Genomic DNA, 144179 nt, shown 5'->3' on the forward strand with positions numbered 1-144179 from the left:
ATGCTCTGTTGCAACCAGAGCCATTCTAGCGCCTGAGGCAGAGGCCACAGAGCCGTCCTCAGTGCCGGGCCATCTTTGCTCCAGTGGAGCCTTGGCTGCGGGAGGGGAAGAGAGAGACAGAGAGGAAGGAGAGGGGGAGAGGTGGAGAAGCAGATGGGTGCTTCTCCTGTGTGCCCTGGCCGGGAATCAAACCCAGGACTTCTGCATGCCAGGCTGACGCTCTACCACTGAGCCAACCGGCCAGGGCCTAAAACACAGGTATTCTTGATGAAGGAGTACAAATATCCTTTTAAGTGTCTAGTTGAACATTCTAAAAATAAAAACAAAATCCTCAGGGGTAGAAAATAAAAAGAGAAAGAATATGAAAGAATAATAGAAACTCAAGCTGGCATACAACTATTCTCATGATTAAATGGACATAAGGCCTCAGACCATGCATTATGGTGTATAAAACAGAAAAGTCCACCAGCTCCATCAGCTAACCCTCACTGGAGGAGTCACAAGAAAAATATTTCCTGTGGCAATTAAAAATGACAAAATAATTTGTCTTCACCTTGATTATAGGTGGAAGAAAAATGTCCCTCTTGAGAATTCTTAACCAAAAGTGTTTTCACATAGTTTTGGGACTGAGCTTATACTACTTGCAAGTCCTAAGAAACCCCAGAGCTGAAAACTTATTGTGATTCCAGGTGTCTGAAAGTATCAAACACAAACCATTTTTAGAAAGATGTACCTCAACCCAGTCTTACAGAAGTTCTATTAAAAAAACTGTGTATGAGTTCATACTCCATGATTATCTGACACACCAAGAAGTGAATTACTATGAGTAAGAGTCATCAAAAACAATGATCAGCCAAATTATATCCACAAATACTTAAAATTTAAGAACAATTTGGGTAGAGCATATATGGAAAGTGTGTTTAAAATTGAATGGGACTCGAAAGCATAAACAAGGATTAAGAGACATTTAAGAAGTAATAAGATATTCAAATCAAACCAAACAAAAATCAGACCCAAACAAAAAAACACAAGGGAATGTCTGCAAAGGACATATAATGATGAAACTAATGGATCTCATAAAAAATCAGGTATAGAAACAATTGAAAATAATTAGAAAACAATAATCTAAAGTTTAGGGCACCAAGAGGATAAAGCACATAAAATAATAAGAGATAAAAGAGATAAAAATAAAAACATCTATATTTTTGTTTTCAAAATTTTAGAAGGAAAAAATGGAATGCAAGAAGGATAATCTTTGGAAAGTTAATGGTTGAACATTTGTACTTCCTGAAGACATGAAGTCTCAGATGCAGGAATCTCAACATAATCCAACCAAGGAAATATCAAAACAAAACAAAAATAGGACACATAACAAAGAAGCTCAAAGAAAATATATTAAAAGTTATAGAAAACAGAAGAATATCTACAAACAACCAGCATTTAGATCAACAGGCAACTTATTGACAATAGAAATGAATGTCAGTGGAAAAATGTTTTTAGTTTATTTAAAAAGAACTGTAACTTAAGACTGTAAATGTAACTTAACTTACATTTAAGATTAGGATAAAATACATATTTAGATAAAACTGAGATTTTACCTTTAATATAAGCTCATTAAAGACATTCTAATAGATTTATTCCAGAAAAAGAAAAAAATATATATATTTAAGGAAATGTAAGATGGAGCGCAGAAGAATATGCAAAAATATTAGAAAACATGTGGGTTAATCTATATTAACATTGACTTTATAAAAATAATAATTATTTATGTGTAGTGTAAAGAACAGAAAAAAATTAAATTCCAAACAAAAATCATATAAGATGGAAGGATATGTTGAAATTAAATAATTATGGGTTCCTTGTGTTGTTGGGTGAGTAGGGTAGAAATATTGATTAACTTTAAACTTAGTTCAATATACCTGTTGAAATTCTAAGGAAAATCACTAAAGGAACAGAGAGAATATACAGTATTATCAGCAATGGCTGGAGAGCACAAGAGAGAAAGTAACTCACCAAACACAGCCCAGGAATTAAATGCTAAGTGTGTTCACGAAATTTCCTTATGCACACCACTTTTTGCTGTGTTGGTGAGATCATCATTTTTACTCAGTATGCTGAAAAAAATCATCTGCTACTGCTTTCATTGGCTGCAGCTGACAAACCCCAGAACTTTCTCTGTTGGCCAGTTCAACAACCACTAGAAAACAAAATGTATTCCAGCCTTACTTTTTGCCGGCTTTCAGAATTCCACAGTGGATAATTTTGGTAAAAAAAAAAAAAATCTACTACTTTTTGAGTATAGCTGTAGGCAACAGTAGAGAGTATTTAGCTACTTTTGATTTTCTTGGTGTAAAAACCAATTTCCTTTATGAGAGGAAAATTATTTTTAGACTTAGACATTTGCTTCCTTGTTGTGTTTGTGCTAGGCTGAAGTTTGAAAACAATGAGAATATCCACTCAGTTTCTCTTAATTACTTTCACCAAAAAGAACTGCCGGTGAATGTCTCAAATCTTCTAATCTCAAAGTTTCTAATCATTGACTGTGAGGTTTGTCCTCAGACCAAGGAAGGCACAGAGGAAACGGAATGTGAGAACCTGGCTTCTTCCTGAAACATTAGGAGTAGGCTCAAATTCAATCAATTTCTAAATATAGTAACAACACTATTTTTCACTGACCTTGGTAAATTTGTTCTCATCATCCCACTCTAAGAAAGACTAAAAGTAATTCATATTTCCTGGGTATGTAGATCAGGTTGACAAACTATTTTCAAGAGGTATAAAAGCCTGCCAATTTCATAGACTGCATTCTGACTAGAGCCTAGAAGAATCTTGTTTTTCTTTACAATATTGGAATTGCATAGCTGCTGGATCATTCTGGATGATGAGAGGACCAAAACCAAAACCAGGGCTTTGTGCATGTAGACATATATTTAAACAGAATCTAGAAAAGGAAGTGTGACCTTTGGCACCAGTAAAAATAACCTCAGCGGGACGATGCTCATTTATAAGCTGCTGTATAAATATTTGGCCTAGCAGGAGAAATAGACGTCCCAAGGATTCATGAGGCTCTTCTTTATAAATGGATCTTTCTTCTCCGCTAACTACATCACCTAACTGAAGAGGGAAGAAAGCTATTAAGTGCTGACAGAGCACAAAAAAAGGAACAAGCTAAAAATAAAGTTTTTTTTTTAAATACACAGAAGCATGTGATGCCCAGAATTTAAGGCCAGATATAATATTGAATGAATTAGGTCCCCATGAAAAAAGTCTTCTTATAAAAATACATGTGGCAGTGTCACATGCGGCTAATGAGAGAATGAGAAAGGCTGAGAGAAGACGGAAGTGTCCTTTGGCAGGCAGCCAGCCGTCCCTGCAGAGAGACTTGCAGCAGCTGAAAGTGATGCAGCAATAATTACTGCCACCAACTGGGTTGGGCAGAGTGGGTGATCTTTATATTGGAAGGGTGTGGGGCATATGTGAGGAAAATAGAGGGAAAATAGAGTTAGCATTTTGCTTCCCTCACAGTTAATTAAAATTTTAAAAATTTGAAAAATATACTAGTGCTTGACTTCTATTTTGCTGGCTGCCTGAACACAAAGAGCCCGCTCTGAGTTTCCTATAACATGCAAAGGGAACATATTGTTTTCATACACATATGGAAGAAAAGGATTTTAATTCCCAATATTTTCAAAGTAAATATGCTAAGTACATATTGAAGGTAAGTCCTTACATTAATGTGGCTACTGACTATTTTTAAAAGGGTGAGTTTGGGGCTGATTTATAGCTCTGGGTCAGATTGATTAGTTTATAAGTCTGCTTATATGATTAAAGACATTGTTCTTATCCTGCCCTTGGGGAAATAAACAGTCCTCCACAATAAGAAGCAGCAGCTCAGCTCAGCATGAGGTGTGGGAGTGCGTGAGCACTGTTGGATGAGGTGTGAGGAAATAGGATCTCATTTCAGAAGCTAGGAAGCAAGCCATGATGGAGAGGTACCAGCGGTGTGAGAGAGGAACCTGTCAGAGCAGCCCTTCCGGGGCCAGGTGGGGAGAGGGAAACTGAGTCTGAGACATTGTCTTTGCTAGTTACCCTGTTTGTGTGCAGTCCCTAAACTATTTATGCCTTTAACAATGTAGATTAAGAAACCTCCCTTGCCTCTTTTTAACAGAAGAAGCACAGTAGTAGCAATACAATTCTTGTCATTTCAGGTAGCATTTCTATGAGATGCTGAATGTCTTCCAGCACTGGGCCCAGACTTAATATTTTATTTACAAAGAAAAACAAGTCAAATTTTAGGTTCTTAACATGCTACAGCTGGTGGCTTTATTTATTTTTTAAACAGACTATTCTTGGCTTTCTAAATTATTTTAACTAGAATTCACTTTTATTTGTAAACATACACACCATAATTTAAGAAAAAAACATATTTCCTGAAAAAGTGAACTGAAGTTTCAAATGGTCTTGCTAAGCTGATCTAGAAAATAACACTGGGGAACACAATTTTTGTGGCATCCACAAAAACACTTGTTCTTACCTAATTCAAGTGTGCTGATCTCAAATTTGACATTAGCTTTTCTCTATAAGCTACAGTTTTTTCTGAAATTCAAGATTTTAGGTTTTCATCTTATTGTAAAATTTTCACCATTTAGTTTAACTTAATGAAGTAGAATGTCTTCTCGGGCATCATTTATGTGAAAATATAATAATTTATATAATGCAGTCAATATACTAATACACTAAAAGATATGATTGCATCAGACTTTGTCTACAGTTTTGAAATAGAACATATTAAAACACTTATTTTAATCATAAAATTTGCGCAAAACTTATTTAAATTCTAACAGGAAAAATTTGCGTTTGTAGCTCTTGCATTTGTGTACTTGTTGAGGACTATTTGGTCTGATGCTCCAGCAGTAGTCTGCTCATCACTAATAGCTCCAATATTTTCAGGAAACTTATCAAGGTGACTGTTCAGAAAGTGAATCTTAACGCTCACGTTGCATCCAATGTCACGGAAAGCCAACAGCATCCTTTGAACCAGAAGTTCATAGTATTCTGCTTTTCTGTTGCCAAGGAAGTTCTTTGTAACTACAACAAGAGACTGCCATGCCTTTTTATTTGTCTTCCTGGCAAATTCTTCGTCATGTATGAGGGTTCGAATTTGAGGTCCATTGAATACACCTGCTTTTATCTTCTCAAAAGACAAGGCAAGAAAAGCAGAAATAATATGATGAAAGCATAACTTTTTCTATTCAAAGCCTGAACAAACTGCTTCATTAAGCCAGGTTTGATGTGAAGTGGGGGAAAAATGATCCTGTCTCTATTAACTACAGGTTCATTCACAATATTTTGCATCCCTACTTCCAGAGCTTCACGTTTTGGTCTCTCCTTCTGTGTCCAGTGTTTCTCCCAAGCTTACTGTCCCACAAACACAGAAAGCAAGGATACTTTGTGAAATCTCTCTGTTGTCCTAGCAGGAAATTTACCATTTTAAGATCCACACAAATGATCCAGTTATGCTCCTCATACTTCAAAAAGTCGAAGACAGTTTTTATGTCATTATAATCTTCAAGCAGATAAGTTGAATAACCAATTGGAACTGCTGCATAAATATTACCATTGTGTAGAAGAACACATTTCAGACTCCGTTTAGAGCTGTCAAGAAATAGCCACCATTCTGTTGGACTGTAAGTGGTAACACCTAGCTGGCTGCGAAGACTACTGATATCATGACAGTAAACAAAGTGTTTGCCTTCAGAAAAAAGGTCCACAAAAATTTGTTCACGCTTCCTGAAATGGGATACTTTAGCTGACTGGTGAAGTACATTCTTTTCTTGAAGCCTGGAGGTTAATAACTCAGCTGCTTTCTTTGATAGGCCCAAATCTCTTACTAAGTCACTCAATTTGGGTTGGCTAAACTGCTGAGGGGTTAATGACTGCTTGGCATCAGAAGAAGACCCTTCAGATTCTACAACCATTTCCTCATGCATCTTATCAAAATACACTTGATCACCATGTTCACTTTCTACATCCTTCGAAAAAATAAAACCACTGAAAACTGGAACCAGGAGTGTGTCGGAGTGTGGGATAGGTCGTATTGCTGAAGGAATATTAGGATATGTGATCATATGTCGTTTTTTCTTGCCGATGCCCTTTGTATGGATCAGACAGAAATAACAGTCATGCTGAAGTCCTTAGGTTCACGCCAAACCATGGGAATAACAAAAGGCATTTCTTTGCATTTTCCTTTTGTCCAGTCACGAAGCGTTTTCTCACAGTTATGACACACAATATGAGGAGTCCAATTCTTGTCTTGATTGCCCAGGGGAACTTGAAAATAGGCAATATATGCACGTGTCACAAATGATGAAATATTGTGCCTTTGAAGTGTGTAACAGCCACATATATAACAGAAGGTGTCAGTACTATTCTTACATTTATGCCTACTTGAAGAAGCCATGATTCAATCTTAAAACATAATAAGAGGGTGTTTTTATCAGATAATATTTTTTTTACATTTAAAAGCAACTACAATTATGTAAAAGTGATGTTTGTAAAACATTAATTGCCTTGTGATTATGTTCAATCTAAGAGTCATTGCCCTTTAACTCCAATTTAAAAACCAATGCATGCCATTAACTGTAACAAAAAAAAATTAAAATTGCATAAAAACTAGAGCATGCACCAAAAAACGGATTTCAGATTTGGAATAAGCAATGCAGAAGTATATAGAAAAATCTCTAAAACCTCATGCAACAGAAAATGAAAAAAAAAATTGTTCCCCAGTGAATTAAAGCCATACAAATGTAGAGCCACATTATAAGGTAATCCTTTGCTTATAAAAAAAATTATAGCATAATAGTCAAGGATATTGGAAAATGACCTTGTCTTAAGTGAAAAGCAGTGCACAGAGAACATAAACAATGCTAAAGAAAAAAGTAAATACTATATAGAAAACGGACTGAAACAAAATACACTGAAATATTAAGAAGAGTTCTCATGTGAATGAGATTAATGGTGGCTTTAGTTTATACTTTCTACTCTTTTGTACTTTCCACAGTGAAAAACTATTGTTCTTTGTTACCACATATTCAATTCATCAAATTTACTTTTTTCTGTCATTTCAACAAAATTACTAATTACATTTTCAGGAGTTTTATATAAAATATGTTCTGTTGTCAATGATACCAAATTAAACCACCTTTTCTGAGTAATTTTAATTCTTAGTTTATTTAAATTCATTTAAATTCAGAAAAATTTTATTCTGCTGAAATTGAAAAGAAGTTCATAGTCAAACTGTTCCTATTGTCAATAATGCCATTTTTTTATTATTAAAGAGAGAGTAGAGAGAGAGAGAGAAAGTTAGAAAGGTGGTGGGGAAGGAAAAGGCAGGAAGCATCAACTTATAGTAGTTGCTTCCCATATGTGCCCTGGCCAGGCAAGCCTAGGGTTTTGAACCAGTGAGCTCAGCATTCCAGGTGGACGCTTTATCCATTGTGTCACCACAGGTCAGGTGATAATATCTACTTTATTTTTATTTTTCAATCCATGATTCAGTCAAGGATTACACATTGCATTTAGTTATTTATAGTTTTTTAGTTATGTATAATCTATACCATATCCCTAGGTAAGTCTTTTTCATAACATTGACATTTTAAAAACTTATGGCAGTTGTTTTGCAGACTATCTTTTGTTTTTAATTTTCTAATTATTTTTTCTAATTAGATTTAATTTGTCATCTTTGACAGGAATACTGTTCAGGTTATGATATTGCCTTCTTCTCAACACATTATAGTAGGAGTCTTATAAGTCAATGTATCCTATTACTGGTGATACCAAACTTGATTTCTCCATCAAGGTAGTATCTGCTCGATTTCATCACTCTGAAGGTATGTGTTTCTCTTTGATATCCATAAGTAACCTGTGAAGCAATACATTGAGATGATCAAAACTTAGTCTGCAATAATCTTTTATATAGTAATTTTAAAATTCATTGATGACTCTTACCTGAATCAATTATTACTATGGTGATGATACAATAATTCCAGCAATGCTTCCATATTTATAGGTTGGCCTTCTTCTGTGAAGAAGAGCTTTCTCTCTTCTACTTGGTTAAAGTTTTTAAAAATGTATTTATATAAACTAGTGTATTTTTTTACACAATGTGCTTTAAAACTATTCATGTCATCACTTACACTCAAGTTGTGCAAACTTTGGCCAATGTAAACCACGTTCAGCTGGCTCTTGCCTGCTTTCCAAATCTCCATCTATTTTAAAGTGTTTTTTTTTTAATTTTTTTAATTTTCTGTCTGGCGTGTTCCAGACTTGTACTTTCCCTGCTCTACACCTAGTCAGTTTTCTAAGAAGCTGTGGTTTCTTGCAGTAGAATAGTACTGAAAAAACAAGTTCTGGGTACTAGATGGCTACTGGAATTTTAGTTCCTGTCAACAAACACTGTTAAAAAATGCATAGCTCCTGACCTGTGGTGGTGCAGTGGATAAAGCATCAACCTGGAATGCTGAGGGCTTGCCCCGTCAAGGCACATAGGAGAAGCAACTACAAATTGATGCTTCCCCTCTTCACCCCTGCCTTCCTCCAGCCTTTCTTGCTCTCTCTTTTTTCTACAATCAACAAATTAAATATTTTAAAAATGCATAGCTAGATATATTTATATATATCCAGATTATATATTAAATAAATATATAATCAAGAGGCTATACAGATACTTGAACACTAATCCCACTGTACAAGGTTCTTTCTGTCCTTTCCCATTTCATATTTGCATCTCATTTCTCCCATGGTGAGAACCCAGTTTCCAGTACTATTAATATGTTCCTTCATTTGCTTAATCTTAAAATATATGCAACTTCAGAATTGCTATATTCTTACCACAGCAAATATCAAAACTATTATGTAATGTTTTCTTTGCAATTTTTGTTGTTGTTTTATCTTATCTTTAGAAGATATCTCACCGAGAGTACTATCAGAGAGCTGTATCAAACAGTATTAATTTCATTTATGATTAAGCAAATTAATTATTTTGTATGGTGATGTTATGAATATTACAGTGTTACATTCCTTTGTTGTTCTTGTTTTTTGTATTTTTCCAAAGTTAGAAGCAGAGAAGCAGTTAGACAGACTCCTACAAGTGCCCAATCAGGATCCACCTGGCATACCTGTTAGGGGGCAAAGCTCTGCCCATCTGAGACATTGCTCCGTTGAGGTCGGAGTCATTCTAGCACCTGAGATGGAGGCCATGGAGCCATCTTCAGCGCCCGGACCAACTTTGCTGTAATGGAGCCTTGGCTGTGGGAGAGAGAGAGACAGAGATAAAGGAGAGGAAGAAGAGTGGAGCAGCAGATGGGCTCCTCTCCTGTGTGCCCTGACTGGGAATGAAACTGGGGACTTCCACATGCCAGGCCGACGCTCTACTTCTGAATCAGCTGGCCAGGCCATTCCTTTGTTGGTTTTTTATGATGGCGGCTGCTCCTTTTGCATCTTTTATGATTTAATTTATTTTTAAATATGTAAGTTATTTACATATTTTGTAGTAAATTATTTACATAGTTTCAAAATAAAAACATAGAGTCTTACTCCCAATGCTTTTTTCCCACGCAATTTCCACCACTCCCTTTGTATAGTCATTTTCTTTGTTATCTGGTTGTTCCTTTCTGTATTCTGATTATACATATGTATACATATGCACATATATGTATATTTCTGCAATTTTAGGATATTTAGTTTAATCAGATTATTTACACTTCAGAAGTTTTCAAAATGCCTTAAAGGTATCATAGTCTTAGAAGATGACTTAATTTTGTTTTTGTCGTTTTTATCAATGCCTCAATTCCTTTGATTTACTTCTTATTCTGAAAAGAAAAAATAGACATTTAAATTATATTAAATAATTAAATTGTTTTAAATTGTTACTTAGTTTTTTCACTTTTAATCAAAATTATATAATTTTGTAGATGTGTTTAAACTCATAATTTTATGAAACAATGATTCCTGAGAACAGAAATTTAATTCCCAGGATCCCTCAAAAAATATATTCTCTTGAGAAAACTTATTTATCTCTGGATCTGGATGCTTTTGTTTGCATTTCACTAGACTCTCAATCAAAGACCAGAATTTTGCTAGCCAGTCATGGGAGTAATAAAAATGCAGTTGCATAGGAGCCTATGGGGAACTAACATATGAATGCGTCACAATATAATGGGGAAAATCTGGAACAAGAATCAAGAGAGTAGAGAAATAGTTGTGGTTCTTTCATTGTATCTTAAAAATCTGAGCAATAAATCTCTGGTCTACAACATGCACATTGGTGAAATATAAGAGTTGTGACTGATAAGTTCCAAATTATAAACTTCACAATTTTATTATTTCTAGCCTTCCTCAGTCCGTCTTTCTCCCAATTCTGTCCATGTTGTCTGAACTTCCTCAACTACTCATGCTTCCCAAATTTATAATCCCTACTCACTTTTCCACATAAACTATTCCCTTTGACACTCACACAAAGCCACAAAAATATATACATAATGAATACAAATATCCATATTTCACAACAATTTACATTTTTCTCACCAGCCTATATCAACTATATGCTGACTTATAGAATCAACCTTTCTAGGTCAACTACCTAGATTTGGCTATTCTGGTTAATGTGTATGCATGTTTCTGTCTGTATCTGTATGTGTGGGCATGTGTGCACAAAGCTTGTACAAGAATAGTTTTAGTAGATATGTGATAGCATGGGAACCCCTTATGATTCAGAAAGATATTATGGTAAAGTCTCTTTCTCTTCTTCAGGGCTTTAGAGAGTGTGTGCAACATGAATGACAAATCTGGAGGGAATAAATATTTCCACAAATCTAATATGCTTTCTTAAAATATAGTTGTGCTAGTCATCATTTTGTTCTCTAAGATGGCTCCCCATTAGTGGAGCTTACCTCCTATCCCATGAAGTTTAGTGGATGTTCTGGACAGTGAGTCAAAATAATTCTCCTCTTTATATAACTCTACATCAGACTTGATTTTAGGCAAAAGCCCACCAAGAGGAAGTTTTCTAAAGAGTAGTAATTGGGTGCATGCATTTTGCCATTATACCAGTTTGCAAAAGGCAGCTTTATATAATTTTATCAAAAAATATGCAGTATTAGAAGAAAAATTTGACTAAATGGTTTAGAACTATTTAAAATCCAAGAAACTCATATGCATGTATCTTTTTTACTTTATTGAGAGAAAGTAAATTTATAAATCCTATAATATAGCTGAATTTAGCTCTGACAATTTAACCAAATGCCCTTCTTTATTACCCTTCACATGTATTCTCAAAACAGAAGAACCAGGATATAAGCTCTGGGATTAATCATATCCTTATTTAACATCTCAAAAGTGCCCACTTTTTCAGTACAACTAGATTTGTAGAAATCACACCTCTGTAAGATTATTTTTAACTTGATTTTTAAATATGTCTAAAGTTTTGAATATATATTCATATATATATATATATGTGTGTGTGTGACATACCTATATATTTCTATATTGAGCAGTGGATATATGAAAGAGATATTTAATATAGGAATTTAGTTTCCTAGCAACAAGAATCATAGAAATTCTTCAAGGAGACCCCATTCTACAATCATAAGTCTTCAGTGTATTATCAAGGCAAGAGCTTTTCAGAAGCAGCTTCACTTTTTGCACAGGACATTTAACAATCAATTAGAGTATGTAAGAGGAGACCAAGTAGAATGCTTAGGCAGCAGATTTTTCAGGTCTGATTTAATTCAAAAAGTCATATGAAACTCCCATAAAAATCAATGATATTACCAAAATGCTGTACATTATGTAGGGCTTAACAATATGAAGTCATGTTTTCATAGCTAAATATTTAAAAATAGTTTAATTTTAAAATGTTGTTAAATAAATGGAAGTTGTAAACAAAATTCATCTGTTATTTTTTTCCAGAGGGTAAAGTAGACTAGTTCTAGATTGTATATACATAAAAAGCAATTTGCAAGTACATTTTTTTAACTTGTCCTCAGGCCCAATATAAAATATTGCAGTTACAAGAGACAGATCTTAGTCTAACGTTTACTTTTTTTTTTTTTTTTTTTTTTTTTCATTTTTCTGAAGCTGGAAACAGGGAGAGACAGTCAGACAGACTCCTACATGCGCCCGACCGGGATCCACCCGGCACGCCCACCATGGGGCGACGCTCTGCCCATCCTGGGCGTCGCCATGTTGCGACCAGAGCCACTCTAGCGCCTGAGGCAGAGGCCACAGAGCCATCCCCAGCGCCCGGCCTATCTTTGCTCCATTGGAGCCTTGGCTGCGGGAGGGGAAGAGAGAGACAGAGAGGAAGGCGCGGCGGAGGGGTGGAGAAGCAAATGGGCGCTTCTCCTGTGTGCCCTGGCCGGGAATCGAACCCCGGTCCTCCGCACGCTAGGCCGACGCTCTACCGCTGAGCCAACTGGCCAGGGCTTCTAACGTTTACTTTAAAAATTACACTTACTAATTTTTTTCCACAAATATTTTTGCCCAAGTGAAAATAAATTATTTGTATTAACCTTTAAGTTGATCAATATTTTAAAATACAAACATGAGTAATAGGAAAACAGTGAGTCAGAATACACCTCTTTAACTATGTCAAGGGTGAAACAATGGAAAAATTAATAAGATATCCAAATTCTATCTGAGCTATGTCAATAAATGTAACCTCTATGTGCTACTTAATGTTTTCTGATTATTTTTCTCATCAAGTCTTAAACTTGAATTTACTATCAAGTATCCTGTGTGTTCTCTACTCTGTATCATAACAAAGGCAACACAAAGTATTTTATTTGTAGCAAGAAGGGCATTGAGATAAAAAGCAGAATAAAAAGGTCACAATTAAAGAGATTGCTGTAGATTAGTAGAAACAAAGTTTAACTAGACTTTATTACCTGTTATATGTATTTTATTTGGAAAGTCATTATAGTCCTTTTATGATTCTAATTTTCTAATCAATAAAATGGAGATCTTGACATACTACCTTGGAAGGTAGTTAAGAATATTAAACCAAGTAAACATATAAATTTTGTTTGCAAACTACATTTTGTAAATATGAGATGTTCTTAGGCATAATTATGCATGTTGAATAAATATATAGATCATTTCCCAAGACATTTAGTGCTGTCTTACACAAGATGATGCATCTAAACAATTATAAAGTCAAAATGCAAAAGTGGCACAAAGAGACAGTAGAAAGCATGTTAGCAACTTCAATAAATACTTGGATAAACATGAATTGAGTTTCCTGATTGCCATATTCTATGTATGTGTTTTTGTAAATTTTAGTATGCTCACTGCATGATGACTAACGTACTTTAAAATAATGACATTTAATTTTTGAGTCTGTTATTCATTTGCTGTACCAACACTCACATAATTAAGAGGTAATTTGCATGTAAATGAATTTAATTTTAGTAAAATGTTTCAAAGATCTCTTAGTTCACTAACAATTTGCAAATGAAGCAAACAAAATCACAGAAGCTTCTAACTTCTTGCAATAATGGAAAATTTATAATGGACTAGCTGATCTGCTGCTAACTATGGACAAAATATAAAATATAAATACTTAAAGTAATTAGAAAGTAACAAAAACAAGAGAATATTTAAACCTGAAAAAGTATAAAATTCTGGGTAAGATCACCATTTATGTGGTTTTCCCCTGAGAGAATTCTTAAATTCTTATGACATGACTTTTACAAAACTCAAGGAAAAAACTACTGACTTATTGTTTAAGGAGTCAGGCCATTGAATTCATGGGTGTAGGAGTGGATAAGATATAAGGGGGAGACTCTTAGAAAGAAGAGAACCACAGAGACTGCATATAATCCCCCCTCAAATTATTGATCTCTAAACTATTCATGTACAGAATAAGACATTAGTGAACTTGTTTGGGAAAACAACATCTGGAAGTCTGAAAGTGTTGCACTAAGATATTATTAATAACTGTTCACTGCTGTAGAGACAAGATTGAAGTGTGGACCTCAACATTTTTAGTAAATTGATAATTATCAGAAAATCTACTGAAACAATATAAGGGCCATACATTAGTTGTAAAGGCAGTAAAGACCTTAAGATTCAAAGAAAATGAACACTAAGAATTATCCTTTCTAAGATCAATCAAACCGCTTATAATTTTATTGCTTGCTTGTACAAAATATAGCACTTTCAAAAACCAATAACAGATTCTAGATTCTCTACAATACAATATTACTAAATTAAACTACTAAAAAAAATCATAGATATGTGAAGAAACAGGCAAAACAATTACTTAAAAACAAAGTCACACATCACCCAGATATAAGAATTAGTGGTTAAGACACTATATAAATTAAAGAAATTACAGAAAAATAATAATAAAATTGATGAAGTGATGAAAAATTTCAAAAGAACTATAGAGCTGTAAAAAATAAAGAATACAAAACTGAAAAACAGTATCTGAAACAATGTATTGCCTGCATTTAATAAGAGATTGTCTCTCTGACCTTTGGTGGCGTAGCGGATAAAGCATCAACCTGGAACTCTGAGGCTGAAACCCTGGGCTTGTCTGGTCAAGGCACGTATGGCAGTTGATGCTTCTTGCTCCTTCTTCCTTCTCTCTCTCCCTTTCTTTCTCTCTTGCTCTCTCTCTCTCTCTCTCTCTCTCTCCCCCTCTCTAAAAAAAAAACTAAAAAAATAATTAAATTGCACAAAAGAGAAGAAAATATTAGTGAACATGAAAACAAGGCACTCAGTGAATTCAAAACAGCATAAATAAAAGAGAAAATACACCTTGGCTCATCACAGTCAAACTACTGATAACTGGAGAAAAACTATAAAACAAACCAGAAGAAAAAGAAGAAGTATATACAGTGCATCTGCAGTAAGAATGTTTCTTACTTCTCTTTAGAAACAGTATAAATCAGAAGACACTGGAAAAATGTTCTAAAAAATCTGAAGTTCTTATATATAAGAAGGAATGATAAACATTAGAAATCATAAACATGGAAAAATAAAAAATTGTATCTATATATTTTCTTAAATTCTTCAAAAACAAATTAATTATTTTATTACAAATAATGTACATGAATGTAAAACATACAAAATTAAAACATGACAAAATAACATAAAGAATAGAAGAGATATAAATGGAATTGTACTTTAAAGAGTCTCTTAAATTATATATGCAGTAATTTTATTAATTCAAGGTATATTATGATTAGTAACAGATGCATATTGTAATTTTTAGCTCATTTTGAAGAATTTCAAGAGTGACACATTTTTCTTGCCTCAAATAGGGTCATATTTTTCATACTATTAGCATGCATAATAATTTAAGATTATATCCAAAACATGAAAAATTATATGTTGTGAACATTCCTTACTCCTCTCTATTCTCTTAAGGTTATTGATTTTTTTAAATAATGCATTTTAATAATTAACTTGATTGGGCTAAACTTCCTAGCTTTATCTTCTCCAGCAAGGGTGAGAACTAAAATCTATGTATAATTCTTTTTGTTAAAGATGGGCTGCTTGTAGTTTGTTCTACCCATGTGTCATTCAGGGAGCAGCCAGAGATCTGGTTAGAGGCTGTACAAATAAACTTGGAGCTGGAGCTCAGCTATCATGATTGCCCATATCTTTACCCTCTGTTTCTTTGAACCAGTAAGACAATGGTTCTCAAAGTGTGTGCCAGGGTGCACTGGTGCACTAGAAGATTTCCAGGTGCATCCTATGGTATTCCAGAGAAATACGTGCCTGTTGGGGACCAAAAAAATAACAGGGCAGGAGTTGGGAAACTTTTTGGCTGAGAGAACCATGAACGCCTCATATTTTAAAATGTAATTCCATGAGAGCCATACAATAACCCGTGTACTTTACGCATTATCCAATAAAAATTTGGTGTTGCCCCAGAGGACAGCTGTGATGGGCTCCATCCACCCGCAACCATAAACATGAGTGGTAGGAAATGAATGGATTGTAACACATGAGAATGTTTTATATTTTTAACATTATTTTTTTTATTAAAGATTTGTCTGTGAGGCAGATGCAGCCATTAAAAGAGCCACATCTGGCTCGTGAGCCATACGTTCCTGACCCCTGCAACAGGGTTCTTGGAGTTTAGATTTTTGGAGGACAGAGGTGTGGGGAATTGGCTGTTAACTGACGGTCTGCCTAACCTCCCACCTCATTTGCCTGATTAGGTTGCAAAAGACGGTTAAGCTGTGGTGCTGGACTGTTTACACTACACCCCTTGTTTCCAGGAAATACTGGAGGCAAGTTTCTTCTATCTTTTGTTTGGTGTAAAGTTAAGATGATATGTATGGTGGAGATTTTCGCACTCAACATAATTAAGAGTAAAAAGAGAGGAATTCTTCAATGTATGGATGAGGAAATGAGAGTTTGCCTTTCAAATATATGCCCAAACATTGAATAAATCTCTAGGACACATCAGGCTCATGTTTCTCATAAACACAAGAATGAAAAAACTTAACACATTTGCTCAGGGACCTGCCGAATTTACTAAATCTTACCAAGAATGTATCTATATATATAAAAAGATAACTTTTTGTCATTTTATTTATTTTTAACCCCTCTTCTTTTTTACGAATTCTAAAAAGCATAACTCAAAAAGTGTAACATAAAAATGTTTTTTAATGTTAGAATAAATTTAATTTTGCTGTGTTTATTTTGTTTAATTACCATAAAAGCACACTTGGACTTTATATTTTTTCCTTTAATATTTGACTTAATTATTATAACATATTTTTCAGAAATTTGTATATAGTGTGCCTTTAATTATTTGTAGAATTTTAAATGCACCCAGACTTCAAAAAGTTTGAGAACCACTACAGTAAGACAAGAATTTTTTTTTTTTTTTTTTTTTTTTTTTTTTATCAAAGGCCAGTAGTCCTCTCTGGTAACAAAACCAGTCTTTTTCAAGAGTAAAAATGTGAAAAATAGAAGACTCACCCAGTGTGGTCCCTTTTTCCAAGGGTCTACTCCAATAAATTCAGGTAGTTTTATTTGTTTATTTTTTATGTAGAACCTATTGCTATCTTTAGTAGAGTTAATTCAATAAAATCTACTCAAAAATTACCAGATGGAAAACTGTAGGCTTAATTTTGTTTTACCAGAACAACTATGATTTGTTTTTGTTTTTTGTTCAATAAGACAAGTATTATTGAATTTATTGGGTGACATCAGTTAAAAAATTTATACAAGTTTCAGGTGCACAATTCTACAACACATCATCTGTATATTGCATTGTGTTCACTAACCCAAGTCAAGTCTCTCTCATCACCATCTATTCCTCCTCTATGCTTCTCCAGTTTCTCTTACTCCCTTTTCCCTCTTGCAGTCCTCATCCTGATGTCTGTGTTTATAATTTTTTTCTTTGTTTAATCCCTTTACTTTTTTCACTCAATTTCCCAACCTCCATCACCTCTGACAGCTGTCACTCTGTCTTGTGTCTATAAGTCTGTTTCTGTTTTGTTTTATTCCTAAGGTGTAGCCTTTCTAGAGTTTCAGGTTTGAGCTGTTTGTCAAGGACCCCATACTTTGTCAGGATTTCAACTGTCTTCCCTAAAGTGGACAACAGGTAAACCTATAACTGGCTTTTTTAGCCGTGATTCTCTGTATTCACTTGTCTCTCCAGTTTGGGACAGCAATGTGCATAATAACCTCAATTCTCCAACTCTAAGAAGAGTTCTTGATTTCAAATTTTCTGTTCTTTTCTTTTTGTGAGGATGGAAGTAACAACTCTTAAGCTTTTTTGTTCATTTTGAATGAAGGAAGAAAAATAATAGTCTGAAAGTGGCCATACATAGCCATAGAGATCTGCCTCTATTCTCTGACTTTCAAAGTCTTTAATGAGAAGCTAAGAAAATCCAACATTGCTTTCAGATAGCCTGACTCAGTATAGGAAAAACTGAAGAAATTAGAGAACTCAGAGGAATAGACAATTAATGAATTCCTGTACCACCTTTAAAACATTAGTTATCTCAAGTGAACATTTGGCAAGTAGTAAATCAGAGTGAATTTATAATTGAATTTGGTGACAAGTGTCTGAATTGCAAATATTCTACATAATGAATTAGAGAGATTCATATGCTTTAAATACTAGATATGCAGGTGGTAGAACTGGCATTCTGTTGAGAAAATATTAAAGTATAGCTTATATTTTTCTCTATAAAACCTCTTAATATATAGGATGACAGTATTTCCATATCAGAAGATAATCCAGTCAGTTCACAAGTTCTTATTTATTATCGCATGTGAAAACATAGCCAAATTATCTAACATAAAAACATATATGTTATATATAATATATCATGTATATGATAATAATATATCATATATATATATATAAGAACTTTCAAAACAAAGGTCACACAGACAAATTTTGATTCTACTTAAATGTTTAATGGAATATTTAGTTTCTTCAGAGTATGTAAAACAGCCAGTGTTATCAGACTATCAGAGTACCAATTGGAGTTCCTTAAATTACTCATATCTGCCCTGAAATTTAGTAGGTAAATCAAAATTTTTTAGTGTTGCATATTGATAAACTTATTTTTGACACTATTTATTTAAAACATTGAAATTCCTTTTTAAAATCATAACTACATCATGATGATGAGCAAACAATTCTCATCTTTGTAGAGCATACTTTAGTAATTTCTTACATAACTTTCATGATGCCTTATCTCATTTAATCCTTACAACAACCTTTGATAATAAGTATTATTTTCCTGACATTAAAATAGAAAGACAGTGCCAGAATGGAGCAATTGTCATTAAACTTAACACCCAACTACTTTTTTTCTATAGAATGAAAGGTAAAAAGATGGTACATGATGTGAAAAGTATCATATTTTTCTTGACCACTTTTCTAGTGAGATGAAAGTAGAGTATAGTCATGATCAAAGGAAAACAATAGAAACTAAACCTTGCTTGACCTTGATACTTGAAATGTAAGCATATCCATGAAGGCAGTATGAATACTGGTTAAAAGTACAGACTTTAAACCTAGACTGACTTATTTTTGAATTCTGGTTCTGTCTATACTTGCTTAATGACTTTGGTCAGATTACTTAATTGTTGGATGTCCCTATTTTATCATTTGTTGAGTAAAAAAAATACAGGTTTGTTTTTATTATTTATCAAATAGAGCTAATAGAGTTAAGGTTAAAATTAATGTAAGTAAAATGCCATTTATCTACTAAAAATTGATAAAGATTATTAATATTATTGGTATAAAATCTTGGTAAGAAATACTTTCTCTATTCTTTAAGTTTGGTAAATATATTATTTTTACACTTTTTACTGCATTTTATTTATTATTGGTAAGTATTAAAATATACAAGTAAGTTAGACAAAGAATAGTGTTATATTATTTTCCTAATTGTTCTCTTATAGCATTGTGTCTTTATTATAAAAAAGGAAATAATTAAAATTGTTTTATTTGTTATTCAATGTTTTTTATTTCAAGAATTCTACAATATCCTGCATTTAGAAACAAGCTACAAAATATTACAAATTAGGTATCATAAAGCTAATTTATTTCTGTTTTTTTAACCAAGTCAGGTGGTTGTTTTAACTTTTTATATGCAGACAACTCATGTTCTATTTTAAACACTTGATTTTCAAATTGAAAGCATGTACTTAATCCCTAAAACTTTTATTACCTTCATAAGCTTATTAACACTGTCTAAAAAGAAAGTTTAATTTTTTTTGTCTCAGATAAAAAAAAAATTAAATCATTATATAAGAATTACTAAGTTACTAAGCTATAAGTTGAAAAAAATCACTCAAAATATTTACTCTGACTCAATCATTTCACTTCTATTGTGTTGGAGGATATTCTTTTTACTTAGTTTATATTATAATATAGGCAAATAATATTATGATTTAATAAGCACACACTGTTTAAATGTATTAAATAATAAAAACTAAATGTTTCTTGTTGATCTCTGAATCAAAAGTTTAAATTTTACTAATGTATTTTAATGTAAAGGATGAAGTTCCAAGGTAGTTTAATGAAAATAAATTATACATTTAACCTTAGCATGTTATTCTTAGACCAAATTATAAAATAACTTTAGTTTAAAATCAATAGTTACCTTATACTTCTCTGTGTATTCAATAAACAAGATAGTCTGATACAATTTTAATGTAACAGATGAGGTTTTAAACTATTCAATTAAGTTGTATCATATACTGAGTCTTAACTTGTTTTTTTAGGCACAATTAAATAAGAACTTTAAATTTAGCATTATCTTATTCTTTACAGCCAAATCAGTAAATGTCTCCCAATATTAGTTTTGGAAATAAACTTTATTATGAGGGAGATTGTTTACAAGCTTTGAATTCAGATTGTCTTTTAAATTTAATTATTGTATTTCTTAATTGTTATTTGTGCAGCTAAATCAAGTTAAAAGATGTACTGATATCATAGAGAAGAAAGAAAATGAAAACCTAGGGAAAATGTGGTATCTATAGCAACAGACAGTATAAATTAGAAGAGTATATTCTCTTTCAATTCATTAAACAAAATAATATATACAGTAATCAAACAGCAATGGCAGCAACAAATGTGTATCAGCATCCCCTCTGTGTACAGCAAGTCTAAATACTACCTGCCAATCTAGCTGGGTGAAGGAGACATACAGGTAGATGCCTTGGGTGAAAAAAAAAACATACTAAAAACATAAGATAAAAGGAAAAAATGTTGTTTGAAGATGTATTGTGAAGAAATTTGAAAGAAGAAATTAATATCTATTGAATTCTCACAATGCTGAGTCCTTAAATTCACAATTTATATCTTCAATTCATTGCTAACTAAGGAAGCTGAGTTACTGGTGGGTTAGTGATATTGTACCAGAGTGTAACATCTGGAGGCAGATGATGTCTAGCATTCTCATTTTGTGGACTTAACTTCGTCACCCAGCTAAGATGATGCTTACTTTTTCTACCTTGTCCTTCATATAATTCCTTTTGCAACTAATAGCCAATATTTGGTAAGACTTTAAAACAATGTAAATATTGTGCATCTCATCAAAATTGCTTTCTAAATTTAGCATAAACTGATGACTCTTGCCTGAACTAATCTTTGCATGGTTTATTACATGGCTTATATACTTAATTTAATAGTTATAAAATGATGATTGTATAGCCTTAATATTCTTTTCACATTGGCTAATTAGCTCATCTGTAGCAATCATTTTTTCACTGAGACAACAAAATGATATGGCATATTTAGTATTAATATGGGTAGACTGGTATGATAGCTGTACAAAAGGAATGAATGAATAAAAACATAAATAAGTGGAGAATAAATTGAAGACCAAAGAATCAAGGCATAGTAAGCTCTGAAAAGGTTTATAATTTAAGAAAAAAACCAAGTAGCATAAGAAACCTTAAATAAAAATATATGCTATCAGAATGATTAGAGGAAAATCAAGGTAGTTATAGTAATGACAGAGTTCACAGCACAAGGGAAGTTTACAAAGAAAAGTTTATCAACAGAATATTGATAAATATAGTTCACAAGTCCTAAAAAAGAGAAATGCTATTATTAGTGGCAATAAATGGAGTGTTAGAAATTTAAAGTGAGCAATTCTTTTTTTCAGGAGACTTTATGTATTACATATGTATTCATACGTAAAACTGCAGAGATTACAATAAATAAAAATAAAAATAAAAATGTTGGAATATTGATGTTTTCAGTTAAATAAAATATAAACATTGGTAATAGAAAGCAAGTGTGAAGGGACAAAATAATTCATTAGATTTCTTTATTTTTTGAAAGAGAAAAGAAATACCATATCTTAAAATTAAAGGAGTGGTTCAAGACAACAAACAGTGCAGAGTTGGTTAGAGAAACCCAGTCCTCAGGCGTCAGGAAATGGTGGGATTGAAAGAAATTGAATAAGGATTACATGGATCACTACATCTTTCCCTGCAATTATTCTTTGGAAAATGTGAAATCAGATTAAGGGAAATAGATCCAATCATCTCCATCCTTTCAACAAAGCCAAAGGTGAGCTCACCTACAAATATAGTCTGTGTGGAACCTGTGAGCCTGGAACTTAAGTGAAGAATATAATTAAATTGGAGGCAGCAAGAGGGCTGCGGAACTGCACTGGACTGCGTGAATCTGTATGGCTTTCCATCTTCCTCTGGGATTACTTTGGGATTCAGAACAAGAAAGAAAACAAGTATGAGACTAAAAGGCCAAGGATTTAGAAAAAAATATGTGGCATAAAGATAAATAAACATGAAGTTCAGCCTAACGAGGTTTCAGTTTACTCAGAATGATTAATCAGGAAAATACAAATGACTTGCAATGTAAGAAAGTTTCTTACTACTTATGTGATTGTCTGTGCAGATGGTCTTTTCCATTTCTAATGTGTATAGCTGTGTAGGTATATGTGGTCATATAATAACGCAAAGGGAAAAGATGGACTGTGTTACTTATCCAGAGAGAAGGTTAATTTTTAAAAAATAATTAAATCAGTGATTCTCACGGACATTTCACCTCATCTTCACTTTCTCCTTACACTTCATTGACCTTTCATTAATTCTCCATTAGAAGAATGATGGGAAGACCACTGCTGCCAACTGGAAGCCATAGATTGAGACAGCATGTATTGAATAGGTAATTGTTTGCACAGAAGCTCTCCTGCATTACAACCGGAAGAATGAAGCTGATATGATGAACATACTCTCGAATACTGGGAGCTAGAGTTAACTGATACTTCAAACAGTAATTGGTACTGGAAAGACTTGGCGTCACCATAGACTTGTTATACAATAATGGATGCAATTATCTCACTGGAAATACTAGCCTTTAATTTCATTTATGAGTAAGAAGAAAATAAATCAAAATGTCTGTAGAAAAAAGGTCATTAAGCATTATCATTATATATTAAAATGCATAGATATTTAAATAGGTCAAATTGGTAATTAACTGTGAAAAGCATTAGATAATTTATATGAAAAGACTTTTATTTTTGCAGATTATGAGATGATATTTATAGTTGTACACTATATATTTTTTTAAGAATTCTAAGTAATTTAAAAGATTATTAATGTAAAATATTTTTAATTCTTCAAGTCCAAAGGAACATCTAGATATAACATTCACTTACTAATTACAGACAACCCGTAAATGTTATTATTTAAAAATTGGTTCTGGGTATACTTGTAAAATTTTATGGAAAAATTTAAAGTTTAAAAAGGTTAAAATGCTGTCATTAACATACAAAGAAATAAATTGATACCATGGAGTTGACAATATGGAATAAAAAAATCCTAGACTCAAGCAGCATCCCTTCCTTCTAGTTCCCATGTCAAAGACAAGAATAAAGTTAAATCAAAATATTACACATACAGATACACCTCACATCCCAACAATATGAAAACAGTAGAACCATCAATGAAGAAAGAGTATTTGCATACCATCTAGTGGCAACTTTAAAAAATAGCAAGAGTTTTTTCCAAAAATGTTTTGTTTAGGTAGGAGTGAGGTATATAATTATTCTTGTCCCAAATATAAATCACAAAACCTGACATTTTACATAATCAGAAGATAAGGTAAAGGGTTTTGTTCTCTCCCAACACATCCACAAATATACTACCATCACCTAAAAATAATTGTCATACTTGTCTAATATTTTGAAAGATAGCAAATATTTGACTTTACAGTTGCTGCAGCATTTTTGTCATGCATTTATGTTTGTTGTTGAGCTCTACCGTACCATTGAGAGAGAATGTCTTTATGCTAAATTAAAAGTTTAAATGAAATTTTTAATTTTTATAACAGTGGACAATAAAATGCAATAGCCAAAGATTTATGCTCTTTCCAAAGACTGGGATCATGTTAAAAATGAAAACCTTTATTGAATGACTTCTTCTGGAGCACATGAATGGAAGGAGAGGCAAAATGACCAGCTCTCCAACTTCTTGTGAGTGATGTCATAATGCAAGTCAGTCATATGGCCTAATTTTATTTTTATTTTTTGAAAAGTTAAGGTAACTGTTAATTATTTAAATACGAATGAAGGCTTTGGCAATTCATTTTTCTTAGAGTAACTTATGGAAGAAGTGTACAGATCAATCACAGTCATCACTCACAAAGCCGGTGCATATGTGTACTGGCAGAAAAGGCAGAAGGCATGAAGCGAGTGGGGGAGAAAGAGGAGCCCGTGGAAATGTGGCTGTCACAAACAATGCCACATGTGTTCTGTTACCACAGAAAAGTCAAAGGGATGGGAGATTCCTGGCACATTTACTTGGAATGGATCATGCTAAGAAAGGAAAACTAAATTTTTTAGTGAAAATAGAAAGCAGCGCATAAGTGGAGTCCTCAGTTGGGGACTGACATAATTGAAAGAAAAATCTGCCTTTAGGCTGAGTCTTTGCTGGCTAAAACATGCCGGGCGGAAGGTGTTTGAATTCTTTTCCCTCAGAGCTCTAATTAGGGAAGAGGGAAAGAACACAATCCTAAAATGGCCTTGTAACTTTGTGGTGAGTAAAATTTGTTTGTGAGCAATTGAAATGCAGGCTCTACTCATGCTGGCCTCCATCAGTGTTGAAGGCATATGCCATTCACTTCCTTTCCTAAAATGTTTTGATTCAACTCTTAATTAGGGAGGTTGATAGTACCCAGTGACAGAATTTTTTTTTTTAACATAGAGCCAATTTAGGAATTTAGATGGCCTCAAACCAAAGGCCTGTGGTTCCCCTGTGCTTACTCAGGCTTTTCCCAGAGAGTAGAGCTTGAAATAATGGCGCATGTACAAGTGGCTTCATTTGGAAGTAATCCAAGAGAACTGGAGGGAAATGTGAGAAAAAAGGAAGAACAAAATGCAGGGAAAGTCACTGCGAGTATGTGTTCTTGAAATGTTCATCACTGTGTGCAACTGGCCCTTAATCTTACTGGGACTCTCTGAAGAGCCATGCAGAATCTATCTCAGAATTATCCATCTGAAGGACCAGAGAAGAAAGCATTTTTACCATCGGTGGAGCCTGACTCTACAATTTAGAGTAAAGGAAGACAGAAATTTAGACTAGGAAGGTTAAAGAACTCAATTATGCTGAAAAAGTGTGAAAAGGAAACAGATCTCAATGCACGTGAGGTACTCACAGGAACATTTTTTCCCAGCTTTCCAACTTCTTTAGAAAGAAGGTTGCCCTTAATCCCTCTTCATACTTAACTATTTCTATTTCTGAGATGATTTCTTTCCATATTAAACTATTTGGGAGATAGTGGAGGAGGTTAGATGAGTCTAGGGTTCTATATTATTTTATGCCCCTCTATATTTCTTGACAAATGTTAGTTACTGAATAGTTTCATGAAGGAAAGCATTGAGACCTAATTTTACCCAATATATCTTAATGACATTGGTTTACCAATGTCTGTTTTTTTATGGAAAAATTATACTTATCATTTAGATTTGAGATTTAATAAGGAATATATGAGATAAGTTATATAAAAGCACTTCTTAAAATTTATTTTTATTTTTTTGTATTTTACTGAAGTTGGAAACAGGGAGGCAGTCAGACAGACTCCCATATGTGCCTGACTGGGATCCACCAGGCATGCCCACCAGGGGGCGATGCTCTGCCCACCTGGGGCATTGCTCTGTTGCGACCAGAGCCATTCTAGCGCCTGAGGCAGAGGCCACAGAGCCATCCTCAGTGCCCGGGCCAACTTTGCTCCAATGGAGCCTTGGCTGCAGGAGGGGAAGAGAGAGACAGAGAGGAAGGAGAGCGGGGAGGGATGGAGAAGCAGATGGGTGCTTCTCCTGTGTGCCCTGGCTGGGAATCGAACCTGGGACTCCCGCACGCCAGGCCGACGCTCTACCACTGAGCCAACTGGCCAGGGCCTAACAGCACTTTTCAAATTGGAAATTACTTTTTAAATAGTGTGAGGAAGTATGCCTTTATGCCATTTCAGCTCTCTGGTATCTAATGTTCTCCTTGATGCACAAGCTTCTTGTGCTATAATATAAGGGCTATAAAGGGACCCTTTATAACTTTCTTCTTATGGATATCATTAAGCCAGGAAACAGGGCTTCACAGATTTCAATTGAATCTTCTTTTTCTTCAGCTAAGTTTAGTAGTAATTCATTATACAATAATAATTAAAAAAAAACCAAACTATAGACTGTCCTGTTAAGGGTCACCATTTTCTTCTAGAACAAAGCATTTGGACGCCTTTTGGTGGGTTTCCTTTGCATGGAGGCTAGATGTGTGACAGACTGAAAAACTCTGCTCATCGCCCTCAGTGCCGAATGTTCCACATTCTAAAAATGTAGCTGGAAATCTTCCCAGAGGGTACATCTGCCTTTCTAATTTACACCTCCGAAGATAAGGGTGAGCAAGGAAGAGGTGAGAAGCCTTAATGAACTACTTGGAGCCTTTGCATGTTCTGTGGGGACTTCCAAGCACGCTCGACACCCCTGCAACAAAGGGCGAGGTGGTAAACAAATATTGGAACATTGAGTATCAGTAATGTATGTCCCTTATGTTAATGGTGACATTGCCTCAAAAGGTAACCAAGAATGTTTTTTTGTTTGTTTTTTTTTTATAATTTTCTTCCAGTGTTTCCAAGATGCTTTCTGGGTTCCAAATTGGACATTCATTTATTTTATACACTCTGTTGGCTGCACCATGTTGGTCCCTTTATCATCACGTTTTGAGTCTTTTTTTCCACACTATTGGAGGCTTCTCAGGTGGAAACTGTGCCTTCGTTGCAATTAAGTGTTTACCTTGTGCTAAAACTTCTAAACACTGAAATCTGCAGGACCCTGCTGGCAAGAGTATGTGAATACTGAGTTGGCAGTAGCAAAAGGGGAACAGAACTTGCAGAAAGCAAAGTGCTTACTGTGCAGTCTAAATTAACGGTGTTCCTCAGCAGGCCAGAATGTGCAAATAATAATCTGCTGCTTAGACTTAGGGAAGGTGATTATGATTCATCTCAAGATAAACTTTAATTGGGCATTTTCTAAATCAGACCTTGGTAAGTTATTCCTGCCTTGTTCGTATCATAACTGGTTTTTAAAATTATTTCATGGGGTCTACACTTGGGGTCCATTGACCCCAGATAGACCATGGATAGAATTCAATGTATTTGTGAATATGGATTTAAAAAATCCTTTTATTTCTGTTAACCTCTAACTGAAATTTAGCATTATCTCTTTAAATTAAATGTAAGCGACACACTTCACTATTATTAGAAGAACCTGTGGCTTTATCACCAACAAAAATCATGAATATTTTCATAAAGATAACATTTTTACAAGTGTCTCAAATATCACTTAGATTCTTCACCTTTTTTAATCATGGTGATTATTAAGACTATGTTAGGTATTGTTATTTAATGTATTAATAAAGCAGTAATTGTACTGTGGCATAACAATGTATTTCTGTACAGTTAACTTTAGTTACATTTTTACATATTTTTGTACATTTAAAATATTATTCTGTAAAAAATTGATCATATTGCAAGAAGGTTCTGAATGAAAAATATGCTAAGAACTTCTGCTAAGCTTACATCATTCTTTCTGCCCTGTGCAGCCTCAACAACTTGTCCAGGGAGAGCTCGGCATGTCAATCGTTGTGCATTACTGCACTTGTTTTGCGAACCACAGTTGGCATTTCTGGTGCCCTCTTATATATCACACTTTGCCTTCAGATTGTGAGTTTCTGGACATCAAAGACCTTTCCTCTCTGCCATAAATGCTCAGCATAAGTGACCCTGAAGCTGGACTGCTAGGGGTCTAGACCCCAGATGCATCACTTAGCCCTGTGTGCATCACCTAACCCTAGATAGATCCGCTGTGAGTGCTGTGACATTGGACAAGCAGTTCTAGTTTTCTCAATATATAACAAAGATAATAGTAGCTGCTTCCTACATTTGTTCTAAAGATTAAATGAGTAAGACACTTAGAACAATGCCCAGGCTAATAAGCACTCAACAAATTTTAGCAATCATTATCATCATCTTTATTATCACCAGCAGCAACAACAGCTACAACATCTTCATTAGTAGTGGTTGAGGAAGATGTGGTAGAGCTTGTGACATCTTTGCAACTTGAGAGTCCAACACAGTCCCTGCCTGGCACTAGTAAGCATTCAATCCACGTTTGTTAAACAAGTGAAATAATAAATGGATTTTTTGCCTTCAAACAATAAATAATTGGAGTAATTTACAGCCCTAAACTTTAAAACATAAAACATGAACACAAAATTACTGATTAACCAATTAACAGGTAATTTATAAAGTCTCTACTATGTGTTCAATACTGTGCTTTGTGATCTTAAGTCCTTTACAACTAATAGGTACTTATGCTTTTGCGGTTTGAAGAAAAATACTCTTTTTCTTTATCTCTATGTCTCTCTCTCTCTCTACACACACACACACACACACACACACACACACACACACGATGAGTAAGATGTGAAAATGTGAAGTCTTTTTTCTAGTGCTGCCTTAACAGGAGTAGAAGACTGCTGAATCTTTATGAATAAGCTTGAACATTTTAGTTCAGTAGTGTCAAATTCCACTCCCATGACTGTCCTCTTACCGCCACTCCCTAAATGCTCTAACTTCTTCATCCATTTCATAAACATCATTGCTTTCCACCTGGCTGCTCCTTGCTCTGGGAATTAATCTCTTCTATCATGAGAGATTAGGCCCTGAAGAAAAACAGGAGATAACTCAGAGTGGGTATTATGGAGAAGAGGAGATAAAAGGAGCTATAGAGTAAAGACTTGGGGGAAGAATATATATATAAATCTGTAGTTGCCTGAGAGAACAACGTTACTGAGACCATATCATCTTAATTAAGCATTTGGTTTTTCCTTTCTTTTTAATGTAGGCACAAACTTATACCATTTACTTGACTATATAGAGATGAATGAGTCTAAAACATTTGCATGACATATATATGTAATATCACATGTTACTTAGACTGAATGGTTTTAATATCATTTTAATTTCCTAAGATAATATCTTTCAGATTATTTGAAACTCAGATAAAGAGATGAGAGCAATCTGTACTCGTAGGGAAGCTCTCCACTGAATAGTGCCGGCAACAGAAGAGCCTACACCACTATCTCTAGTCTTTAAAGACATTAAAAAAAAACTATTGTCAGAATATAAAAGTTTATCAACTCCTGAAATTTTAAGAATTATTACATGAGTTTATGTCACAGTTTTCTTCGTTTTTAATACCAAGTTTTCTTGATTCCACAAAGATGTGTAGTGTATACATTCTCTCACATCTTTGAAGCCACTCTGGACAGAAGAGAAAAGTGTGTTGTCATCTTTGCCTGCAGTTATGTCACTTGTGCACCAGAAGAATCTTAACAGAGTGTCATCGAAGTCATTAAAATTGGCAAAATTACATACAGTTTATATTTCTCTTTATACACGTATAAGTCATTTAAAATGTCCTTTAAAAGTTTTCACTTTTGAAACAAAAAAAATATCTAAATGTAGTTATGAGATTTAAACACCTTTCGCTGGAGAAAAATAATGACATTTCTACATTTTCTTGTAGAAAGGAGACAACCAAAACACTCAGAATTTCCAGTTGCAGGCACTGTACTCACAAATAAATAATAGCATTGTGCGGTGATACCGCCTCCACCCCCCCATCTGTTTTACTTTCCTCAGTTGCAGTTATGCAGGTTGAATGAAACATGCTCTAAAAATATTAAATAGAAAAGTAAAAAAATTCCAGAAATAAACAATTCACATATTTTTGAATAGCACCCTGTTCTGGTCAGTGTAATGAAATCTTGCCCCATTCTGCCCATCCCACAAAGGACTTGAATCATTCCATTGTCCAGAGTACACGTGTTGAATATGCAACCCACCCATTAATCACTTAGTGGTAGTATAGCTTATCAGACTGGTTATTAGAGATCAGGAAGAGAGAGGGGCCACATTCACATAACTTTTATTAGAGTACATTATTATAATTTTTCTTTTTTTTTTTTTTTCTTTTTTATTTCTGAAGCTGGAAATGGGGAGAGACAGTCAGACAGACTCCCGCATGCGCCCGACCGGGATCCACCCAGCACGCCCATCAGGGGCGACGCTCTGCCCACCAGGGGGCCATGCTCTGCCCCTTCTGGGCGTGCTCTGCCACGGCCAGAGCCACTCTAGCGCCTGAGGCACAGGCCAAGGAGCCATCCCCAGCACCCGGACCATCTTTGTTCCAATGGAGCCTTGGCTACGGGAGGGGAAGAGAGAGACAGAGAGGAAGGAGGGGGTGGGGGTGGAGAAGCAAATGGGCGCTTCTCCTGTGTGCCCTGGCCGGGAATTGAACCCCGGTCCCCCACACGCCAGGCCGATGCTCTACCGCTGAGCCAACCAGCCAGGGCCTAATTTTTCTTTTTTATTAATACCTGTTAATCTCTTACTGTGACTAATCTATAAATTAAACTTTTCATATGTACATGTGCTTATGAAAAAAAAATAATAAAATACAGTAGTCTCCCTTTCTCCATGGCTGATATGTTCCATGACTCCCAGTAGGGACATGAAACTGCAGATAGTACTAAGCCATACATACATATCACTTAGTGATCCAATGAAGAAATTTAATGGAGAAAGAAACTAACCTCAAATTAAACCAGTTAAAAAATGCATAAGTATTATTCTATAATACACAGTTCAAAATTATACTTCCAATTCTAAAGTTGTTAAAGATATTTGATGTTATTTATTACAGCCTCTACTATCTTGTATTATTTTAAAAGACAAGGAGTTACATAATAATGTCCATATTTTCTTTCTCAAGTATATAATTATACTTTCATGAAAGATGCATATAAGATTTTTGTATTGGTACAGGACTGATAAGTTTTTTCTTAATTATTAATACAACAGATCTCTAGTTAGCACAACTAGCTCATAAATTTTTAATGGGTTGTGAACAATAAATACATCCAATCAGTTGAAAATAAATCAGCAAAATATTAAATGGCATTGTTTTTATTCTGATAGCGCTGCAAAACATCTTCAAGTCCTTGACATTTGGACAAATCATTTTAGTGAAGACCTAAGACAGTGGTTGTTTAACGGTGGGCTCAGCAGCAGAATCACCTGGGAACTTGTTAGACATGAATTTTTGAGATCCATCCCAAACATTCTGAATCAGAAATTCTGAGAGTGGGCCTTAGCACTCTATGTTTTAACAAACCTAGAAATCAGTGTTTTCATAGTCTTCCAAGTATATTTGATGCATGCTGAAATTTAAAACAAGCTAAGGAAAAAGTATGAAACCTACAGTGTACTGATTTTTTTCTTCCACTGCTTTATAATAAGATTAAAGAGATATATGCACCAAAGCTTACAGAATGAGAGCATGGTAGATATAAAACACCCCAAATAACTAAAAAACTTTTTTAATTAATTAATTTATTTTTACAGTGACAGAGAGAGAGACAGATAGGGACGGACAGACAGGAACGGAGAGAGATGAGAAGCATCAATCATCAGTTTTTTGTTGCAACACCTTAGTTGTTCATTGATTGTTCTCTCATATGTGCCTTGACCATGGGCCCTCAGCAGACCGAGTACCCCCTTGCTTGAGGTGAGCCATGCTCAAACCAGATGAGCCCGTGCTCAATCTGGTGACCTCGGGTCTTGAACCTGGGTCCACTGCATCCCAGTTCGATGCTCTATCCACTGCGCCACCACCTGGTCAGGCAACACCCCAAATAACTAAAACAGCAATGTCTGAAACGGTGCATCAGAACCAAATGTAACAGAAGGACATTACATGGTAAGAAAAAGCTTACAACTCTGCCCTAAGAGTAATTCAGAAGAAACTTCCATTCAGAATATGAAGTTCTAGACTGAAACTTACATGTTATTTTTGAAGAAGAAAGTTGTATTTAAGTCTAAAAATAATTAAATATTATGGTTGGTTAATGATTGTATATGCACATTTTTTCTCTAGAAAAGTATAACATATTAGAGTTAGCATATTAAAGTATAGCATATTAGAACTGATAAATTATGATAGGAATGGAAAGGCAACAAATCTATCTTAAACAATATAGAATTCTTTCCTGAGGGAATTCTCAGATTCTTGGGCACCGTAAAGCTCATCAAGTTCCAGGAGGTTCTTAGAGCTTGGTTTTTAAATCTTGACCATTGAGCCTTTATGATGAATACTGGTTTAATTGATTTACTTTGATAATTTTGTTTAGATCAATAAATAACAGATTTATTATACATTACTATAGAGGAGATAAGAATGTTAGAGTTAGGGGTAAGAGACTTTTCTAATTACCTAAGGATTTTTTGCCTGACCTCAAATAGAACAAGGATAACCTCATCATTGATATTTCTGTCAGAGATAGAATTTTGAGCTGGATAGAAAGAGATACTAATTCAAGATGACTTGTTAAATTTATATTAAACTGTGGAACCTACCAGGAGTTTTCTGGCTAGTACTGTTCAACTAGTACTCTGAACAGTATGGCCTAAATAGTATAAGGCATCAACCTCATTGAAAAAGATATTCCAATATCTAGTCTCGTGAGTGCCCAGTGCGCCTGTAGTCCTTATGAAGCATTTATTTACCGTAGCTCCCCCAAAACCAAGGCATCCCATGGGCCAGGCCACAAATTTTTTTCATTTCTCTAGTTCCATTGAACCATAATAATTTTTTGTTTTGTTTTGTTTTTGTTTGGTTTTTTTAAGAGAGAGTGAGAAAAAGAAACATCAATTTGTTGTTCCACTTATTTAAGTATTCATTGATTGATTCTTGTATGTGCCCTGACTGGAAATTGATATGCCTTGGCATATAAGGATGATGCTCTAACCAATTAGGCTACCTAGCCAGGGCCATAATGATGTCTTAGTTAATAAATTGTTAATTGATTTGATAATAATACTGACTAATGCAATTTAAATATTCAAGTATAGAAACATTTTCAGTCTACTTATCAATTGACTAATAAAACTGAGCAAAACGTAAATTAAATAAGGTATTCAAATCCCATCACTGTTACCATCAAACAAAACAAATCTGGGAAGCATATCTTTGATGATGTTTTTCAGAATACAGACTAAACAATGTTTAACATCATCAAAATATAGAATAAAGGTTTACTTATGAAACTTTTATTTTCATGGCATTACAATGACCTCCAGTGGCTGACTCTTTAAATAATACATATTGAGATATTGCTTACTTTGCAAATAGAGACTAATTTAATCTCATTCTAAAATTTTTATTCTGTGCATTGCCAGGCTTTTATATAAGAAATCTATAATTTCAAAGATCACCTCAGATGAAAGATAAAGTTAGGGAGAACTTCTCTCTTCTTAATAGTGAATTCATCCTAAGGGCTGAACATGACAATAGACCTTCATATCCTCATTCTTAGTTTTTCTTGAAGCTACTTTACTTTGAGGACACCAAGCAGAACTTCAGAAGGGCTTTACCCTATAATAGCAATTTTTAATCCTTTTCTTCTCACGGCACACATAACTAATTACTAAAGTTCTATGGCACACCAAAAATATATTTTTTTGCCGATCTGTATAATTTTGATTTATTCACTCCAGATGGCTATTGTTGTATTGGTTGTTGGCATTATTTTATCTGACAATCTAAGAAAAAAGAGGTGAGTGCCCCTGACTAAGTAGTAGAGTATTCCATATTTAAAAATCTTTGTGGCACACTGGTAGAAAATTTTTGCCTTATGCTGTTTTAATTTTACTTAATACTAAACTATGTTATTTACCTGTGATCAGTCTTAGGTAAGATCTCAGCTACTTTCTTTACAGTCATTTATCTCTGCCACAAAAGTACACTGAAAAAGTCTTGGGACAGCATTAACTTATCTGGTAAGTTAAAGAATGTATTTAAAATTTTTTTTTTCTATTTAGAGAATTTTAAAGAGGTTATCTAAGCAACTGTTGCAATATATATATTCTCCTGGGGTTTTGTTAGTCTGACTTTTAATAGCAAAGTAATGTTAACACAGCACAAAAATGTGCACTTTCTTATAGAACAAACTTTCAATCTAGGTTATAGATGTTTCTCAGATAAACCTTTCTTTATGACTTCATAGGTTTTTCATAATATGATTTACTTGGGTTTTTTTCTTTTTATGACTCCAAATAAATATTACATTATTTTTAAATAAAGAAGTTGGGATGCAGGAAGAGAATAGGGTGACAGAAGGCAAAAATATTGTAGCTACACAGGACAAAAGCTATAATATTTATGTAGAGAATAAAGCAACAAATAAGGAAAAATATCTGAAATGATGAATAAGATTCATGCTTATGGATCATGTGACTCTGAGAGTAGAATATTAATATTCAAATATTTTGTAATTATAACCCAATTGGGTTCTGAGATTATTTGGTTAATGGGCTAAACACAAAATAAAGGGGAGAGGGAATTAATTATATGCATCTTATAATATAATATACTATACAAGTATCTTATAAATACATTATATATTTTATATATTATATAATATTAGCTATAATAATGCTTCAGGAAAAGGGAAAAATTGAGAGAGGTAAGGAGAGAGAGAGAGACAGGAACATCAAGCTGCTCTTGTATGTGCCCTGACCGGGCAATCAAACATGCAACCTCCGTTCTCCAGGACAACACTCTCACCAACCAAGCTATACAGCCAGGGCTTTATTTTTATTGATTTTTAGACAGACAGAGAGAAGAAGGGAGAGAGAAGAGGGGGAAGAGAACATTTTTTGTTCCACTCAGTAGTCCATTTTTTGGTTGCTTCCGTGTGTGCCTTGACAGGAGTTCCAGTCCTCAACCTTGTCATTTCGAGGTCTGTGTTCTTAACCTACTAGGCTAACTGGCCAGGGCCAAAAAAATATTTTTGACTATGTAATTTTTATTTATAAAAACATATAAAAGCAACATCACACCATGGGGAGATGTTGGCCAAAGAATACAAAATTAAAGTTCTATAACATGAACACGTTTTAGAGATCTAATGTACATCATTAGATTAATTACATATTAACTACATTTAGTAATACTATATATTTTAAATTTATTAAGAGAGAAGATTTTAGTGTTCTCACTACACATACACAAACAGAAAGGTGGTTATGTGAAGTGATGGATATTTTAATTATATTACTGTAGTAATTACTTCACAATGTAAATATATATATATATATATATCAAGACATTACATTGTAGACCTTAAATGTACATGATATTTATTATAAATAAATATATGTTCTCAAGTTAAGAAAAGACTATGCAATTTTATAATACAAAGTGGTAATCATAGCTTGATAGTTAAGCTATTTGAAGAGCTAATAACATACATGATAATATCATATTTGTATACCTTTGTTGGAAAATGTAATATTCTTTATGAATAAATTTTTTAGTTAACATTTGATTTGGTAAGTACCAAAATGTTGGGTTTGTGTGTGTATGCAAGTGTGTGTAGTGGGAATGTCATAAATGTATTACTCATATTCTTGCTTCAGTCTAAAGTCCCTATAGGGACACTGCGTGTCAGGTAAAAATAAACTCAAGAAGAAAAATTATTCCCAAGGCCCAACTCTGGACGCCAGTCAGCTGATTCTTTTTTTATTTTATTTTTGGTAAGAATGATAATAACTTTCTTAAAAGAATTTTTTAATAATAAGAATTAGCCCTGGCAGGTTGGCTCAGCGGTAGAGCGTCGGCCTAGCGTGCGGAGGACCCGGGTTCGATTCCCGGCCAGGGCACACAGGAGAAGCGCCCATTTGCTTCTCCACCCCTCCGCCACGCTTTCCTCTCTGTCTCTCTCTTCCCCTCCCGCAGCCAAGGCTCCATTGGAGCAAAGATGGCCTGGGCACTAGGCATGGCTCTGTGGCCTCTGCCCCAGGTGCTAGAGTGGCTCTGGTCGCAACATGGCGATGCCCAGGATGGGCAGAGCATCGCCCCATGGTGGGCAGAGCGTTGCCCCTGGTGGGCGTGCCGGGTGGATCCCGGTCGGGCGCATGCGGGAGTCTGTCTGACTGTCTCTCCCTGTTTCCAGCTTCAGAAAAATGAAAAAAAAAAATAATAAGAATTATACCTAATAGAAATATATATATGTTATATTATATATTATATAATAAATTAATATATTCTATAATATACAAAATGTAGTATATAATACACATATAAATTTCTGATCCATCCTTTTTTTTAATCTTTATCCCAGTCTCCTTTTTTTTATTAAGTTATTTATTTATTTTAGTGAGGAGAGAGAGAGAGAGAGAAAGAGAGAGAAAAGGGAGGAGCAGGAAGCATTAACACCATATGTGCCTTGACCAGTCAAGCCCAGGGTTTTGAACTGGCGACCTCAGTGTTCCAGATCAATGCTGTATCCACTGCACCACCACAGGTTAGGCATCATACTCTCCTTATACCTGAATATAAATAAATTCTGAAGACTTTATTGGATGTGTTTGTAATGTATTCTGATTAAGTGATTTCACTAAAATGCAAATAAATAGGAAAGCATTTTGGTTGTGTTAATTTTTTAATGTTTCATGGGCATAGTTTTTACTTTTTACCACGTTCTATTCCAGGAATCCTTGAATCTCTTTATTAGCTATTAGGGTTTAGAATAATCATTTGCTTCCCACACTTAAGACTATAGAATTGCTTGCCTTTTAAATTTACTGATCCTTTTCATAGTTATTTGATTTTTTGTTACTTTTGTTATTGATTATCAATTTTCTCAGCCTGACTTAGTAATGTCTCTCTCCTTAGCTCTCTATGTTATGCAGTTATGGACTGAGAAATCAGAATAAATTTGCTTGGATTATACATAAATTTAGCAAATATTTTGCAGCAGATTTTTTTTCTAAAACACTGTATTAAGTCATTAACAGAATACTAAGGTGTCTAAGATATAGACAGCTGATATATACTCTTTGTTACATGTTTTTTAAGACTTTATATTTTTAGAACAGTTTTATATTTACAAAAAAAAATTGAGAGGAAGATACATAGATTTCCCATAAATCCTCTGCCCCCACACGTGTAGAGCCTCCCCTGCTATCAACATCACTCACCACAAAGATATATTTGTTATAGTTCATGAACCTATGTTAACATATCATGATCATTCAAAGTTCACAGTTAGCATTACAATTCGCTCTTTGCGTTGTATATTCTCTAGGTTTGGACAAACATTTAATGACATGGATCCATCGCTATGATATCATCCAGGCCATTTTCACTTCCCTAAAAAGCCTCTGTGCTCCACTTATTCAGACTATAGAAAAACTTCTCAGATAAAACTTTCTCTTATTGATATGTGCTTAAGGTTCCTCTTTGTCCTTTCATGGCTTAATAACTCATTACCTTTTAGTGCTGAATATATTTCATTTGCTGGATATACCACATTTTGAGGATCTATTCAAATATTGAAGGACATCTCAGTTATTTCCAGAATTTGGCAATTATGAGTAAAACTTGTATAAACATCCATGACCAGGCTTTTGTGTAAACATAAGTTTTCAATTCTTTTGGGTAAATATAAAGTAGAGTGTTTGTGAAATCCTATAAGAGTATATTCAGTTTTTTAAGAAAATATCAAATTGTCTTCCAGAGTCATTGTACCATCTTGCGTTTCCAGTAGCAATGAAAGAAATCTCCTCTTGCTCTAAATCTTCACAAGTACTTGTTCTTCTCAGTGTACTGGATTTTGGCCATACTTAAATCACATTGTTATTTTAATTAGCATTTTCCTGATGAAATGCAATGTGATGCTTAGGTTTCTATGATTTATGTTTTCCCCAAACATTGATTTAAATCTCTCTCATATCTGTCTCTATTTCTTCATGTTCTTCCTCAGAATCATTTAGTTCTATTGTTCCAACCATCTCTTCCATAGGTAGGAATGCTAAATTTTGAGTACTCATAACAATATCCAAGATGATTGAAAAATGTAATTTTTTTTTTGATAAACTAGAGAATTTCACCTTAAGAACTTTTAGGGATTTTTTTTTTCATAACTATCAATTGGAATGGTTACTAACTAATTGTGCTATTTACTGGCTGAAAAATCTCAGAATCCTTAAAAGTTCAGGCTCTGCCTCAACCAATTAAGTCTTGTGGACTTTCTTTCCTAAATTCATTTACATCCATAGCTCACATATATTCCTTTAATTTTACTCCAATAGAATATTTATTCCTGAAGAACCAACAGAGACGGCTAGACTGGCCAAGGTATCACAGGTGACAGGGGTCAGAGCTCTGGCCGTTGGTAAATACTGCCTCCTATTGCTTCAGAGCTCTTTTTCAGTTTTCTTTGTTCACATCTGTTTTCCAGAAAGTTAGACTTTGTCACGTTGTGATTTCTGGATAAACTCCTTATAACTAAAGAAGTTTCATAAGGAAACTGAGGCTCACCATTCAGGTACAAGTGAATATACATAGACAATGTAAAATAAAAAGTCCAGTTAAGGAAATATTGCATAGGGTTAAGTAAAAAAAAATCTGGTGTTTATATTTTTTTTATCTTTTTTTTAAACTTATTTTTATTAATTTTAATGCAGTGACATTGATAAATCAGGGTACATATGTTCCGAGAAAACATCTCCAGATTATTTTGACCTTTGATTATGCTGCATACCCCTCACTCAAATTCAAATCATCCTCCGTCACCTTCTATCTGGTTTTCTATGTGCCCCTCACCTCCCTCCACTCCCTCCCTCTCCTTCCTCGCCCCCTCCCCACCCCTCCAACCCACTCCCTGTTACCATCACATTCTTGTCCATGTCTCTGAGTCTCATTTGTAAATCTCAGCACCAGAAAGACAAACAATCCAATCAAAAAATGGGCAAAAGACCTGGCCGGTTGGCTCAGCGGTAGAGCGTCGGCCTAGCGTGCGGAGGACCCGGGTTCGATTCCCGGCCAAGGCACACAGGAGAAGCGCCCATTTGCTTCTCCACCCCTCCGCCGCGCTTTCCTCTCTGTCTCTCTCTTCCCCTCCCGCAGCCAAGGCTCCATTGGAGCAAAGATGGCCTGGGCGCTGGGGATGGCTCTGTGGCCTCTGCCTCAGGCGCTAGAGTGGCTCTGGTAGCAACATGGCGACAACCAGGATGGGCAGAGCATCGCCCCCTGGTGGGCAGAGTGTCGCCCCTGGTGGGCGTGCCGGGTGGATCCCGGTGGGGTGCATGCAGGAATCTGTCTGACTGTCTCTCCCTGTTTCCATCTTCAGAAAAATGAAAAAAAAATAAAATAAAAATAAAAAAAAGGGCAAAAGAAATGAATAGACACTTCTCTAAAGAGGATATACAGATGACTAATAGGCATATGAAAAAATGCTCAACATCATTAATCATTAGAGAAATGCAAATTAAAACCACAATGAGATATCACCTCACACCGGTTAGAATGGCGCTCATCAATAAAACAGCACAGAATAAGTGCTGGTGAGGATGTGGAGAAAAGAGAACCCTCCTGCACTGCTGGTGGGAATGCAGACTGGTGCAGCCTCTGTGGAAAACAGTATGGAGATTCCTCAAAAAATTGAAAATCGAACTGCTTTTTGACCCAGCCATCCCACTTTTAGGAATATACCCCAAGGACACCGTAGGACTGTTCCAGAAGGAGAAATGCACCCCCATGTTTATAGCAACATTGTTCACAATAGTGAAGATCTGGAAACAGCCCAAGTGTCTGTCAGAGGACAAGTGGATTAAAAAGCTTTGGTACATATATACTATGGAATACTACTCAGCCATAAGAAATGATGACATCAGATCATTTACAATAACATGGATGGACCTTGATAACATTATACGGAGTGAAATAACTGGTGTTTATATTTTATTTTAAATATTTCCCTGAAATTTTTGTCCTGAACTTGCAAAAGGTAAGATTGCTATTGATAATATAGTGCACTGATCTTTCTCAAACCTCTACCTTAAACATTCTAATTTTTCTTGAAATCTCTATGTGATACCTATAACTTAATTAAACAGTTACTAGTCCATATTTTCTGTACTTTCATTCCTCTTTGGTTTTGCTCATACTGTTCCTTTACCTGAAATGTACACTTGACCATTTCCAAACCAAGAAATTTATTTTTCTTTCCAATTTCAGTCTTTCTTGATGTCACTAGCTGTATTTCTCCTGCCATCATCCACAGTCTTATTTTTACTCCAAGAATGAATTCTTTGTTATTAATAAATATTTTTACAAAAATTATAAGTATATATGACTTGAAAAATAAGCATCAAATTGACAATAATACAACCAATCTGGATAGCCCCAAACTAGAATATTACCAGCATCCCGAAAACCTCCTTCATGTCCCTTCCAAAACATGGTTTCCACTCTTATTGCCAAAGTTAGCATAATCCTAACATCTAACCTCAAATTTAATTAGCATTTTTATGACCTTCATATAGTAGAATAATTCTGAATGTATTTATGGTTTTGGCCCTTTTTTACTCAGCAATATATTTGTGACATTCATTCATATTTTATATAGCAATAGTTCACTTTTCACTATTGCATAGTATTCTATTATATGTATACAGGTATGTTAAAAATTATTCATCTTTTCTAATACAGATGGCCCTTTGAGTAGTTTCAAACTTTTAATTACTTCAGTACTGCTTCAATAGCCTACTTGTACATGCCTTCGGTCTTTTGGTGAGCACATGTCTGCATTTCTGCTGGTTACATACCTTGGGATGAATGTTGCATAGTTGATGAGGCATGTGCTCAGCATTATCATGTCAGCTAAACAGTTTTCAAAAAGGTTTTACTAACTTATAGTCTCATTAACAGAATATGAGAACCTCAATTGCTCTGAAACCTCATCAACATTTGAAATTTTTAATCTTTTTAATAAAGACTTTATCAGAGATTTTTCTACTCTTCAGCTTATTTTTTCACTTTTTGAAAGCAATTGTATTAAAAAAACACATATTCATTTTACTCTGTTAATGTATTTGACTGAAAATATTTAGTTTTAATTATTATTACTTTTGTGTTCTATTTTTTAAATAAACCTAGCAGAAGTTTATAAAGGTATGCTCCTATATAATATTCTGAGGGCGGGAGAGAAGATGGCAGCGGAGTAGGCGGATGCACAGACACCCAGCTCTCAACACCAAACTGGAATACAAATCAATTTAGAAAAAATCAGCATGAAAAACCAACACTGAACTGCAAGAACAGCTCTCAAAAACCAAGGAGCAAAGAGGAAGCCACAATAATCCTGGTAAGGAGTGCCTGAATCTCCTCTGCTTACAGGAGCGGAAGGAGGGGGGTGAGGCTGAGAGCCCAGAGAGGATTTCACAGAGGAAAAAGAGCAGAAACTACTGCTCACAGCCACAGCCACTTACCTGGTGACCAGGGAGCAAGGTGGGTTGAAAAGACCAGCTTATCTCCCAAGTGGAAAAGACAGGGAGAGGGACAGACTGTGAGGGGCTAAGGTATGCAAGAAACGAAATAAAAAAGCTGACTCATTCGTGCTGGAGGCGGCCATAGCTGGGGGAGGGACTGAACCTTTCACAAAACAGAGCTGAAGTGCTTCCGGATCAGAGATCTCCGGTCATCTATCCAGCTCCAATCAGCACAACAAGACACAGCAGAAAACAAGAAGTGAGGAGGAGGGGCAGTAACTCAGGTCTCCATGGAGATCTGAGATACACCTCCCCCTACTGAAGCTGAGAAAAAACCCTGCCCCCAGTGAGATTAGTTGGTGGAAGAGACCTTCAGCATCTCAGGTTACACCCACAGCATTCCTGGATACAGTTTCAAGGAAGCCCCCTGCTGAGATCAGTTAACAAGACTATCACCTGTTAAGAAAACAAACAAATCAAGACTTCAAAGCTGCCCAAATCCGAAAGTGGATTACAGATAATAGTTGATACCAACCCACGAAGACCTAAAAATAACACAACTGAAAACTGGAGGCAGACAACACCAAGCCTAGCCTCAACCAACTCTACAAATAAAAAAAAAAAAAAAAAAGAAGAAGATGAGAAGACAAAGGAGTGCAATCCAAATGAAACCACAAGAGACACCTTCGAGAGATGAACTGAGTGATATGGAAATAATCAAACTTCCAGATGCGGAGTTCAAAATAATGATTGTAAGGATGCTTAGGGATCTTAGAACAACAATGGAGGGACAGTTTGAAAACCTAAATAAAGAAATAGCAAGTATAAAAAAGAATCAGTTGGAGACGACAAATACAATATCAGAAATAAAGACCACAATGGAAGGAATTAAAAACAGGATAGATAGAGCAGAGGATCGAATCAGCGAGTTAGAAGACAACTGGAATGAAGGCATGAAAGCAGAGAAGAAAAGAGAAAAAAGACTCAAAAAGTCAGAGGAAACTCTTAGAGAGCTCTGTGACAACATGAAGAGAAATAACATCCGCATCATAGGGGTTCCTGAAGAAGAAGAAAAAGAACAAGGGATAGAGACTTTGTTCAATCATATCATAGCTGAAAACTTCCCTAAATTAATGCAAGAGAAACTCTCACAAATCCAAGAAGCACAGAGGACTCCATTAAAGAGAAACCCAAAGAAACCTACACCAAGACACATCATAATTAAAATACCAAAGCTAAGCGATAAAGAGAAAATATTAAAAGCTGCAAGAGAAAAAAAAGTTATCACCTACAAAGGAGCCCCCATAAGGATGACATCTGTCTTCTCAACAGAAACACTTGAGGCCAGAAGGGAATGGCAAGAAATATTCAAAGTAATGCAGAACAAGAACCTACAACCAAGACTACTTTATCCAGCAAGGCTATCGTTTAAAATTGAAGGAGAAATAAAAAGCTTCCCAGACAAAAAACAACTCAAGGAATTCATTACAACCAAACCAATGCTGCAGGAAATATTAAGGGGCCTGGTGTAAACAGATAAAGTGGGAAAAGGATACAGAAAAAAAAAAAAGAAAAGGAATACACCTTTAAAGAAGAAAATGGCAATAAACAACTACATATCAATAATAACCTTAAATGTAAATGGATTAAATGATCCAATCAAAAGACATAGCGTAGCTGTGTGGATAAGAAAACAGGACCCATGCATATGTTGTCTACAAGAGACACACCTTAGAACAAAAGACACACACAGATTGAAGGTAAAAGTATGGAAAAAAACGTTTCATGGAAACGGAAATGAAAAAAAAGCTGGGGTAGCAATACTTATATCAGACAAATTGGACTTTAAAACAAAGGATATAGTAAGAGATAAAGAAGGCCACTACATAATGATAAAGGGAGTCATCCAACAGGAAGATATAACTATTATAAATATCTATGCACCTAATACAGGAGCACCCAAATATATAAAACAGACTTTGATGGATTTAAAGGGCGAGATCAACAGCAATACTATAATAGTAGGGGATTTCAATACCCCACTAACATCACTAGATAGATCCTCAAGAAAGAAAATTAACAAAGAAACAGCAGATTTATTGGAAACACTAGATCAACTCGATTTAATAGATATCTTCAGAACCTTTCACCCTAAAGCAGCAGAATATACATTCTTTTCAAGTGCTCATGGTACATTCTCTAGGATAGACCACATGTTAGGGCACAAAAGGGCTCTCAACAAATTTAAGAAGACTGAAATCATATCAAGCACTTTCTCCGATCACAACAGCATAAAACTAGAAATGAATCACAGCAGAAAAGCTCAAAAATTCTCAAACACATGGAAACTAAATAGCAGGGTGTTAAATAATGAATGGATTAAGAATGAGATCAAAGAAGAAATAAAGAAATTCCTAGAAACGAAAGACAATGAGCATACAACAACTCAAAATTTATGGGACACAGCGAAAGCAGTGCTGAGAGGGAAGTTCATAGCACTACAGGCACACTTTCAGAAGCTAGAAAAAGCTCAAATAAACAACTTAACCCTGCATCTAAAAGAATTAGAAAAAGAACAGCAAGTAAAGCCCAAATGTAGTAGAAGGAAGGAAATAATAAAGATCAGAGCAGAAATAAATGACATAGAGGCTAAAGAAACAATACAGAGGATCAATGAAACTAGGAGCTGGTTCTTTGAAAAGGTAAACAAGATTGATGAACCTTTAAGTAGACTCACCAAGAAAAAGAGAGAGAGGACTCAAATAAATAAAATTATAAATGAGAGAGGAGAAATAACAACTGACACAACAGAAATACAAAATATTGTAAGAAAATACTATGAAGAACTGTATGCCAAAAAACTAGACAACCTAGATGAAATGGACAAATTCCTTGAAACATACAATCTTCCAAAAATCAATCTGGAAGAATCAGAAAACTTAAACAGACCGATTACACCAAAGGAGATCGAAACAGTTATCAAAATCTCCCAACAAAGAAAAGTCCGGGGCCCGATGGCTTCACAACGGAATTCTACCAAATATTCAAAGAAGAACTAACTCCTATCCTTCTCAAACTATTTCAAAAAATACGAGAGGAAGGAAGACTTCCAAACTCCTTTTATGAGGCGAGCATAATTCTGATTCCAAAACCAGGCAAAGACAACACAAAGAAAGAAAATTATAGGCCAATATCTCTGATGAATATAGATGCTAAAATCCTCAACAAAATATTAGCAAACCGGATCCAACAATATATGGAAAAAATCATACACCATGATCAAGTGGGATTTATTCTGGGGAGGCAAGGCTGGTACAATATTCGTAAATCAATCAATGTGATTCATCACATAAACAAAAAGAAGGAGAAAAACCATATGATAATTTCAATAGATGCAGAAAAAGCATTTGATAAAATCCAGCACCCATTCATGATCAAAACTCTCAGCAAAGTGGGAATACAGGGAACATACCTCAACATGATAAAAGCCATCTATGAGAAACCCACAGCCAACATCATACTCAATGGGAAAAAATTAAAAGCAATACCCTTAAGATCAGGAGCAAGGCAGGGGTGCCCCCTTTCACCACTCTTATTTAACATAGTCCTGGAAGTCCTAGCCACAGCAATCAGACAAGAAGAAGAAATAAAAGGCATTCAAGTTGGAAAAGAAGAAGTAAAACTATCATTATTCGCAGATGATATGATATTGTATATAGAACACCCTAAAGTCTCAGTCAAAAAACTACTAGACCTGATAAATAAATTCAGCAAAGTGGCAGGATATAAAATCAATATTCAGAAATCAGAAGCATTTTTATACACCAACAATGAACAGTCAGAAAGAGAAATTAAGGAAACAATCCCCTTCACAATTACAACCAAAAAAATAAAGTACCTAGGAGTAAACTTAACCAAGGAGACTAAAGACTTGTACTCGGAAAATTACAAAACATTGATAAAAGAAATCAAGGAAGATACAAACAAGTGGAAACATATATCGTGCTCATGGTTAGGAAGAATAAACATCATTAAAATGTCTATATTACCCAAAGCAATTTATAAATTCAATGCAATACCAATTAAAATACCAATGACATACTTCAAAGATATAGAACACATATTCCAAAAATTTATATGGAACCAAAAAAGGACACGAATAGCCTCAGCAATCTTAAAAAAGAAGAATAAAGTGGGAGGTATCACACTTCCTGATATCAAGTTATACTACAAGGCCATTGTACTCAAAACAGCCTGGTACTGGCATAAGAACAGGCATATAGATCAATGGAACAGAACAGAGAACCCAGAAATAAACCCACAGTTCTATGGACAACTGATATTTGACAAAGGAGGTAAGGAAATACAATGGAGTAAAGACAGCCTCTTTAACAAATGGTGTTGGGAAAATTGGACAGCTACCTGCAAAAAAATGAAACTAGATCACCAGCTTACACCACTCACAAAAATAAACTCAAAATGGATAAAAGACTTGAATGTAGGCCGTGAAACCATAAGCATCTTAGAAGAAAACATAGGCAGTAAGCTCTCCGACATCTCTCGGAGCAATATATTTGCTGATTTATCTCCATGGGGAAGTGAAATAAAAGACAGGATAAACAAATGGGACTATATCAAACTAAAAAGATTTGCACAGCTAAAGACAACAAGAACAGAATAAAAAGACAAACTACACAATGGGAGAACATATTTGACAATACGTCTGATAAGGGGTTAATAACCAAAATTTATAAAGAACTTGTAAAACTCAACACCAGGAAGACAAACAACCCAATCCAAAAATGGGCAAAAGAGATGAATAGACACTTCTCCAAAGAGGACATACAGATGGCCAATAGGCATATGAAAAAATGCTCAACATCACTAATCATTAGAGAAATGCAAATTAAAACCACAATGAGATATCACCTTACACCAGTCAGAATGGCGCTTATCAACAAAACAACACAGAATAAGTGCTGGCGAGGATGTGGAGAATTCCCACCTGCACTGCTGGTGGGAATGCAGACTGGTGCAGCCACTGTGGAAAACAGTATGGAGATTCCTCAAAAAACTGAAAATCGAACTGCCTTTTGACCCAGCTATCCCACTTTTAGGAATATACCCCAAGGACACCATAGAACGGCTCGAAAAGGAGAAATGCACCCGCATGTTTGTGGCAGCATTGTTCACAATAGCGAAGATCTGGAAACAGCCCAAGTGTCCGTCAGAGGACGAGTGGATTAAAAAACTTTGGTATATATATACTATGGAATACAACTCAGCCATAAGAAATGATGACATCGGATCATTTACAATAACATGGATGGACCTTGATGACATTATACGGAGTGAAATAAGTAAATCAGAAAAAAAACTGAGATGAATCCATACATAGAAGGGACATAAAAATGAGACTCAGAGACATGAACAAGAATGTGATGGCAACAGGGGCGGGGGGTTGGGGGAGGGGGGATGGGGTGAAGAAGGAGAGAGGGGTTAGGGGAGGGGAGGAGCACAAAGAAAACCAGATAGAAGGTGACAGAAGACAATTTAACTTTGCGGGAGGGGTATACAGCACAATCAAATGTCAAAATAATCTAGAGATATTTTCTCTCAACATATGTACCCTGATTTATCAATGTCACTGCATTAAATTTAATAAAAAAAAAAAAAAGGAAAAAAAATTCTGAGGGCATTATTGATTTACATTTTATACTAAAGCTTTTAATCCATCTGGAAACCTTAAATTTAAGTGTGAATGTTACATGAGATGGCGATCAAAATATGCTTTCTTCTTGTGTATTCATTTTACCTAACACTATGTATTGAAAAGTTTTCCTTTCCTTCGGTAGTATGCAGTATCATATTTACCAAAAATCAAGTTTTTATATAAATGTAGATCTGTTTCTGAATTCTATTCTGTTGCATTTGTATTGTGTGGCTACCATTTTTGTCAATATCATATTTTGATAATTTCTTTAATATTGCCTTACTATTCTTAGCTTTTTATATTTACACATAATGTTTTAAAGGTTTTCATGTGGAAAATTTCATGCCATTTGTTAGATTATGTATTTATTTTTTATTTGCTGGTGGTGGTGGTATATATAGAAGTTAAAGTAAATTTGCTAAATTCAGTTACTAATTCTAATAGTTTATACATTTCCAGAAAAAATATTCTGTATAAAATGTATCATTCTGTGGTATCAAGTGCATTGACATTGTTGTTCAATCAATATACAGAATGATTTTTTTTGCATAACTGAAAATCTATAACCATTAAACAAAACTCCCCATTTCTCCTTCCCCAGGCCCCTGCAACTACCATTCTAGTTTTTCTTTCTAGGTACTTTATATAATTGGAATCATAAAGTATTGTGTTGTGTGTGTGTGTGTGTGTGTGTGTGTGTGAGAGAGAGAGAGAGAGAGAGAGAGAGGGAGAGAGAGAGAGAAGAGAGAGAGAGAGAGACTGGCTTATTTCACTTAATATAACATTGTAGCATGTGCAGAATTTCTTCACTTTTTAAGGCTGCATGATAGTTCACGTTATGTATATACCACATCAGGTTTATACATTCATTAGACAATGAACACTTGTCTTCTTTTCATATGCATTTATTTAAATTTTTTGGATACATGTACATGCTTTCACCAAATAAAGCATTTTATTTCTGCATTTTTAATCTTCATGACTTTTTTTTTCTTATCTTATTATACTGACTAAAAGTAGTGATTTAATGTAATCTTTTCTAATCTCATGACTCAGGATGGGAGTCATAATGTTTGCTCTAGGTTTATATAGGTGCTCTTTATTACATTAAAAAAATACTTCTAGTTCTTCGTGGGCTAGATTAGGGGTGAAAAAGGTGCCTCGTTAGCGCAGTAGGTAGCGTGTCAGTCTCATAGATTAGGGGTGAATAACCTTAAATTGTAAGGTATTATTGCCTATATGTTGCTACGAGTATTGAATGGTCTATTTCTCTTCACCCATTATTCTAGGTTGAAACTCTTCAAGTCTTCAAATGAATACCTGAAGTGTTTACCCAAAATCCTCCTCCTTGTTCACTCTGAAACATTTTTTTGTCTCATCAACCTCATAAAATGACCAATTTCCCTGCCTGATTTCTCAAGCTCTAAGCTACCATCTACTTTTCACACTTGTAGCCTATTAAATAGTATATGATAACTGGCAAATGCCCCAAGGGGGAATAAACTTGCATTAGATATTGGGCAAATCTTTCTGAGCTCCCTTTAGCCCCAATATTTATAACCATCCAAAACCTGAATATGATCAACCAAGTCTCTCTTTAAAAGAATTGGAAAACTGATTGATAGTTTCATAATGGCATATTTCACTAGTTAATTAATATTTTTCTTATTTAAATATTTAAAAAAATATGATCACTCTGAGTAAAATAATATGAGTATAAATAATAAATGATCTGTCATTAATTAATTTCTTTCTTTATCTACTCAGAATTGAACCAATGTTAATGGCCTTTATACTCCCTTTCATCTTGTATCCATACAAAATTATATACACATATGGGGATTTTGTTTATTTGCTTTTACAAAAATGGATCTTAAAAAAAAGAAAGAAAAAACCAAAAATGGATCTTTTCTTCTCAGCTCTTTTACTTAAAAAATTATGTTTTTCTTCCACATTAACAAATAGAGATCTGATTTTTTCTTTTAGTCTACTGAACATTATATAATATGATTTATAGTAATTTCAACACACCACCCAATCTTGCTATGTTTTGCTGAGACAATTTAAAATGTCTATTTCAGGTTTTTATTAATATTCATCCTTATAATGTTTTTTGAATATAGAATAGTCTTTAAAACTTTCATTAAAAAAGTATAGTCATTACTAGCAGATACATAGGTAGAGAAAGAGAATGAGGGAAGGGGAGAGAGGAAGGGAGGAAGGGAGCAAGAGATGTAATGCCCACAAAATTTCCCTTTCATATTGGTCACCATCTATTGAAATCTATTCTCTGTTACAGTTGTCACTTAATTATAATAATTCTCTGATTATTATAATCAGATTATATCTTCAGATAGGGTAAATTGGTAGTAAATTTTCTGAGTAATTTTCTATCATCATAGTTTTATATTTTTTTGTAATTTTATGTTGCATTATTAGGGCATTATCCTAGAAAGAAACTTGGAAGGCTATGGAAACTAGAATTTTTTGCTCAAGCTATCTTTTTGCCAAAATTGGAATTGGCGCTCTTCAGTAATTTGAGCAACAGAATCATTGTGTATATCTGTCATTTCTCCCAGTATAAGGGAAGTTTCCATTTGTTCTGTTTAATTATAGCTTACTCAGTTAGGTGTATTTTCCCTCTATGATCCCATTCTTACACAAGTTGCCTAATGTCTAAGAAGAGATTCTTACAAATAGGACTGCCTCAAGGACCACTTTTAGAGTGAGCAAGGCATTAAACATATATTTTATGAAGGGGTCTTTCAATATCTACAACATGGTTTTAAAAATCCTTACAATATTTTTGAGTCTATAAAAGGTACTATGATTTATTATGAAGATTTCTAAACAGGGCCCAGAGGTAAAGCACTTATGTATTTATTTATTGGTATACACGATGATTCTTTGCGGTGTCCAAGCACAATCTCTTTCTCTTTAGGGTTCATAAGTGATTTGTGTGTGTGCTCTGTATCATCAAATGGCTGTCCCTGGCTAGCTTCATATTTATAATATTTAAGGGGCAACATTGTTATTAATCACAATGCTGTGATTCTTTGACACTTGTATTGAAATAATATAGACCTTAGGTCTGTAAAATCTATTATGATTAATTTGATACTGGTGGCATTGCTACTTATGTTTCTTTATCATCTATTTTACTACCCTTAAATACTAATTTTTTTCTTCAGTCTTAAAAACTGTATTATTTCTTTCAAATGTGATTTGGGACAGCAAAGGACAATATGTTTTTATAGCACAACTTTTAAGACAACTGAATTGGCTATAAATCCTCATAATGAAACTTACACAGGTCATTATATTTTTAACTATCATTGATAACTTTGTAGTGTATACAGGAAAGTGTAAATAATAATTTATTTACTACTTGGGATTTCATAGCATAAACTGTACATTGTCCATCTACATCTTATCTGCGACATTTTAGGCTATAGTCACTGAATTCCTAGAATGTGATTTTGTTCGATGCTTTCCCTTCAAGGTCACAAGCAGAGAGGACAGGCAGAGAGCAATTGGCACTACAAAAAGAACATCCTGTTTGCACAAGGAATAAACATCTTGGCTGGCACAGCTTAAGACCGAACCAGGACAGCGTGATGCCATATATTATTGGAGACAAGAGATAAAGTAATGGTCTTGAAAGCCCTCGGAGAAGATAGGTGTGTCTACCTACAGGAGACAGCCTGGCACATAAAAAGCAGAGCGAGTAGAGGAGATTCAAAATAGTCTCAAACTTTAAATATAAGGACAAAGATAAATTGAAATTAAAAGGGAGAAAAGATTTAACATGCATATGATAAAAAGAAATGATGTAGATATATTAATATCAATATAGAAGTTAAAGCAACAATAATTGTTATACATAAAAAAGGACATTTTACAATGATAAAAAAGCTAATTCAGTGAAAAAATATGACAATAATAGTGTTCATCATCTAAAAAATTTCTTCAAAAAATATTTGAGATTGTGAGTAAAACATGAGAATAGACTTACCACTGAATACACCCATAATGTTTTCTTAAAAAATAATGTTACTTTTTACCTTTTAAGTATTTTAAAAAACACATTATTTGCTACTGACCTCTTCACTAGCCTGATTTCCTGACCCCTAAAGTGAGAACTACTGGCATCAAAGAATACACACTGAGTTAATTCTGAGGTTGCTGTCTGTAATTCATATAGTTGCCACCAGATGGTAGTAGTTATCTGCTTTAAAGTGTATATTGAACATTTAAAAATCCACAAATGTCAACATCAAATGGAAGGTATGAGGAAAGCAAATAACTTCCTCTTTAACAGCAGAATCTAGTTATACTGTTATAGAATAATGATTTCATTTAGAAAATATTTTAAAGATTTCATATATGTCAATCATTGAGGAATCAAAAAAGGACACAAATCATATCTCCAAAAAGATTGTGAACTAACAAGATATAATGACAAGTCTACAGAGAATGATATTTCTAGTGTAGGTGAAAATTAATCATATTAGTCCTGTTTTTCATGGCTCTTCTTTCTCTTCTTGTTATGTTTCTTTTTTTTAATTATTAACTGAAGTTTATAGTTTATTGTTTTCTTTAATTTTTACCTAATGCCATATTCTTATTCCAGAATACTATGTTATATTTATTTTTCATCTTAGGTTCCTCTTGGCTATGACAGTTTTTCAAGCTATTCTAGATTTTTAGAGATCTTGACAGTTTTGAGAAGTACTGATAAGGTATATTATAGGATACTCTCTGTTGGTGTTTGTCTAATGTTTTTCTAATGATTACATTGGGCTCATGGTATTTTTATGTTTTTTTGTTGTTGTTTTGATTGTTTTTTGACCTGGTTGGGGATAGAGATCACAAAATTTAAGTGCTACTTTCATTAAATCATATCTGTGGTACACATTATCAACAGGATTTATGACTGTTGGTGTTAACCTTCATCATGTGGCTGAAATACTGTTTGTCAAGTTTCTACAGGGTCAAGCTGCTCCCTCTCACCCCTTTCCAAACAGCACCCTCTGGAAGGAATTCACCATGTGTAGTCCACATTTAAGGAGTGTGGAGTTGTGTTCCACTAACTTTAATGTGGAATATCTACATAATTTATTTGGAATTATTTTTTATAGGAGATCTTTCTTGTGTGCTTCCCTTATTCAATTATTTATTTATATCAATGTGAACTCATGAATATTTCTTTTGTTTTGGGCTATAATCTGCTTTATTTATTTTGTTGCTCAAATTGTTTAAGCTAAATTTTATATTCTCACAAGCAATAAATAAGAATTCTTGTTGCTCCACATCCTTGTGAGCATTTGGCATTATTGGTGTTCAAGATTTTGGTCATCCTGATAGGTGTGTAGTGGTATCTCGTTTGTATCTCTTTGATGTCATATGATGTGGAACATTTTTTCATAAGTTTATAAGTAATCTGTATATCTTTCCTGCCTTTTGTATTTTTCATGCAGAATAAAGTTTTAGGGGAATGATTGTTTCATGTTACCTTGATGACCCTGCATGTATTCATACAGGCAGAGATTTGAACCATGGCTTATGTGATCTTCTGGGTACATGAGAATGTGGTAGACCTTTAGAAGCTTCATAAGGCCATTGTCCACTCATCTTATCTCCCCTGGAAGGTTATTATGAGCCTGTTCTCATTAACTCTTGGGTCAGATGTGTTATGGAGCTTTTTGCCTCACACCCTCAGCAAAGACCTGCAGAATATAAAGTCACGTTGATGTACACTAGATTTGGTTCCTCAGCAGCAGGATATTTCAAAAATTGCACTGTGGTGATTCAGCTCTTTTTATTTTCAATGTCATCTTTTTTTACTGTACTGGTACCTTTGGCTCATTCTCTATAGCTGTCTATGCAAGTAATGAACTTTCTAAATCTAAAAGTGGATCACTGTAACTTTGTCAGTTGAAATTATCAAGCCTTGCCTGGTCTTGTGTTTGTGAACTCCATGATATTATTTTTAATTTAATATCAGGTATAAATCCAATTTATGTTGATATTTGCATAAGTTTCAAAAGAATATACAACCAGATGTAAAGTTTTTCTATAAAAATTAATTTGCATTTCTTGTCTGATCTGTGGTAGTACAATGAATAAAATGTTAACATAGAATGTTAAGTTCACTGGTTCAAAACGCTGGGCTTACCTGGTCAAGGCACATACAACGAGCAATCAATGAACAGCTAATGTGAAAGAGCTATGAGTTGATACTTCTTGCTCTACTTCCCTCTTACTCTCATCTCTCTGTAAAATCAACAAAAATCTAAAAAAAAAACTAATGTGTTTTTAACTAGAAATTCTTTTAATCCATGGATCAAGTTGAAAAAACTTATTATCTTTGCAAAGTTCTACTTCATGACATCATATATTGCTTCACTGATATAGGACTTCTTTAATTTTCCTCAATAATATTTTCAGTTTTTAATGTAGAGGTCTTGAATAACTTAATTGAATTTTTCTTCAGTACTTCATGCTTTTGATGTTATTTACATTTTTTTCACCTGCTTATTGCTGGTATTTTAAAATTGCCATTAACTTTTGTAAATTTATTATATATTCAGCTACATTTTCTACATACACATTTAAGCCATTTGGCAAACAGATTGCTTAATTTTTTTGCTTTGTAAATGTAACTTTTTTTGTTCTTAATTTCTTGTATTGCTAGGATTCTGGTAATGTTCTCTGCAAGCAGTGTTGAGCATGCATGTGTGTCTTGTTCTTGACCTCTAGAGAAAACTTTTCAATAATTCACCATTAATTATGATATATACTGTAACTTTATAAAAGACATTCTTTATCAAATTAAGAAAGTTTTTATTTCTTGATTGTTATGAAAAATATTTTCTAATTTCAATTGCATTTTAAAATAACTGACTAAATATTTGATGATAAAAATATCATTTGGGGGGTGTTGGATAAATGATACAAATTTTTTTTATATTTTAGTGACACATTCTGAAATGAAATGATTGATGCTAAGGATTGCTTTGAAATAATACAAGACAGGGAAGTGGAAGGGTCGTGGTTGCAGCAGGCTTGCCTGTGGCTTTATGTTGGTTGAGGTTCATTTTACAGTTTTATTTTTAATATGTTAAAAATCCTCTATAATAAAAAAGGCAAAATTAAAAAAATACTTTAAAATAAAATTTTCAACACATAATTATTCAAAATAAATGTATCAAGTTGAACTGTGTATGCCTTAACTTCTCCACTCACCTCTATCAGTAGCAACTGCTCTTTCTTAATCTTATATACGGTTCTCTGCAGTTTTATTTTCCATGGTAAACTAACACAGAAGAAACAGAACATCAAACTATTTGTTAATTCTAAATTTGACTTAGCCCTTTTTCTACAGAAGCTGAACATGCTATTGACTATTAGCTCATAAAACAAGTAATCAAAGACTAAAACTGTAATAAAAATGGTAGGGACCAAAGAAAGTAAACCTGTGTGTGTGTGTGTGTGTGTGTGTGTGAATGAGTGTGAATAAATGATTCTTTAATTCAGTCTTAAGCTTATATGTTAAAATTTCAAAGCTTTATTTTTATTTATAAAGAGGTTCTAAGCTGTCGTTGAATTACAACTATTAATTGAGACACTATGCCTATTGATTCTAAGCTTGGCTTCAAGTAAAACCATCAGGAAAAAAGAGTTTTTCTTTTGTTAAATATGAAGAAAATATATAGTGTTCTTCAGACTAGGTATGGTAAAATTTGAATATAGATGGTATGATTTGCTTTTACTAAAGTGTCTCTTTTCAAAACAGATATAAGAAATTCATATTTAATTATGTTTCAAAATTTTAAGAAATCCCTTAAGGAGTCTCAACTTAAACTATAAAGGCTTTGGGAAGATCCAGGGAATTGAACTCAAAAACTTATACTGATTTTTTTTAATGCCATTGGTCCAAACTTCAAGTCTAAATGAGAGTAGAGCCCTCTTCTCTTTCAATTTGTTTAGTAATTTGAAGCTTTTTAATTTACGAAATGTATACTGAGAATTTTTAATTCTTTAAGATGGTACCCACCTTAAATGTTAATTCTGAATTTATATTTTTCCATTTTCATTTACTATATTTTCTTTACACTGAAAGCTTACCACACTCAGAGAATCCTGATTATTAGTTGCCTGTAATTTATTATACACAATCTCCAATAGATGTCACTATACACCATGTGTTAGCAACCTTAAGTGCTTTTCCTCAGCAAATCCATTTTTTGACAAAATTTTATTGCTTTATGGCTCATCAGATTATTGCTCTCTGTGCTTCGACATAATAAGGTCCAGGCTAACATTGTAAAAAAAAATTACAATGATATTAACAAAACAAATAACTTTCACTGAGATCCTCACTAAGTGAAATGTATACCGCCTTTCAGCTTGATGTTGTACCAGGCAGCCAAATTAGAAAACAGAGAAAATATAAGAAGTTAAGGACAATATTTGAAGCATGGATATTTAGTATTTCGCTTTCAAGTTGCACAGACCTCTTTTACACGAAATCTTATTGGATTATTTCAAGTTAGACTCTGGAAAGCAAAGCAATGGTCATAAGCTTTTGTGGTAAATGGTGATTGATTCACATAACAGATACAAGAAAATAATTTCTATATGAAACTATGAAAGGTCCATTTAAGATTTCATGTAAATAAACACTTCATTTTAAAACTGAGAAATCAAGTCTTAGAAGATGGTAAAAACATTCAGCCAAATCACAGAGGACAATGCAGGCATAACTAGGATTTTTATATCATTTAGTGGTTATAAATTTTTCTTAGAAATAAAGAACTGAGTTGCTTCACCTAATTATCAAAAAATAAATAAAAAATTAATATGCTAAAGCAGCTCGGGAAAAAATGTACAGAGCAAAACTTGTATAACAACTACATTGACAAACAAAACCATAATATTTTATTTGTTGAAAATTATATGAAACTGTTGAATATGGATTTGTAAGGTATTTCCCCGCTGAGGAAGAAAGAAGGGCATAGCTACCAAATGTGGAATAGCAAAAGCTTTATTTAGTAGAGCGCATCAAGGGCGAGGTTCCCTCGTCTGCAAAACAGGCCAGAGAAGGCACACGTATTCTTCCGTGGCGGGGGTAATTTATAGCGTCAGTAGGGTGGTCAGGTTGATATGACGTGGCGAAATTTCAGCGGCTGACAGTCGGTCGTTCTTTTCCAAAGTGTTTCTGGGAAGTTTCTTTTGTAGGGCATGGGTGTGGGCAATTCCAGCCAAAGTCCTGGACCTGGTTCCTCATGTGGCCTTCCCCCATTGCCAACTGACCTCACAGGATTATCTGCATAATTCTCACCAATCTATTACATGCTTCTTTCTATTTAAAAAATATAATTATAGTGGTAGTTATAAAGCATTGCTGCTAATGTAGTAAGAGAAATTGTGAAATGTCAGAGACATAGAATAATAATAATAATAATAACCATACTTACTAGACACCTACTAGAGGCTAAGCAAAAATAATAAGAGTAACATTAATTGGTCACTTACTATATACCAAGCATTGTGCTAAATTCTTTACACAATCACATATATTCCTTATCTTTAAAAGAGCTCTGAAAATAAACACCTTTATTATTAATTTATATAGGCAGAACAGAAGTCAACAAGGAAGATAAATTGTGCAGAGTTACCTATACTAAGAGTTAGAGCAAACATTTGAATCCAAAATCTAGGCTCTATAAGGCTTTACAGATGGCACCAGGCCTAGAAGAGATGAGTGGTAAATATACATACATATATATGCATTCATATAAATATGTGTATGTTGGGCAGATAAAATATATTATGCTCACTTTGTTAAAGATGACACTGCCCACGTGGAAGCACGTCACCCAGGTGACTGTTTGGAATGGGCATGATTATGTTAATATGTGTTGAGGGAGGGCTTTTGCGCCAAAAGGTTTAAAAAGGAAGAAAGATCACATTGTTCTGGGAGAAGAGGGGTTACATTCTAGGGGAAGAGTGATTACTTTCTAGGAGGAGCCCATGCTGTAGGAGAGCAGAGAAGGCCACGTGGAGGAGAGGAGAAGCAGTCAACATGGTGGAGTGCTGAGGGAGAAGCCAGTTTGTGTAGAGTTTGTGCAGAGAGAAGGAGATGGGGAACAGAGGTGAATAAGGCTAGTGAGCTAGAAACCTTTGATTCTAGGAAACTCAGATAAGTCAGTAGCTTTGTGAGCCCTGAATGAGAGGGTTTTGGAACCCAGGGTGTGTTTTTACTTGCCTGCCGGGTGCAAGCTAGGATTAAAGCTAATGGCCCACCAGTTCTTGGCTTCTTTGTTTCATTACCAACTGTCCTAATCAAATGCGAACCTGCATGGTACAGGCGGCTGTGATGGTGGCCGTGGCTACTGGCTTTACAGTGTATATATGTGGATAGACATACGCATTATTCATTGCAAAATACGTTTGTAGGTAAATAATTTTAGAACTAGGGATTTGATTGTGGGAAAAGAAATGAACATGTATTAACTAAGCATCTGAACCCGTATCTATTTGCTCCTAAAAATAAAACACTTGGAAAACAAAGTAAGGAAAGTAAAAAAGAGAATGATTTCTCCCTAAAAAACAAACTTGTTAAAAGCTTTTATTCTTTAGTGAAGGATGACAATGAAGATGGAAAGGGATATAGGAAAGGGTAATGGCTATTTAAAATCCAGTGTTTATTGTCAAATAACAAGTGATTCTGGAACCTCTGGTGAGAAGTCCAAATTGTTCAAAAAGATGAAAATTAACAAAAAGTGACAAAATGACTATTATATATCACTCATCAGTGACAGTAGCATTGTGTCTTTTAGCAATTTTGATATAGTTACTGTTGGGCAAGTGAGTTTGTAAGATTTGTATTATTTGGGTTTGCTCACTTTTATTGTTAAAAATGGCACCGGGCAAGCCCTGGCCATTTGGCTCAGTGGTAGAGCATCGGCCTGGCTTGCAGGAGTCCTGGATTCGATTCCCGGCCAGGGCACACAGGAGAAGAGCCCATCTGCTTCTCCACCCCTTCCCCTCTCCTTCCTTTCTGTCTCTCTCTTCCCCTTCCGCAGCCAAGGCTCCATTGGAGCAAAGTTGGCCCGGGTGCTGAGGATGGCTCCATGGCCTCTGCCTCAACCGCTAGAATGGCTCTGGTTACAACAGAGCATGCCCGAAATGGGCAGAGCATCGCCTCCTGGTGGGCTTGCTGGGTGGATCCCAGTCGGGCGCATGTGGGAGTCTGTCTGACTGCATCCCCGTTTCCAACTTCAGAAAAATACAAAAAAAAAAAAAAATGGCACCGGGCAGCACCAGGTCTGTGACTTGTAAAATTGCTAATTACCTTTCTGTTTGGGAAGGGCCATTGTCTTGCTAATGTGTGCTTGAGGAAAGAGAAGCCATGTTTTGCAGAGTGAGAGCAGAGAGAAGGCAGAGTGCTGAAGGAGAAGCTGGGGAAGCAGAGGTGAGAGGCTTTGGAACTGGTGAGGCCTTTGATTCTAGGAGAAACCGGAGAAGATTCTCCTGGTTGTGGAACTGGATGATGTGTCAGTAGCTTTGTGAGATCTGAGTGAAAGGGAAGTGTTTTCCCTGTGTGTTTGCTTGTTAGCCAGTATGAGACTTGAATAAAGGAATGGCCCAGCATTTTTTGGCTCCACTGTTTTATTACCACCTGCCCAAATTCAATGAGAACCTGCATGTGAATGGCCACGATGGCATTGACTACTGGCCAGACAGTTACTTTTTGCTAAATTAGCCTTTGTATATCTGTGTTACATTGAACAAATAAGTTCATGCCTTTGGGCCACAGTCTTTTTATCTGTAGAGTAAGGGAAAGGGACGAGGTTATTTATAGTGTCTCTTTCAAACTTTAAACCAAGAATTTTAAATAGATTATTACTATTTTCGTTTAATGTAAAAAAAAGAAGGTTATGAATTGTTTGAAGCAATCATTCTCCATTTATTTAAATCTCTCAACCAGTTCTTACTCTCTTTGAAGTGTTGATTTGCAGGATTTGCAAATTCTAAGGATGGGTCATTGTTTGGGCTACATCATCATCAGGAACTACCAAGGCATTGAAACAAAGGGGCAGATTAAATACAAGCAAAAGCACAGCAAAAATTTAGTACAATTTTGCATTGAAATGCTAATATACAGTCTCAGACTACAAGGAAAACCATAGAGGTACCATATTTCCCCATGTATAAAACAAACACACCTTTTTTTTGAAAAATTGGGATCTAAAAACTGGGTGCATCTTATACAGTGGTTGTAGATTTTTTACTTGCATTTCCCACTTTTTCATGCAGATGAGGAGTTGTATGAATTTTATGATGGATGAAACTTGAGTTTAATAACTTTATGTAATACATTTTTTTTTTCAAATTTCAGGCCCCCAAATTAAGTTGCATCTTATATATGGGAGCGTCTTATACATGGGAGTGTCTTAAACATGGGGAAATACAGTACTTTGCTTACTTCTGCCTCTGGCATTTGCTACTATAAGTGCCATTTTTTGTGCCTTCTTTTTCTCCTAAGATGCACACAGTGTATATCTCATAGAATCGTCATGATGATCTAGTTATGTAAGGATTTAAAATAGTATTTTGTGATCATCCTTACCATTATCTAAAATAAATATTATTTTAAATTATTGCTATAAATGTTACTGCTAATTTATTCATCCTGCACTAGCTTGGTTATTTTAAAAAATAATCTTAGATATACAATTTCAATTATTTCATTTTGCCCTAGTTTGTTTTGGGGTTTTTGTTTTGTTTTTGAGTCATAATCTCTAGTAGATGAGATTTTAAAAGTTCTCATGGAAACATTTTCAAGAGAGGGACTCTAAATTGATTAATTGGGTTTTTTTTTCCTTTCGATAGTACTTTTCTGATTTTTATTTTTATTTATTTATTTTTTTATATATAGAGAGATAGATAGAGACAGACAGACAAGAATGAAGAGAGATGAGAAGCATCAATCATCAGTTTTTTGTTGTGACATCTTAGTTGTTCATTGATTGCTTTCTCATATGTGCCTTGACCATGGGCCTTCAGCAGACTGAGTAACCCCTTGCTCGAGCCAGTGACCTTGGGTCCAAGCTGGTGAGCTTTGCTCAAACCCGATGAGCCCACGCTCAAGCTGGCGACCTTGGGGTTTCGAACCCGGGTACTCCGCATCTCAGTCCGATGCTCTATCCACTGCGCCACCACCTGGTCAGGCTCCTGATTTTTATTTTATGCTGCTAATAAGAATTCGTTTTAATCTAGCTCAATTGCAAATCTTCATGGTTACAGTTCTATGCCAAATTAATCCACATTTTGCCTAAAAACACACTTCCTCACAGTGGTAGTTGTGGAATTTTTGGTTCCTTTTACATTTTTGTACAGTGATATGACTGTACATTTTTAGTTTTCCTTCTCCTTTCTCTTCCCTTTCTTTTCTGTTTTCTCTATCAAAGATTATTACTATAGTTGACTCAAGGCACTGAGATAATCTGGGCCACCTCACAGGAGGACAAATCAGGTGGCTGCTTCTATTTAATTTCTGGAGTTATGCCAAAAAAAAAAAAATGATCTCTATCCCAACCTAAGTAAATCTCTTTAGCTTGTTCTGATGAAATTCCAGGATTAGAAATCCATTTCTCTGTGTAAATCGATAACCTCTCCAGGCAATCTCTTTTAAAATGAAGATACTCAAGGGAGTGTTTATCATTAAACTCTTAACACCTCTGCGTGAAGGATTTCATCAGCCTTTTTCACTATGAAAAGACAGCTTGACCCCGTAAACCAGCCTAGGGTTGTGTGGGGCTGTCCAGACACCTAGACTGGAAAAAAATAAAGATGAGGATTGACTTCAGAAAGGGAGAAGGGTGACAGATTTGCATACAGTTCAAATGTTTGTAAAGCCACCTTCATGGGAACACTTCCAAGCGCGTGGAACATGCATTTTTTAAATCAAGGTGCCACTGAGATGCAAAGTATAGAAGAAGAATTAGGGACTACAGTATGTCTCCACCTACTGCCTAAGTATTTCCATGAGGACAAATAAGTCTTGCAAGCAAACTTTGGTGCAACTGAGGTATTGGGGACAGATATAAAGGCAAAAACAGTAGGCGAGTATGTGAGGCATGTATATGAGTACCAAACTGGGGATAGTGAAAAGTAGGAATCCAGGATTCTGGAGACTAATCCCACCTTCAGTACCTAAGGAGGAATGTTATAATCATGTATGTGTGGGTATAGTTTTTAGAAATCTTTGTGCTACACAAAGAACAGAAGCTACTCAAAATGCTGACTGCCCATGCAATAAAAGAGCATACTTAAAGAAATAACAACTGTCTATTTCTATCTCTATAACTATTTCTTTCCTGTGTGCTACAAAACTTACCTTGTACTTAAGTTTTCTCAAAAAAAAAAAAAAAAGGCAGAAATTCTAACCTTAGAATTTCTAGGAGACAGCTGATCTATTTATTGTCCACTTGCTTCTGCTCCAAGGAACCAGAAGTGTTCACTGGGGCCCAGGCTACAGGGCAGTGGGGCACTCTGCTTTCCCTTTGATCTGCATCAACCATGCAAATCAGTGTTCTCTCTATTACCAGGACCTGAAGCCAAGCCAAGCCAACAGAGGCTGAGGACTGTGCATCTGCCCTCTTTTCCATTGTGTTCTCAGTTGTTTTTTCCTGAGAACTCTCAGAGAAGGCTGTGTTATCTGTACACAGATGCCTCCTCCCTTAGCTGATTCAGGGCAGAGAAACAAAATTGGACAAAGTTGGAATTCACCAGTGCAAATTTCATTCTGTCCGGTGAAAATGTCCTCAGCCAATGTACTAAGTTCTTTTTCACACTTATTCCAAGTTAAAATGTTTTAAGCCCTTTTAAGGACTTTACACTTAAAACAGCCAAGTTAAAATCTTACCTCCAAGAGTAATTATTTCCTAATGACTTTTGTGTGCAAACTGTGCAGAATCACTGCTCAGGGCTCATCAAGAGGTTCTAGGCACTGTATCCAGATCTGCAAATCCATTTCAGATTATTCTTGAGGTTTTTTTTTGTTGTTTTTTTTTAAATAACCTCATTGTTTAAGATTCCAACACCACATGTGAGCCCAGCTGTTTCTCTTTTTTGTGTATAGATGAGTATTTCATGTTATAGACATAACTTCACTCTATTTACCGTGAGTGAGAAATGTCCAAGAGATCAGGCCTATGGAGCAAACAAAATACCCTATTGAAACAATGAGGTTAAAGTACAGCCTACCTGTCTTGTCAAAAAATAACATAACTGAAGGGAAATTATGAGACTATATACTATAGGGGTTTTTCACGCTGTTTGAACATAATAAATACAATAGCTCCAAACCATATTCAAATGTATGTTCTTTCATTCTGAATCTCAAAGAGTATAAAATTATTTTAAATTAAAGTTGGTCCATTTTCTTGCTAAGTTGGTCAAAATATGAGCAATAGAATCATTGACCAGAGAAGTTTTTAGATTATCATGTCTTCCTTTTGATCTCCTTTTAAAATGGTTAAAGGGTAATAAGTATCTTTTCACCTACTTACTAAGCCTAATTTATATGGCTTAAAAATAAGAAAAAAATTTTTCATTTTTTTTCTCTGAATATTCTTACAGTGATTCATTCAAAAAGAAGGAAAATGGATAATATGGTTGAATATCCTCAGATAAGTTTGCCAATGACTTACATGTTGTGTTTTTCAACTCTCTGATTTTGGCAAGGTCAGATAGGTATACTATTTTCTCTACTTTATACCTGAAAATAAAACTGAGGTTCAAGATGATGTGACTGGCACAAGGATGTATAGCTTCTAATTGGTGGAGTCAGACCTGAGCACTGGAGTGTGTCTCCCTAGTTTCTGGTGAGGACAGAAATGTTTTTTGTTTCCCAAATGTGAGTATTCATCTGGAGAAAGTTCTCCTACATTGAGCTACTCCCTATAACAAACTGCTATCTTATAACTATTGCAACAGTGTCATGATTTTATCCTCTGACTAGGAGACCAACAATATATGTTTTATCCACATAATGTAGAGAAAGAGTATCCAAGGATTATTATTGTATTTCTAAGTAGTGGCACAGGGCTTGCCATGACCTTTCAGTGAACTTGAGCCTGTGCAGCAGGTTGGGGAGCCCCAGAGTAGTCAGGTGACCATATTGCCATCTGCAGTTCTGGACTGGTCATCTGGCCAGTGCTGACCTTTCGGAACATGATCCAGTGAAATCCAAACCTGTAAGCGGCTGGCAAGCAAAATCTGCTTCTCAATGTCAGTTTCACTGCTGAGTCCTTTAATTGTCCACTACAACTTGTAAAGGACCCATTAGGCTCAGGTCATGAACCTTCCATTTACCATTAATGAATAATCAAATCCTATTTGATAGAAAATGACTTTGTCTTAATTGTATTTTCTTAATAAGCACAAACACTAACATTTGGTAACAAATTTTACTAGAATGACATCCCTTTATAAAACTGACTTTAAGAAACTAACACCTATAGTTGAAGCTACTCTAACATAAATGTGATACGTATTGCAATGATGTCACAGTATATTAATACAGTATATTTAATAATTTATTCTTGGACAACTTTAATGCAAGGCTTATATTATATTTCTTGCCCAGAATAGATCTCCTTCCATCTTATATACCTAGAAGAGTACTAGACATTTACATAATGGTATTCATTCATTTATTCACCAAAAAGGTATATTGAGCATCTTCCAGGTGCTCTATTGTGCAATGGACTAGGACAACAAAGATGAAAAACCATGCTCCCCAAAAGTTTATGATTTAGTTGGGATAAAAGACCTCCAGAGGGTGCCCTCATGCACTATTGTTGGGCATGTAGATTAGAGAAGCTACTGTGGAAACATAATAAAATTTCCTCAAAAAATTAAAAATAAAATTGCTTTATGACCCAGTGAATTCACTTCTAGGAATATATCCCAAGAAACCCAAAACACTGATTCAAAAGAATACATGCACCTCTATGTTCTCTGCAGCATTATTTACAATAGCCAAGATTTGAAAGCAGCCCAAACGCCCATCAATAGATGAGTGGATGAAAAAGCTGTAGTAGTCACACAATGGAATACCACTCAGCCATATAAAAGAAGGAAATCTTACCTTTTGCAACAGCATGGATGGACCTAGAGGGCATTATGCTAAGTGAAATCAGCCAGCCAGAGAAAGACAAGTATCATGTTATTTTATATATATGTAAAATCTAATGAACAAAATAAAAAAAAATAGAAACAGACTCAGAGATACAGAGAACATACTGACAGCTGTCAGAGAGGAGGGGACCTGGTGTGCTCTATGAAAAAGGTGAAGATATTAGGCAAAAACAAAACCAAACAAAAAACAAACAAAAAAACCCCTCATTGACAGAGACAACAATAGGATAATTACCAGAAAGGGGGAGGAGGCAGGTGGAAGAAAGTAAAGGAAGGACACACGATAATGGAAGGAGACTAGATTTTGGATGCCGAACATACAATGCAATGTGCAGATGATGTATTATAAAATTGAACACTTGAAACCTAAATAATTTTATTGACCAACCTAATCCCAATCAATTCAACACAAAAAAAGAAAGAAAATATTTTAAAAGACCAATTAAAGATATAAGAAAATCTTGAAAATAAAAGGCTATTTATGCATATGGAATCACTAAATATATGTAGCTGATACCTTCCGGTGTAAAAAGTTAAGGAGAGCTTAGAAAATGTTGATTTTTGAGCTGCTAATGAAAACCCAGGAGAAAATGACTAGAAAGCAAATAAATCTCAGGAGTAAGGTCAAGCTTGTGTTATACATGCTGGAATTAGTTTCATATAAGCAATAACGGAAGCTGTTCAGGTTTACGACAGAAGAAAAAAAGAAGTTCAAGGAGAGACTGACCATTAAGGGAAACCTGCATTTAAGGTATACAAGAAAATTAATATACAGAAATAACATGAAAACCCTAAAGCACATTGTTGCCACTAAGAGAGGAAATATTTAAAATATAGTGAGATAATAGTGAAGTCATCATGATATTTTAATAGCTAACAGTAATAACATTAACCAAAATTTGTATTATGTGGTTGGAAAACCCGTTCTTGTTTTGAAATTAAATAGTGTGGGTTTAAGGTTCTTTCTAATACTAATTTTCTTTGGACCCAGAGATAGTAACGTATTTAGTCCAGATCTCAATTTCTCTAAATCTAAAATAAAGAGAGGATTAAAAGTCCTGAATACGTGGGTATGAGAAAACTGGCATTTCTTGAAAAAAAACTGCTCTGTAAATTTAAGATTTATCATTGTTCTTTGTAGCTGATACTTATTTATAAGACAAAGACAATTAGAAATGAAAACTCATATAAATAACCAGCAGTTATTTAATTATATGACAATCCAGGATACACAGACACACACACACACATATGTCTGCACATAACATGTTCTTTAAAAATGTGTACACATAACTCTAAGGTAATTCTCCAAAGAGGCTATTAGTCTGTTGTGTCACAGGGTATTATGTTATTAATAATACACAGATGAAAGAAAATTGTCCAGTTAATGTGGTTAGCTAGAGACACAAATTGAAAGTCAAGATTCATTGGTTCTATTTTGAGCTCCACCACTGACTTGGAGATTTCATAAGTCACATATTCTTCAAAATAATATTGATCCCTTTAAGGCACACAGAATTTTAAAAACAGATAATTTGAAAGTTGTTTGAGATCTTTTGAAGAAAAAGCATTAATAATTTTTCAATTAGCAAAGTTTTCAAAAGTATACATTAAGTATATCCTATTATGTACCCACATGGCAGAGAAAGGTTTTGAAATATTTTACATTTAGATAGAGACATTTTTGAAAGATTTATTTACTAAATGAACTATGATTTAAAATATCATGAACATGATCTCATTTGCAAAAGGACTAGAATCTGAAGTAGATATTTAAACAGCAGTTCTAGTAAAAGGTAATAAAGAAATATGTAGGCCCTGGCCAGTTGGCTCAGTGGTAGAGTATCGGCCTGGCGTGCAGGAGTCCCAGGTTCGATTCCCGGCCAGGGCACACAGGAGAAGCGCCCATCTGCTTCCCCACCTCTCCCTCTCTCCTTCCTCTCTGTCTCTCTCTTCCCTTCCCGCAGCCAAAGCTCCATTGGAGCAAAGTTGGCCAGGATGCTGAGGATGGCTCTGTGGCCTCTGCCTCAGGTGCTAGAATGGCTCTGGTTGCAACAGAGTATGCCCCAGATGGGCAGAGCATCGCCCCCTGGTGGGCATGCCGGGTGGATCCCGGTCGAGCACATGTGGGAGTCTGTCTGACTGCCTCCCCATTTCCAACTTCAGAAAAAAGGAAAAAAAATGTAATGAATATGTTTTAAAATAAATGCACATGTTAAATGCAAACTTTTATAAAATATCAAACTAATATTATTTTTTTTGAAACAAATTAGTCTCAGGTTATATTTGTGTTTTAAAAGTTAATCAGGGCCCTGGCCAGTTGGCTCAGCAGTAGAGTGTCAACTCGGTGTGTGGAAGTCTGGGTTCAACTCCTGGTCAGGGCACATAGGAGAAGTGATCATCTGCTTCTCCATCCCTCCTCCTCCCCCTTCTCTCTCTTTTTCTCTCTCTCTCTTCACTTCCCACAGCCATGGCTCAATTGGTTAAAGCACATTGCCCAGGAGCTGAGGATGGCTCCATGGAGACTCCACCTAAGGTGCTAAAAATAGCTCAGTTGTGAGCATGGCCCCAGATAGGCAGAGCATTAGCCCCAGATTGAGTTTGCCTGGTGAATCCCAGTTGGGATTTCAAAAATAAAAACAATTTTAAAAACTAAAAAAATGTTAATCAGAAAATATAGTATATAGAACTTAAATAACTGACAAATTCTCTGTGAAGACTGTCAATTATTCTTGTATGGGTGGGCTCATTCATTTTACTGCTGTTTCTCTTTTGGAGTTCCCTTTATGCTACCAAAGCTTGGGAAGAACCTGGGCCTTGTTTTTGTTTGTTTGTTTGTTTTTGTTTTTTGTTTTGTTTTGTCTTAACACCTTTTTTTCCCCTACAAGCAGTCAAGTTTTGAAAATTTAAACGTGATAAAGCTCCATGGCACATGACACAATTCAGTTCATGTCTTAACTGTGTAATGATCCACAACTTAATACCAATAACAGATCAAGATGAAAACGATGGTTCTTACTAGGAAAAAATTGTAATGTGAGGTATGGATAGCTAAAGAACATCATCTTTCTCTTAAGATTAATTGCATTAAGATCCCTTAAAACCACTTAAAAGAAAATGAAAGATAATTCATGCTGTGATTTATATTAGGAGATGTTATCAATAACATCAATATACAAGTTTAAAATTATATATAATATATAACATATATATTGTTTATTATGACATATATAATCCATATATACATCTTGTTTAGGATTTCTTAAGCAATTAATACCTCTCTTAAATTTATGTTGTTCATTCCTTTTTATTATTTTTCTTTATATTATATAGATAACCACAGCAGGGCTTTTAGTTTGCACCATCTGATAACATGAACTATTTTACTTTCAGAGTTATCACTCTTAGGGGAAAGGAAAAGGAAATAACATTGTAATAACAGGTAGAATTCAGAGTGGGGCCTATCCATTCTTATCACCTCCTTCCCCCATCACCTCTCCTGTTCTCTCTTTCCTACTTTATGCTCAAAACTCCCATTCTCAATCCTCTTTTTCTTAAACCAATAAGAATTTACATAATATAGTTAGATTATTAGAATCTATAGAAGGAGTTTGGTGAGAAAAGACAACAACTATCAACAAACACTCATCCGTAAGATTATTATTGCATCAATGTTAATACTATTTATATTAGCAAAAAGATTGCATATATAACCTATATTCATCTATAGAAGATGGACTAAACGATAGTACAGTCACATACCGGAATACTGTTCAGTTTTATAGGGAGTTTTGATAATACTGAAAGTAAGATAGAGATCGGTATTTATAGTATACTATCTTTTATATATTTAAAGGGTTAAATAAACTAAAATAATAAATAAATAAATAAATAAATAAATAAATAAATAAATAGAAGCTATCAGTTATGGGAATAGACTAGGATGAGGCAGTATTTTTTTAACTACAAGAATATGTTACCTTGTAATAAAAATCCATAGAACACTTAACAAATGTTTATTGAATGAATAAATAATTGAATAAATCAGAAGACTCAAAAAAGCTGCATAGCTATGCTAACAAATTAAAATAGCTTATTTCATTCCCCTAGCTTTTTCTACTATACTCAGAATCTTTACTTCTTTAACACTCAGTAAACCAAGTTCTCAGTAAACTGCATAATTCATTCAGAAATTACCTTGTTCTGAAACATCTTTATTCCTGCATTTTATTTTTATTTTTAAAATAGAGTTAAAGCTATTCTAGAGTGAAGATGGTCTCTTGTGCTTATTGTTATTCTTTCTCCATCATCTCATATAAAACCTTGATCATAGCCAACATTCAGTAAATCATCAACCTCCATAAATTTTACTAATGTGTCATATATGTGATGCTTATTATAGGACATAAAATTTAGATATCTTTTATCTTCATTCAAATTAATTGAGTCATATCATTTTACAATGATATGAGTCCTGGTGATATGTCATATATTCAGAAATAGTGGCTTTTGGATGCACTCCAGGTTATGATAAATCCCAAAGTTTCCTTAGATGACAAATTCAAATATGTGGCAATAATTGATATTTCTTTGGTATGCCTCTGTCCTCATACTATTACAGATCTTCTCTCAGGAAAATATGCTTTTATTTTTCTTCCTTTTTTTTTCAGAGGAATCGAGGCATCTCTCTATCACCTAAAAACATCATTCCACCACTCATTATGACCGAAAACAAACAAGCAAAAAACAAACCAAAACACATCTGATCCGGTGACTAACACCTTTGGCCAATTATTCATACTCTTTTATAGCATAAGATATAGTGTTTATTGTATGAAAAGTTTATGGGCTCTATTTGAAATCCCCTGTTTACCGCCTCCGCCACTGGCTTTCGCTCATGCTGCCTTAGGAACCAGGCTCATGAGAACGCCTCGCAGAAAAGACCTCTTTTCTACTTTTTCAGTCTGGGAAGGCCACTTATTTATTTATTTAGAAAAGTCTGACTCATGCTTTTGAATGAACACAACTGTGCACAGTATTTGCTTTTAATCAAGGTAATGTTAAGCAAGTAAAAGGCACTCAATAATGAATACATATTAAGATGTCAAGTTTTAAATTTATGTGTGAACGTGAATTATAATATATAATACATTTGCTCATTAACAAAAATTATTAGAAGTATTATTTATCCCCACTTATTTAAACTAAAGCACTAACAGATATTACCATGAGAAGATTAATAATACCTATAATAATATTTGCCAACTAAATAGAGGTGGAAAAATTTGGGAGTGTAGAATGAGTACATTTGCAATTGTTTGGAGACTAAAGTTTCAGATGCTTCATGGAAAAGACAAGGTTTAAATTTTATAAGAATTTGGAAGGATATGGCAGTGGAATAGATAACATGAACACTCCCTATAGGGTTTTCTGTAGGGCCACCTGGGTGGTTAAATGCATTAGACTAAAAAGTGCAGTAAAAGAGGCAAGTGTAGTATAAAAGGCAGAAATAAGAATTGGATGGAAAACAGAGACACAAACTTGAAGCCACTAATGTGTTTAATTGAACTTGCATTGAATTAGTTCCAACTCCTACAAATTGGAGGTTTCACATAAGATTACTACTTTTTGCAAAGCTCACAGCCACCCTAGGAAGAGTGTCCTCCTGGTACCTAATTAACAGCTATCTACTTTACGTGGAGTAAGCTCTCTAGGGTTCCTCGTAATTCCTACTTGACAAATTTTTTCATTTGCTCTACTTGTGTGAACCCTGTGGACACTTGGTCTACAAGTCCTGGTTTAAAGGACATTTGATTTCATCAACTAGATGGTACAAGTCTCCTTTTCTGTCTGAATCAATGTGGTAGCTGATTTGGGATAGTAAGTTGTACCACAATCAGAATGACCAGTATTATCATCAGGAAAGCATGTTAAAATGTGGATTTCAGTCCTCTCCCTTCAATAGATTCAGTGGGGCACATGAGAGACATACCTTTAACAAGCATCTCAATGATTCTGATGAATTTATTCTCTAACAGACTTTGGAAATTACTGAATGGGGACAGCACGCTAGGTAAATTTAGTCAATTGTTACATGTTAGGAACTGGGCCTAAGCTCTTTCTAATTTGTTCACAAATGTGACTGTAATAGCTTTGGCTCTTTGCCAGTGGTCCTGGGAATCTTAAGATATCCCATTGGGTAGTCTGGTAATGAATGTTACCAGAATGGATGTTATATGAATGCTGAATATAAATTTAGAGAAACCTTATTATCATTTTAAAAAAATATCTATTCTCTCTGTGCCAAAAGCCAAATATCAAAGGAGAGTTATGTCATTGTAATTAATCATCACTATCTATTAAGTCCCTATCATTAAGCATTTTCAAGATGGAGGAAATCTAGTTTAAATCAAAAACTGAGGCCCAAGGAATTGAAGGACTGATTCAAAATTACACAAATCAGTAGTGGTAAGTTTAATCTGGAACTCCAATCTTCTGCATTTTTGGTCTTTGTTGCACCACAATGATTCACATCAGGTACAAAGAACAGATGATGACATTCTATGAGACCAGGGTGTTCAGAGAGGGTTGAATTCAGAATTACTGTGGTATAGAAAAGGCTTATTAATACATTCTTCCACTTTCTACCCTCTTTAGGCATAAAAACAATTCAAATATGCAATTTAACCTACTTTTACTAACTGAAAATAGGAGTTTAAGATATGTATATTAAATAATAAATAATAAAATTGCATAAAATAATATTAATTTCCTCAGTAAGAGAGGAAGCAAATCTTTAAAATTATTAGGGCTAATTTACAAGAACAAATCCAATATCTTATGAAAATAGAGATACATTTAGAGGTTAAAATTGGTAGGTCAATGTAGCATTCTCTGTGAGCCACCAGATGTCACTATATTTATAAACATTATGTATCACTTTTTATTAAGATTATAAGAGAATTTAGTTTTAAACAATATTAAAAATTTTGAGCCTACTATCATGGTGGATCTTACAAAATACTTTCATGTATTTTATAAAGCATATTTCATCATTGCTTTTTTATAACTGTTGATTATAAAAATAAATTAAAATCAAGAAATAAGGAATATTGTCCTCAGCCTATGTATATGAATCTGGGTAAAAACATTTGAGAAAGATAAAACTGAAAGTCTATACTATTTTTTAAAATCTTCTAAAAATTATGTTGTGTTCAGAGTTGGAACTCTAATGCAATGTAATTTTACAATAATTAATGTAATTAAAATTTAAAAATATAACAATATTCACAGAAGTTTAAGTAGATACTAAAATATTATTAGCATAATACATATATAAATATGATTAACACATAAAAGTTCTTGTCAAGGAAGTTAAAATCAATTAGAGATGTAAAAGGTAAACTGGTGAAATTAAAATATATGGATATGAAATGAAAGGAATATGTGTTATTTAAGTTGATGATTAAAAAATTAGAGGTGTTTTAGAGAGATGAAGAAAGAAAGAAACAAAAAGCAAAGAAAAGGAAAAGAAGACATAACTGTACAAGTACATAGTATATTTAGACAGGCAATTATGTGGTTGAAGAGTAGGAATTACAGTGAATAGTAATAGGTCTTGACTCTGGGAATGTTAGCTTAGGTGTAATTGATGAGGAATTTTGAATTAATATGCTGTCCTTTAAGTTTTAAATCACAAGAATCACTTTATTAATACTTTTTTGATAAAGGGAGTTATATGATAAAATTACTCTATTGTAGTCTCTGGGGACACTATTAGGTACATAAATGCTAGGTGCAAGAGATTTGAGTTATGGAAGCCACTTAGGAGACTATTTTAATAATGAAAATGCCTTGGGTAGGGGGAAATGGGGGGCATAATATAGAGAAACTGTATCCTAATAAGAGTTATAAAGGTGATGGAACTTTCCAGAAAATTTTGGCATTTTAAAAAGTTTTGTCACAAGCCTTTATGAGAGGTTTTTTCAGGAAGCCCCATTCAAGTCTATCAGTGATGGTTTTACAATGTTTTTTCTTTTTCAGTTAAAAAAAAAGGTTAGGTATTTAAAGGGCCTAAATCCTCCAAAGATTTATGTGATTACTATTACCACTACTATTATTATTAACAAAATCCCTGCAGCTTTAGATATTTTAAAACTATCTTATATAGTAGAGCACTATACTTTCTAGAAACTAATGACTCCATATGTTCCAAATCGATTAGAATCAGCATTCAAATGTAAAGAAGACAGTTGATTGACCTGAAATCTTAGGTCAATACTGAAATAACTTCTTCCTCAAAAATCTATCTCCAGCTGTCTTCACACAAAGGTTGAAATACCCACTTCCCAAACTATTAAAGATTTGGTCCCCTTCATTAAGGTATTACATTTCTAGGACTGCATTCACCCGTGCAACAAACATTGATTGCCTACCGTGTGTCAGGACTCTAGGCTCCTGGAAATACAAAGATGAGTGAAATGAGATCTGTGTTCAAGCGCCTCATAGTTTTACAATGAAGGTAGACATGTACATAAACAATTTCTGTACAATGGAAAGTGCACCCATTTCTTTGGGAATGCAAAAGAAGACTGTACTAACTCTGGAGAAAGAAGACAGTTATGAAAAGAAGCCCAAGAAAAGTGATGCTTGGGGCATCATGAAAATTGAAATGATCCTCAGAACTAAGATCAGCTTAATAAGCTGGCACCAAATGGTTTATAGCTAAAACTGACAACACCGCGGGACTATCCATCTCAGTTTCCCTGAGATTGGTCAGTTTTGACCCTGTAACCCCCTTTTACTCTTTAAAAAAGTGCTAGATTGAATAATGATTATATTTCTATGATAAAACATAAATAAAGCAGCTGTGAGACAGTTGTCACCAAGACCGGTAAGGCAAGTAGACTCAAGGGGTAGATGCAGTTTAATAGTAGCATTGGCAAAGAGTCAGTGGCCAGGAGAGCCAAGAGAAATGGAATGGGGACCAAGGTGCTGCAAGGTACTGCTCACCGAAAAACATGAAGGTGGTATTGGCATACAGGATTTTCTAATGAGATGTGGAGGGGAAAAGAAAGATTTGGAAACAATAGAATAAAGTGTTCAACTGCACAACGTTGGGAAAGCATGAAAAGCCTTTTATATTATATTTTATTATGAATTATAAAACAAAGGCTAATATTTATTCAGTGTCTACTGTACTCTAGGTGCTATATTAACTACTTGATAAGAAACAACCCCATTAATTTTTAGAACAACTATATGAGGCATATGGTAGTCATTAAAGATGTTCACTGAAAATTTTAGGCTTTTTAACTTCTGGCACTTAGTGAGATGTTCTTTTATAAACTCCTGGGTTTCACTAGGGCCCATTGATCAGCTATGGCCAAGCACTTGTGAGCAGAAGTTATAGTTGTTGCCTGTGGATTGAGAGTTTAATCTCCTGTTTGAGACCACAGAGCTCTCCTTTTTCTCTGTCAGCAACCAGAAATTCATATGGTGGTCACTCTATTAAACTGGCTCCTGCAGGAGGCATGCGAGCTACATGGAGCAGAGTCCCCAGCTACTCTTGATTGACATGTAACTTGAGCAAAAAATGCCTTCTGTGGTTGTAACTCCTTGAGGTGTGTGTGTGTGGGGGGGTTATTGTAGCAGCACAATATAACATATATGGATTAATACAACATATGTATTATTTTTATATCCATATTACAGATGAGGAAACTGATGCTCAAAGGTTCATGTAACTTATCTAAGTTTACAGAGTTCATGAGTAGATGAGCCAAGATAAGCAGCCAAGAAGTCTGAATAGATATAAGCCTGTACAATATTGAATCTAAAACACCTAAACTTTAATCCTGTTTCTTCTAGATGACTCATAATTTTGATCACATCCTTTCTCCTTTTGTTTTCAACCTTTAATTTGGTCATTATAGCCCTTTATTCAGCCAGGCACAGAAAAAATACAAAAACAAGCAAAAAAATAAATAAAACTTTAGGATATTTGTCCATTTTTCTCTGATCATAAGTGAACCTCACATCTCTAATAAATAAGCAAAATGAAGTACATTCAGTGAACATTATGAAACAGTTACTAAATGCACTATGTGTATGTCTAAAAATAAGGGTGAGTACTAAAAACATAGATTGAAGTACAAAACAAAATAAATTACTTAAAAATAGTATTTATGTTAAAATGCATGCATATAACCCAATGCATAATTTGTAAGAACACAATATAATAAAAAGTTACATATTTAAATGTTTGTCCATTCAGGGAATGATGAGTGTGGTTAAGGAACAGACATGAAAAGAAATATTTTTTCAAAAATAATTAAGTCAACAACCAACTAATTGACCATGATAGGGAACTTACATAAACCCAGAGTGTTTATGTTTTGTGAACTGATAATATAAATAGCTCAACTTTGTTTAAACTTCAAGTTTCAAGTCAGAAGCAAAAACTAAATTTAACATAATCAGGAGTATTAGCCCTTCTGACCATCAGTTATATTTTCAGACAATAATCATTTTTTTAATAATTTCAAAGGAGCATACCATTTGAAAAATGCAATATATATACACACATATACACATACATATATGAACCAAGAATCATGTATATATAAAACGAAGAATGAAAAATCTTGGCAAAAGCAAATCACCTATCAAACTGTTTAAACTGGCTCAGACCTTTGCTGTCTATTGACAGATGCGACCCTCCAAAAAGCATGAACATTTCCACAAAAACTCTTAATTATCCCATGTACATACAGCTACCATCCATTTCTTTGCCTTCATGAATCACTTACCATGGTTTATTTTTCTTTAGCTGGTAATTATTTTGGGTTATGTAGAGGCTTTGCAGGAGTCTGGCAAACTTAGACACTGGGGAATTAAAGTTTCAGTCAGATGCCTCTCAAAGGCATTGGGAGTTTTTGTTCTGAGGTGGTATGAAATTGTGACAGAAGGTGTATCTCAAGTGGTTTGTGTGGCCAGACCTGGAGATTTGGGAGGCTGGTACCTGCTTTTATTTATTCATATGGAGAATTACTAAGTACAGATGCCAGTGCTGACTGAGATTCAATGATTTCTGAGAGTTCAAAAGGAGAGGATAAGAGTTTAGGCTTAACCTACAGGGGACTTGAGGAGTAAAGAGTCCCACAGTCCAGCATCGAGAAGAGAGAAGAAAAAGGAGGAAGAAAAAAGACTGAGAGATCAAACCTAATGAACCTTTTTCTGAAGTCAATGCATTTGGAGTAGAGGAGCCTTGGAGAGCAAGAGCATGCCCAAACAAAGCAGGGAGAAAGTGGATCAGCCAGTGTCACCGAATTTGTCAATAGTTCACAAACCAGCAAATCCAAATCTGCAGTGAGAAAATAACTCATGCAGAGACATACACACTACCCTTATAGCCAGGGTGAAGCTATGTTAGGAAATAGATGACAAATATATACATACATACAATTATCTTTAATACTGAAAAATCTAAAGTTTAGATTTTATTATATTTAGTGGTAATGTTTGTTCTAACATTATATAAAAGAAAATGTGGTTATATATGTACTTTCATTTTATAACTCAAAAAGCTAAAAATGATGAAAAGACTTTATCCTATTATGAAAGAGTTAACAATAAAACTAGAGGCTCTTTGGACCCTTCTTTCCTGGAAAGTGCTGAGGAGTCAAGTTACAGAAAATGCTGGGCTTGGAAGTTACCTCAGGAGAGCAGAAACCGAAGGGAACCTGGGCGATCCCAGTGAAAAATCTTGGTATTTACTGTAAGTCTGAACTAAATGTATGCATTCACTAGGAGCCAGCTAAAACAAACTCACTTCCTGTGCAATTTTGATTATTGGGAATTGCCAGCACACCACAAGCAATTTTAATTAGGGGATACGTACCTTCTTGTCACATTTGATTTGTAAACAAATGTTATTTGTTTTCTTTTCTTTTACGAATAGCATTTTGACTGAATAAATTATCTTTCAGTTACATTTGTATAATAAAAAAAAAAATGACCATTTGACTCTCCAGACTCTTACTCTACAAAGCATGACTCATTGTGGAAATAAAATGCCTTTTTTTTTTTTTTTTATAATCTCCCTCTCTTAAATCATTTCTCTAAGTCTTTATATCTGACTAAACATTAGAGCTGGACAAGAAGGACACATTTTCCTATATAAACCAGAATTAAAATGTTTCCTCTTAGAATTATCTGAATAGTAAAGAAGGACACTCCACATACTCAGAGGTGATGCTGCATCTTGAATGCTGCACGGGAGTCCACTGTTAGGGAAGATAAACGTAGTAGGCTCGATAAAGTAGAGGGCAAGAGAGACCTCAGAGAGGGCCATAACTGAGCTGGACTTCCCATGACTGACTTATGAACTGAACTGCCTCAAGTCACAATATTCCTGAAGAGTAAATCACTTCAAAGGTATACGCTTAAATATAATGCAGCAGACATCTGGCACAGTAAGATGGAAGACATGAATTTCAGTCTTGGCATCACCATTCTCATTTAACAAATGAACTAAAGAAAATGACTCAACCCCTTGAGAACTGTTTTCCCATCTAGAAATGATTTCTAATAGTCATTTTTCGATGTAGTATTCTGTGGTTTTAGTTCTCTCTTTTACTTATTTCAATGGCTGTTATTATTTCAAAGTATATATATATATTAAGAAATTTTCAAAAATAGTCATGTTAAGAGGTAATTTTATGACTCTGTGACTCTGTATTTTAAAGAATAAAAGTTTGTGATTGAGTTAGTGCCCGGAACATCATGTATTTTGAATTAAATGCTTGGAGATTTAGACTTGGTAGAAACCACCTTTATGCTATGCTCCATTCCTTTTCCCCACACCGTAACATTTTCCTGATGCAAGAGGAGCCTATGTCAGGTTTCAGGGAAACAGAGAGCAAAGCAGAGGAGAAATTACTGATGTTAGGCTGAGGCATTCAGGAAAATGACCTGGCTGAGTCCACAGCACGTGCTTTTCTTCTTAAAGTGCTTAAGTATGTGGAGACTGAGAGTGCTGGTGGTGTCCCAGGAAATCTATGCATCCATCATAAGAGCCTATATACTTTCGAGGCTAAAGAATTCCTATTCTTAAGGGAAAGGAAGATCTTTTTTTAGCCGCTCCTGTTTATCTAAAAACATCTGAGACAGTTGAATGTATATAATGGGGAAAAGATATGTAAATCAGTTTTGAGAATTTGGTAATAAAAATCACAATAATAGCTACCATTAATTTGGTAGCTTCTACGTGCAAGGTCCAGTCATTTTACATATATTAATTTTAATTCTCATTAAAAGCCAATGAGATAGATATTTTGTCTCTATTTTATAGAAGACAGCCCTGAAGCTCAGAGAAATTCAATAACTTGTTCATGTTTATAGAGCTTATAGAAATTAAACCTGAATTTAAACATACTTTTTCTGACTCTATAGTCCATGTTTTCCCACTATTGAACACTGCCTCCTTCCCACAAAATTACAACTATATTTCATGAATAATACCTTCATAGCAGAACCTTAATAATTTAGTTAATAGATCATCAATTCATCATTTTTTACTAGTAAAGATTTGTTGTCTTCAAAATAATATCAAGTGCATTTCATTTATTTCTTCACTTACTCATCTAATACTGTCTATCTGCTCTGTATAACTTGCTGCTATAGCCATAACGGGAATATCAAATAGTGAGTGAGCAGAGCCTAGTGTATTGCAATACAAATCTAAACATTATTACACCAGTTATAAAGAATAGACAGCTGCATAGAACTTGCTTCAAAAAAAAAAAAAAAAGAACAAACAAAAAGTCAAAATAAGAAGTGAAGGAGAAATGCTTTAGTGCAGAAGGTGAAAACCAGTGTTCAGAGGACAAGTAAATTGCTATAATGAATTACTAAAAGAAACTAAAAGACTTTACATTTTCACTTAAATATTAAGAACTATGTTCTGAGACAAAAACTGAGTACTCTGAGAAGAAAATATTGAGAACCAAAAACACAGTAGTCAAATTAAAACCACAGTGGAAACAATTTATTTACCTAGGAGTAATTAATTGAAAACTCTTATTTACCTAGGAGAAATGATAACCCTTCTCTTTCATCAAAAATGTTTTATACTTATTGCTAATTATTTTAAACTGAGGCTGGTGAAAGAAGTTTTTTAAAACCTTAAAGTTATATTTTTATAGCATTTTAATATTTGTATAAAATTAAGTGTAAACCCCTTTTATTCTTTGGAGCATCTACCCAGTATGTAGAAGACTTTTCTCATTCCTGTGCATGAGACACAAATATTATATCAAAATATTATATTCAAGAGGTATTGAACAAATAATTTCTAACAAAACCTAAATGTTTTTGTATTTTGGGACAGACAAGGGGAATTTATTGCTACTATTCTTGATTATCTTGGTGCTTTATTAGTGGGAATGCCGTTTTGTAAATATTATAATGAATTATAGCAAATGGATTGATTATTTGCAAAAGAGATAAGTGAGTACTTGGAGTTTGGTTTAAAAGCACCAGACATTTCTTTTGCTGCATTTAGCTATGGATAGAAAGACTATTTATTTCAAAAATATAGAAGTTGAAATAGTAACAAAATCTAACAATTGATTTTAGAAAGCTGTCAGAACCCAGGATTGTGGTTAGAAAAGGCATTGCCTGCATTTTAGGTTATGATGTTCTGACACCCACAAGCATATGACTTAGCAGACTTTTTTTTTAAGTGGTGCTTAAAAGTGTTGGTATGGAACCTAAGTAGATAATGCAAATATGTTACCGACCCCTACCAATAGTTGCAATTATGCAAATTTTAAAGCCTTCATTTTTTATAATTACCTGTATTGGGCTTATGTAGTTAAGTCCTCCACTGACTAAATCAAATTCTCTAATCTGTTGAGTGGCTTTCTCCCTAAAATAATGCACTTCAGATAAACAAAAATATGCATGCTGCAAAGGGGTGACACAAAATATTTATAATGAAAATGAAAGATATGACATCTTGAATAACTGTTAGTGACAAATTCCTTGTTTGTTAGTTAAGGATTTTTCTTATGAAGAGTTGAGATTCTTTGACAATAATCAAGCATATTGTTAATTGGTCATAGGAATATGAATTTTTAATTAATGTACTCAAACTCTGTAGAAATAAAAAAATTTTAATTTCATGTTAGAAGGGAAGAAGATTGTCAATAGTAAAATCTGTATAGTATCTAAAATTATCTTTATTGGGGAGATAAACTACCTAATTATTTACTATTGCACACTTACAAATTTCATTATCCTTAATACTGAAGATAGAATGTATAATGCCATGATCAGCACATTCCAAAACCAGAAGAAAAACAGTTTTTCAGTAGAATTATGTATTATATAAAAATTTATATACACAAAATTTATATATTAATATAATTATAAATATTTTACATATATACTGTATTCAATTTACTAAACATTTTTTTTTTTATTATTCTGAAGCTGGAAACGGGGAGAGACAGTCAGACTGACTCCCGCATGCGCCCGACCGGGATCCACCCGGCACGCCCACCAGGGGCGACACTCTGCCCCTCCGGGGCGTCGCTCTGCTGCCACCAGAGCCACTCCAGCGCCTGGAGCAGAGGCCAAGGAGCCATCCCCAGCGCCCAGGCCATCTTTGCTCCAATGGAGCCTTGGCTGCGGGAGGGGCAGAGAGAGACAGAGTGGAAGGAGGGGGGTGGGGGTGGAGAAGCAAATGGGCGCTTCTCCTATGTGCCCTGGCGGGGAATCGAACCCGGGTCCCCCGCACGCCAGGCCGACGCTCCACCGCTGAGCCAACCTGCCAGGGCTACATTTTTTTATTATTATAGATAAAGACACAGGAGGTTTTTTGGTGTGTAAAATTTTTAATTAAGAAGTTATACTGACTTAAATAAATAAGAATCTGAGGATTTTTCTTTTATTTCTGGGATAGATCTAGTATCCAGTAGGCTACACTTTAAATAAGTTCTGCATGCTATCTTTATTTTCAAACTTAATGCCAGACTATATTTAGAACGTAAAGGTTATCGACAGGAGGAAAGGGATATACAAAAATGCCAACTCAAGCTTATTTTTTCTTAAATGAATCAGTCATCAAAACAAGTAAAAATAAGAAAGAATCAGCTACTGTGATTTTCTAGGAAGAAAAATATTCAATTGAAAGCATCCAAGGAATTGTAAACCATAGGACAATTTTGGATAGTGACTTTGGAAACAGGGCTTGTAGTTCATTGTCTAAATTACTTTCCTCAAGTGTTTTGTCTACTGGTCCTCCAGGTATTAAAGGAAGGAAATCTAATTTGGCTGGTGGTTAGAAACAGTAATCAAATGTTAGTTGAAATAATAAAGGCTTAGACATAATATAAAGATAGATTTGCTAACTTTCTAAAGATAGATTGGATCAGTTGCTTTTCAGTTATTCTCAAAACAGCAAATCACAAAATTTTTCTATTAAAATACTAGTATTGTGCCTGACCTGGGGTGGCGCAGTGGATAAAGTGACGACCTAGAACGCTGAGGTTGCAGGTTGGAACCCTGGGCTTGCCTGGTCAAGGCACATATGGGAGTTGATGCTCCCTGCTCTTCCTTCTCTTCTCTCTCTCCTCTCTACAATAAAAGTAAAATAAAATTTAAAAAGTGTTTAAAATATTAGTAATGTATACCTAGTATTAAAATAGATGGAAAAATATAGAAATTGTCCAATGTCATTAGTTGTATTAGAATGTTCATACTTTTTTCTCTAGTTGTGTGCCTTCTTAGATTACAATTACTATAAAACAATATGTTTAGTTCTACCCTTAGATTCAGTACAGAATCCATCTGTTTCCAATACTCCTTTTCATAGTCCTAGTGGATTGACCACATTTTAGTAAGAGAAAATAATGCAATAATTTGCAGCAGAATGAATAAAAAGATTGACTAATGGACAGGAATTAATTTTTAAAGATTTTATTTTCATCTTAGAAAGGGGTGAGAAAGAAAGAGAGAGAGAGAGAGATAAAGAAGGGAAGCATCAGCTCCCATATGTGTCTTGACCAGGTAAGCCTGGGTCCTGAGTCCACCACAGTCAGGCTGGACAGGAATTATTTTTAAATATATATATATAAATATATTTCAGTACTTTATGCATTCAAAGTTAGGGAAAAATCATTTATATTTACTTCTTTATGAAATTTAAGACCTGAAAAATTAGTCTTAAAAACAAAACAGAACAAAACAGTAAAACCAGACCATCAACACAAGATGGCACTATGGACCAGTCTCTGAGGAGTAAGAGTTGGTGTTTAAACATTTTCTCTCTTATTTCTCTGAGACTGATTTCTGCATTTCATCCCTCTTAATTTTGTATATATTTTTCTTATAAATCTGGTAATAAGTTTTCTTAATTTGGAAAAATGCAAATTTTGACCCAACCAATAAATATTTTTGTAAAATTGGTAATCACAAATTAAGACTGTAGGAGGTATCCCTACTGTATTAGATATATATAATTCCCACTTTTCTCCATGCATGTATTCTTTTAACCATCATATGAGCGAACTCATTCTTTATGCTGACATAGCCATCTCCCTATTCCAATTTGCCTAGAGTTTAATTTCTTGCTGCTTTAGTTAATCATATACACAGTTAGAAGAAAAGGATCATTATACTTAAAGGCCATTTTCATGTCACCACTCCTTTTATAAGGTGTTCTATTTTAATCAAGCATCTTCAGTAGATACCCATTATGTATTAATTTAAATATAAATTCTTAATTTGATATTCAACTCCATCTCCATCTTAATTCCAAGATACTGGTGTACACACAACACACACACACACACACACACACACTCACACACACACACTGTGATACCTTTTTCTCTAGCCAGACAAGTCCCATTATCTGTCATTTAAAAATATTATGGGAATTCCTGTCATTTGTAAGGCCCTATTTCTGATACCTGTGATAAAAATTGCTCATTGGTGTCAATCAATTTCTTTAAATTCCTTTACAGAACTCATCTTCTTGAATAAGTCTAAATGCATTTTCCTCCAACACATAAGCCTACATTTTGTGAACACATTTAGGAACAATATTTTTATGTAAAATAGTCAGAAAATATTTAATGATGGACTGTTACAAAGCCCTGTCTACTGTTAGTGGAGCCTATTTTTCTTCTGAGACTACTGTACCTTTATTGTTTTGAGCTTCGGTATTATTTTAAGCATATGGTTAGTCAGTATTTGACCCAATTTTATGGAATAAATGTGAAAACCTAATTCGTCTAATGGCTTAAAACTGTTAATACTGATACATACACACAAACATATACAAACATATATAAGAATGATTTTTAAATTTGTGGAATACTTATATACTAATATAAACAAAAGTATACATATGATATATTATACAAACTTTATGGTAGTCATATTTAAAGGTAAAAACAAAAATCAATGTTGTCATTTAACATTTATTGAGGTTCTTAATTATAAACGATATTCAAGGACTTTGGAATTAGGTAAAGATCCAGTGGAGCAAGCATCCTGATTTCATTTTTGCTGTTCAAATAATGAGGATAGCAGTAATGACAATTACTCAATTTCTAAGTTTGAAATATTTGAAATCATACACACTTAAATGTTATATATCATATACTGCATAATTAGCACACAGACACAAAAATTTGTGTATTAATTTTGAAGATTATAGATAAATAAGTCATATGTCCCTTTGAAGTATTTCTTTTAAAAATTTTATTACACATATGAATTAAGGCATATATAGTAGAAACATTTTCTATTCTGGAATTCCATGAAACAATTTTATTGAAATGCTTCTAATGCATCTTTAACATAAATTTCTTTGTTATCAATTGAATCGGATTTTTTAAATCTAAAATATATCCTAAGAAGCTTTATTTTTGGTTCAAGTATTTTGTTTGATTCAGAATTATCAAGTCAATATATAATTGCTGTCATTAGAATTTTATCCCAAGTTATACATACCTATTCATATAAGATTAGAAAAGTTTCTTATTTTTGTTATTGCTATTATTATTTTTGTCTCTTTGTGTTTTCTTTTGTTAATGGATTTTGTGATGTGATCTTTGTAATAAGTCACTGTCTTACTTTTTAAAGTGATCTATAAAAGCTTCATGTACAATAATATCTAACATCATTGGAAGGCTTTAGCTATCTTTGATTTAAGAAAATAGAGATTATAGCTAACCTCTATAATCGCCTAACTCAGACATTGATGATGGTTACTCAGATTTGCATTCTACCAAAAAACTTTGAAAAAAACTCAATTACAAAGTATGTTTCTCTCTTCCAAGAGATATTTTGGGACAAAATTCTTGCTTCGTATTTGGACATCCATGAACTTATACAACCAGTGGAGCCATATATTCTCAATCATGTTTAGTCAATACATTCTAAAACAAATAGCATGTAACTTATGGTGGTTGAAATTGAAGTTTAGTCTAATATTATATATGTATGTGTATATACCTATGTAATTCATTTGCAACAACCTGAAAATATGAAAGTAGAGCAGTACGAGTAGACAAAAAAATAGCTACTTGTTAAACTACTAGAAAGGCAATGAAGTTCTGTGCAGTTACTCTGAAAACAGCTGGCCTAGATTTGAATATCACTTCCACTGTTTACAGCTGTGTGGTCTTGGGCAAATTCTTGCAGGCTCTATGCATCAGTAGTAATATCAGTGCCAACCAGACAGAATTACTTTGAAGATTGTATAAGCTGAAGCAGTTAACCACTTAGCTAGTGGCTACTACCTGGTTATATGCTAGAAACGTGTGCTAAAAATAATTTAAACTTCAAAATTAAACAGGCAATGAAATTATCTCTATTTAAACATGTTTCCTTCCTTCCTTCCTTCCTTCCTTCCTTCCTTCCTTCCTTCCTTCCTTCCTTCCTTCCTTCCTTCCTTCCTTCCTTCCTTCTTTTTTCTTTCTTTCTTCCATTTTTTCTTTCTTTTATTATTTCTACTCTATTGTATATAGTAGAAAAGAGATCTATCTCTGGACATTTAGAGAGTAGACCTCTTTACTCTCATATGCATGGTGTCTAATCACCTTGTTTATTGTAGGTGTTGCCCTCTTTTTATGTTTTACTTTCTAAGACTTTTACCCTTTAAAGTCAAATGGCCATTTTCTGATGTGACTTTATGTTGACTTTACAGTTTGGGGTAGTTTTATCCTTTCTTGTTTCTACATGTACTTTTAAGTTGCAAGTTTCTTATTTTAAATTCTAAAATGGAATTTTGTTGAAAAAGTGGATCACATGGGCATGTTTTATTCTCTTATAAATTTAGTAAATATTAATTTAAGTGTTTTCAAATTAAATTAAATTAAAATTAAAGCATAATTCTGAATTTGTTCAACTTAATCATTAAAATTCTGCTTAAACTTAAACTTACATTAAGGGCATTTTTAAATATAAAAAATGCAATTTCACTTTTTTCAAGCTCAAGCTAAATTTTAAACATATTTTAAAAATATAAACTTACTGTGGCTTAAAATTTCTACTGAGATTTCTTTATGCTATAATACTTCTAAAACTCATTAATTTTATCTTCCAAACACTTAAAATTGTAGAAAAAGGTTTGAGTTAAAGACATTAAAAAAAATCTTAGAGTTATTAGAGTGGTTCAGTATATTCTTGTTAAAATAAATTTAGCATATGGACATCTTTTCTTGATGAAACAAAACAAAGTTTTTTGTTTATATTATAATCAATATTATCCTGTTTAAGCAAACAACCAGGAAAATATATAATTTACACACTCAGATGAAAAAAATAATCTTTTCTTAGCTCTATTTTGATCTAGCATCCTTATGAACTAGTTTCCCTAAAGACTCCACAATAACTCTATCTCTGTTATTTTCTAGTTGGTCCTTTGTTCCGAGTGTTGTCTGGATTCTACAGATTTTAAAAAACAATGGCACTTTTGGCTCATTATCTGCCAACAAAAATACCTGTCAAATAATTTGGCAAACCAGTGACATTCTTCTCTGACATGCTTAGATTTAAATTGTTTGATATGGTTTATAACAAAGCCACTAAATATTCAATGTTGGAATACATTTCTAAATGGACTATTAAAGTGACAGGAGTATTCAATAAATAAAACCAGTTAGTTATATCCAATCTTCCAGTACTTTTTCAAGGAATTCTAGATGTTTACTTTGTCTATTATTTCTTAGATACTAAGAACTTTATTTTATTCCACCTTTTGTTACACAGTAAGTAGCCAGACTCCTAGAGCAAGAAAATTGGGTCAGGACAAAAGAGTCTTCTTTCACCTGAGGTCACTTGTCCTTCCCAAGGTGCTGAAGCCACTAAAGTGGCTTCTACCAGATGAAGCTGCTGAAAAGGAATGAGAGTAGCAGCAATGTGTTCTGAGTCCACAATTATAAAATTTGTTATAGCCATTAACATATGTTGACTAAAAGAGAAAATTATTTCAAGAGTGAAAATTCAATGTAAAATACCCCAAAATACTCAACAATAGGCTGAATGGGCCACATGTAATGAAGAACCAATCAATATTAGGGTTAGTAGACAGGAGGGTTTTGATGTTCTTTGACAAAATATTTAATTTCTGATATAATACTTTGGAAGTCAGATCTTGTGCCACCGAGCAGACAGTTCTAGAAATATTACTTGGGGGAAAAAAAAACTGTATTAGTGTGTATTAGATGACTATTGGTGACTTTGGAAAACTATTATATAAACTAGATAAGCTATGGAAATAATATTTTGGTTTATGATCAGAAATAAAACTGAGTTGAGAAGACCAGACATCTAGAACTTTCATCTAGACATGAAAGAATAAGAGATAGCATGGGAAAATGTTGAGCAATGAAAATTTAGAAAGAATTCTTAGTTGAAGACAGTGACTCAGCCATGTCAAAGATAAGCATGGCCTCAAGTTAGCACAATTAAGTTGAGGCAGAGAAGTATTAAGGGAAAGAAGCAAGTAATAAAGAATTATCTAGAAAGGAATATAATTACTGCACATGGATTTGATTAGAAGTAAATAGATCTATGTCAACTATATTTGTTTCAAGTCTCCAAAAACCCATGAGCCAAGGCTATATAGAACCTTTGAGTGTTCAATCTATAAAACACATTTTGAGCTTTCAACCTGACTCCATTAAAGGCAGTCTGTGCCTGACCAGGTGGTGGCGCAGTGGATACAGCGTCGGACTGGGATGCTGAGGACCCAAGTGCGAGACCCTGAGGTCACCAGCTTGAGCGCGGGCTCATCTGGTTTGAGCCAAAGCTCACCAGCTTGGACCCAGCTCACCAACTTGGACCCAAGGTCGTTGGCTCAAGCAAGGGGTTACTCAGTCTGCTGAAAGCCCGTGGTCAAGGCACATATGAAAAAGCAATCAATGAACAACTAAGGTGTCGCAATGCACAACAAAAAACTAATGATTGATGCTTCTCATCTCTCCGTTCCTGTCTGTCTGTCCCTGTCTATCCCTCACTCTGACTCTCTCTCTGTCTCTGTAAAAAATAAATAAAAAATAAATAAATAAAATTAAAGACAGTCTGCAAAAAATTTACAGTTTCCAAAAAGGACACACTCCCCAAGCCTATCTCAGATATGATTATACATAGTAATTGACAAAGCATAGCTCCCAAAGGTCAGAGAAAAGGGACACCAAAAATAATGGACAAATGAGGATGTTCCAGAGAACAGCATCAAAGTTTAGCTAAAGCACTAACTTCTCAACTCCCAGGGTAGGTGATATTCAGCAAGTCTTCCCCATGGATAAAGGAAGAGCAGAAAACTTGCCTTAGTTTAGAGGCCCTCAGACAACAAGAAGTCACAATTGGACTGATGAAGAGTACCACCTATCATGTGGATAGTCCAAGTTTAGCACTGGATGCAAAGATTGGGTTGAGTGTTCTCCTTGGGGAGAGAGACATGTGAGTTCTATATGTTGAGAAAAAGGTATAACTAATATTTTATGGCTAGAATGGCTACTTATGGCAGAGGTTAGTAGTTCTTGCAACTAAATGTGTTCTCTTCTTCTTGGGAACATCACTAGACTATATTTTCCAGATTTCCTTGTCGTTATTGAGAACCACACAACTGAGTCCAAAGCAAGCAAAGAGAAATAACATGTCATCCACAGGTGTAGGTGATTAAGTGTGAATGTGTCTTCTCCCTCATGTCTTTTCTTATCCAGTCCATTAAATGCAAAGAAAAGTGAGGCCATAGATTTTGGATCTATAGAAGGTAAGAGCCCTGAGTCTGTCAGTGAAAGCACAGAGCAAATCCACATTGAATGATAATATGGAAAAGCAAGAAACTTTGTTTATTTAAACAATAAAAACTAAGAATCTAGTTTCTTTTGTTACAGAAGCCAGCCCATCTTGATTTAGCATTTATAAACTCCTATTTGAAAGTTACTTTTATATTTTAATTTGATAGTTATAAAATTATGAATGTACTTCAAATATTGGATTTCATTTTAACCAAGTTGTTTTGCATTAACTCCATTTTGTAGGATAGTAATAGTTATGTTTATTTTACAACTTTACTTTTTTGTGTTTTTATGTTTTGGTTATTTATGACTTACTTTCCATTATATTAATTTCTGTATACTAGAATTCTGTGTAAGCTATCATAGAAACAGTGGGGCTATGTTAGTAAAAAACTAAATAAATTTGGGGTTCTAATTTTACATGTATAGTACAGAGTGCCATTCTACTTAGAATTAGGTAATTTATTTAGATGGCAAGCATAATTTTTGATGCACAATAACTTCTATTTGTGTGAAATATGTCTTTACCTAGAGAAGGAGCGCTAAAATTAGAGACAGAGTGGTTGTTAAATTAAGATGGTATTATTGCTAAATAGCCAGTGGGCACATAACAATTATTTTTAATAATATCAGATATTCATTTTATTCACAATTGGAAATGTAACTTATTGACCATTCTAATGTCTTATCTAATCTTTATTATTTAATTAAAAGCTGACCCATAAAGCAGTAAATTAACCTTCCCAGGTTCAAAAAAGTAAAAAATCAAGATCCAGGCCAAGGGACTAGATTTCTTTATTCCTAACCCACTGTTCTTTCTAGTTCAACAAACTGCAATCCATTATAAATTATAACTCAGAGAAACTAAAAAAAAATATATGGCTTTGTGAGTTATGATGTCTGTTAAAAGATAATATAATTTCTTCTATAATTAATGTATATATTTATTGAAAACCAAATAAAAATCTCAAAAGAATGATTTTAAAATTTGATACATCTTATTAGAAAGATTAAATAGTCATTAATAGTTAGAAAATGGTTTAAAAATAAAAAATAATATTAGTTAAAAACTAATAACTTTAATACAAAATTATAAACTTTACTATAAAACAGAGGTCAGGAACTTTTTTGGCTGAGAGAGCCATGAGCACCACATATTTTAAAATCTAATTCCATGAGAGCTATACAACAACCCATGTACATTACACATTATCCAATAAAAATTTGGTGTTGTACCGGAGGACAGCTGTGATTGGCTCCAGCCACCCGCAACCATGAACGTGAGCAGTAGGAAATGAATGGATTGTAATACATGAGAATGTTTTATATTTTAACGTTATTATTTCTTATTAAAGATTTGTCTGTGAGCCAGATGCAGCCATCAAAAGAGCCACATCTGGCTCACAAGCCATAGGTTCCCAACCCCTGCTATAAAATAACACAATTGAAACAATAAGATAATAATATTAGGATAAACATTAGGTCAGTAGGACAGAATTCCACTTCTTGCAATATATCGAAACAATTCTGAAACACTGATCTGAAAAAGTATATACACCCTTATGTTTATTGCAGCATTATTTACAATAGCCAAGATCTAGGAGATGCCCAAGTGCTCATCAGTAGCTAAATGGATAAAAAAGCTGTGGTACATTTACACAATGGAATACTACTTATAAAAAGAAAGGAACTCTTTCTTTTCAACAGCATAGATAGTCAGTAGATTATTATGCTAAGTGAAATAAGTCAGTCAAAGAAAGACAAGTGCCATATGATTTCACTAACATGTGGAATCAAAGGAATAAAATAAACTAAGACACAAAATAGGAAGATACTCATAGATACATAGAACAGACTGACAGCTGTCAGAGGGGATGTGGGTTTGGGAGCTGGGTAAAAAGGTTAAGAAATTAAGAAAAGAAAGAAACATATACACAAACAACAGTGTGAGGGTTACAGGAGGGAAAAGAGGATGGGGGAGATGAAGTATGGTAGAGGGTGGGTAGGTGGTTATGGAGGGAGACTTGACTTGGAGAGGTGAACACACGCTGCAAAATACATATGATATATTGTGGAATTGTATATCTGAAACCTGTATAATTTTATTAACCAATGTCACCTCAATAAATTCAATAAAAATAAAAGATAAGGGTAAACCTGAAAAAAAAGAGAATTAAATAGTCTAGAAAAAGACTTTGCAAAGGGAAAGTATAAATCAGATGAAATAAGCCTGTGACTGTTGCTCAATTTTTATAAGCAAAGCTGATTATTTTTAGGCCCTCTTTTTCCAGGTGATGGACTCCATGGAAAAGAGAGGAAATCATCTCTGTTTAGAAGTTGTGTGGTTGCTCTCTCACTTGGTTTGAGTCTAGAGGAGACACTGGTTTTTCTTCACTGTACTGAATGTTGAGAATCTTGTTACCACAGACCCAGCATTTATGTTGTGATAAAGGCTGATGAAAAAAGTTAGAACGCCCACTCTCCCATCTCCCAAAATTCTTAAGGGATAAAAACAATAAAACCTTTTTATTAGTTCCTTTTTCAGTTTGCAGAAAATTCTCTCTCACAACAAGTATTGTATAATAGCCCACAGAGAGAATTTGTCCCTAATTTGCATTAGTTCTAAAAAAAAAAAAAGGTATATTAAGCATATAAGACATGAAGGAATCCTAATAGAAATATTGTCTTTTAGATCATAATAATCAATCTACTATTTATTAAAGCAATATGAAACAGAAAAATATATCTAAACTATTTACCAATACTTTTATTTAATATGAAAAAACTTGATATAACATCAACAAAAAAATCACAAAGCCCAATAAGTGGAGAAAGGACATGAACAACAAAATCACACAGGAGTAATTAGAAAGGTTCTATTATCTTACAGTAGCGAATGTAAATTTTTACAATTTTTATAGCAAAATATTTGAAATATGTGTTGTGAGCTTTTAAAATGTTAAAAACATTTGACACATTACACCCATTTTTAGAATCTGTTGGTAAATTAAAATTTTAATTTGATGGAGAAATATTAAATAAATTGCAAAGGAATATTATGTTACTCTTAAAATGAAGATTGAAAAGAGTTTTTAATCATTTTTATTGGGATCCTGGCCAGTTTGCTCAGTGGTAGAGCCTCAGCCTGGAGTGTGAATGTCCTGGGTTTGATTCCTGGACAGGACACACAAGAGAAGAGCTCATTTGCTTTTCCACCCCTCCTCTCTCACTTCTCTCTCTCTCTCTTTCTCTCTCTCTCTCTCTCCTTTCCCCTCCTGTAGCCATAGCTCAGTGGAATTAAGTTGGCCCCAGGTGCTGAAGATGGCTCCATGGCCTCGCCTCAGGAGCTAAGAAGAGATAGGATGCTGAACAAGGAAGCAACCCCTTAGATCAGGGGTCTCCAAACTACAGCCCGTGGGCCGCATGCAGCCCCCTGAGGTCATTTATCCAGCCCCCGCCACACTTCCAGAAGGGGCACCTCTTTCATTGGTGGTCAGTGAGAGGAGCATAGTTCCCATTGAAATACTGGTCAGTTTGTTGATTTAAATTTACTTGTTCTTTATTTTGAATATTGAATTTGTTTCCGTTTTTTCTGTTTGTTTGTTTGTTTTACTTTAAAATAAGATATGTGCAGTGTGTATAGGGATTTGTTCATAGTTTTTTTTTTTATAGTCCGGCCCTCCAATGGTCTGAAGAACAGTGAACTGGCCCCTTGTGTAAAAGGTTTGGGGACCTTTGCCCTAGATGGGCAGAACATCTTTCCTTAATGGGCTTTTCAGGTGGATCCTGACTGGGGCACATGCAGGAGTCTGTCTCTGCTTTCTCCTTCTTAATTGAATATAAATTTTAAAAAGTTATATTTGGTTGAGTAGTATGGAAATATTTGTAAAATAGCAGCACAAGTGAAAGCTATAAAAAATTGTGTCAATATACCAATTCTATAATAGAATATATTCATAAAGAAGAAAATATCTGCCAAATATGAAACAGTCAGTATTGTTAGACTGTAATTACGATTGGGTGGTAAGTTTTTATTTATGCTCTCCAAATTTTTAAAGTATACATTTATTATTTCAACAATAAGAAAATTGTAATATCCCTGCCTTCTCCCACACTCTTCACAATTTTACATATAAATATTAACAGAGATTCAAAAGGTACTCAATTGAATAAAGATAGTATGTAACTACACAACTTTTTTTAGAGTTGGTAAGAAAATTTCATAATTTTAAAACTGATTTTCTACTTTCACATTCCTAAATCTTCTTTAGATTAAACCAATAGGTGTATTTATAATTAAACTCTTTTCCTTTTTCTTTTTTTTTCTAGTAGAACTTTCATTAAAATATTTTTATTTACCACCCTTCTTACTGAAACATAAAATTTGACTATTTTACTTTGCATGCCAAATGATGTGTCTTAGAAAACCCAGTATTTTAATATACTGTGGCAAGTAGTATTTAAAATCAGCTATAGCCATACACAGGATATGAAACATGTTTAATTCCTATTGGTACATTTATCTAATTCCTATTGGTACCTCACATTATTTCAAAGAGGTTAAGACAATGATAATCACCTCATATTCTCATTGCTCTTCCAATTTCCTCAGGTTAAAAAATAAATGTGCAAAAACTCTAAATTTCACTGACATACCACAAAGGAAATCTTCTCTTATAGACAACCAGATGGTGGTTAGGAAGGGGAAAAAATTTTTTTTCAAACTGATATTTACAGAATCTTTAGTAACCAATATGCCTTTAGTATCATTTCTATGACCTGTTGCATGACATTAAAAGTAATAAGAATTCCAAATTTTCAAATAATTCACAGCTAAATATAATCTCAAGGACAGCCATCTTTTTACAAGATATAATGTGATGATTTAGATCATTTATATAAACTGAAGTTTTAAAAACTGCATACCACAGAAAAAATAATTTGGTTGGATAATATCTGGTTGCTCTAATGGAACAAAAAGCTATTTTCTCTTGCTAAATTAAATAGAAATATTATTTGTTCTTATTTGAAAGACTTTACAGAGCTTTTAGTAAGCTTTATATAGATACTAAATATAACACATTATTCTTATCTTAAGCCTTCATTTTTAAGACTTGTCTCAATATGTGTCCCTGAGAAAACAATGAAAAAATACTTATTCTGACAATTCTTTTATTATCCCTTTTTATGTGAAGTAGTCTGGTTTTTTTTTAACCAAATTTATAACTTTTCTCAGCAATATGATTGCAAGTGATTTTAGCTAGAGGTCATCTATTCCTCCAGTCAAAAATGACTATAAATATTGTGCTATTTTTTCTGTCTCCTAAAAAAAGCCATACATTGTGGGTGTAGTCTATTGAGAAGAAAAATAAGATGGACATAAATATAGAAGAGCAAAGTAGAGTCCTAATTTGGTTCATGGAGATGAGAACAATTTTCAGGATCCACCCACAAACACACAGCCAAATACCATGGAGACTAGATGATCATTTATGGTAAAAACAGCTCAAAGAACTGAGATGTTCCTTCAGTTCATCATCTTCTCCTCTCTGATTTAGTGTTCCACATGGTGCCAACTTAGTCATTCTCTCTCTCTGCATCTACTGCTCCTGCTGTCACTTGTAAGCTGACCCTCATTATTCTCCTCTCTATTGAGGCGTTTTCTTAACCCTGAGTCCTACATCCCCAGGGTTTCTGCTTACTGCTTCTTTTCTGTGTATCTCTCAGCAACTTACCCCGCTATTGTCTTCAACCTTTCTTTGAGTGTCCCATTCAAACTTCACAAAAGAGATGGAAATCTGATTGGGTCTGTCAGCCTCATCCATTTTAAGGCAACTCAGTCGGTAAAACTACCCTTGCCAGTACAACGTACTCTCTACTTGCCAGACTCTATGTGGATACTTTTGTTTCTGGCATGCACTCTGGGACCAATTGTATATGGTAAGAGTGGTGAGGTCACCTGCATAAAGAACCTCTGTGAGGAAATGCAGGAGTATCAGGCACCTAGGAATCTTCAAGAAAAACATGAAACAGTTGGCATAGGATCTCCCCAGTTAGCATTATTTTCATTTCCTTTAGTACTGCTTTTAGTACATCTTTAACAATTTTATAGTTTTCATTTGTATATCCTTATGAGGAATTTAAAAATGTTCCTGCTTAAATTTGTATAAAGTATTGATAGATGTGTAAGGGAGGAGGAGTAAGTGTAATGGATGGAATCCTCATTGAAATTTCAGTTAAAAAAACATTAATTTGAGACATATGCTGTAATAGAAATTAAAGGTATCTCTGAGGCAGATCCAGTTTAGTAAACAAATGTAAGCCATGAAATTGGATGACTAACCAGTTGCTTGAAATAATGCATTGATTGGCTATTCTTATTAATAAAGCAGGCTCCTATAAATTAGAGATGTTGAAAGCCAGTCTGGGATTCAGGAAGATTGTTTCTTTCCTTAATCCTTACGGAAGAGTAGGCCAGAGATGTTGAGTCTGAGAAGATACATTACACTCCAACGCAGGATGTCAATAAGGCATATGCACTGAAATGGGTTGGAAACCATCTAAGGCCAAGAAAATGACAAGCAGGGGATGTAAAGAGCTTTGCGCTCTGTCATCAATAGTTTGAATGCTCGAGAGAGGTCAAGACCCATAAGATTAGCCCCTTCTTCTGTCACACAAAAATTGAAAGGCTGGTTTAAACTGTGCTTTTATAATAGCACTATAAAATAAGGTCATTCTTCCATGTATGCCAATAAGAACATTCACATCTGCAGCAATTTGTGCTATGGTAAGCCATAAAAGCAAAAGAAAGAGTGCTTGGCCATATATATTCTTAGGGAACCCGAGTGCCCAGAATCAATGAAACAGGAAAATCACTGAGTGAGCAAGAACACATCTTGAAAAAGTGGCCATGGCATCTGAATCATGTTAATTGAGTTACTTTTCTGGCTCAATTTGTACCATTGCTGGTTACATTTCTTCTGGTGCTGGTGATCGATAATGTGACTAACAACAGTAAGCAAAAGGAGCACTTCTTCAGTGGTGTTAGAAGTGTCTCTGTGGTATTGGTGGTCACAGGCCATTTCTCTTAAGGCTGGCAATCCCACACAGGCTCTTCCCAAATGTCTGTGCAGTATATGGATCCTGATATGAACTGTTTTTCTCTTTCTTTCTTTCTTTCTTTCTTTCTTTCTTTTTTTCTTTCTTTCTTTCTTTCTTTCTTTCTTTCTTTCTTTCTTTCTTTCTTTCTTTCTTTCTTTCTTTCTTTCAATAAAGAGGCAGGGAGAGAAAGAGAGAGACAAGGACAATTAGCTGCTCCTGTATACGTCCTGAAAAGGGAATGAAACCAGCAACTTCCGTGCTCCAGGACAATGCTCCAAACAACCAAGTTATCCAGCCAGGCCTTGATGTGAACTTAAAAAAGGTAATGAATTATACCACTCTACCCTCTCCACAAACCTATTAATATTCACAGAAAATGCAAAGTAAATGTTAATGCAAATTTAAGTAATTCCAACTCCAATTATAATTACCCTAGTTACCTAATTGGTGATTTATTTATACATCAACTAATAGAGAAACGTGCTTGGATATTTCTACAAATCTGCAGTGCTTCTCAATATCAGGCTTACTTGGGATTGTTCTATATTTGGGACAAATTTGACAGACTTTCAGGGCCTAAACTTACTAGCATGTTTTCTGATGACACAACTTCTAACACATAAACTCAGTAAGGAAATATGCAACATGTTCTTTCCAGGGCTGAAAAGGAGTTGTTTTTTTTTATAAACGTAAGACATTGATCTTTGATAATATCTTTATCTTAGGACAACTTATTTGAAATGGCTTCCATACAAGAAACATCTGAGAGGCATTTTAGGAGCCTAGCAAGTCAATATTCTCACTACTTCTGGTCATACTGAAGACAGTGTGAATATTGTAAAGGAGTAAAAGGGTGACACTTTCAAATTGTTTTCCAGATGACTTTTTATAAAGTGAGTTAGCAGCTTTAGCATAATTCGAGTTCAACAGGTATGCAGAGCACAAAACAATTGAAAACAAGCTGCATTGTTCCCTGGGATAACAGTTTTTTAAGAAGGTCAAAGCAGTTCTGAATGAATTGTAAAGAAAAAAAAATCCTTCCAATGATCAGAACACAGAGAGTTGTGGTTCACTGGCTCTGTGTCAAAGGACTCAGGAAACTGGGAGGAGCAACCACTTTCCACACTCCACAGGCCACATGGAAGCTCGGCAGATGAAGAAAAATCCCCAGGGCCAGTGACTGGTCAATTACGAATTGTAATTCAACTGTCTCTATAGTTGCCAAAGAAACCAACTTGGGAACTGTGGTACCTTTTGAGACATGACTAAAGAATGGCCATGGCTGGTTAGAATCCAGTGCTAAAAACAGTGTTTGATCCATGTGCTGAACAGCACAATACAGGCTATTCCTTGCATTTACCACTGCTTTATTAGTAAAAACGGAAGCGAAAGCATATAGATCTATCAACATAGTGTGATTCCCTAGTCCACAAGTGAATGTGTCTGGCGTTAAACTGAAAAACCGATACTTCAGAGACATGCATCTGCCACATTTCAAGGATATGACATCTATTGAGAACAAAAAAAAAAAATGTGAAAACAAAACAATTCCATGTACCAGGTAAACACCTTGACAAATATGAAGTCTTTCTGTCATGTCGAACTGTTTTAAAAATGTCCACTTTGCCATCCCTCTCCAGATACTTAACGTTCCCTAACACAACAATAGAATAAATACAGGAGAGGAATCAATACTCTGCACAGCCAAACTGCTCAAGCTTGCCGTTGCAATAAACTTTCTTCTTTTTTCTCTGCAAAGTGCTCAGAGGTAGTTTCTCAGTTCAAGGATGAAACATTCTCACCGCTCCTTATCTAAATATAAATATAGATAACTAAAACATTAATTTCCTGAGAATTTAACTTAAGAATTGTTTTAGTTGTGTTCCCAGCAGTGGTTTTTCTCTGTCTAAATTGAATGATTCTTTTGTAAATGACCTTGTCAGTAAAGACCCTAATAATTGGTAACTTTTTAATACTTAGTAATTGGTAGAGAAGGCATTTCTCATGACTTAGTGAAAAATAAGTTAATGTACACATTTTAAAAAGGATTATTTTCCTTGAACTCTGATACTCATGAAAACTGTTAAATTAGCAGCCCTGGAGGCTGGAAACTTTCATTTATCCACAAAACCTGTAGAGCACAGAAAGCTTTCTTAGAAGTCCTGAAAGTGACAATGAAGAGACTGTAATCACCCATCGATGTCGGCAGGAGGGTTTTAACATTTCCAGTTTAGGCAACAATTTCTAGTTTGGTCAGGAAACATACCTGTTCAGAATAAGGGCTGTCCATTAACTCATTTCCAAGAGACTATCTAATTATTGTCTGATACCAAGTAATCTTCTGAATAGACTGGGGCTTCCTCCTCCAACCTGCTTTACAAGCCACTGATGTTTTCCCTAGTCTTTGCCTCTCTTGAACTTTCCCATAATTTCATTAAAATCAAGCTGGGTTCTTTTTCTTTCTTTGATGATCAGTGATTCTTAGCATAATATTCAGGGCCTTTATCTTCAGGAATCCTTGCAGTCCTGGACTGTTCCCTCCTGTAACTCTCATGAATTAGACAGACAGCTGGCTCCAGAAGGCTGGGACTTCTGAAGACAATATTCATGGTTGAATGGCCAGAAAATGTTAGGCCTTTTGAAAATAATTTCTTAGTATTTACTGATTTCTAATAATGTGAGGTATGCTAAAAATGGAGGCTAGAAATATCAGCAATTTGAGTTTTGATGGGAAAAAAACAAGAATTTAATGTATAAAGACTCAGATTGTCATTTTTTTGTTTTCAAAAATTGAGAGAATTTTTTCTTTGGCTGACTTAAATGATGTCAATCATTACTCTTTTTCTGAATATTTATTATTCTGAAGAAATGGCTCATAAAACCATATTTTAGAAAACATTACTGTAAGAAGAAAACAACTATTTACATCATTATCTCAATAACTTATTGATTCTTCTTCTAGGGTAATGTATGAAATATAAAATTTAGAAGTCATACGATATATATTACATTATTCAAAAAATATAATATGATCTCTCTCCCTTCTTGTCTGTCTGTCACTCTCAATATGCTAGTTAATTGCTCTTATTGGTTTAAAGATTTCAATGTTTTAATCTTTTAAAAAATATTCTTGCCTGACCTGTGGTGGCATAGTGGATAATGTATTAGCCTGGAATGCTGAGGTCACCAGTATGAAAACCTGGGCTTGATCAGTCAAGGCACCTACAAGAAGCAACTACTATGAGTTGATAATAACTGCTTCACCTCCTTTATCTCTCTTTCTAAAATCAATTAAATAAATAAATAAAATATTCTTTACTGGAAATTCTTTTATAAGCTAGAAAAGAATAAAAAGATTTGTTATTTGATTAAACACTTTTGGTAATTTGGTTCATTAAATGGCTCTATATAGTCAGATTTTTTCAAGAAAATTGAATGCAATTGAGGAAAATATATAAATTGATTTACCCTTTTTCACTTATATCCACATGTTTTCCAATATACATATTGAGACATTAGAAGAAAGAGATCATTTTTATTTAATATTTTATAATCACAAATTTTATTTTCTTAGTATAGTTTTCCACCCTTCCACTTCATATAGTTAAGTTTTATATGCATTATTAGAGAGGAAATGATGATAATAATACTTATCATGCAAGACTTAGATAATAATGTTTGATTTAATATATATTTGAAAAAAGCACAAATAATAAAATCTAGGATGGTTATCCTCTTATTCATTTGATAATTACTTTTACTGAAAAATCTTTTTTCCCCTATATTTACTCAAGTTTGTATAATATATTTGAAATATCAGTCTTAATTTTCCTATGACCAGAGCATGAGATGGAATCTAGTGAGTGATGTGAAGTATGCTGGAGAAGCAGATAAGACCTTGTGTATCAGGGTGAGAAGTTCATGTTACAACTCAATCGCAATCATGAAATTTTATGCAAGGAAGTTACACACCCATACTTTATATTTCACTGTAGAAATATAATTCTTGAGTCAATGTGGAAAGTTGATTAAAATGAGAAACCACAGGAGGTAAAAGTTCTCCTAGTATAGAATATAATATTCTAGATTATAGATACAGACTAAACTAAAATAAGCATGAGATGATGAAGCCCTCAGATAGAGAATAAGGTATGGACACACAGTGTATCTAGATTAGATGAACCAACAGATATGGGGTGGAAGTGAAAAGATAAATTGAGACTAATCTCAGGTTTTGACTTGAGTGACTCGAAGCATGGAAGTGTTACCAAAAAGGTGAGGAAACCAGCAAGAGGAACAGACTCAGTGGAGAAGATGATAAACAGTGTTATGGGTGTTTCCCTGTGAGATACTGATGGGACAGCCAGATGTTAGCCAACAAAACATATTAAATAAAGCCTTTCTCATTCCATAAGGAATAAACACATTATTAGGTATCATTGAAAAATCCTTTCATGAGAGTTTAATGTTCCTATAGCTCAGTGCTGTCACAAAATAATATCTCAATAAGTGTGCATGTTCTTTGACATCTTCCACAATGACTGCAATTACTTCTGCATGTCTGTATGTCCAGACTTTAACAAGTGACCAGTGAATAGAAATATTCAATGAATGCTTATTTGTTTATAGTATAAATTGATTAGTGAATCACTGAAGGAGTTAATCGACCGAATTGTCTCAGAGTTTACTATTATAAGAGGGAGTAGGCAAAGCAATTTAAGGAATAAATTACTATCTCTTTGCAATCCCTGAGGTACTTTATTAGTTTGCTAATGCTGCCATAACAAAGAGACACAGAATGCATGGCTTAACCAACAAAAGTTTATTTTCTTGGAGTTAAGAAATCTAGAAACCTGAGATCTAGGTATCAGCAGGGTGGGTTTCTTCTGAGGCCTCTCTCTTTTGCTTGTAGACGGCTATCTGCTCCCTGAGTCTTCACATGGTCTTTCTTTTGTCTGTGTCTCTGTCCAAATTTCCTCTTATGAAGACACCGGTCATATTGGATTAAAGCTGATTCTAACTACCTCATTTTCATTTAATTACAATTAAAACCTGATCTCCAAATACATTTACATTCTGAGGTCATAAGTGTTAGGACTTCAACATAGAGATTTCGGAAAGACAAAATTCAGCTCTTAATTTTTTATTCTCCTATAATCTGTATGGACTCCTCAGCAGCTTAAAGACATCTTGAATTTCAGACTTCATCAGATATTACCAAACAACCTGATTAGTAATCACCTTATTGCTTATATCCTAAAAAAATTCTCTAGTTTCTTTGTATTCTATTAGTATATCATTCAATTCTAGAATATAAAATAATTTGTTAAGATTATCACATGGGTTTCTAGATATTTTATAAATACAAATTTAAAATATCAAAAGATGCAAAGTATGTATTCTGAATATTCTAATATTTTGTAGAAGTATATTATGACAATACTCTGGATTCTTCAGTCAATATAATTATTAGGCTTGTTTTATGTTTTTCCATTAGTAAGTAATTTAACTTTCCTAAAACAATAAACATAAATCCATGAAAATACTTCTGTAATCAGCATTCTCAGTTTAATGATAAAACATGATTTAAGAAGCAAGTATTTAATCTGAAAAACTCATGCCATTCCTTTTATATTGACCTCAGGACAGACATTTCTAGCTAAATCGAATTTTCAAATTAGAGTTATTGTACTAATTTTAAGGCCAAATTAAACAAGGAGGGGGAAAGGGAAATTGGCCTTAGAGTATTTGGGGAAAGTCGGAAGTTAAAGGAGGAGAATATGACTGATTGGTGAGATGTGACAGACTGGGGGGATGTGATAAATGGGGTGAGCCTGTTCCCTTCACTATTCATATCTTCTATTGTGGACAATGTTTCACTTCTCAGCAGAAGAAACCTGTTGGGTTCAAGAGATTCAAGAAGTTGAATCCAATTTCTTTTATCTCATTTTGTCCTTAGGTGTTGATGATTCTTCTCATTGTCATCACATAAAGCAGTGTAAGATCCTGAAACCAGTCTTTGCTATTAAAGGAATCATCCATTCATAACTTATAAATTCCTTATATCTCTGTAATGAAGAGCTCAAACTCAATTTTTCATTAATTTAGATTTGTGTAAAAATCTAATTTTATGAATAATGCAAACTTTGGGAAAAGAGAACAAGTTTAACCTGCTCATCTGGCCAAACTGAAGTTTTTTTTTTCCTCAGTCTTTTACCATTTTACATAAACTACACTCTATGTAGCAGCAAGACAGATCTAAAATCAGCATGTATGTCAGATAGGAGAATATCCATGTGAGTAATTTATTCAGGGAGCCAATTTAAATGCCTCATTTAAATTTTATGGAAATGATCTTGCTTGTCCAGCAACTGGCTGTGGACTAGGTTAGGAGGAGCTTATTTTCTGACCCTCATTTTTCCTCTCTTTGACACTGTCTAAAATCTAGCCTCTAGCATGCCTCTATCCAAGCAACACAAAACAAAAGTCGTTTTTAGACTTAGGTAACTTCTTCATACTGATACATTTTCCTTGCAAGTTAATTGTCATTTGCTAAAGTAGATCTGGTGGAATATGCCTCAAGTCACCTTGTAGGCTGTTTGACACTGAGGCTTACATAGCTGTTTCCTGTCTGTACTCACTGTCTGTTAGAAAATCAGTCTGCTGGGTGTACAGAGGTCTCTCCAGCAGAAACAAGATTGGGCACGAAAGCTCTGATGAAAGTTCTTAAAAGCATACATTTATTTCTGTTTAGCTTAGACTTTTCTGGGCTTTAAAAGGCCCAGGTTGAACTGAAGTGGAGAAAAAGTCTTCAGGTTCATCTACATTCTTTCAGTGTACAAATCCTATCATTGATTTTACAGTTTAAAAATCACTGATGATCTACTCTTAGCTTTGTATTTCCATACTCACACAGTTCTTCAGGACAGCCTTTAAAAACTGGTAATACATAAAACCTTCTTAATGTCTAACTTATGTACAGTAGAGAATGATCTCTTCTTTGCCCCACATAGTTCATAGAGAACTGTGTTATGCAGAGGAGAAGCAAATAGTAACATTTGGCTGTTAGAAAAATGAACTCATTGGGGAGTCTCTCAGGCTTCTGAGACCCAATCAAAAATGCAGCTCATTGCTGAATTTGAAAGCCTTAGCCATGTCATCTCCATATGTGGTAATAAGGAAATGTTTATATTCTGATGACCATGGAGTTCAATCTTGTTTGTACTTGGTCTTTCTTACTATATTTTCACAGTTCACTTTATTAAATGGCTGGGCCACATTAACTCTACACTCAGTTTCTCAAGACCACAGTGTTTGATCATAGATTTATATATCATTTAACACAAGCGACAGCTATTTTACTAACAGCCTTGCTGTCATTAAGCAGCAGCTACTGTCAGAAGTTCAGGGACTGGCCCAGCAGGATAATGAAAAGAATCAAGACACAGAGCCTTCCAACTGTCACAACAGCAGAGGGGAGCATCTGGTGCCATGAGCAGCCAGTGGAAAGGGCACCAGCAATGGTGGGCCTGAATTTGTAGACTTTTTGGAGAAAATACCTTGCCCTCACATCTTAGCTTTACCTCTAGGGACAGGCAAGAAGCCCCCACAACTCTACAGAGCACAGATTAGACAGTTATTTTGCCAGAAAAAAAATTCACAGAATCGTCAGTCTGAATATCAGAGGAAATTTTCCTGAAAGTTAAAAAAAAATCTTGGTGAATGTAGACTAAGAAAAAAAATAATGTGTCTTACCTTAAAACAATTTAACATTAAAAAACATGCCTGACCTGTGGTGGCACAGTGGATAAAGCGTCGACCTGGAAATGCTGAGGTCGCCGGTTCGAAACCCTGGACTTGCGTGGTCAAGGCACATATGGGAGTTGATGCTTTCAGCTCCTCCCCCCTTCTCTCTCTCTGTCTCTCTTCTCTCTCTCTTTCTGTCTCTCCCTCTCCTCTCTAAATGAATAAAAAACAAAAACAAAAAAAATGTATCTTTGTTGTTAGTATTGTATATCTTTTTAAGGCCCAGAAAAGTCTAAAACATATGTCTTGAGCAAATCTCTTGTTATGCACGGATTTTGTGATTCAGGTAACATCATCTCTTAGCTATATCTTCATCTCTGACACTTGTTCCTATCACAGTGATATTGTGAAGACTACATTTGAGAGTGCCTGGAATGTGTCTTGTATGGGGCCTTAAAATAAAATAAATGTTCCCTGAGTAGAACTATTTTTATTCTGAAGAGCAAGAAATAAATTCTCATAAACTTGTATTGAATGGTGTTATATTGCCATGTAAAAAATAGATTGGACTTCCCAAATTCTTCATAAGTCAGTTTGGATTGGATTCTTTCAAAAAAATGCTATGGGTACTGATGAAGTCTCCAAGCAAGACCACAAAAACATTAGCTTTACTGAATTCAAAAGAGTGTAATCTTTCAGGGATAGATAAAAATAATCCCTCTTTAAATATATTGTATTTTAAAAATATTGAATAAAAATAAGTGTTTTTGTTAGTATTGTGTATCTTTGTGATTGTCGAGTGAGTAAAGCAGCAGGTTTAAAGGTACCTGAGAAGAAAGTCAAGCCTTTTCTGAAAATTTTACATGGAATACATTAAAGAGCTTTGAAGGTAAATTACTTTTTTTTTCTATTTTAACTATGATCTACTTCTCTCCTAGTCTCACGTATTCTCTTTTTATCTGAAATTATATTTATATTTTTCTTTCTATAATAAAATAAATATTTTTAATGAAAAAAAGGAAAGTATAGTTTCTTGATTACAAATAGGACTCATGTCATTTAATTTTTTAATTTTCATCTACAGGAGCCTGAGTTATGGTTCACATCGGTAAGGTAGATTATCTTAACTTCTGAGTAGACAGAGGAAAGGGAGGAAGCATCAACTAATTGATTCTGTTAACAAATTTTCTTTAGTCCAGTCTTCATAGTTCAAAAACTGTCTGTACCATATTTCTGACAGAGGTGGCAGGTAATTTAGAATCATCTATTTTTAAATTGCAATGTTAACGCAGTATAGGTTCAAATGAGGTTTATTTAAAATAAATTGGTTCTTTCTGGCTGTTAGATAATAGGTTTTTATTCTTCTCCCTTAGTCTGTCAATGTATCTTACTAGCTTTATACATGATTGATATCTTTTAGAAGGAAGTTTAAAGAGAAAAAAATAAATAAATGTCCTAAAGAAAAGTAAAAACTTCAAATTATAGCAAAATATTTTTTCACATAAATAGTTAACTTATAATCCTTTGATATATTTTTATTTGAAGAATCTGAATACATTTTAGAGGCTAAAGAGCTACTTAAATATAAATTGTAAATGAAAGCAGTGTCTCTCAATGTGGTAGAATCAACATAGATATATTCTTATCTTTTCTCAACTTTGCAAGTCAATTAACGTTTACTAACTGATGAGATCCTAAGGAAATACCTTATAAGCATTGTATAAAAAGAATGTTAATTTATTTATTTTCATTGACAATTTCAACTTTCTACTAACAGAAATTCTCATTACTTTTTTTTTTATAAATTTTTATTAATTTTAATGGGGTGACATCAATAAATCAGAGTACATATGTTCAAAGAAAACATGTCCAGGTTATCTTGTCATTCAATTATTTTGCATACCCATCACCCAAAGTCAGATTGTCCTCCCTCACCTTCTATCTAGTTTTCATTGTGCCCCTCCTCCTCCCCCTTCCCTTCTCCCTCCCTCTCCTCCCCCCACCTGGTAACCACCACACCCTTGTCCATTTCTCTTAGTCTCATTTTTTTATGTCCCATCTATGTACAGAACCATGCAGTTCTTGTTTTTTTCTGATTTACTTATTTCACTCCATATAATATTATCAAGATCCAACCATTTTGTTGTAAATGATCCAATGTCATCATTTCTTATGGCTGAGTAGTATTCCATAGTGTATATGTGCCACATCTTCTTTATCCAGTCTTCTATTGAAGGGCTTTTTGGTTGTTTCCATGTCTTGGCCACTGTGAAAAATGCTGCAATGAACATGGGGCTGCATGTGCCTTTACATATCAATGTTTCTGAGTTTTGGGGGTTTATACCCAGAAGAGGGATTGCTGGGTCATAAGGTAGTTCTATTTTCAGTTTTTTGAGAAACCTCCATACTTTCTCCCATAATGGTTGTACTACTTTACATTCCCACCAACAGTGAATGAGGGTCCTTTTTCTCCACAGCCTCTCCCACACTTGTTATTACCTGTCTTGTTGACAATAGCTAATCTAACAGGTGTGAGGTGGTATCTCATTGTAGTTTTGATTTGCATTTCTCTAATAACTAATGAAGATGAGCATCTTTTCATATATCTGTTGGCCATTTGTATTTCTTCCTGGGAGCAGTGTCTATTCATGTCCTCTTCCCATTTTTTTATTGGATTGTTTTTTTGTTTGTTGTTGAGTTGAATGAGTTCTTTGTAAATTTTGGATATTAGGCCCTTATATTAGCTGTTGTTTGGAAATATTATTTCTCATTTAGTTGACTGTTTATCTTGTTGTCAGTTTCTCTTGCTGAGCAAAAATTTCTTAGTCTGATGTAGTCCCATTCATTTATCTTTGCCTTCACTTCTCTTGCCTTTGGAGTCAAATTCATAAAATGCTCTTTAAAACCAAGGTCCACGAGTTTAGTATCTATGTCTTCTTCTATGTACTTTATGTTTCAGGTCTTATATTTAGGTCTTTGATCCATAAATTAATTTTAGTACAAGGGGACAAGCTGTAGTCAAATTTCATTTTTTTGCACCTGGCTTTCCAGTTTTCCCAGCACCATTTGTTGAAGAGGCTTTCGTTTCTTCATTGTGTATATTGGCCCCTTTATCGACAATTATTTGACCATATATATGTGTTTTTATTTCTGGACTTTCTATTCTGTTCCATTGGTCTGAGTGTCTATTTTTCTGCCAATACCATGCTGTTTTGATTGTCATGGCTCTATAATATAGTTTGAAGTCAGGTATTGTAATGCCCCCAGCTTCATTCTTTTTCCTTAGCATTGCTTTGGCTATTTGGGGTTTTTTATAGTTCGATATAAATCTGATGACTTTTTGTTCCATTTCTTTAAAAAATGTAATTGGAATTTTTATGGGAATTGCATTAAATTTGGGTAATATGGTCATTTTGATTATATTTATTCTTCCTATCTAAGAACAAGGAATACTTTTCCATCTCATTGTATCTTTTTCGATTTCCCTTAACAATGCTTTGTAGTTTTCAATATATAGGTCCTTTACATTCTTTGTTATGTTTATTCCTAGGTATTTCATTTTTATTTTTTTGTTGCAATCGTGAAGGGGATTATTTCTTTGAGTTCGTTTTCTAATGTTTCATTGTTGACATATAGAAAGGCTATGGACTTTTGTATATTAATTTTGTATCCTGCGACCTTGCTGTATTGGTTTGTTGTTTCTAGTAATCTTTTTGTGGAGTCTTTGGGGTTTTTGATGTATAGGATCGTATCAGCTGCAAAAAGTGATACCTTTACTTATCTTTTCTGATTTTTATTTCTTTATCTTGTCTGATTGCTCTGGCCAGAACTTCTAGCACCACGTTAAATAAGAGTGGAGATAGTGGACAACCCTGTCTTGTTTCTAATTTAAGGTGGAAAGTCCTCAGTTTGTGTCATTTAATATGATGTTAGCTGATGGTTTATCATATATGGACTTTATCATATTGAGATATTTTTCTTCTATATCCAATTTGTTGAGTGTCTAAACATAAAGTTTTGTTGTATTTTATTGAATGCCTTTTCTGCATCTATTGATAAGATCATGTGGTTTTTGTTCTTTGTTTTGTTGATATGGTGTATTACGTTAACCATTTTACATATGTTGAACCATCCTTGAGATTCTGGGATGAATCTCACTTGATCAGGATATATTATTTTTTTAGTATGTTGTTGTATTCGATTTGCTAGTATTTTGTTTAGTATTTTAGCATCTGTATTCATTAGAGATACTGGTCTGTAGTTTCCTTTTTTGTGTTGTACTTCCAGCTTTCGGTATCAGGGTTATGTTGGCCTCATAAAATGTGTTTGGAAGTATTGCTTCTTCTTCAATTTTTTGGAAGACTTTGAGTAGAATACAAACCAAGTCTACTTTGAATGTTTGATAGAATTCACTAGTATAACCGTCTGGGCCTGGACTTTTATTTTTGAGGAGGTTTTTAATAGTTTTTTCTATTTCATCTCTGCTAATTGGTCTGTTTAGGCTTTCTGCTTCTTCATAACTCAGTCTAGGAAGATTGTATTGTTCTAGGAATTTATCCATTTTTCTAGATTGTTGAATTTGGTGGCATATAGTTTTTTGTAGGCTTCTACAATAATTCTTTGTATAACTATGATTTCTGTGGTGATTTCTCCTCTTTCATTTTGGATTTTGTTTATATAAGTCCTTTCTCTTTTTTTCTTGGTGAGTCTTGCCAAGGGTTTGTCAATTTTGTTGATCTTTTCAAAGAACCAGCTCCTTGTTCTATTACTTTTTCTATAGTTTTTCTGTTTTCTATTTCATTTATTTCTGCTCTGATTTTTATTATTTTCTTTCTTCGGCTGGTTTTGGGTTGTCTTTGTTCTTCTTTTTTTAGTTCCTTAAGGTGTGAAGTTAAGTGGTTTACTTGGGCTCTCTCTTGTTTGTTCATATAGGCCTGAAGTGATATGAACTTCCCTCTTATTACTGCTTTGGTGCATCCCAGAGATTCTGATATGTTGTATTGTCATTTTCATTTGTCTGTATATATCTTTTGATCTCTGTGCTTATTTCTTCTTTGACTCTTTCATTTTTTGAAGGTATGTTGTATAGTTTCCACATTTTTGTGGGTTTTTTTTTCTCTTTTTTGCAGCTGAATTCTAGTTTCAAGGCTTTATAATCAGAAAATATGCTTGGTACAATTTTGATTTTTCTGAATTTGCTGATATTATTTTTTTGGCCCATCATATGGTCAATTCTTGAGAATGTTGTATGTACACTAGAGAAAAATATATACTCTGTTGCTTTGGGATGAAATGTCCTGTAGATGTCTATCATATCCAGGTACTCTAGTGTATCTTTTAAAGCCAATATATCTTTATTGATTTTCTGTTTGGATGAACTATCTAGAGCCATCAACGGTGTATTGAGGTCTCCAAGTATGATTGTATTTTTGTCAGTTTTTGTTTTTAGGTCAATAAGTAGCTGTCATATATTTTGGTGCTCCTTGGTTTGGTGCATATATATTAAGGATTGTTATGTCTTCTTGATTCAGCATCCCCTTAATCATTATGAAATTACCATTTTTGTCTCTGAGTACTTTTGCTGTTTTGTAGTCAGCATTATTAGAAATAAGTATTGCTACACCTGCTTTTTTTTGGATGTTATTTGTTTGGAATATTGTTTTCCAGCCTTTCACTTTGAATTTGTTTTTATTCTTATTGCTTAGATGTGTTTCTTGTAGGCAGCATACAGTTGGATTATCTTTTTTAATCCATTCTGCTACTCTGTGTCTTTTTATGGGTGAGTTTAGTCCATTTACATTTAGTGTAATTATTGACACTTGTGAGTTCCCTATTGCCATTTTATAAATTGCTTTCTGTTAGATTTGTATGTTGTTTGATTCTTCTCTTTTGTTTTTCTATCATTGTTTTTGTTTGTTTGTATTCCATACTTCTTTCCTCTGTTGCTACCTTTTTTAAGTCATATGCTTCTGTGGTGGTTTTTTCAAGGGTGGTTACCATTAAGTAATAAAAAGGGTACCTATCATGTTCATTGTAATACACTATTTTATGAGTGCTTCTGCACTCCATAGTCCTTTGCTACTGTTAATCTCTGTCCTCTCCCCCCCCCCCTTTTATTTGTTGTCAGAGTTTAAATTTGGTTTTATTGTGTTCTTGGTGGAGCTTTTACTTGTGGTTTTCTTTTGTTTTGTTCTTTATATCTGGTTGGAAAACCCCCTTTAGTATTTCCTGGAGTGGAGGTTTTCTGATGATAAATTCCCTCATCTTTTCTGTATCTTTGAATGTTTTTATTTCTTTTTCGTATTTGAATGATAGCTTTGATGGGTATAGTTTTCTTGGCTGAAAGTTTCTCTCTTTCAGGACTTTAAATATTGGGGTCCACTCTCTTCTAGCTTGTAGAGTTTTTGCTGAGAAATTCAATGATAATCTAATAGGCCTTTCTTTATATGTCATATTCTTCTTTTCCCTGTCTGCCATGAGAATTTTTTCTTTGTTGTTGGTTTGTGCCAATTTTATTATAATGTGTCTTGGAGTAGGTTTGTTGGGGTTAAGAAAACTCGATGTTCTGTTTACTTTTTGAATTTGAGGTTTTAGTTCTTTTCACAGACTTGGGAAGTTCTCATCTATTATTTGTTGGAATATGTTCTCCATTCCATTTTCTCTCTCTTCTCCCTCTGATATACCTATTATTCTTATGTTAGTCTTTTTGATGGAGTCAGACAATTCCTGTAGGGCTTTCTCATTTAAATTGTTGATTCTCTCTCTTCTTTTCTCTGTTGTGCCTCACGTTGCTTGTCTTCTATTTCACTAATCCTACCTTCTATCAGGCCTGTTCTATTAGCTAAGCTTGTTACCTCGTTTTTCAGTTCATGAATTGAGTTTTTCATCTCTGTTTGATTTGTTTTTATAGTTTCAATTTCCTTGGTAGTATATTCTTTGTGTTCATTGAGTTGTTTTCTGAGCTCCCTAAATTGCCTTTTTGTGTTTTCTTGTATATCTCTGAGTATTTTTAGGATTTTTATTTTAAATTCTCTGTCATTTAGCTCCAAGTTTTCCAATATATTAAATTTTTTCTTCATAGATTTTTTTCCCCATCTATTTGTGCTACATCTCTGTCTTTTGTATCCATGATATTTGATTTCCTTTTCCTTAATGGCATCTGAGGGTGGTTTTGTTAATAGCACTTCATTTTCAGTGTGTGGGATATCCAGTCGCTCCAAGGATAGATTTTTCTGTCTCTGATTGAAGAATTTGTTGAAGTTTTGGGGAGATTTATTGGTAGCGCTCCTCACAGTGCCATTTCTCGGACATCACCCTTAGAAATTCTCATTACTGTTAAACAGTTTCACTCTCAAAGCAGATATGATAGTTAATTCAACCAGAATAAAAGCAAAAACATGTAATTTGTATAGAGGATAGAATTACAGAATAGCTTTATAAATTTTCCTTACATCTTTAAGATAAATCACTTCTCTAACTAAATAAATAGATGAACAAATGTAGGTTTAAAATTTTTCATATAGAAAATAATACAATGATTAATAAATAATATTACAAGAATAAATTGTTTCTCATACTCACAATTATAAACCTACTTTTGCCTGATGCAGACACCATGAAATAAACATTAAAAATCTCTTTTACCTGGCTACTATATTCTAGAATCTGAGTAAAGTGGGCTAGCTCTTGAGTGGTAAACAAACAGCCTTAATATTCAAAATATTTAGTTATTTTGAAACCACCAATGTTTCTTTTCCAGTAATGTCTCATGGGTATCTCCTCATATGAGAGAGTTCAGCTCATTGTATGTACTCACAGAATTAGTGTGCTGAAGATTTCATTTCATTTCATTCATTTCTAAGATTGCAGAGGCAGAGAAAAGGGCATGGCAAACTATTCACTGGCTCTGATGATTCTGCTTTGAAGTGAAAGTATATTACTATCTACCCAGACTTAGAAACAATGCAAATTTTGAAGGCACAGTCCTTGAGACTTTCCTACTTCTGACACCAATTGCCAGTTTGAGGAGTTTCCAAAACCATTTTCAAATTTGATAATTTGCTGGAGGGATTCATAAAACCCAATGACAGCTCTTCTACTAAAGGCTGAAATTTATTACAGGGGAAAGATTAAAATTAGAAGTAACCAAAGAAAGAGACACATACAGTAGAGTAAAAAAAAGTTCTAAACTCTAAGTGTCCACTGTCCCCAGTGCATAATACTTTCCAGCATCTAACGAGTGACAAAATGTGTATAGTACAATATTACCAAACCATGAAGCTCACCTAAGCTTTAATATAGAGTTTTTATTGGGCTTTATTTTGCAGGCATGGTTGATTAATTGCACATTTGGTTGAACACAGTCTCCACCCTTACTTCCCCAGAGGTTAGGCTGTTAACACCTGGGCGAAAAGGCTTCCCATGAGCCACCTCATTAGCATAAACTATCAAGTGAGGTCCAAGGAATCCATCCTGAATAACAAAGACAGTCTTACCACTCATGGAATTCTAAGGGTTTAGAGATTAATGCTTCAAGAGCTGGAAATAAAGGCCAGATATCTCTTTGGGAAGGTCAAATCCTTTACTACACATTATTTTAAAATAAAAAAAAATTAGTTTTTAAAAACAGTTTGAGATTTACAACAAAACTGAATAGAAAATACAGAAATTTTTTATGTACTTCTTGCCCTAACACATGCATAACCTCCCCCACATTATCGATCTCACTTACCATACCAGAACCGTGCTTTTTTTTTTTTTTTTACCAAGCTACAATGATACATCATAATCACTTAAAGTCTATAGGTTAGGGTTCAGTCTTGGTGTTGTACATTGTATTTGGGCAAAAGATAATAATACATATTCATTATTATAATATTATACAGAGTATATTCATCTCCTTGACCACATTCATCTCTCATAACCACTAATCTTTTTATTGTCTGCATAGTTTTGCCTTTACCAAATGTCACATAGTTGGAATCATACAGTATGTACCCTTTTCAGATTGGCTTCCTTCACTTCGTAATATGCATTTAAGGTCCTTTGTTGTCTTTTCACAGCTTAATAGTTTATTTCTTTTTAGCACTGAATAATATTCCTTTCTCTGGATGTACCATGTAGATTGATCTATTTTAACCCAGGACATGTTGGTTGCTGCCAAAGCTTGATAATCATGAATAAAACTATAAATATCTCTGGGCAGGTATTGGGTAGACTTTAATTTTCAATTTCTTTGAGTAAATATCAAGGAGCATTATTGCTAGATTGTATAGTAAGAGAATGTTTAGTTTTAAAAGAAACAGCCAAACTGTCTTCCAAAGTTGCTGTACTATTTTGCATTTCTACCATCATTAAAGATGAATTTCTGTTGTTCTGTGTTCTTGCCAGAATTTCATATTGTCAGCATTTCAAATTTTGGCCATTTTAGTAGATATATAGTGCTATTTTAATGTTTTAACTTTTATTTTGTAACGTCATATAATGTGAAGCATCTTTTTATATGTTATTTGCAACTTTTATAGTTTATTTGGTAAGGTGTTTATTGAGGTCTTTAGCCCATTTTTATTTAGGGTGTCTTTTTTATTGTTGAGTTATAATAATTCTTTGTATATTTTGGATAACAGTCTTTTATTAGATTTGTCTTTTGGAAACACTTTTTATCTGTGGCTTGTCTTAATTCTCCTGATATTGTCTTTCATGGAGCAGTAGTTTTTAATTAAAAATTAATTTATGGGGTGACATTGGTTAATAAAATTTTGCAGGTTTCAGATGTGCAACTCTATAATACATCATCTATATATTGCTTTGTGTGTTCACCACCTCAAGTCAAATCTTCCTTCATCACCACCTATTCCCCCACTGTCCTCTCTCCCTTTCCATAAACTCATAGATATAAAGAATAGACTGACAGATGTCAGAAGAGAGGGGGTTGTGGAGGTTGGGTGGAAAAATGAAGAAGAGTTTTAAATTTTATGATATTTAGCTTATCAATTATTTCTTTCATAGATCAGATCTTTGGTGTTATATCAAAAAAACTGTCAAGTTTTTTTCTATTTATCTAAGAGTTTTAGAATTTTGTACTTTACTTTTTTTTTTTTTTTTTACAGAGACAGAGAGAGTCAGAGAGAGGGATAGATAGGGACAGACAGACTGGAATGGAGGGAAATGAGAAGAATCAATCATCAGTTTTTTTTGTTGTTGTTGCAATGCCTTAGTTGTTCATTGATTGCTTTTTCATATGTGCCTTGACCGCGGGCCTTCAGCAGACCAAGTAACCCCTTGCTCAAGCCAGCGATCTTGGGTCCAAACTGGTGAGCTTTTGCTCAAACCAGATAAGCCCGCGCTCAAACTGGTAACCTTGGGGTCTCAAACCTAGGTCTTTTCGCATCCCAGTCTTACGCTCTATCTACTGCGCCACTGCCTGGTCAGGCTGTACTTTACTTTTTAATACATTATTTTGAGTTTATATTTGTGATGGTGAAAGATCTGTAACTAGATTATTTTTGCACATGGGTGTTCAGTTGTTCCAGCACCATTTGTTGAAAGATTATCATTGCTCCATTGCCTTTGTACTTTTGTCAAAAAGTAGTCAACCATGGGTATATTTCTGGGCTTTCTATTCTGTTCTGTTAATCTATTTGTCTATTCTTTTTTCAATGTCACACTTTCTTGATTATGTTAGCTTTATAGTAAATCTTGAATTTGGGTTATTAGTTCACTAACTTCATCCTTCACTATTGCATTAGCTATTCTGGATCTTTTGTTTTTCTGTATAAATTTTAGAATCAGTTTGTCAAAATCCAGAAATCAACTTGCCAAAAATTATATTGGGATTTTATTGAATATAGATTAAATTTGAAACAACCAGTATCTTGACAATATTGAGGGTTTTTTATTCATGAACATGGATTATCTTTCCATTTATTTAGATTTTTTAATTTTATTCAACAGAGTTTTATAATTTTCCTTATTTACCCCTTGTACAAAATGTACATATTTTGTCTGAATATTCATATTCAGGAGGGTTGATATAAATTGTACTGTGTTTCCAGTTTCAAATTTTATTAGTTTAATAGTTGGTATAAAAGAAAACAATTGACTTTGTAATATTAACTTTGTACACTATTATCATTTACTAGTTCCAGTATGGGTTTTTTTTTTTTTCTTTCTTCTTTTTGGTCAATTCTTTTGGAATTTCTATATATATAATTATGCCATCTGTGAACAAAGACAGTTTTCTTTCTTTCTTTCTTTCTTTCTTTCTTTTTCTTTTCCTGCCTTAATATATTAACAACAATTCCTGATATGATGTAGAGCAGTAGTGAGAGAAGACGTATTTACTGTGTACTTGATAATTAGTGGGGAGGATTTGAGTTTTTCATCATTATTATGACACTAACTCTAATTTTTTTATAGATGGTATTTTTTTATTAAATTATTAAACTTAATAATTTTATTAAGTTCCCTTTCTTAGTTTTAGTTTACTAAGAGTTTTCGTTATCATGAATAGGTATGAGACTTTGTGAAATGGTTTTTCTGCATCTATTGATAAAGCCATGTTACTTTTCTTACTTATCAAATTGATGTGATGAATTCCATTGATTAGTTATTATATGTTAAACCAGCTTCAAATAACTTAGCCATGATGTACAAATTTTTTTTTTTTACCTTTTGAGATTTATTTTGCTAATATTTTGCTGAGAATTTTGCACCTGTCTTTATAAGATATAGTGGTCTATAGTTTTCTTTCCTTGTTATGTTTTCTCTGGTTTTAGGATTAGGGTAATTGTGACCTCACAGAATGAGATTGGAAGTACCCTTTCTGTTTATATCCTCTGAAACAGATTGTAGAGAATTGGTATAATTTCTTAACATTTAGTAGAATTCACCATTGAATCCATTTGGGCCTGATGCATTCTATTTTGAAAAGTTATTAATTATTAATTCAATTTCTGTAATAAATATAGACCTATTTGTATCATTTATTTCTTTTTGTGTGAATTTTGGCATATTGTGTCTTTCAAGTGATGAGTCTATTTCATCTAGGCTATCAAATTTTGGGGCATAACACTGCTCCTAGTATTTCTCTATAATCCTTTTAATGTCCAAAAGACTTGTAATAATATTCCCACTTTCATGTCTGAAATTTGTAATTTGTGCTCTCTTTTTGGTTGTTGTTAGCTTGGCTCTTGGTTTCATTGATTTTTCTCTATTACAGTGGTACTTTGAGATATAAACAGACTAACATACAAATTTTTTAACAAACTATAGAAATGATCCCCGAAAGTATAGTCTTCAAATTTTTTAAGATATGAGCTGCGACTCTGTCTGTATTTTTGTTTAAGATCAGAGCGAAATTCCGAGATATGAGTTGTGATTTGGGAAACTGCTGCTAGTTGGCGTGTTGGCGCATGGGTCCAGTATCGGCAGTTTGATATACTAGTTGACTAACTTATGAGCTCAGTTACAGAACAAATTAAATTTGTATATCAAGGTACCACTGCATATCCTATTTTCAATTTAATTGATTTTGTTCTATTTTTATTATTTCTTCTGCTTACTTTGCATTTAATTGCTCTTTTCAGTTTCTTAAGATGGAAACTTAGAGATTTCGTATCTTTACTCCTTTCTAACATATGCATCCAAAACTATAAATTCTCTCCTTAACAGTACTTTTGCTGTATCCCACAAATTTTGATAAGTTGTGTACTCATTTTTATCTAGATCAAAGTATTTTTTTTTCAGATTTCTTCTTTGCCTCATGCTTTATTTAGAAGTATGTTGTTTGATTTGTATACCTGGAAAATGTCTACTTATCTTTCTGTTATTTTTACTTTAATTTTATTGTGGTATGAGAGCAAGCATTGTATAATCTCTTACACTTAGGAAGGTAGATTTTAAGTCCCTTAATTTGGTCTGAGTTGTTAAATGTTCTATATGTTTGAAAAAAATGTGAATTCTGCTGTGGTTGTTTACTACACATTTCATTCACAATTTATTATCCAAAGTCAGTCATAGGGTCTTGCTTGATTTTAACAGAGAAATAAATGTTTCTATAGGAAGAAAATAAATTATGTTGAGTAGTAATAATACTAGCTATTATTTCAGTGACACAACTACCCTTCAGTAACAACTCTTTTCTTAGTCATATTATGATACAAATGAATTATAAAACCTGACAATATGGCTTAATCCCTTTGTTATATATGTGAATATTTCCAGGTTGTTTTGCCAGTGTTTTGGGTGGTATATTCTGCAAAGTAGATAACTTAATGTATTATTTTTAATTATTACTAACTTATTTTTACATTTATTAATTTCTACTTATTTTAAAATTTTAGCTTAAATCTGCCGTCAACTTTTCAACTTATATACTTTATGATTAATTTAATCAATAAATCTTTATTAATTATTATTTAAATAAATAGGTTGAGCATAGCACTACAACTGTGAATGAGACTGATTTATCCTCGAGCTTCTTAGAAATCCATCATCTATCAACCTGAAATTATTTGCAACCAAAAGACATACATAGGGCCAACTAATATTAAAGGAGTAAAATAATTAGCAAATTACCATTGAAAACCATAACAAAAATAATAATCTCTTAAAGTAAGACATATCAATGAATGATAAAATAATTGGTTAAAAATTTTATGTCAAACAAAGCTGCATACTCTTTAAATGCTTAGAAGTTTATAAGTAGCCTGATTCTCTTTGTAAGATATTTTTCCCTGCCTAGGAAGAAAAAAGGGCATAGCCACGAAGTGGGAAACAGCAAAAACTTTTTTTAGTACAGCACATCAGCACGTTAAGGTTCTCTGATCCGGGGAATAGGGGCCAGAGAAGTCACATGGAGGAAACTACGTGGGGGAAATTTAAAGTGTCATTAGGGCAGTCGAGCTAATATGACGTGGTGAAATTTCACTGGCTCACAGACGGTCTCTCTTTTCCAAAGGACTTCTTTAGGCACGCATGGGTGTGGGTTGTTCCAGCCAAAGTTCCTGGGGTCTGGTTCCTCATGTAACCTTCCCCCATTGCCCACCAACCTTACATTCTGACCTTTTGTGTTAGATAGGGGTGCCTCTGTTCGTCTGGCTACTTCCTGCTGGTTAGGGGCGTTGTGAGGAGGTGAGGTCAGTGGTGGCTTTGAGGGGAGTCATGAGCAACATCTGTTTGACCGTGACTTGAGAAACTTCACGGATGTGGTCCTGTGAGAATTAAAAAAAAAGAGGATTAAATATGAGTAATATATTGATAATTAGAAGAGGATTTAGGATAGGGGCAGCCCAAGTAAGGATGGGTGGCTGCCATCAGGAGTGAAGCGGGTTGTAGGAGGAGAGATTCTTGCTCAGTTTCTCTCATAGACGGTTGAGGAGATTGAAGTTTTCTTCCATCAGGCCAGCCTCATTGAACAGCATTGCTTCCTGCTTTAGCTCACTCTGGCGGCAGGTTCCCAGTGAGAGGAACAGGAGCAACAGGGGATCTGCAGGGCCCAACCTTTTGGTGAGCCAGAGACAGGTAGGGTCCAGTGGTTCTGACTGCCAGCAGTCCTGCATGGGGGCAAGCTTGAGGTGAGAGACATGGCTAGAAATGAGGGTAGTATTGATTATGGGGGAGCCCTTGGTAGTGAAGAATGGTAGGAGTAAGAGAGAAGATGTTGTCAGCTGAATAGTGGCTTCAAGACTGTGTAGAATGTCCCGACCCAGAAGGGGTACAGGGCACAAAGAATGAGTGCGAAAAGGGGATTCCATCTAAACTGCACGGCAGGGGTGGTGTGCGAAGGGGAAAAGAAGGTCCCATTTACTCCCATAACCGAGACCTGTGAGGAAACTAGAGGTCCAGAGTGTGATGGCAAAACAGAGAAGGTAGCCCCTATGTACACAAGAAATGAGATTGAGATGGACTTACCCACTACCTGTAGCATTAACCAGGGCTCAGCATGAGTGATGGGGGTCTTCGAGTCTGGGCCGTGTCAGTCATCCATACAGGCCTAGGAGTTTGAGCGATGGGCCCGCCTGGCTGGCTTGGCCTCCCATTTGGGTGGCTTGTTCTCCACATAGAGGCGCTGAGGAAAAATCTGTTGCCCAAAGAGACAATTGCTCCGCCAGTGATCAGGCTTCTTGCAGTTAGGGCAGGGCTTAGTGGGCACTGCTGGGACCAGCAATGGGATTCCTCTTTGTGGCCTGGAATTGGGTTGCATACCTCTTGTGCCTTGCCCCTGTTGCTCTGCCAGCCTCAGGGCTGCCACAAGAGTCTGTGTTTGGAGTGTTACCTGCTACTGCATGTGGTCCTGGTGAATAGCCTCGGCCTTTTTCTACTAGCTGCGACCATTAAAAACTTCAAATGCCATGTTTACAGGTTTCAGATAGGGGTTTTGGGGTTGAGAATAAGAGGAGGGGGGCTCCTGGGGAGCCTGGCACCCAGATTCAGCTGGAAACGCTGGAGCCAGAGGCAGGACTGGGCCAGGCCTTCCTGCAAGAAGACTAGGGTTGGGCCATGGTGTCAGGAGCCCTGCAAACCGGCGTGAGAACCAATGGCCGGTGCAGGATATCCTGATGGAAGAGGGGCTTAAGAACACAGTGGGGAAGGGAGGGGCCCCTGGCTAGCAGGGGAGGAGAAAGAGGGATTGGTATTTGGAGGTGAATGAGAAACAGGATTCTGTGAAGGGGAAGGAAGAGCCTGATATGACGGAGGGAGTGGTGCAGGAGGGGAAGAGAGTTGGGGGTAGGCAGAGAAGGAAAGATTTGGAGTGGAGGGTTTAGCTGAGGTTTCTCTGGCCAAAAAGGGCCTGTGCCGTGTAGCAGGTGGCACAGAGAATAGGACAAGAGTGCAAATACTAGAAGCCCTGAATGTAAGAAATCTCCAACCAGTTCCCAGTTCTTTTGGCAATAGTTAAATTTGTGAGGATGTTAAAATCAAAAGTCCCTTCAGTAGGTCACCTGGTTCAGTTATCCAGTGGGTTCTGTGGCCTGGCCACAGTGGAGGAGAAGAACAGTTTCTTCTTCTTTAGGGAGGGAGAGATTTCAGATAAGGTAATCCAGGAGTGTTTTTGAATCAGGTTTAGATTCCTGTGCCTCCCATGGCTGCCCTCAGTTCTCGGAGTGGTCAGAGATGAGAATTGGTGTCCCACAACTCAAGCTCTGGCCACCAGACGGTTAGGTAGAGTGTGAGTGACCAAGACGTCTCCATGGGCACACACGCACTCGGATTAGAAAAGAGGTCCCTGATGCAGCTGCAATTACGGACAGGGAGTCTCAGCAGAAAGAACTGAGCGGAGGCTGGAGGCAGGGGACTTACCGCACTGTGTGCTGAAGAGGGTAGGAGGTCGGAGGTCCTGGTTCTTTCTCAGAAGGGAAGGGGAGAGGAACAGCCCCAGCAGGCACCAAATGTAAGGTATTTTTCCCCATCGAGGAAGAAAGAACTGTGTAGCCATGAAGTGTGGAATAGCAAAAACTTTATTTAGTACAGTGCTTCCCACCAGACGATGTTCTCTGGTCCGGGGGACAGAGGCAAGTGAAGTCACATGGAGGAAACTGCGTGGGGGAAATGTAAAGGGTCATTAGGGCGGTCAAGCTAATATGATGTGGTGAAATTTCATTGGCTGACAGAAGGTCACTCTTTTCTAAAGGACTTATGGGAAGTTTCTTTTGGCGCACATGGGTGTGGGCAGTTCCAGCCAAAGTTCCCGGATTCTGCTTTCTCACGTGACTTTCCCCCATTGCCCACTGACTTTACACTCTTGCCTAGTGCTGGGAGCATCTGCAGAAGACTCTCACCAACAAGGTGGGAGATGCTCTACTCAGCTACAAGTGAAGACAATAAATAAGGTTACAGAACTAAGATTAAATCTCAACATAATAAGTTGTGGACATACTGTTCTTGAAAAAAAAAGAAAAGTGTTACCTGAAGTTGCTGCAAAAATTAGCAGGCATATATTAGCAGTAGGTTGGGGAACACTTTGGGTTTATCTTGAGGGAGCTTGATCAAGATCGTTAGAATGAGACATTAAATAAGCAAAATATCATTGACTTGGGAGACATTTTTTGACAAAAGGCAGAAACTTCAGAGGACAAGGCACACTGCTTAAATGGTTCTTAGAAGCCTAAGGAAAGCAATAAACCATGCTGAGTGAAATAAAAATAGTTGAGTTGCTCTGGAAGAGAGTAAGTGGCTGAGAGAAGTAGACAAATGTGAATAGAAAATTCACCAGAGGTTTATGTGTCACAGGAGGGCCTGGAGGACACACCATTCACCAAGGCTACCAGAAATGCACTGGTTGTAAGGGGAGTTCTGTGGTGGATCTCCTTTTGGCAGTAAAGTAATCACCAAGCTGGGATCACTCACCTCCATGAAAATGAGTGTACCCTAAAGTAATATAGGCAAGATGGTGATCCTTAACTATCAGAAGCCAGGGTCTCAGTTACCAGAACAGGGAAGGCTGAAGAGGCAGCCAGTTTGGCCCACAAGAATTGTGGAGCTAGTTAATAGTACATGTCATCGCTACAGGCAAATTGACAGCCAGCCAGTGAGGGTGCTGCTTAACATCAATGACCAGAAGAATGCACAGATTGAGGAGACAACTGAGGTCCATGGCTTAAATAAAAATTCACTATTCCTTGCCCAGACCTGAGACCTGAACTGGGGACCCATTCGTTTCTGAACTCACTGACAGAAGTGTCCGTGTATCTAGGAGGAAAAACTTTGTGAGACCATGGTAAGTGTGCATTATAACACTCCCCCAGTTTCCCTGCAAAGGGATATACACTTGGGAAAGAGGACTGCTTGTCTCTATTGAGGACTATTTGACCCAGAGTCTGAAATGATGTCCATGTCTGGAAACTCAAAACTTTATCATGTACCCCTTTTAGGGTTAGGGTTTCTGGGAGCCAGACAATAAATTAAATTCTGGCTGAAGTCTGGTTTACAGACTTATTTGATCCAATAATTATGATGAAGACTGACACTTAAACTTTTTACTTAATACTAAGGTAGAGAGGTTTGCTGGGAGTCAGTCATAAACAGATGTGACTTTCAAAACCCTGCTCTTTTCTTGATACAGCATTGGGCCCAGACAAAGAAGAGTAGAAATTATACCTTTAGCCATACCAAATAAACCATACTGTGATAATTCCTTAATGAGGAATGATAGGTCTGGGCAAACCATGATTGCTTTGTATACCAACTTAAGACATCCCTCATTTTTTCAGGTCTTCAAAATTTGAGCTAAGTGATTAGTAAAGTTGAACTTGTTAGGGCCCAAATGGGCAAAACATGGTAATTTGTAACCCTCAGAACTTAAGCTTTATATTCTTCTGGGTGAGTTGACATGTACTGACTCAGTCATCACCTCTTTAACAACCAAATTTTTATCTGTGATTCCCTAATAAGCATGTTTATTTTTTTACTATATTAACAACCACGTTAATGAAAATAATGACTTATCTTTGTAAAGCTTTCTTTCTATGGTCAAATGACATTGTCCCACATCCATACTGTTCTGTTTTCTTTACAGCAACTTTGTGGGTTATCAGAGATGTTAAAAAACTTAGATCTGAGGATCAGAGGTATTAAATGACTTGCACTAATTTATTTAGTTCCTAAGAAGCAAAAACAAAATATCCAACTTTTCTAAAAGCACCAGTCTGGTGATTTTACCACCAAGATAATAAGAAAGGTTAATATGTATTAAGCATGTAATATTATATATTCTGGATAACTATGCTACAGTATTCATATGTATTTTCAACCTAATTTCCAAAGGAACCCTATAAGGAAAGTATTATTAATATTTCCATTGTAGAGATGAGGATATTAAGGTTTGGAATAGCACCATACCCCATAAGTAAGAAGCAGATTATGGGACTCTGATTCAAAGCCTATTCTAATTTAATATCTTAAGCTGATTATTTCATATTATTAATTGATGCTCCCTTCATTTCAGGATTCTTGACAGAGACATTGACCCATTTCCTTGGAAAAGAAGGAAAAAAAGAAATAAAGCAAAATGCGGAGTGGTCTGAAAGAGAAAATGAAGAGATGAAAATAGCAGATTTGTGTGAAAGATTAACAGCTAAGAGAAAACTGAAGCCAGGAGCAATGCTGCCATCACTTCAGTGGCCGCTGAGAAGTAAATCATTTACCTGGCACCTGCCCACTCACTGTAATTGGAACTTCTTAGCCTATAAGTACTGCTTTACCCCATTCAGACCTCAGAACCACATTTTTCTTTCTAATTTGCCATTGAAGAATGTTGACTATTGTCAGACCACACTCTATGTTTTTCACTTATCTATTGCAATCTAGATATTAATAGATTGTAAGATGCTAGTGAGCAGGCTCTGTGTTTTTGCAACTAGAACCTAAAACTCTACCTCGATTCCCCAGACAAATATTCCACATGTTGTCCATGAAAATACAGAAACACACCTTTTAAAAATGTTAAATGGTTTTGACCATTGAATATCACTCTTTTCTACAGAAGATTATGTCACATATATTGTCCCATCTATTTCACCCAGCATACTTCGCCACCACTTTTTGTTCTATTTCATGAACTTAACATGTCTCATTCACAGAATACTAAAAATCTTGCCCTTGCAAACATCCAATCATTTAATTCTTTTATGACTATGTCCATTGTTTTCTCTTGGCTTTGAATACCTTCCCAGCCTTCCACAAATGCTAGATTACTTCTTATCGTTCAAATTCAAACCTCTACAATTTTTCGCACACTCAACCATAATCATTTAATCCCTTTCTTCTGAGTAGTCAGAGTATATTGATTGCAGTAATTAACACACTGACTTCCATTGATATTAATCTGTATGAATGGGTGTTCCCAATTTTTTATTTATTCAATAAATACCACATGGCATTTCTTAAGGGCAAAAAACCTTACTATAACATGATTATGTAATCTTTTTAGCTCTTAGCTCCATAAAACTATGTTTTATATTTGTAATACTTATTAATTATAATAATAATATCAGTTATCATGTATTGAACAACTATCATGTGCCAGAAATATTAATTATCTTATTTCAATGTGTCATTAAAAAACAATAATCTTAGAGTGATAATTACTAAAATTCTTTAATAGATTAAAAAAATAAATCTAGAAGAGACTAATTTGCCTAAAATCACATAGGACTTAATTGTCAAATGTAGGATTTGAAGCCATTTCTGTTTGAAGGGAAAGGTTGTGTTTTTAACCACTTTCTTCATAGTGTCTCAAACTGCAAGTACTCAGCAAGCAGTGAATTAAGCAAATAATTTTTTGCAACTAAAAAACTGGATGAATTATGAAAAATAAAGCAATATTTTGGTACTGATAAAGATAAAAAATATCTAGTCCTATACAAATTTATTAAGCTTTATTAGATAAAAAGCCAATTTTCAAAACCAAAGCATTTCTTATAAACTAGATACATTGGATAATAACTACTTCTTGAATTTGGAATCCCTTTAAGGCATTCTAAATATTCATTTGGTAATAAAAATCAGACAAAAAGATAATAATAAGGAAATTGGGGAGCAGTAAGTTAAATTGTTAGAAAATAGGTTACACAATCATACAAAGAAAGACTTCATCAAAAAGCAGAGAAACCACTGAAGGATTACATTAAGTAATAGGGTTAAGAAGAATATAGTATGAAAAAATTGAGTATCTTCTAATAACTGTAAGTACATGAGTTTCTAAAATGCCATACATAATATCCATGAAATTATGTTGCATAATGTAATAACACGTTATGCTACCATTAACACATTATAACTATGTCATTTGTAAGGCTAATTTTTTTGTGTAAAACCACTTAACTACATAAAATTGAAAATAATGATTAGTATAACTGCTTTCACTTTTCATCTTTAGAAGTTCAAGATTAAATATTCCATATGCAGTTACTTTATGGTGATGTATATTTTTATGGAGTGGTCATATAGTGTTCTAATAATTGTCTTAAAATTCCCAAATACATAAATCATAAGATCTTTTCACATATTATCATTATGAGAAGTCAAAGTAAGTCATTTAACACCTACTTAATGCATATAGTGTTGAACATAAAATTTGGATAAAATCTGAAAAGAATATCATAAGTTTTAAGAAAAAGCCAAGTGTTAAAAAAATATAAGGCTATTATATTTTTATGTGTAATTCAGTTAAGTCTAATTCTCTTAGAAATATCTGTTCCTTTAAAATACTGATATTCATAGTTTACACTTTCTTTTATCAAAATAATTTATTCTAGGATAAAACCTTCCCCCACCCCTAACTGGTTTTGTAGAGAGTCTTTAAAAAGAAGGAGAGCGTAAAAAGTTATAAACTTTCTGTTATAAAGTAAATACTAATGCACAGCATGATGACTGTGGTCAACAGTGCTGTATAGTATATTTGAAAGTCATTAAGAGAGAAGATACTAAGAGTTCTCATCACAAGGAAAAAAATCTTTTTCTTTTCTTTTTGTATTTATATTTAAATAATGATGTTAAGTAACATATTGTGGTAGTCATTTCACAATAGATTTAAGTCAAGTCAATATGCTGTGTATCTTAAACTTAATGTTGTATGTTAATTATATCTCAATAAAACTGGAGGGTGGGGGAACAGAAAGAAAAGAGAGCTAGAGTTTTCTGGGCTGAGCACTGTACTTTATATGCAAGATTTATCCAAATCCATGTAAAATAGAATATTATCTTCTCCATTTAAAAAAAAATATGAAGATTGAAACTCAGTGAGGTAAAAATCTCAATGTCATAGAACTGATAGTGTCCAAAAGGAGGTTTCCAAAATATTATGCAGCATGTATTTAACCAGTTAACTTCAGCTGAGCATTTAGTAGATGGATGACATGGCTCTAGATGCATAAAATTACAAAGATGTTCAAGATGCAGTTTCTATCCTTAAGGATCTCACCATAAAGAGAAGCACATTAATAAATACCTGTATTGTGATAAACAGTGTAAAAAATCCATTTTTAATTCCTGGCCAGGTATATCAGCTGGTTAGAGCACCATCCCTGTACACCAAGTTTGCAAGTTTGATCCCCAGTCAGGACACATACAAGAAAAAAATCAATGAATGCATAAATAAGTGAAATAACAAATCAAGGTTTCTCTTTCTCTCTCTCCCTCTTTTCTCTCTAAAATATCAATAAATTTCTTATAACAAAAAAAGATCCAGCCTGACCTGTGGTGGTGCAGTGGGTAAAGCGTCGACCTGGAACACTGAGGTTGCCGGTTCAAAACCCCGGGCTTTCCTGGTCAGGGCACATGTGGGAGTTGATGCTTTCTGCTTCTCCTCCTTTCTCTCTCTCTCTCCTCTCTCTAAAATGAATAAATAAAAAAATAAAAAATGCTGTTTTTTTAGATACTGTGGGAGTTTAATCTATGATGTCTTTCTGTAATATGAATATCTTAACTAGGAAAATAATGGGTTATGGAGAGTAAAAAGTAAGGAAAGAAAGAACATCATTATTTAAACTTTCCTTTCTATTTTTTTCTCTTCTTCCTTGTATTTTATGGCTCTTTAGACTTGCATATATGATAGAAACTAACTTTTGTCCACAAGGAGCCCTGACAGTATGCTTGACAAATACTACATAATACAGTTGTCATTCAAAAGCAAACAATTTAGGATTTTTTTATACTCCCAATTGTTTGCCTTCAAGAATAAATAAAGACAGTGTAAAGCTGGTGATAGAGTATTCAAATGAAGATTAAGCATAAGAAAGCCTAAACATGATTTTTTAAATAAACAATACTCTTGCCATGGTCATCACACTGATTTCTCCAAATCTCAACCACCAAGGTTTTATGTCTTTTTTGTGTTAAGGCTTCTTGTATAAACTCATTGATGATCCATATATTTAATATATGAAAGCATGTACTGATAGCCATGTACATTTTCTGCTACATTTTAAAAAATGTTTATTTTATTGATTTTAGAGGAAGGAGGGGAGTAAGGGAGAGTAAGACAGGAACATTGATCTGTTCCTGTATATGCCCTGACCGGGGATAGAACTGGCAACCTCTGAGCTTTGGAATGATGCTCCAAACACCCAAGCTCTCTGGCCAGGGCATTTTTGTGCCAAATTTAAGCTTACAATATTTATTAGTTGTATTACTAGCAATATTATAAAACTTTAAAATTCTTTAAAAGAACACCAGTGTATTCTTTTTATAGATTTATGATTGAAATTCTTCATTCTATTCTTTTGTTTTCCTCTATTATATTTGTCATTTCTTTTTTTGTATTCTTATAGTTCCATTATATACTGACCCAATGTATTTTTCTCTTCATTATTCTTTTTATTTTTTTCATTGAAGTTGGCAGCACTTCTCAATTATTATCAGCTGCAAATTTAATTAACATGCTGTTTATTTCTTCCTCCAGATCATTAATAAAGTTGTTAGAAAAAAATTGGATGTACACCAAACACCCCACCAGATAGCTCTCCTAAGTCAGAAGCTCTGCCATTTATAATTACCTTCTTCTTAAGGTTCTTAAGCAAATTTTCAGTACTCATTCCAGCCAATTTAAATTAATTTTGAGCGAACTACTTTAAGAAACACACCGTTTCATAGTCCCTCCTCAGAACTTTGATGTTGTAAAATATTTATACTTTATTACTCATGCCAACACTATATTAAAGAAATTGATAATTTAAGCCCAAGGAGAGCAATGTCTGCAAGTTCTCAATGAGAGAATGTGGTCTCAATAAACATTTAAGACAAAACTCTAATTGCATTATTTATGGGTTAAATGAGAACATGAAAGAGTCATTTACTTTTCACCTTTTGTGCCACTGATTTCCAATTTCACTTAACTTAATGAAATTACTAGCTGATTTCAACTTTTATTAATCATTTTTCTGGCATATAATGTGTTCTATAGTATATATTGAAAAGTGATTAAATTTGCCAAAATTGAAAAACAGTTTCAAGAAAGCTTTAAAGTAATAGAATATTAAGAGTTTTCAAATGTAAAACTTTAGTATTAACTAAGGGTTGTTTTCATAATTTAAACTTATATAAAGTAATACAACCAAGTTTAAATATCCTGCTTAAGTTTCTACATTATAAAATAATAAAAAATACATTATTATTGTACGTATTACTAGTTTTGAATCTTACAATCACAGAATTATAAAGCTAGATGGTACATGAAATAATGAATATAATTCCCTTGTTTTATAGGTGAAAAAAGACACTGAAATTAGAAATGGTAACTAGATCAGATTGATCAATCTGGTAGTGTGATCCATAGAACCCGTCTCCTTGAAATGTAAGGTCTTAGAAGTTTACCATTCATCTTCTTAAAAAGAAAGAAATTAAAATAAAAATTTTAAAAATAAAAATTAAATCTAAGAAAGACTAAGATGTGAAACCCAAAATATAGTTGGCCCAATCCAGGAGTGTTTCAAGTCCTAGAAAGTAGTTTGTCCAAATTTTACAATGCATCCAGTAGTATAAAGAGTATATATTTCAGCCCTGGCCGATTGGCTCAGTGATAGAGCAATGGCCCCGTGTGTGGAAGTCCCGGGTTCGATTTTGGGCCAAGGCACACAGGAGAAGCGCCCATCGGCTTCTCCACCCTTCCCCCTCTCCTCTTTATCTCTCTCTTCCCCTCCCGCAGCCAAAGTTGCCCGGGCACTGAGGATGGCTCAGTGGCCTCTGCCCCGGGCACTAGAATGGCTCCAGTTGCAGCAGAGCAACACCCCAGAGGGGCCCAGCATCGCCCCCTGCTGGGTGGATCTCGGTCAGGCGCATGTAGGAGTCTGTCTGTCTGCCCCCCCCTTCTCACTCTGGAAAAAATAAAAAATAAAAAAAGAGTATATATTTCTATTTTTAATGAGAAAATTACATAAATACAAACTCCATCTGTCTAAGAAAGTCATAGCCTCAAAGTTTTGAGGCACTGATTGTAAGAAAAGAATATGTGTTTAATTTTGCCATTTAGATTGTCCTGCTTTAGATAAATAAATTTAGTTTTAAAGAAGAACTGTACCTGTTTTTCTAAAGAACCAATTACTACATACTGTATTTTGTACTCTATAGAACTAATTATTATTTTTATAATAACAATATTTCAAAGATTATTACTCATTTTCATAATTAATATAGATACATATTATAGAAAATTTATGTAGATATAAATTATACTATAGAAATTTCTGTCAATTATATTTTATTATACTATATAAGTATGCTAACTAATATATTTATTACTTAGTATCAAATTAACTATATAAGTAAATAAAAACAGAATTAGTGAAAAAATAAAAATAAAACTGAGAACTTTTTCTTATGTATAGAGGAGTTACTTACATATAACACCAAAAATTTATGAACCAAGAAATAGAAGGGGTAACCCATATAACTAAAGATTAAAATATAATTCACTAATTTGGAAATTTTAAGAGACTATTAGTGATTTCAATTCCTTGTCTTTCTCAATGAGAAGTGCAAAGAAGTTATTTATGGTTGATAGATTAATAGACTGGTGAGCTTAATACTTAACATTTTGGAGGAAAGCAGCAGGAGCAATTGACAGAAAAAGTCATTTTCAATTCTACCTCTTTCTGTAATTTCAAATATACTTTTTAAGAATACTGTTACATTTATAGGAGACATATTTTCAAGGCAATGAAGCTACATGGCGAAGATGGCAATTCCATTCTTGCAGATTTCCCTACTCAGCAGTAGTATCATGTGTTGATAATTCATTGTTTTGAGAATGTTGCTATTTTCAGCATATACATTTTGTTGTTTGTATCACAGGGTTTGATCAAGCCACAGAACTTCCAGATTCTGGTATATACAGTGTGTCCATAAAGTCATAGTGCACTTTTGACCAGTCACAGGAAAGCAACAAAAGATGATAGAAATGTGAAATCTGCACCAAATAAAAGGAAAACTCTCCTAGTTTCATACCTATTCAGTGCAGTTTGATGTGGGCTTACGCACAGATTTTTTAGGGCTCCTTAGGTAGCTATGCCATATAGCCTCTACAGACTTGTCACTGACTGATGGCCTACCAGAATGGGGTTTCTCCACCAAACTGCCGGTTTCCTTCAACTGCTTATCCCAACCAGTAATGTTATTCCTATGTGGTGACGCTTCATTATAAATGCGCCGATATTCACGTTGCACTTTGGTCACGGACTTGAATTTAGAGAGCCACAGAACATACTGAACTTTCCTCTGTACCGTCCACATCTCGACTGGCATGGCTGTGGGCTGCTCCGCTGTATACACAGTGTTACGTCATCGTATGAGCATGCGCACATGCTGCCACATCATCCTCCAGAAACTGGGAGGGTTTTCCTTTTATTTGGTGCAGATTTCACATTTCTATAGTCTTTTGTTGCTTTCCTATGACCGGTCAAAAGTGCACCATGACTTTACAGACACACTGTATATGATGTTTATGGTATATAGAAAGCACTTAGTGAATATAAATCACACAATTCATTTCTCCATTACTTATTCCTGCATGAATTATTTCTAAAACACAAGCCTCCTACTTTGTTATCTTGTAGGTTTAATATATTCACTCACACTCATATTGAGTTTACTTAAAATTATAATCCTATTTATAGTTGTACCATAGAATTATACCACAAAAAAAAAGAATCGTGTTTAATTTTGATATGTGCTGTTTTGTTATTTATCCACTGAAAATTTATGGTAAATGACTTAAGTGAAAAAGTGTAATATAGGTATTTGAAATCACTACAAACAAAAAGGAGTTGGAAAATGTAAGTTAAATATTTACCTCAAAACTGTAATTAAAAATGAACTTTGTAAAACAAATACATATTATATAAATTGACACAATTTTATTTAGAGTTAAACAAGTTTTTAACTTTTATTAAAAAATACTAGATACATAAATATAAATTGTATAATCAGGGTTCATAAAATCAAGATAACATGGCCTTGGACTGACTGTGTACACTAGAACATTTTGTCAGTCATTTCACAATCACTTTCTGTTATGCTTAACTTCAATATAATGATTAACTTTCACACATCTTCTCTTCAAACTGCAAGGCCAGACAGCAAACAGATTTATGTCATTCATTTTCTTAATAACCTCAACATTTAAGAGACATGTACATAAAAGACAGCTAATTTATTAAATAATTAACTGAGTTTTACAATATGTTGAGTGGTATAGGAAATATAAAAGAAAACTCAACCATTTTCCAGTACAGGTATTTGATGAAAATATAAAATGAAATTATATACACATATTTAAAATTTTTTTAAATACTTTAAAGAGAAAATAACAAGAATGGCCAGGTATACTTCAGATTAGATTTTGAATATGATAAGAACTTTATATATTTAAAATATTATAAAATATGTTACTCTGGTAAGCTTTCATAGGAAAGTGCAGGACTTACATGAGTATGTAAGAGGGGGCAAAGCTCAGAGAAAAGTCCTTGAAGCAGGAACAGGTATGTCTAATGGGTCGGGGGCTTTATGTTGGGAAAAATAAAAATGATTTTGAGTCAAAGTTGGTAACAAGTTTCTATTTTTTTTTTTTTTTTGCTAAATAGAAAAGTCATTTCTGCATACTGGGATTTTTGCCTGGAATCTCATAAAACATAAGACTTATTCTAGGGTTAAGCTGCTCGTTGGTCAGTGGAAGCCTGTGTGCTTACCTGGGAAGTATTGCAGCATAAATAGTGTTTCTTTAATATTTAAAATATTCAAAATATGTTAATAAATATATATATTTAATATTTTGGATTATTAAAATCACCTCATATTTAGGGAAAAGTAATTTTTGAGGTGTTTATTCTAGAGAGGAAGTATATATATGCTAATGCTTAGAGGTTAGACTATTTATTAAGTTACTTGAGTTAAAAATTTCAGTCACTTACTGTGTGACCTTTGGCACATTACTTAACTCTTCTGTGCCTCAGTTTCCTAATCTATAAAATTAGAATAACAGTATTAAACGCAGGAGGTTGTAGTGAGGTTTAAATGAGTTAAGATATGTAAAGTACTTAGAACACCGCCTGCCATGCGGTGCAAGCACTAATAAGTGTATGCCAGTATAATATTTATTTGAAAATAGTAAATGCACATGGATAAATAAAGAAATTTAAACAATTAGACATGATTGAATGCATTCAGAGTGGGATGGCCGTAAACAAACTTTAAACAATTAAATATATATACAATGAAAAGTAGCTGTCCCACCCTGGCTGGTTAGCTCAGGCAGTTGAGTGTAGTCCTGAAAGGACAAGGTTTCAGTTCAATCCCTGGTCAGGGCACACAGGGGAAGCAAACAAAGAATACATGACTGAGTAACAATAAATGAATGGTTCCATTCCCCGTCCCCTGTCTCCCTTCCTCTCTCTGTCATTCTGGAGCAGGATGGTTGCAGGTTCAATTTCCTGGTCCAGGCAAACACAGGAACAATTTGATGTTCTTGTCTCTCTCTCTCCTTAAAAAGAAAAGAAAGAAAGAAAGAAAGAAAGAAAGAAAGAAAGAAAGAAAGAAAGAAAGAAAGAAAGAAACTGCCCCAGCTCTAAGCTCCTCCTCCAAGAAGCAACCACTATTTTCCAATTCCCGTGTATGTGCTTTCCTATCCAAGAATCAAATAGCTCTGTCCATTTAAACCTTATTTTTAATGTTCCCGAGAACACGCTGTGTTGCACTTGTATTCATTAAAATCTCACACATTTTTTAAGCTTTTGTTTTCATGTTATATCTTTTGCATTAATACTAAATTAACTTAGTCACTTTTATCTAATCAAAATATATCAATACTTAGCATATAAAAAATCTATTGACATTTGTATATAAAGTTTCTGGTCAACCCATATACTGAATACTTATGCTGTAACCACTTTCAATTGTCCTATATTGTTTGTATGATTGATATTACTTTAAGCCCCAACTAAAATTCTATTTGGAACCCTTTTTCCTTCCTAATGAGCCTTCATCATCTTGTGGCTGTCTAGAAGGATGATCTCCAAAATGGACAAGATATTCTATTAGGAGATGGAAAAATATCAGACCTTGTAATAAAATTTATTTTAGTCTAATAAACAGAAAGAAATAATGCTTTTATGGAGATCAACACTGGTTCACAGGAAAAGACTTATTGCCATGTGTTCCATCCTGAGGAAAGTCTAGGGTATCATGATGTCAAAAAAAGACAGTTTTACACAGATGATTGCCTTCAACATATTATAACAAATTGGAATTTTTATATTTGAGATAAGAAGAGCAGGGTTAATTTTTGTAATAGCAATCAATTTAAAAAGTAAAATCTTTATAGCAATATTGAATGAAATAAAGAATGCCATAAAAATGTTCACTGGTTATCTCACAAGAAGTTTTTTGAAGAAATGTTTTATTTTATAAAAAGGGCACATGTTCCAAATTTTTTGAAGGCAAATGACTCCAGCAGTTTAACTGTTCTTTTCTTCCCTTACCTCTTTAAATAGAGGTGTTTTTATATTAATCAGTGATAAACTTTATTTTTAAGTAAATGTATAATAATAAGAATATCTTTAAAATAGGTATTTGAAAATAATTTTTTATTTTAAGTTTTTGTGGCCAAAATAATCTATATCTTCCATAAAGATAGTTTTTTGTTGACTTAAAAAACCTTGAAAAGAGAATTTTCTAACAACTTGTGAAATCTAAACAATTTCAGCAATGTTGAAGCTTTTTTAAATAATAATTAAAATGCTACACAAGGCAACTAAATGCAAAAATAATTATCATCAGACAGGTGGAAACTTATTAATAAAATAAAAATATTTTCATATTTTGGGTAGAATTTAAAAAATTAGTGTAATTATTTTATAACTGTAATTTTTCTTTTCTTCTTCTTTTTAAGTGAGAGGAGGGGTGATAGTGAGACAGACTCCCACATGCACCCCAACCGGGATCTACCCGGCAATCCCCATTTGGGGCTCATGCACTAATCAACCAAGAGATCCTCAATGCCTATGCCAACACTTGGACAAAACAAGCCACTGGTTGCAAGATGGGAAGAGAAAGAGAAGGGAGAGAGGAAGGGAAAGGGAAGCAGGTGGTCGCTTCTCATAAGTGCCCTGACTGGGGATTGAATCTGTGACATCCCCATGCCTGGCTGACACTGTATCGACTGAAACTGGCCAAGGCCACATTCTTTTTCAAAATAATGTTGTGAGGTATTATTTCCAGCTATGGTAACAACTAAATCAAGTATCCAAATATATTGCATCCAGAGCCAGTCTTTGGAATTGCTATAATACCAGGAGTTTGACCAAGATCTCCAATAATAAGAAATCATAGTCAATTATACAGTATATCGTTTACTAAAATATAGTAATATGTAATTATAATTAATACCATTATCAGTAGCAAAATTCTTTGCCTTATTAATAAGTAGATATTAAATTGTTCCTTTATCATTTTTAGCCTTCTTTATATTCTCCTTTTGTGTATTTTAGGACATATGTATTGAGTTTAGTAGCATATATATAATTTATATATAAATGTAAATATATTAAGAATACTTGTTCCTTTACTGATAGACGGGGGGGAATATAAAAATTTAAACTGAGTGTGAGGCACTATCAATGGGTACTTAAATAATGGGACCCTAGTGGCTCAAGAAGCAGACATCTCTTTCCAAGGGCCTAACTTACTGTCAGAAAATTCCCTAGCTTAAAGAAGAATACGGTCTATCTGATAACATTGTGCTTTACTGGCATTTCTCCATAAGGTTAGATTTTGAGGGGAAAAAAAGATAAAAGAAAGCAGGTTTTCTTATAGTTTTGGTTTGATAATTTATTAGATATGTATTTGGGTTCTGAAAATTTGTCCACTGAGTGGCAGAAATCAATTTTACTTTCATTGATTTAAATAAGAGATAATTGAAAGAGAATTATATATTTAAAATTTATATACTGACAAAGAGCTGAGATTAAAAGATAAACTTTATGCTCTAACAAATATTTATGTGTAAAATATAAAGTTACAAAAGATAAAGACAATATTACATCTACTGAGTCCAAATTTCTAGGCAGGCCTTGACAGAGTATTGTATGGCATTTCTAGGTTACTGCTTAAAAAGAAATTAGGAAGTTAAGTAAGAATATATTTTTCTATTAGCTGTGGATATGCAATTACAGATTCCACACACCGCATCATAAAAAGAGACATTTTTTCTCAATATTTTACCAACACACATAGTAAAATTCTCAAAATATAATTTTGTTAGTTTAGCAACAGTAGTAATATTCATGGTATTTATATCATTTATGTTAACAAGATTAACTATTTTTTCCCCTTTCCTCTTAGATTACAATATTCCTGAGAACAGAAAGTTGATTTTTACATCTTGAGAATCTCTCTACAGAGTCGAGATCTACTCAAAACTTTTCCTGGTTAACCCTTATTCGCTCTACTCCTTTGGTAAGCTGTTAATCAAATACAGGATTAAAATAGGGCACTTTGGAGTACCAACTTTGAGAAGATAAAGATTTTTTGGTGGCAAAGTTCCATGTCAGGCCTATTACAATATACAGTACTTAGTTGCTACCTCAAATATTGATTATACTACTGTATTTCTGCTAGTGTTTACGGGTTCTTTTTTTATTTTTAAGTGCACTATGAGCAATACAGTATCTTTGAGGCCTCACAAATTTCTTGGCAGGTATCGTTATTCCAACTCTATCTCCACATTGTCAGAACTGGGTTCAGAATTCAGCCTCTCTTCGTGCACCATAGCCAGCACTGAGAAGGGTTTACGGGCTGAGATGTAGGTAGATGCTTCTTGATTTCAGCACTGCGGGCTGTGAAGTCAGGCTAATACCTATCTCACAGGGGTATCCAGAGGATTAAAAAAATAGATTTTTATAAAGCTCTTTGAGATCCTTGGATAAAAGGGGCTGCCGAGACACACAGCATTCTTATCTCCCCAGTTGCCACGGAGCCTGCGATTTCCCATGGCATGTTGTATCAACCCGAGAAAAAGCAAGTGTGAGCGGTGGAAAACAGAAGCATTGGCAACTGGAAGGGACAGATAGCACTAGCCCATGTGAACCGCTCGGGTTGCCTCCTGGGATGCAAAGAAGATAGTAAGGATCGTAATTAATGGATAGGGATGTAGATCCCCTTTCTGGGATAACTGTGGCATTGCAAATTGGTGAAATTACACAGTTTGTGTTCTGTAATTTTGTTTGACTAAAAAAATATTAACAAGTAACATAGCCTCTAGGAAGATTCAAAGAAAGCATAACATCAAAATGTGTAATGTGAACAGCTTAGCATTGAACTTGAGAGGTATCCTGCCGTTAACTATTTCATTTATAGGCCAGGAATTTCTTCAAGCCAAGTTAAGTAAGTGTTCTTTATAAAGATCCTGCTGGGTTTTGCCTATAGATAAAGATGTTGAACAAGGCATTGCTAGAGGGAGAAAAGCCTTTAACTTATGCTGTACATTGTTTTAAGTGTCAAAATATATGGCATGTTTTGAATTCCTTTAATTTAAACAAGCCATACTGTAGCTTTTAAAAAGCTATTAATTTTATCTACCTCATTTTTTATACCACCTCTGAAAATCACACATTTCTTTTCCCTGAGGAAAACCTAATTATGTATTCCATATTGCTATTATATGACATAAAGACATTAATCTCTTGTATATATGTGGGTGTGTGAGTAAAGCCATAGAAGAAATAGTCCTTTTTCCTTTCTCTCTGATGGTGCTAGAAATCATTGAAAGAAAGTAAAATGCAGGGACTAAATAAAAATGTGGGGGTAGAGAGGGAAAATCAATAAATATCTAAATTATTTAAAGAAAAGCTACTACCGGGTGTCTTACTGTCATGCATCATACTCTGGATCTGAAAGCAGACAGGTGAATTGTCTCCAGCCTGCATTGGTTTGGACACTCTCTCCAGCATGCTCATTAGCAGCTCCAAGTCTAGGCTCCCTGTTAGTAGAAAGGCAGGGATCACAGCAGGGAAGTTATATCTCAGGCTTCTCACATTCCTGCTCTATCTTAGCAAAGCTTTACAAAGCCTTTTCTGGCAGCTCATTAGTAGGTGCACTGATGCATAAGAGACAGTCATTAGAAGTGTTTTTCAACATTGGCTTTTGATCAGGTGACTAGCAGCATTGTGGAGACATTTACTTACATTGTTTTCCATAAGAGATTCTGTTGCTATATTGAGAATGACATACATAAAAATGTTGAAAAGTAGCTTGACCTTTCTATGACAAAAGGAGAGAAGAAAAAGAAACTCCATTAGTTCCCTGAATCTTGCCTTTATACTGTCAACTATGACGTAATACATGCGTGGACTGCTCCCTCAGTGGCTGTTCTGTTTTAGCTTTAATAATCTAAGCCAAGTTGAAATTTATCATTTGATTTAGGGTTATGACAAGGGGGGACACTAGTGTGAGCAAATACAAATAAAATATCCTAGGCTTTATACAGTCTCTTCTAATGCCAGGCATTTGTTTTTCCACCATGAAGGCTAACTTTACAAATAAGGGCAAAATCCATTGTACGCAGACTAATAAAACATTGTGGGAAAAGTAAGAAGACAAAATTGAAGGGGCTGATTAATATCTAAAGAGAACTTCCATTTTAAAAAATCGTTAAGACTATGGGAATAATTTTTTTCAAGTAAAAGCATAGAACACTGCATGTAGAAAAAGCATATGTAATCAAGTGAGCCCTCTTAAAAATAGGACTGGTTCAGTCATTTCTAAGTGTGCTGTTTTAAAATTAAAGCATGTAATTATGGGTAATTATGATTTTGCTAATAGATTTTCTTTTTATTTGTGATTATCTTTCACCCTCCATATTCTCTTCTCTTTTCCCCAACATACTTTGTCAGGCCTTAGTTTGGTGAGAATTTTTATTTTATCTGTTCACAGAAAATACATTTAGCCTTTGGTTCTTTATGAACAGAAGAAAATCATGTTTAGCACATACTCTGACATGTAACTCAAAAGGATGAGAAGCTTTCTTTGTCAAACTTCACTGAAACAAAGTGCATCAGCTTAATCAGGTCTGTTCTTGGCAATGTAGGGACATGACATGCCAATTACATAAACTTTCAACTAAGTGAAGACTCCTGCTGACTAATTCAGTGTTGATTGTTTTCCGCTACTTGGCTTTGACTGCTTGTTAAGGCTTTAAAGGGGGGGGGGATTGGAGAGAGGGTAAAAATTGTAGGATTTCTCTTCTTCCGTCAAACATTCTTGTGATTGCTAGCAATTAGTTAAACTTCTCGCTGGTAAAATGACAAGATGGAACTTGACCACATACAATGTGTGGAACTCACAGGCATCTGCCCCAGCTGAAAGACATTACAATGTTTGTTAACCTTACGGGTCATTCCTGATTCACTTCTGCAGACAGAAAACAAGATTTATATAACACAGATCAATACTGCCCTAAGACTTTCGCCATTGAGGATGCTAGATTGAGGCACTTCTCTTTATCAGTTTACCATGACACTAATGTATTTTGCCTGTTTTGCCTGGGCAGTGATGAATCTGTTGGCAAGAGAAAACAAATAAGTTTTGTTGTTGAGAGACATGTTGTCCATGATTTGTCTCAGCAGACATGCCAACTTGCTGGCCAATTCATTTCCTATTTAATTTAAGTGGCATATCTGTCTTCCCCTTTCAGGTATGTCTTTTGTCTACTGCACAACCATACTGGCAGGGTTCTGAGAGAGTTTGCAGTAGATCTCTGTAAGAGGATTGACACAATGGAGCCAGAAAACCAATCTATAATTTTCAGAAGTATCTCTCTAAAATATAGAGCCACCATCTAACCCAATGTCTTGCATGAAACCCACTATCTTATCCAGAGTCTGGCATAAGAGAATATTTTAGCATTTTACAAACAGTTCATAAATTTGATACTATTTTCAATTATAAACATATAACAAATCTTCTTTAAATCAGAGCTTATTTTCTATATGGAAAAATATTGTGTTTATTTTCTGAGACCAAGCAAGCATTATTAATTACATGTGATATAATACAAAAATATATTTGTTATAATGTGTTATGTATAGGTACAGTACCTAATTTTTTCACTACTTCAATTAATTGTACTCAATAGTCTCACACTTAAGAGATGGATAATACTATATTTAAACAGCAGAGAAACAAAACACAAGGTGATTCATTTTAAAAGCAATGCTTATATAGTTTAATTTTAAATGAAGTTGCTTTTAAAAGGAAGTTGATATACCCTATCACCAGACATTCATGACACCTAACTAAATATTAATAGAAAAGCCAACGAAAATATGATTTTACATTTCAAATTATGACAAAGCTGATGCTCCAGGAAAATGTGTCGAATGGGGAACCATAATAGAGAAACTCCTCAAATTCTGACAGTCCTTAAGCAATGGAACAGTTAACACAGCACAGCACAGTCTACAAATGTGCCAGCTAACTCTGTGTGTCAGAACACATTAATTAGAGCAGTCAGTTTACCTTTCTCCTTCATAACATTTTTGATTAAAATTTCACACATTACAATGATATGTGTCTTTTCTACAAGCTGTGAAATTTATTCAGCCATCAGTGGGTTTAGATTTTCTTCCTAAGAAGCTTATAGTACATAAAAAGTTGACTTATGATCTCTGAATAGTGAAATCAAGGACAGTTTCTTTTGGATAGACTGAGAATTTTATGCCAGCAGTGATATCAGAGAGCAAAAACATTCATTAGTAATATTGTACCCCCAAATGCAATAACTTCTCTCTTAATATGTTGGCTCAAAATTTATAACTGCAAGGCTTAATTAAGCTGTAGATTATGTTTTGAAAGGTATAGTCAACATAATGAATCCCTGAAGATGAAAAGTAAACAATAAAAGATAATCAAAGCATTTATCTATTTAATGGATTTATATAGTTGTGTTGTAAATGTTATTTAACCGACATGCAAAGATTAATAAACTAATGCAATGATAATTGTGAACACATTCAAATCATTACTATCTAAACTGACATGCGATACTTCTTTTATGTTAACACAACTACAGAATTCAAGTTTATAAGTCTATCAATTTTAAAAACACTTATTTTAAAGGTATTTTTAGATTCTTTAGTTTTCCAATGGATTATATGACACAAGACTATCTCCACTTTAAAAGTTGAAGATTTAATGAAGTAAATTTTAACCAAAATTTCTCCAGTGTTCTTTCATTTATCAAGTCTGAAGATTTCATCTATATCAATCATGTCTTGGAATTACTCTTCCTAAAGAATTCTGCTTTTAATAAGTATTTAAAAATTTGAACTATGAGTGTGCATGTGTGTGTTCATATATAGACATAAATAAGCACATACATAGCCACCTTGAGACCTAAAAAGACATACTTATAAAGGTTTAGCTCCCCAGAACTGTTAAAGAAATTAAACATTACTATGTTGTTGTTTTTTAAATTAAAATTACAATAAATACCAGATTTTTTCTTATTGAAACAAATTTGTCATTTATTTATTAAACTCCTCAACTACTTTATTACAGAAACAATAATTTGAAGGATAAACACATTTCAAATTTTCTATTGAGTTTAAGGGTAGTATGGATTTGAATGTCGTCCTCTCAGACATGAATATCCATATCTTTTCATTACAAAAAGAAATTCCTTCTGATAAAGAAGTTAATTGAAAGATAATCAATTCCTTTAGATTTCAACAATAATTTTATAAATTTCCGTTACATATATATGTGTATAATTTTTTTTAAGTGAGAGAGGAGATAGTGAGACATTCTTCTGCATGTGCTCTGACCAGAATCCACTAAGCAACCCCAGTCTGAGACTGATGCTCAAACCTATCAAGCCACTGGATGCAAGAGGGGAAGAGAGAGACAAGGGTGAGAGGGAGGTGAACAGAAGCAGATGATCACTTCTTATGTTTGCCTTGACTAGGGATCAAATCCAGGAAGTCTGCTTGCGGGGCCAATGCTCTTTCTATTGAGCAAACTGGCCAGGGCTCAGTAGTATATTAAATTTGTTTTTCCAATATACAAAGTTTGAAAGTGGTGGGAAATCAAATTGTCAAATTTAGAAAAATAACATCAAGATTTGGCTCAATGGTAGGTCACTGATTCTAAGGTTTTCTAAATTTTAAATTGAAAATATTCTTTTAGCATTCATGAGCAGGTAACTGGAGTTGAACCATTGATGAAATAAACTTCTCACTTCCAGTAATACCTTGCCATTTATTAAATTCTAAATGTGGGAATCCATAGTAACATTCCTATAACTAAACTAAAAATAAAAATTCCTAGGCTTTCTTCTCTTCAAGTCACTGACTGCCCAGTTTTCCACTGAAGAAGTCCAGTTACATTAATTATAAGGCATTCCATGGTTGATTCTAATTCCAAGATAATCATTCTCGTTAACTTATATCCTATATACTGCAATTTAAGCTCATCCTTTTATTCTTATTATTAAAGGGGAAGAACTATTAGTGACTATTCTCCATAAACTTGAGGTAAACTGGTAGGCTTGCCTCTCAGTCTTCTCTTCTTTAAATTATTTAATCTGAATTGCTTTAACCTTTCCCCACTAGTCTGCTTTTAAATCTTCTGGTTATTTCTTCATGTTCTCTTCATATATTGTGTTCAGTTTTTCACATTAAGTATATTGTGAGGATGTCAAATGCTAATAAAATCACATGATGAATATTACAGTGTACAAGCATCAAATTGGCCATGGAAATAATGAGTTTAGTCATATTATTTATTTATTATTTATTTATTATTTTTAGTGAGTGAGAGAGAGAGAGAGAGAGGAAGAGACAAAGATAGGAAGGGGGAAAGATGAGTAGCATCAACTCATAGTTGTGGCACTTTAGTTAAATTCATTGATTACTTTCCCATGTGTGTGTTGACCAGGGGGCCCCAGCTGAGGCAGTGGCCCCTTGCTTAAGCCAGCAACCTTGGGCTCAAGCCAATGAACATGGAGTCATGTCTATAATTCCACGCTCAAGCCGGTGACCTTGGGGTTTCTAACCTGGGTCCTCTATCCCAGGTTGATGCTCTATCCACTGCACCATCACTTGGTCAGGCTGAGTTTAAGTAGATTAAGAAGCAGTAAAATCCAACAGTAAATACAAATAAACTGCCATTATATCTAATTTGCATGTACTTTCCAAAAAATAAAAAAATAGAGTGCTACTTATCTAAGAGCCCATATTTATTATGAATATTAGAGGGCGCCAAACACAGAGGTTACACCAGGACTTTTACCATGCAGCATAACCAAGATCAATAAAAATGTTATATATTCTTTCCCAAGGAAATGATACATTTGAATAAAATTAAGATGGGTTAAGGAAAAGAAGTTGTGCATCAGATGACCTTTCTTTCTCTATCCAGAAGATATCATATCCTGACCTTTGTGGAGGTCATATAAGAGAGATACATCCTTTCCAACTGCTAACTTAGCTTTGTGTCCCTTGGGAGATATGAGCAGTCTTCTGACTGTTACCCTCACTGAGTTACACAGAACCTGATTTTCAGTCTCCTGTTCTTAGACTGCTTCCTTCTATTGCTCTAGCACCCAGAACCTTAGAAAATGTACCTGAAAGTCTCAGTTTTAGATGCTCTAAAACAGAAACAGTAAAGCTTTGGTCCAGCAGAATTTTAGAAGACTAGACTCTTTTAAGGACTCTCACTTTAAACTGTTAATCCAAAGACATCATTGTGGGCCAGAAGTTATAAACTTTAGAGTATATAACAGGGAAGGCTTGTTAACACACATTGTTGAACTCCAAGTCCAGAACTTCTGATTCAGTAGTAGGTCTCAGATAAGGCTCATGAATTTCTCTCTGCATAGCAAAGGAAACCATCAACAAAATGATAAGTCAACCTACTGAATGAAAGAAAATATTTTCAGATCTGATATCTGATAAGGGGTTAATAACTAAAATACATAAATAATTTATATAACTCAGTATAAAAAATAAACAGCCCATTAAAAAATAGAAGATTAAAAAGACATCAAACAAAAGAAGACATATAGATGGCCAGCATCACTAATTATCAAGGAAATACAAACCAAAGCCACAGTGATATACCACCTCCCACATATTAGAATGGCTATCATCAATAAATCAGCAAATAACAAATGTTGTCAAGGATATGGAACAAAGGAACCCTTCATGCACTGTTGGTGAGAATGTAGACTGACTGTTGGTGAGAATGTAGACTGGTGCAGCCACTATGGAAAACAGTATGGAAGTTCCTCAAAAGTTATAAATACAACTAAAATTCAGCAATTCCATCCCCATGTTCATTGCAGCATTACATAAAATAGCCAAGACATGGAATTGATAAAGAAAATGTGATATCTATTTATATATAGATAGTTACATTTATATGTAGGTAGGTAGGCTGATAGATGATAGATAGATAGATAGATAGATAGATAGATAGATGGATAGAATTTTCAATCATAAAAAAGAATAAAATCTTGATGATTGTGGTAACATGGATTGACCTAGAGAGCATTATGCTAATCGAAATAGTTCAGATAGAAAAATATAAATATCATATGATCTATATTATATATACAATAAAAAAAAAACAAAGTTAATAGATACAAAGAACAGATACATCTATTCTAGATGTTCTAAGAACATCTTCTAGAGGTAGAAGATGGGAGGTAGGCAAAATGGGTAAAGGGAGTCAACAGGTCAAAAGTAATGGGGTTTTAAAATACAGCATGGTGACTATAGTTAATATTATATTGTATATTTGAAAGTAACTGGGAGAGAAGACCTTAAAAGCCCATTACAAGAAAACTACTTTAGCTCTGGCCAGGTAGCTTAGCTGGTTAAAGCATCATCTTGATATGCCAAGGTTCTGAGTTCTACCCCTGGTCAGGGCACATACAATAATTAACCAATGAATGCACAAAAAAAGTGGAACAAGAAATGAAAGTTGTGCTCTTCTCTCTCTCTCTGTCTTTTCTCCCTCCCTCTTTTCCTTCCTTGCTCTATAAAAAATCAATTAATACATTAAAATATTAATCAAAAAAGAAAAATACTTTATATCTATGTGTGGTGATGAATGTTAACTGGACTTATTATTATAATCATCTTGCAATATATATAAATATCAAATTAAAAATAGAATTTCCCCTTCTAAAAAGCTCTCAGATTATATTAATGCTTGGGGCTGAGGACTACACTTTGAGAACTATTAGTGTAAATTATATCTAAACAAGAAAATTCCAGAAGAGGTGAAACATCCAGGCTCCATGGCAAACCAACCAAAATGATGAAAATGAACTGAGTCTATCTCCTCTCTCAACATTTTACTTGGATTTAACTTATGCTTAGAAAATAATTTGGCCTCTTGGAACTGGGAATTTTATTTGGTTGGTTGGTTGTCTTTCTCGAAGCTATATTTTATAGGCAAGGTCAGTATATAAAGAGCTAGTTTTGGCCCTGTCCGGTTGGCTCAGTGGTAGAGCGTCGGCCTGGCATGCAGAAGTCCCAGGTTCGATTCCCGGCCAGAGCACACAGGAGAAGTGCCCATCTGCTTCTCCACCCCTCCCCCTCTCCTTCCTCTCTGTCTCTCTCTTCTCCTCCCACAGCCGAGGCTCCATTGGAGCAAAGATGGCCCGGGCGCTGGGGATGGCTCCTTGGCCTCTGCCCCAGGTGCTAGAATGGCTCTGGTCGCAACAGAGCGACCCCTCGGAGGGGCAGAGCATCGCCCCCCTGGTGGGCGGGCCGGGTGGATCCCAGTCGGGCACATGCGGGAGTCTGTCTGACTGTCTCTCCCCGTTTCCAGCTTCAGAAAAACACACACACACAAAAAGAGCTAGTTTTAACTAATACTTTTTGCCCCCTTTTTTGCCTCCCTTATACTCAGAGAAACACAGGGGAAGGTAGAACTCAGTAGCTGCATCTCCCACAAATATGCGCCATGAGAACAACAAACCTTCTTTTAGTTCTTTTAGGTAACCAAGTAAACATCAGAGTTGTAGCATTTTTCCATAGTCATTTATTAAATTCTTCTTCTATTTTGATAATCCTGCAAAGATATGGGGATTTTTTGGTCTTTAAAAACTCATAGTTTGGTGGAGAAAATTGAATAACTTCCACTTGGATCACTTTACTAATAGAAACTATTTTTGTATGAAATATCAAATGTGATCTTTAAACTATCCCTGTAAGGTAAAAATAAAATTTAAGTCTTTGCTAAGAATGTGCGTCTTAATTTAGTTTTGCCAAACAGACTTGAGACAAGCATTTGAATGCAAATAATTTATTTGGAAAGCCATCTGAAAAGTACCATGAGGGAGTGGAAATGTGACAGGAGGAAAGCCCGTAAATTAAACATGAGTAAATGAGCAGGCTCCCACTACAATCCACAATCTGTGTATTAATTGGTCAAGGAAAGATGATAACGTTTTATCATCCAGGAGACATTTAATGTGTGCTGTATTACGTATATTTTTTTCACCGTAAAAGAGACACTTAACATTTCCTAAATGCCCCAATAACATTACTTTTGAAAATTAACAATAGTTTCCCTTGCCAATTTTTGCATCAAAGCTGACCAAGCTGCTCCTACTCTGGAATTTTAAACAAAATCTAATTAAATCAACTGAGTTCGCTGGATGGGG

This window comes from Saccopteryx leptura, chromosome 7 (assembly GCF_036850995.1).
Source record: "Saccopteryx leptura isolate mSacLep1 chromosome 7, mSacLep1_pri_phased_curated, whole genome shotgun sequence".
Lineage (NCBI taxonomy): Eukaryota > Metazoa > Chordata > Mammalia > Chiroptera > Emballonuridae > Saccopteryx > Saccopteryx leptura.